Source organism: Coptis chinensis, chromosome 4 (assembly GCF_015680905.1).
Source record: "Coptis chinensis isolate HL-2020 chromosome 4, ASM1568090v1, whole genome shotgun sequence".
Taxonomy (NCBI): domain Eukaryota; kingdom Viridiplantae; phylum Streptophyta; class Magnoliopsida; order Ranunculales; family Ranunculaceae; genus Coptis; species Coptis chinensis.
In genome coordinates, this window is record NC_141459.1 from 2,784,325 (window position 1) to 2,925,353 (window position 141,029).

At 36.7% G+C, this 141,029-nt stretch overlaps 17 protein-coding genes and 4 long non-coding RNA genes across 28 annotated transcripts; 8 read left to right on the top strand and 13 right to left on the bottom strand.

Annotated features, from left to right (window-relative positions):
• Positions 1–15,250: 15,250 nt before the first annotated feature.
• LOC147501191 (uncharacterized) lies at positions 15,251–17,343 on the bottom strand. Its single transcript, XM_086603744.1, has 2 exons — positions 17,150–17,343; positions 15,251–16,652 (listed from the first exon to the last, which is right to left on the bottom strand). The coding sequence occupies exons 1-2, from the start codon at positions 17,341–17,343 to the stop codon at positions 15,251–15,253; spliced, it is 1,596 nt and encodes a 531-aa protein (XP_086459870.1).
• An 8,748-nt stretch (positions 17,344–26,091) lies between these two features.
• LOC147501192 (metal transporter Nramp7.2-like) lies at positions 26,092–32,155 on the bottom strand. Its single transcript, XM_086606221.1, has 13 exons — positions 31,686–32,155; positions 31,508–31,586; positions 31,385–31,425; positions 31,184–31,262; positions 30,561–30,665; positions 30,356–30,465; positions 28,426–28,607; positions 28,249–28,318; positions 27,786–27,959; positions 27,581–27,685; positions 27,334–27,465; positions 26,825–26,920; positions 26,092–26,657 (listed from the first exon to the last, which is right to left on the bottom strand). Exons 1-13 carry the CDS (start codon positions 31,791–31,793, stop codon positions 26,328–26,330), a joined length of 1,611 nt encoding a protein of 536 aa, XP_086462347.1. The 5' UTR covers positions 31,794–32,155; the 3' UTR covers positions 26,092–26,327.
• Positions 32,156–36,815: 4,660 nt separating this feature from the next.
• Positions 36,816–37,570, top strand: LOC147501193 (uncharacterized). Its single transcript, XR_015221253.1, has 2 exons — positions 36,816–37,290; positions 37,377–37,570. It is a non-coding gene; the product is annotated as an uncharacterized LOC147501193 (long non-coding RNA).
• Positions 37,571–38,078: 508 nt separating this feature from the next.
• On the bottom strand, positions 38,079–42,489 carry LOC147501194 (metal transporter Nramp7.2-like). 3 transcript variants are annotated; one of them, XM_086606223.1, is made up of 10 exons: positions 42,442–42,489; positions 42,205–42,309; positions 42,002–42,111; positions 41,067–41,248; positions 40,890–40,959; positions 40,427–40,600; positions 40,222–40,326; positions 39,980–40,111; positions 39,458–39,553; positions 38,079–39,292 (listed from the first exon to the last, which is right to left on the bottom strand). In XM_086606223.1, exons 4-10 carry the CDS (start codon positions 41,204–41,206, stop codon positions 39,074–39,076), a joined length of 936 nt encoding a protein of 311 aa, XP_086462349.1. In that variant the 5' UTR covers positions 41,207–41,248; positions 42,002–42,111; positions 42,205–42,309; positions 42,442–42,489; the 3' UTR covers positions 38,079–39,073. The 3 variants fall into 3 exon arrangements, with proteins under 3 accessions (XP_086462349.1, XP_086462348.1, XP_086462350.1); XM_086606222.1 differs by lacking the exon at positions 42,442–42,489 and having other exon boundaries at positions 38,079–38,303; positions 38,395–39,292; XM_086606224.1 differs by lacking the exons at positions 42,002–42,111; positions 42,205–42,309; positions 42,442–42,489 and having other exon boundaries at positions 41,096–41,248.
• LOC147501195 (metal transporter Nramp7.2-like) lies at positions 41,960–43,739 on the bottom strand. Its single transcript, XM_086603749.1, has 5 exons — positions 43,626–43,739; positions 43,138–43,216; positions 42,973–43,053; positions 42,205–42,309; positions 41,960–42,111 (listed from the first exon to the last, which is right to left on the bottom strand). Exons 1-5 carry the CDS (start codon positions 43,737–43,739, stop codon positions 41,960–41,962), a joined length of 531 nt encoding a protein of 176 aa, XP_086459875.1.
• Positions 43,740–47,888: 4,149 nt separating this feature from the next.
• On the top strand, positions 47,889–51,420 carry LOC147501196 (BTB/POZ domain protein TNFAIP protein). The gene is made up of 10 exons (XM_086606225.1): positions 47,889–48,364; positions 48,458–48,555; positions 48,633–48,678; positions 49,323–49,405; positions 49,591–49,655; positions 50,277–50,338; positions 50,639–50,698; positions 50,956–50,988; positions 51,102–51,167; positions 51,254–51,420. The coding sequence occupies exons 1-10, from the start codon at positions 47,993–47,995 to the stop codon at positions 51,296–51,298; spliced, it is 930 nt and encodes a 309-aa protein (XP_086462351.1). The 5' UTR covers positions 47,889–47,992; the 3' UTR covers positions 51,299–51,420.
• Positions 51,421–51,937: 517 nt separating this feature from the next.
• Positions 51,938–56,468, bottom strand: LOC147501197 (DNAJ heat shock N-terminal domain-containing protein). The gene is made up of 10 exons (XM_086606226.1): positions 56,382–56,468; positions 55,935–55,994; positions 55,718–55,800; positions 55,247–55,400; positions 54,946–55,075; positions 54,053–54,211; positions 53,786–53,964; positions 53,153–53,233; positions 52,678–52,818; positions 51,938–52,438 (listed from the first exon to the last, which is right to left on the bottom strand). Exons 1-10 carry the CDS (start codon positions 56,466–56,468, stop codon positions 52,358–52,360), a joined length of 1,155 nt encoding a protein of 384 aa, XP_086462352.1. The 3' UTR covers positions 51,938–52,357.
• Positions 56,469–57,994: 1,526 nt separating this feature from the next.
• On the bottom strand, positions 57,995–61,853 carry TBL7 (TRICHOME BIREFRINGENCE-LIKE 7). Its single transcript, XM_086606227.1, has 4 exons — positions 60,522–61,853; positions 59,716–59,874; positions 58,593–58,896; positions 57,995–58,270 (listed from the first exon to the last, which is right to left on the bottom strand). The coding sequence occupies exons 1-4, from the start codon at positions 61,355–61,357 to the stop codon at positions 58,262–58,264; spliced, it is 1,308 nt and encodes a 435-aa protein (XP_086462353.1). The 5' UTR covers positions 61,358–61,853; the 3' UTR covers positions 57,995–58,261.
• Positions 61,854–62,845: 992 nt separating this feature from the next.
• Positions 62,846–65,525, top strand: LOC147501199 (uncharacterized). The gene is made up of 2 exons (XM_086606229.1): positions 62,846–64,195; positions 64,314–65,525. The coding sequence occupies exons 1-2, from the start codon at positions 62,949–62,951 to the stop codon at positions 65,506–65,508; spliced, it is 2,442 nt and encodes an 813-aa protein (XP_086462355.1). The 5' UTR covers positions 62,846–62,948; the 3' UTR covers positions 65,509–65,525.
• A 424-nt stretch (positions 65,526–65,949) lies between these two features.
• On the bottom strand, positions 65,950–70,222 carry LOC147501200 (uncharacterized). Its single transcript, XM_086603752.1, has 4 exons — positions 69,973–70,222; positions 69,767–69,855; positions 66,592–68,571; positions 65,950–66,489 (listed from the first exon to the last, which is right to left on the bottom strand). The coding sequence occupies exons 1-4, from the start codon at positions 70,220–70,222 to the stop codon at positions 65,950–65,952; spliced, it is 2,859 nt and encodes a 952-aa protein (XP_086459878.1).
• Positions 70,223–81,840: 11,618 nt separating this feature from the next.
• On the bottom strand, positions 81,841–89,395 carry LOC147501201 (uncharacterized). Of its 2 annotated transcripts, XR_015221254.1 has the most exons (6): positions 88,026–89,395; positions 86,394–87,906; positions 85,952–86,051; positions 84,803–85,739; positions 84,104–84,313; positions 81,841–82,077 (listed from the first exon to the last, which is right to left on the bottom strand). XR_015221254.1 is itself a non-coding variant. In XM_086606230.1 (2 exons), the coding sequence occupies exons 1-2, from the start codon at positions 89,270–89,272 to the stop codon at positions 86,721–86,723; spliced, it is 2,433 nt and encodes an 810-aa protein (XP_086462356.1). In that variant the 5' UTR covers positions 89,273–89,395; the 3' UTR covers positions 86,319–86,720. The 2 variants fall into 2 exon arrangements, 1 of the variants encoding a protein (XP_086462356.1); XM_086606230.1 differs by lacking the exons at positions 81,841–82,077; positions 84,104–84,313; positions 84,803–85,739; positions 85,952–86,051 and having other exon boundaries at positions 86,319–87,906.
• A 9,315-nt stretch (positions 89,396–98,710) lies between these two features.
• LOC147501202 (uncharacterized) lies at positions 98,711–102,232 on the top strand. 2 transcript variants are annotated; one of them, XR_015219785.1, is made up of 6 exons: positions 98,711–98,938; positions 99,013–99,079; positions 99,867–99,921; positions 100,078–100,140; positions 100,396–100,508; positions 101,992–102,232. It is a non-coding gene; the product is annotated as an uncharacterized LOC147501202 (long non-coding RNA). The 2 variants fall into 2 exon arrangements; XR_015219784.1 differs by having other exon boundaries at positions 98,711–99,079.
• Positions 102,233–106,387: 4,155 nt separating this feature from the next.
• Positions 106,388–107,726, bottom strand: LOC147501203 (uncharacterized). The gene is made up of 2 exons (XR_015219786.1): positions 107,328–107,726; positions 106,388–107,037 (listed from the first exon to the last, which is right to left on the bottom strand). It is a non-coding gene; the product is annotated as an uncharacterized LOC147501203 (long non-coding RNA).
• Positions 107,727–109,405: 1,679 nt separating this feature from the next.
• LOC147501204 (UDP-glucuronate:xylan alpha-glucuronosyltransferase 1-like) lies at positions 109,406–113,735 on the bottom strand. Its single transcript, XM_086606231.1, is given in 6 exon segments — positions 109,406–110,691; positions 110,693–110,736; positions 111,078–111,715; positions 111,971–112,180; positions 112,806–112,905; positions 113,460–113,735. Coding segments are annotated over 5 exon segments (1,947 nt in total). The 5' UTR covers positions 112,871–112,905; positions 113,460–113,735; the 3' UTR covers positions 109,406–109,701.
• Positions 113,736–115,640: 1,905 nt separating this feature from the next.
• LOC147501205 (Vps51/Vps67 family (components of vesicular transport) protein) lies at positions 115,641–121,005 on the top strand. Of its 2 annotated transcripts, XM_086606233.1 has the most exons (7): positions 115,861–115,973; positions 116,098–117,985; positions 118,388–118,582; positions 118,775–119,055; positions 119,415–119,594; positions 119,989–120,166; positions 120,263–121,005. In XM_086606233.1, exons 2-7 carry the CDS (start codon positions 116,180–116,182, stop codon positions 120,410–120,412), a joined length of 2,790 nt encoding a protein of 929 aa, XP_086462359.1. In that variant the 5' UTR covers positions 115,861–115,973; positions 116,098–116,179; the 3' UTR covers positions 120,413–121,005. The 2 variants fall into 2 exon arrangements, with proteins under 2 accessions (XP_086462358.1, XP_086462359.1); XM_086606232.1 differs by having other exon boundaries at positions 115,641–117,985.
• On the bottom strand, positions 120,966–123,273 carry LOC147501206 (Pentatricopeptide repeat (PPR) superfamily protein). The gene has a single exon (XM_086606240.1). It carries the CDS (start codon positions 123,271–123,273, stop codon positions 121,198–121,200), a length of 2,076 nt encoding a protein of 691 aa, XP_086462366.1. The 3' UTR covers positions 120,966–121,197.
• LOC147501207 (pentatricopeptide repeat-containing protein At2g13600-like) lies at positions 122,336–126,669 on the top strand. Of its 3 annotated transcripts, none has more exons than XM_086606238.1 (2): positions 122,336–122,474; positions 123,530–125,738. In XM_086606238.1, the coding sequence occupies exons 1-2, from the start codon at positions 122,450–122,452 to the stop codon at positions 124,984–124,986; spliced, it is 1,482 nt and encodes a 493-aa protein (XP_086462364.1). In that variant the 5' UTR covers positions 122,336–122,449; the 3' UTR covers positions 124,987–125,738. The 3 variants fall into 3 exon arrangements, with proteins under 3 accessions (XP_086462364.1, XP_086462365.1, XP_086462361.1); XM_086606239.1 differs by lacking the exon at positions 122,336–122,474 and adding an exon at positions 122,896–123,024; XM_086606235.1 differs by lacking the exon at positions 122,336–122,474 and adding an exon at positions 126,216–126,669 and having other exon boundaries at positions 123,286–125,010.
• ABCG5 (ABC-2 type transporter family protein) lies at positions 125,152–127,097 on the bottom strand. Its single transcript, XM_086606234.1, has one exon. It carries the CDS (start codon positions 127,095–127,097, stop codon positions 125,199–125,201), a length of 1,899 nt encoding a protein of 632 aa, XP_086462360.1. The 3' UTR covers positions 125,152–125,198.
• Positions 127,098–129,093: 1,996 nt separating this feature from the next.
• Positions 129,094–131,865, bottom strand: LOC147501209 (Tetratricopeptide repeat (TPR)-like superfamily protein). The gene has a single exon (XM_086606241.1). The coding sequence runs from the start codon at positions 131,719–131,721 to the stop codon at positions 129,655–129,657; it is 2,067 nt and encodes a 688-aa protein (XP_086462367.1). The 5' UTR covers positions 131,722–131,865; the 3' UTR covers positions 129,094–129,654.
• Positions 131,866–132,188: 323 nt separating this feature from the next.
• On the top strand, positions 132,189–136,496 carry LOC147501210 (uncharacterized). The gene is made up of 3 exons (XR_015219787.1): positions 132,189–132,335; positions 135,783–135,851; positions 136,213–136,496. It is a non-coding gene; the product is annotated as an uncharacterized LOC147501210 (long non-coding RNA).
• Positions 136,497–136,940: 444 nt separating this feature from the next.
• On the top strand, positions 136,941–139,622 carry LOC147501211 (UDP-glucuronate:xylan alpha-glucuronosyltransferase 1-like). The gene is given in 5 exon segments (XM_086603761.1): positions 136,941–136,972; positions 137,067–137,133; positions 137,612–137,944; positions 137,946–137,985; positions 138,328–139,622. Coding segments are annotated over 5 exon segments (1,503 nt in total). The 3' UTR covers positions 139,359–139,622.
• The last annotated feature ends 1,407 nt before the right edge of the window (positions 139,623–141,029 follow it).

Sequence of the window (141,029 nt, forward strand, 5' to 3'; positions counted from 1 at the left end):
AGATTTTTCAGTTGAGATAATGTTATTTATATTTTCATTTGTAATTTTAAATAAAGAGTTATTGAAAAGAGATTTGTAACCTAATCTTATTTGTGAATTTTTGTAATGAAGAGGACTTTTGTTTAACATAAAATTTTTATTGGTTTTTAATTATCCGCATTTTTAAACTGTTTATGGGTTTTTGGAAGTCTAGAGTGCATTACACCTCGAAAATTGAAGAGTCGGGAACAAATATTGTTTTTCCAAATTCTGTTGAAATTCGGGGTGTGATAATAACCCCTTTCATTTTTTCACGTGCCAAATAAATTATTACACTAAACCACAATCCTGTGGGAAATATCTACAAATATTATACTACATCATAGTAGCATTTCCCAGATATAAAGATGGAGCGTTTACATTTATTTCTCAAAAAAATATTGCATTTAATATATATATCCCAACATATCATCAAATGACACAATTGCTCCAAACGTACCGTATAACATTTTTTTATAGCGTTTTAAGAATATTATATCTCCTAAAATTTCACTATTGTCACGTGTCAAAAATTACACAATATCAACGTCAAATCTTTCTTAGATAATGACGAACCAATTTATGCAGGCTTCCGCACCATTTTAGCATTTGATTTGTCCATATAATTTACAACATAAAACGTAGCACAATTAAATAGTCAAAAGTCCACAATCAAAGTCCAAAACCAAACCCATGTTTAAAACAGTTCAGCCCCCTAATCCAATTAAACAAGACAAAGCCCCAAAACCAAGGACCGAAACCAAGGCCCAAAAGTCTAAACCCCTTACAGACTCATCTTGACCCATTTTAAGTCAAATGGGTCGGCCCAGAATAAAAATAGAAACTGGCCCAACACACTAATTAGTTTGGCCCAAAACAAAAGAAATAGAAAATGGCCCCAAACAACTAATGTGGTCCGGCCCAAACAAAAATAGAAATTGGCCCCAAAGAACAAAACTAAGTTCCGGCCCAAGCCCAAGCAAGAAATAGAGCCAGGTTCGTCTCCCTCCCCTCACCAGTGCTCTCCTCCACCACCATCTCGACTTCCGACCACCAACTCCACTCGTCAGCCACCCTCATCCCAGCGGTTTTGACCCTACTTAAAAACCCCAACTTTCGATACCCACAAAACCCAATTCCCCTCACATCCAAAACTCGACCCTGACCGCCATTAACGAGTCTTCAAGCTCCCAATAGCCCTCATCCAAACATCAAAACACATACCCAACATTTCCCAACAACAACCAAGCATAATCCAATCTTAACCAAGGCAATAAGAGTTCAACCCACAACAATTAGGACAGGCGACGCCATAAACAACCGGTTTCACAGCTTCGACAGCCCCCACCAAATTTCAATCCCGCCAGCACCCAATCAAACCTCAACAACCCATAACCAACTAACAAATTCCAAATCACAACCACAAGAATTCAAATAACCAGGAAAAAAAAATAATCAGAACGATTTCTTTGTTTTAGTTTTAGCCGCCATTAACGAGCTCCAAAGTTCGATTTGTCCAACAGTTAAATTCAGAGTTTTGATGATTAAGTAAATAACTATACTAACATCTAACCAGTCCAAGAATTTCTACAGGATGAGAAAAATAACCCGACATAGGCAAAGCAGAGAAAAACTGAGTGAGAACAAAAACTCTGACAGTAAATGTTTTTATTCTAAAACTCTAGTTTTGATGAAAAAGAAAAACATAACTACTCACCTGTATTGCGAAAAAGAAATATAGAAGAAAACTACACGAGAACCAATTCCAAGCTAGCTCGCACAGTCCCTCATAGTCCGAATCGTTGCGCTCCAACTCTCTAGCAAGCGAGCCGCCTCCATTTTATTTTATTTTTATCTAAGAACCCTATTCTCTGGAAAAAATATGAATATATACATGGGTTTGAAATCTAAGCCCAATACAGACTCGGGCCCAGAAATCAGGCCCACATATCCCAAATCCAATCTAACAAATTTTAAATAAATAAATAAATAAATATAAATAAATATACATATTACAAATACGGGCGTTACAGATATCTTATAAGCCATTTCATAGCCTTCTGCTACCCGAATAAGATGCACACCACATTCTAATAATCTCTCAGCCTGCTCTAGAAGTGCACCAGCCATGACAACAACTCCAGTAGTCCAATCACCAATTTCATAATCTTGACTCCTAGACAACTTAACCATCAGTTTTGCTATCTATTTATCAACATCCATCTGCTCCAAGATTGTCGCACCATCATTGGTGATAGTGACGTCGTTGTCAGGACTCTGAAGCATTTTATCCATGCCTTTAGGACCAAGAGAAGTACGTAGAATCCTAGCAATAGCTTTACCAGCAGAGATGTGTGATTTATGAGCATCGATTCCTCTTAATCTAGTCTTCTGTTCTTGATCTCTTAATCAAGGCATGGTGGACACACATGGCCTGATTTCTTATCAAAGTTAGAAGACTCAAATTGTACATACTATAGGTTCATTTAGTGGCAGAGACATGGATTAAGACCATAGGCATTCTTAATGTACCGTTTCTACTTTCTCTGTTACTTTTGTTTTACTTGTATTTCCCTTTTTCAATTTATACAACTATCCTTTAGCAAAAAAAAAAAAAAAAAAATTGTTCTTTTTATGTGCTCTTCAGTCAATATGTAATTGGTTATGCAGATTGACAAATCTCACGATCTACGATCTGCCTAACCATCCCCCCCCCCAATGACCCACCTTTTTTCAACCTAACAAACTAAATATCCTAAGAAGTGGCAGATGAAGTAATTTTAGGTAGTATAGTAATACCAGCAGCAGCACAAGTAGAAAAAATAGTTAACTTTTCATAAAGTACACAGCTACAGAAACAACCTGAGCGACAACAGGACTAAGAAAGGCTACCTGCTAAGAATTGAATTACCTGGATGTACAATTTTTGCAGTTATTGGCATATTCTGAAGATGAAAGAAACCATATATGTGCCTGCTGCATGTCCTTTATTTAGATTCAAGAAGCTTCACATTCGAAAAACGAAGTCCTTCAACAGTACACAGCTAATTGATGAACCAATTACTTGTCCTATTAAAACCTAGTGAGAGATTTAATGAGGATTGGGTTTGGAGAAATGAGGAAATGGCTGGAAAAGCCTAGAGAGAGAGAGAGATGGACGGAGAACGAGGGATGGACAAAGCGAGAGACTGCTGGGTGTGGGAGAGTGCGCGCGCGGTGAAGTCTAACGAATGCCGGTGAGAATTAGTTGGGAGGGAGAACGCGGTGAGGTCTGTTAGGGAGACAGTTTTTCTTTTCTGTTTTTTTTTTTTTTTTTTTTTTTTTTTTTTTATTTTAATCCAACGGACTTCAATTTATTCTCTTTTTATTTATTTTTCTTTTCGAACCTAAAAATATAGCCGCACGCTCAAATCAGGGCAACTTGAGTTTCAGTAGCATAGAATTACTTGTGTTGCTTATTTATTTCGATAGTATGTTAATTTTGTTTTCATTTTCTGTTACACCTAGAAGTGACACAATAAGCCAAACCAATAGTGTCACTTTCAAATAATGTGACACAAAAAATAAAATTATCTGTGTCACTTTTCCTAGAAGCAACACATTAGCCCTCGTTCCATAGAAAAGTGACACATCAAAACTCTATGTCACTTTTTTCTAGTAAGTGACACAAGACATAAAAAAAAAGTGACACAAAAAGCCCTAGCTTCTTTTAGTAGTGGCAAATTTGGTCAACTTTGGTTTCTAGTAGCTATTGTGAGTGGCGTGCATGTGGAATTTTTCTACTTGTCATTCGTACTAGCGTGTACTATACGCTATCTCGCTAAAACTGGTGGTATAAATAGGTAAAATAATAATGATAGCGTTGGCAGGATAATGGGATGACACACCATTGGATCTCAATTTTCTTCATATTTGGGGGAATGGCGCACCATTGGACTTAGCCTAAGAGGACACAAAAAATTATGGCATGTATTTGTTGAGATTTTGGAAATCCCCATATTGGACATAAATTCTCCTAAAAATAGATTCCCGAAAACTAATAAAAGTATAAATATGCATATCCATATTGCCGCACCCAATAGGCGATATATTGTTACCAAAATAAGATACGGGTTCGGGCAGGGTTCGGTGCGGGTTTTGGACGGATATAAAATCAACCCTAAATGTCCATCTTTCCCGAAACCCGCCCAAAACTCGAACAAAATAGCCACACCGAACCCTGTCTGAAACTTGACAAAACCTGAACCCAACCCAAACCAAAATACATAGGGTAAGATTTGGTCACACTCTCTAAACCCGGACCGACCCAATAATTTAGCCCTAAACCCGTTAAAAGGGCTAAAAACCCCGAAACCGAACCTGAACTGAAATCGAACCCCAAATCCGATTTCAATTGCATACTACTAATCTCATATAAAAAAAATGAGTTAGATAAATATTTGGATTATGATCTCATTCATGTTTACAATGATGAGTTATTTAATATATTGGATTATGAAAAAATTTATGTCGGGATTTCCAATTTTTTCAGTAATTGCACGTGATCATATGTCTATAGTTCATTCGGAGTCCATCTATTTTTAAATCATATCAAATAATTATGTCCGAATATAGGTGATAATTACTTCTAAGTTCATTAGAAGTTTTATTTTGTTTGAAGGATTGGTGGATAGCCGGAAAAAGAATAAAATGTAGATATATATTTCAAATAAAGTTTTTTATTGTCTTGTTTCTTCATTTATACCGGGCTTTATCCTACCCGAAATCCGAACTCGAGCCCGATGGGTACCCAAAATATAGGGTTGGAATAGAATTTGGTCACACTTCTCAACAAAATACCTGACTCTGAACCCGACCTAATGAAAACCGGTCCAGATTCGGGTAACTCGATACCCGTTCAAAACCCGAAAAGTTGGTTCGGACCGGGTCGGGTACCCGTTTGGACATCCCTATGCTGTCGATTGCACCCACACACAGAATAAGTTATTGAAAGTGGGTAGGTCATTCGCAATTTCGCATCCACCTGATCCGATATCACAATTTGATTTCATTACCAAAATAATTAAGATACCCATACGTATTGAGCAAGTAACCGACATGTAAAAGAGGATAGATCATTATTATAATTTAAAGAAATTGATTGCACCCACACACTGAGAGGGGTTGAGGAAGAAATGTTGGAGCTACTTCAAGAAATTCGGGAAAAGAGTGGAGAGTTATTTGCAAAGCTCCCAAATGAGATAATCCTCAACAACATCTTCTCTCGGATCCCACTCAAATCCCTTTCTCAGTGCAGATGGGTATGCAAAACATGGTACCGTTTAATCCATCACCCTCGTTTCGCAGAAACTCATTACCAATCGGCAATCCAAAACCGATGTTCCCCGTGTCTCGTTCTTGGTTGTCCCTACTTTGGTAATCGATTGCGATTGATTGATCATCAGGTTTTTGATAATCTTGAAACTTCAGTTATTGGCCGCGATGTTGAATGCTTTCGTTTAAGAGAATGTCTACGTAACGATTCTCAAATTATAGGTTTTGTTAATGGATTATTATGTCTTGGGGATGATCACATTCATCGTGACCCAACCACGTACGTCATCTACAATCCTATCACCGGCGAGTACATTCAGATCCCAAACAATAGTTTTATATTAATGACATTAATTTTGCTGCTTTTGGCTTTGCTTCGGCTACTAATGAGTATAAGGTTATTCGTCGTCGCAACTGCCAATACAAGGGTGAGATTTTTACTTTGGGTACAGCTAGGTGGAGAAGGATAGAAGACAAGGTTCCCAAATATAAAAGACGCACAGTTAGTGTGCTTTTCAATGGAAATCTCCACTGGATTTCTTCTGATCAGCCGGATGAGCCCACATCTATCATTGCTTTCAATGTGGCTTCGGAGAGATTCCATAGATTTGAATCTCCTCCTCCTGTTACGCTAGAATACGTATTTCGTAAAATTTGTCTGCAAGTGATAGAAGAACAGCTCTATTTTATTGGTGAGAAAACATTGGATCATTTTGATTTTGATATGTGGGTGATGAAAGACTATGGTGTGCCTGGCTCTTGGACTAAGGTATACCATTTTAATGCGCAAGTGACGAAATGCCTTCTGGATTACCGCACGTTAGCTTGCTACCATGTGTACGATCAGTGGCCGCAGGAATGTAAGTGAGGGTGAGCACCCATAAACCAAGCATTAAAAAAAAAAAAACACTATTTTTTTTTTTTTAACTAAAAATTCAAACCCGGTCACAAAACAAATATATTTCAAACATAAAAAAATCATATAAAATAATTGCAATAAATGTAATATAAAAAAAATAAGAAAAGAAAAAATAAGAAAAGAAAAAATAATTCAATCTAAACAAATACTTATTCATAGTTGTCCTCGAAGCCCTTCTTTTTTGTCATCCTTCTTCATCTTTTGGAAGCGTTACAAGATCAACTCGGTATCAATGCTATCAAAAACTTCTTTTTCAATGTATGTTATTAAACAATTATTCAACCATTCATCCGCCATCCGATTACGCAGACGATTCTTTAGGGGAATTTTGACTAAACCCCCCACAGTTTGGTAGCGTTTTGACTAATTTGAGTTTGCCCTCCACTCCGTCAATTTTGTGTGTAACAGACATTGGTATTTTAGCTATTGACCATTTTACCCTTATGAAATAGACGTTGCATTGTCCCCCCACATTAACACGTTACACCTAGCTTTGCGAAAAGCCCCCAAAAGTTGCCATTATTTAATTCTTGCTTTCTCTCTCGATTTTGGATCACAATTCTTAATTTCTTAACTTGTATGCACAATTCATAATTTCTCAAGTTCTAAGCAATAGTTCTAATTTTCAGAAAAAACGCACGCGGTGTTGGCAAAACCGCGCCATATAAGCCCAATTAGAAGATATAGCTCACGCGATATTGGAAAAACCGCGTGATTTTGGCAAAACCGCGTGAGTGATTTGATACAGCACCAAACTTGGAACCAAATATTGGCCGATTTGGTGTTTGGTTTGGTATTTTTTTAGTGTTTTCATCAACTTGTGACTCTCCTGAAGTTGAAAAAACACCAAATTGTAGAAATTTGGTGTTTGATGCTAGGTTGATATCACTCCTAAAGATGCTCTTAGAGACTTTGAGCGAGTCACACACTATTCATCGTGATCTAAGGAAAACGAGAAAGTGAACTAGCTATTCTATGATTCGATAATTCTAGCGTGCAGGAAATGATAAGATTGGGAATGTGCATAAACTAGCCGCATTGGTGATGCACAACATTCCTCAAAACAAAAACATTTGTGAACCATAAACGCCTCAAGGGATATGTTGATGGAATGATTTTAAGTGCTAGCGGTTCTGAATGTTGTAGATCGATGAATGACATGATAAGGAGGTGTGTGTTCTAACTTCTAAAATATCAATCAGGTGTATGCTCTTAAAACATTCTATCAATAAGAGAACTCGATCTCGATTATTGTTTTGGTGTCAAGATAATTACAAGCCTATTAAGGCAATCACATCTATAAAATATATGGAGAATAATACAGTATAAGCACAATTATGGTAACACAGATCATGATTTTACAATACCGTACCAAGGATCCTCATCGAACATCACTTCCATCTATCGGTTGGACGTTGGTCACTTGGTCATATACACACACAAGAATCTTAAAACATAAACTTTTTTCTAACTTCTCTGTTGACAATAGATTGTAATGACTAAAATATCTTCTTAAAAATAGCAATGTGAATAATACATTAAACCAACTAACCAAGCATACATCTTGTTACAAACTGACTAGGGGACTTTACATGGTCGCAAAGTGTAACTACCCTCCGTTCTACATTCATATCACTATAACACACGTGCCCACTGTTATATGCAGATAAAAGAAAACAATAAAAGACAAGGATAGAATAACAGGTAATAACCAAGGCGCGGATTAGGCTGTCTTTAAGGAAATATTTCGCCCCTTCCAATGGTGCTGATAAAAGCCCAAACTGTAGTTTTAACCCTTTAACAATCGTACTTTTAGACCAATTATGTGAATAATAAGTAAGAGTTAATACTGATTACGTATTTTTATGCATTTTAGGCTTCAAAGTCCATTATATGCAGAAATGTGCCACTTTAGCGAGATAAAGGAGCAAAGGTCGGTTGCTAAGGAGTTCTGTGATTAAAGGCCAATTTTCAAGAAGACAAAGACTCTATAAAGCCCGGTCAAAAGATGAAAAGTCAAAGTCCACGGGGGTAAGTCTTGCACAAAGTCGTGAGAACTTCGAAGACCATATCTTTGAACTCAGACCTCGGAATTTGGCCTACCTTACGTCAAAACGACAGGCTCGGAAAGAGATTTCCAATGGTCTAAGCCTGGACCAAATAAGAGGAGTATAAGTGGACGAAAAGTTTGTCAAAGCCAATTCCAGCTGAAGAGGCCTTTTTGGACTGAAAGAATTGGGTTTTGGGCCCGATTTTCCGGCCCAAAACATGGTTCCAAGCCCATGCACGATTTTTGGATCTGATTTCCTCCTTATCAACAAAGAAGACTTAACTCTTAAGATATTTGGGAGCTTAGGATAGAAAGTAGTCATTAGAATAGCTTCTAGATCTAGTTTTAATGGTTTTTAATTAAGTTTAGTTTCATTTCATTCTTTGTTTTACATTAAACCTTTAAAATATTGTTATTCATTTGATTAGATTAATAAAATAGTTTATTATTATTCAATTCGTTTTTTTTGTCATTACATTTATAGATCTAGTTTAAATTCTTGTTGATATCATTTCTTAATTATTAATTAGATTTCAATTATTGTTTGTTAAATTAGTAAAGTTGGAATCTTGACATTATGTTTAGTTTAGATTCATATGGAAATGATTGCGGAATGATTCTCGGCTAAACCTCCATTAGAGGGGGTTGAGAAGCCTTGATGAAAGTTTGATTCCGATTATCGTAGAGTCATTGTAATTTCTATTCCACTCTAGAAACGATTAATTCACCATGAGAATGGGTTTAATCGTTCACATGCTAGTTATGAATTGGTAGAAGTGCCATGTGTAATTAGGGATTAGGAAGAACCAATTGTTTCCGCATAGCAGATTCAATTCGGATTCTGACGATTAAATGCCGTTAGTAAGTTAAGTTGAGTTAAGGTGGAATCAATCCCCCTAATTCCTTATCATAGAATCAACCAACGATTCGTAGTTAATTAGTCGTATCTTGTGGGTAGTTGCATCGTAGTTTATAATTAAGTAAATCTCTCATTAGACTTTAGTTAAGATTGATTAGACTTAGAAAACATTACATGTGAAAGAACTAGGAGTGGAACGAATCATCTACTCCACTATATCTCAATAAGATTGAGAGTAGAAATCTTTGATAAATTAAGCACGAAAAGAGTTCTAGTTTTACTAGCGGAAAAAGTTCTCGCGAGCTTTATTCATTGGTAAAACTAGCGTTATATAGTATCAGGTGCAGAAAGGTAACAGTGGTGTCTTCCTCACAGGATTCAATGGTTAACAGCAGCCTGACTTTGCACTAGAACAGAGTACCCTCTAGAACAGCAATATAATTCTCTCTGGCGGCTGACAGGAAGAAGAGAAGAAGAATATGGCAGGTAATGGTTTCTGTTTCTCTGAGATGGGTTTCTTATAAATTGTATGAGGTATGGATGCACAGCCCCTGTATTTATAGAGGTAGGTCGGTCACAGCAATCCACAGTCCAACTCGCACAAGGACATGGTCGGTCAAGAGACCAACTCATACTAGGACACTGAAAACCGATCTCACAGCAAAATAAAAACAGTTTAGGCTTTTGGTAAGCCATTACCCACTAGACAAAGAAGCCCAAGCCGCCGCCGTAGCGACTTCGGGTTCGGTTACGGCTTGGGGCGGGCGATCGCGCTTTGTGTGGCTTTGGGTGAGTCCTCCCTCCTAACACAAAAACATTTGTACCCTAAGGGCACGCCCTTATGGTAGAGGAATTCCTCATATACCTCACTTGCTAGTGGTGATTCACCAATGTGGGACTAAACACAATGCACTAAAGTGGAGAGAACACACATAGTTCATCTCCTCCACTTTGCACACACACACAAGTATTTTGAAATACTCTTGGAGATTCCAACACCCACAATCTAGGTCGTATCTCTACCAGCTCGTGCCACACCACCATAACGTAATAACGACTCAGATCCAAGTTGTCCCAAGTATCAAGCACAACCATTTATGGAATCAAATTATCCACCACGATTCTGGAGCTCAGTCAACGCACTAATCAAGGAGTCATTTACTTTGTAACATCAGAAGTAATGACGAATCATCAAGATAGCATAAAACGTGGATCTACACTTGATAACGACCTCGAGCAAATAAGGAAAGTCAGCTCAAACATTTTTTTTTTTTGGTTGGTAAGCCTGTTTTAAATGAGATCAGTAACTCTTTGATGCTGGCGGGATTCGAGCCCCAGACCTCTGGTATCATCACCCAAAGGTTTTACCGACTTTGCTAGTCGGCACCTGCAAGTCAACTCAAACATCTATAAGTAGAGAGATATGAACTACGTAAGGCTTGATTCAAGTTTACCCAACAAACTTGATACGTAGGCAACTCTTGTCCCAAGAAAAAGTGCAGTCATTCCCTATCAAACACAACATCAGGTCGTAGACCCAAAATATCAAACCTCTACACAAAGCATGCCGCAAGTTAATTTGGAGGAATGAACATCTTAGGCCTTACAAACCACTCTTTATAACCTCTATGGAATGGCATATCGAACATTTTATCGATTTGACTAGAATATCATTATCAGAGCCGACCTAAGGACAGTCCACACAGGCGGCTGGCTGGGGCCCCAAAATATGGCCCAAAATGAGGGCCCCCAAGTCTTAAACCAGTTTTGGCACTAGTCTTAAACCAAACATGAAGGCCTTAAATAAACAATAAGTAAAAGCCCAAAATTCTACCTTAGAAACCCACTACTAGATCATAGAGGTTTTTTTTTTTTTTTTTTTTAATTTATTTTATTTATAAGTGAATTTTATTGAAATATGATAATCTCGAGACAATATAGAATATCAGAAGTAAGAGAGAGTCACACATATAACCCTTGTTAGCAATTCGTCGAATTATTCGCAGAATCGAATTTTTGAATGACAATACATATAATACTTCTGAATGTTTCAAAGATTCGGAATAATTCGCGATTTTTTACTTTGAAACGAATAATTTGGTTTTTGGCGAATTTTTCAAAAATTCAGCTAAATAATAATAATAATGAAAATTCAGTTGGGCATTTGTTATTTTTTATGTATTTTATATCCTCACTCTTGCTTTAATTTAAGTGCCCCACTCTTACATTCTTAGTGATAAATTAATCCAAAAACTTTGTTTTTATACTTTTTGGACAATATTTAAATTGTCATGTCATGGTGTGTGTATTTTGAAGTTTGAACTGTAATTTCAATCCAAGAACAAATAAATGAAGGTACCTATGTACACCATTTAATTGGTTTCAATATTTTTGTAGCTAAATTACTTTGATATGTTTGTTATGTTATAAAGAATGACAACTATTATTAATATTTACTAACATAATATCACGAATTTTTGACTTCTAAAATTTTGCAACAAAACGTTTAAAACACGTATTAATTAAACATCGCATAATTGCCGTATTGCGAATTTTTGGCCGAATATTTGACTGTACCGTTTTTTTGAGTCGCCGAATAATTTTTGAATTATTCCCGTACTGAATTTTTGTCGTATCCCAAATTGCTAACAAGGCCTATAACATCACAACATTACAAACAGCAGTGCACCCTCAATAATGGGCAGAAACTAATTAGTCACCAATGATAAGAAGTTCCCAGTGGAGAACCAACTCGATCCCTAAACCTATATAATCATTTCTCTCTGGATAGATGGCAAGCCAATACCAAAGAAACGATTTCACCTCCAATACAGCTTGCATTGAGCGGGTGGAGTTTCCTTCTGCTGAAATATCCGACCATTCTTTAATCTCCACAACACCCAAATAGTTGCATACGGAACAAGTCTCCACAGTTTAACACCAAAACTAGTCCCATTCTTTTTTGGCCACCTCGCGAGCCATTGTTCAATGGAGTCAGCCTATGCTAGTCTTGGGAAAGAGAGTCCCACGGGTCACATTAAAATGGACCAAACTTCCAAAGCAAAGGAACAATGAAGGGTTAAATGGGCTAACGACTCCTCAAGAAAACCACACATTGAGCAAGTAGGTGAAATATGCATCCCTCTGTGAATAAGAACGTCTGCCAGCCGTAAGAGTGCCCCCAAGCAACATTGACCAGAAAAACAGTCTTACATTGAGTGGAATTAGAACTTTTCATACGAGCTTCATGGGAAACTTTTGTACCTTATAAGCTTCGTCTCTGTTGCATACCACCATATGCCTATAGAATGTTTTAACTGAAAATACGCCATTCTTGGTCCATGTACCTCCAACGCCAAGTATCTGTTTGATTAGTAAGTGATACGCTAGACCGGAGATTCTTCACTCCAAAACACAAACAAAATAAAAGGAACTAGTAAATCGAAACCCACTACTAGACTGGAGATTCTTCACTCCAAAACAAACAAAATAAAAAGAACTAGTAAATCAATCGGTTATTCTTCTCTTCAATTCTCGAAGAAAGTCTTGCTTTCGACTCCTCTCTCTTTTATTGTTTTGAATTATGTATTGTTCTCCCGCGACTCCTTATTAGAGGTCACACTTTAGGAACTTGTCTAGGGCTCCGCAAAAACCAAGGCCGCCCCTGATCACTATGTGAGTAGAACTTGAGAGGTTCAGGAGTTAGTTTTTTTTTTTAAATGCTCACCTTTCCTAGGAAAAAAAATATACATCTTGTTTAATAAATAAGAATGGTGATTTTGAAGTAGGAATATAATCAGAGAAAGGTGTGGTAATTAAATTTCAATCCGATCTAGCTTTCCATTCAATTTGGCTATTGTATTTCCTGGCATACTTTCCCCACCTAAGACCGAATTGTTAACATCTGATATTTGGAGATGGAATATTGCATCAAAAGCCTGGTCATGAATGCTATATGATCACTACCATGCAGAATTGGGCAAAGGTAGATCAATCCGATTCCTAAATCTGTTTTATTTGAGTTTTGTGTGTTGTCCTAAGCTACTTTCCTAGTACGAGCAGACTTTCTTTAGTGTAGCTTTAATGGCTATAGTTAATTAGCTATACCTTGATAAGGCTATAGACCTACAGGTTCAATATTCCACACTGGGCCACTGGGCCAGCCCGGCCAGGCAACAACCCCCCTAAACCTTTAACAAAAAAAAAACAACCCCCCTAAACATGATTCGATTTTAAGATCTTATCAGGGACTATTCGACGTACTTAGCAAACGTACGTAGTTGTTTTCATGCATAGCTGTTTGATTTATTTTGATCACATCTATCAACTTATTGGTTCTGTCCGTCCGTCCGCCCCCCTAAACGTATATATGATTGCGACCATATGTACATTTGGACTGTATAAGAGTACGTACACCACATTAATTTTACTAATTAAGGACATAAATAACATAAATGTTCCAATAGTATGCTTCCAATCAAATTGCTCACAAATGCAGATCGATCTTTGTAGTGTTTTAATTTGAACTCTGGACATTGAACTTATCACGTGTGATCGTAATTTTACCAAGAGTTTACCAGGTTGCCGTTGTCTATTTCCCACCAATAGTGTTATCAGACCAGCACCGCAGAAAGAGAGAGTGGTTAGACATCCACTTCCGTACGTGTCCATTTATTTGGTACGGATGTTGTAGTTCTTAGACCGTCAGACGTACTGAACTTGGCACTGCACCTTGCGAGGCACTCGTGTAAATTAAATGGAGTTTCTTGGCCTTTGTATAAGCTTTTCATTTTCCTGTAACGATCGAGCATGATGTCTATGCATGGTCATACAGCAAGTAGCAGTTGGCCGGAGTGAGAGTACGGGCGTTCATGACAAAATTGAACAGTTTAATATATCATACTTACTGTCTCCATTTTTTGGTCTAAGTTCTGATCCTATGGTGCACTCAGAGATTTAAATCGTCAACAAAAGGTCCTTAGTAAAACCATATATTATTAACATCAAAAGTTGTTATTGCAAATATACATTATCATATCTATTACTACTATGAGCAGATCTAGAATTCCTTGGGCTTTTCGTGATATTCATCATAACTCAAATGAATTGTTGTAAAGATGATACAAGGATCCAATCGAACATCACTTAATTCTAGGTGTTGGTCGAGGTTTCCAACCATTATTATATTTTTTTGCTAAGGCGTAGTTGTTTGTATTAGATATACGGTTAGGCTAGATTAACTAATGGTTTCTTTTATGTCATGAATGTCTAACATTGCCAAATCACTCACAATTTTCATTCACTTGTCATTTTTTTGGCCATCATTTTTACTTAGAATCATCTTCAGCTTTTTTGGTATTATGGCTCTGACCAAAGGAACTAACTTTCGATTTCGATGAACGTTTCCATAATATCAGGGTTAATGAGTAGAACTAGCTCAATAGCTCAATTAGATAACAAGTTTGTTCTTAACAAGAGATTTAGTATTGCATCTCTCACTATTTCCATGCCGAATCAATGTACAAGTCACTTTCACAAATAACAATAAAAAATAAAGCTCCTACAAATTCGGAATCAGCTTAAATTCGGCAAAAACGTAAATTCGTACAAATTTGATGAAAAATTTGAATTTTTTTGGGAAAGCCATAATTAATTTAAATTTTAAAACATAGAGATTTGTGGCAATGTGTGATTGTGTATCATGTCAAGGTCACTTTGAGCATGTATCAAAGTAAAAATTTGCAAATATATATATGTAAAGTCTTGTTACTCCTATACAAAATTCTACAAATATTTGCAATTTAGATTATAAAAAATTAAAATAAAAGCTATCCAACAATACAAAAATTGGGTAAACATTGAAAATTTGGAGAATTTTACCGTTTTTATCATTTATTCAATTAAAAAATCGGTAATAAGTCAATTCAGATACTTTTTACCTTTTTACATTTTATTGAAAAGCAGAGATTTTTGTGACTATGGTTTACACTTTGGAAGGGACTTTTTTTTTCGATGAAACAGGCACATATTTATATATTACTCATAGAACCATAGGGCTGAGTTCAGCATCTAACATACAAGTCGGAAGAGTTCACATATTGTTCTGCTGGTTTACCCAAGTAGCCAATTGATGTGCATCCCCATTTGAATCTCTACTAATCCACCTAACCGTAGAATATTGTAAAGAGTTAAGGAGTTGTTTTACAGACTTTTGTAAAGCTAACAATGACCAAGGACATTCTGAACCATTCAGAGCCTTAATAACCTCTGCATTATCTCCTTCAAAGACAAAACTCTGCTCTGGCAAGGCACAAGTCAGTATGGACGCCACTTCTGCTGCAACCATCTCCGCCTCCATCGTGTCCTTTGCTATGAAGCTCCTAACTGCTGCTCCTACCACCTTCCCTTCATCATTTACTGCCAAGCATCCTGCTCCAGCACAGCCAGTTTCCCTGTAAAAAGAGGCATCAAATCTGACAGTGATACAATTGTTTGGTATAGGAGCTAAGAAAATATCATTTAAAGAGTTTGAGGTGGAGGGACTAGTTGCTTCATGTTGGTTTAGTTGTTTTTCTTGGAATGTTGTAAAGCATTTGTGCGCCTCCATGGAACACCTCCTTAGCAACCTTCCTTTGTTAACAGTTTTATGTTCAAACTTTGCTTCATTTCTCATGGTCCAGATCCCATGGAGAATGAAACAACTCAGTATACCAGCCTGAGCAATGTGTTCCTCAGAGCTATTTCTCATTAATAGGAATTGAAGAATCTTTTCTCTAATGCAGTCCTCTGAACTTGAATAGAGGCCCATAGCAAAAGCATACCACACCATTTTTAACCAGTTACAGCCAAAGAAGAGGTGTTGTTCAGATTCCAGAGTCATGTCACAAAACGGGCAGGCAAAGTCTCCTGTCATGCCTTTAGAGGCCAGAATTTCCCCAACTGGAAGAGCCCTCATGTAGAGCTTCCATAAGAACAAATGGATATAAGCAGGGAGTTTAGATTGCCAAATAAGGGTAACAATCTTGGGGTTAAAACTTGAAGACTGCCCACCCCCAGAGTCCTTTTTAAGGAACTTGTAGGCAGACTTGACAGTTAGAACCACCTTGGCATCCCCAGCCCATTTCATCTTGTCCCCCTGAGCTCTTATTGGTCTTATAATGACCTCCTGAATATTCTTGCTAATGAGTGGGTGGAATAGACTGTCCAACATGTCCACATTCCATCCCCCATCAGGCATAAAAAGATCCACTACATGAAGGTTTTCCAGTTGGGGGCATTCCACCCCTAATTCCTTTAAAGTAACAGGGGTATCCTCCTTACACAGCCAAGGATCATTAAGAATGGAAGTGGTGGTGCCATTCCCAATACTCCAAATCAGACCACCACAAATTTTAGAGAAAACTTTGTGTATACCCTTCCAGAAATAGGAAGCAGTATCAGGTGGTTTATCCACATCCCCAATCCAACTTTTTCCATAGATGCTAGATAGGGTTCTAGTCCAAAGTTATTCAAGATCAGTAGCTGCTTTCCATGGAAGTTTAGAAAGTATGGCTATATTCATATCCCTTGCTTTCCTCTAGCCCAACCCCCCAACTTTCTTGGGCTTACAAATGTGCTCCCACCCTATGGTGTGGACACTGTTAGACTTATATGATCCATTCCAGAAAAAATCCCTACAAGCTCTATCCAGCTTCTCACAAGACGTGCTGGTAGGGAGTAAATATGTTGCATAGCATAAAGGGGTGTAGCCTGAGCTACAGATTGGATTAAAGTTGCTCTCCCAGCTTGGGAGAACACCTTAGCTTTCCACCCCTTTATCTTGTTGTTTACTTTGTCCACCAAGTATTCAAAGTCCTTTGTCTTCTTTTGTGAAAGCATAATGGGCACACCCAGATATTTGTCCTTAGGTTCAAAGTTCTTCATCCTCCAGAATCTTTTATGTTTAAGTTTATTTCTAAACTTAACATTTCGACTAAATAAGATACTAGACTTGTCAAAATTTATCTTCTGTCCTGAAGCCTCACAGTACTCATTCAAGATGCATTTCAAATGACCACTTTCCTCCCTAGAAGCTTTAGAGAAAAGAATGAGGTCATATGCATATAGCAAATGGGTTATAGCAGGGGAATTCCTCCTTATTTTGATGCCATGTATGAGACCATCCTCTTCAGCCCTTGCTATCATTCTTGGCAGGGGCTTGAGACCATGACCTATAATGAACAAACTTGGAAGGGCGATTGAGAGGAGATCCCCAAAATGTTGCCTTAACCCTATCTAGGCTTTCATGTATGAATCATTTTATTTTTCATATGGGGGCTCCATTCAAGAGAACTTGGAAGGAGACAGTGGATAGACATTGCAAAACCAGCTGTCTCCATCTTTGACTGAACCCCAAATGTTCAAAGATCCCCTCAAAGAAAGACCATTCAACCTTATCATAGGCTTTGGCCATGTCCATCTTAAGGGCAATCCACCCCTCATTTTTATTTTTCATATGCTTTATATTGTGAAAGACCTCGCAGGCAAGACCAATGTTATCCCCTATACTTCTCCCCTTGATGAAGGCTCCTTGGAAGGGGGACACAATCTTATTAATGTAAAACTTTAATCTATTAGCCATAATCTTAGATATAATCTTGTAGCAAAAGTTACACAAGCTTATGGGTCTAAACTTGGACATGTGATCAGGATTAGAGACTTTTGGGATCAAAGCTATATGAGTTTCATTAAAGGTAGGATTAAGGAAGCCTGTGATAAAGAAGTCTTTCACAAAGGCTATGATACTACTTCCAACAGTATCCCAACACTTTTGAAAAAAGACTCCTTGGAACCCATCAGGTCCAGGAGCCTTTAAACTGCCCATGCTTTTTACCACATGCGAAATATCCTTATTAGATGGGACAATAGTGAGCAGATCATTCTCTCTGTCAGATATACATGGTTCAAAAGATCAAGAATCCTATTATTAGGTGTAGGATGATCAGTAGCAAAGATATCAATGAAATAATCATTAACAACTTTGCCAATGTCCTGCCTACCCTCTTGCCAGTACCCCTCATTGTTCTTGATCTTTTCAATTTTATTTTTTCTTCTACGTTATATAGTAGACAAGTGAAATAATCTAGTATTATTGCCCCCTTCCTTGATGTACTGGTTTGTAGATTTATGTTTCCAGAATAACTCTTCTTTATTGTATCAGTCAAAAAGCTTGGATTTAAGCTCTCGAGCTCTGTTGTGATTAACATCATTAAAAGGTCTCATCAAAACTTGTGCAAGGTTTTTTTGAGTTTTCTTGATGTTATAAGTGATATTCCCAAAAACATGTTTATTCAAACCTATAAGACTCTTTTTAGTAGCATGCAATCTAGAAATAACATTATAATCAGGGAGATCATGCATCACCGAATTCCAAGCATCATCAATGCAAGGTAAGCATGATTCATCATGCAGCCACATAGCAAAAAATCTAAATGGCTTTGGACCATTATCTACCTGTTTTTTCAACTGAATGTGCACGTATGTATTTTTATGCTATGTTGTTATCTTCATACCCTACCCTATGCTATCGGATGGGTAGACATAGTTCATAGTTGTGCCCAATGATGGTCGATGGTGTTGGAATCTTCATGTGTATTTCAAATACTTGTGTGTTGTTTAGTCCCACATTGATGAACCACCACTAGCAAGTGAGGTATTTGAGGTGAACCTCTAGCATAAGGGCGTGCCCTTAGGGTACAAAGGCTTTTGTGTTAGGAGGGAGGACTCACCCAAAACCACACACGCGCGCGCCCGCCCGCCCCGCACCGAACCGAGCCGAGTCGCGTCGTGTCGTGGGCTTGGGCTTGGGCTGTTAGACTAGTGGATAGTGGATCATCAATAGCCTAAACTTCTCCATCTATGATTCGATCATACCTCTATATAAACACTGCTGTGTTCATTAGAGAGATCGATCACAGAACAGAGAGAGAGGGCCTGAGAGAGATAGAACTTCAGGTGTCTTTGCTTTAGCTTTGTATCGACTAAGATAGAAGTCGTGCAAGCTCTTTGCTACTCTGAACAAATAAAACGAAGCGAGAACTTCGTCGCGGACTATCCCTTCATCTCACCATACCGAATCGAGAAGCGGATAAGTCTATCATTGCTTTCTTTATTCTCTTCTTCGCGCCCGCGAGAGAGAGAGTTATATTTTGCTGTTCTAGAGGGTAGTCTATTCTAGTGCAAAGTTAGACTGCTGTTAACCATTGAATCTGTGAGGAAGGCGCCACTTTGTTGCCTTTACGCACCATTGGGGGCGAAATCTTTCCTTGGGACGCCCTAATCCAGCGCCTTGGTTATTACGTTATTACGTCCTTGTCTTCTATTGTTTTCTTTTATCTGCATACAACAATCTTAAGGAAAGAACAAGATGTCTACACTGTTGACACCGCGCCGATCAAAGAAACTAATGCGAGTCATGGAAGTAACCGTCTATGAGATGATCTTTGCACCTCTCTTGAATGCTGCGCCATTTACCTAATGTGTCCAAGATTGAATCCTTCAACGGTTCACACTTCAAGAGATGGGAGAAAGGGTGTTCACAGCCCTAGATGTACTCAACTATGCAAAGTATCTCATCGATACAAAGTGGTGGAGGGTTCTAATGATTTGAAAGAAATCAAAGGCTGCTTGGCTCAATGGGAATAAGGTATGTCGTCATGCTATTTTGAGTACCTTGTCAATGAGATTTTTGATATTTATTGTTCAAATAAGAATGCACATGATATATGGGAGAGTTTGAACAAGAAATACATAATAGAGGATGTTGGTACTTTCGAGGAAATATGCTATTGGGAATTTTCTTAAGTTCCATATGAGAGAGGATAGAGATGTAGCGTCTCAAATCCATGATTTTCATGTGCTGATTAATGATTTGAAAACCGAGGGTATTAATTTACCCGAATCCTTTGTTCTTTGGATGTTTGATTGAGAAACTCCCGAAGTCTTGGAAACACTATAAAAAATAGTATGAAGCATAAAGCCAAGCCGGATGACTCTTGAGGATGTGATCATTCACATTCACATAGAGGAAAAGAACAAGACTTCGGGATGAGGTGTTGTCTAAGGAATTTCATTCTAAAGCCAATATCGTTGAAGGTAATCCCAAGCAAATCTAACAAAACCTCTAAGAAGCGGAAGTCCAACAAAAATAAAATTTCAAGGTCAAAGGCACTTCTTTTAAGCGAATTGGTGCGGCAATGGAAATTGTTATGTTTGTGGTAAACTGGACATAGGGCTTTTCGGTGCGGACACAAGAAAAGACACCGATGATCCTCCCAATGCTAATCTAGTTGAGGGAGATGATATTGTTTCTTCTTTGCGTGTCGTGTCACAAGTGTTCATAGCCACCGGGAAGAGGAGGCTGGGGTACTAGATTACGGTGCCACCCACCACGCGTCTGTGGTGATGTTGAAGCCTTCTCAGATTACATACTAGTGAAAGATGAAAAGGTCTATATGGGTGACTCTAGGTCGTTTCTGTTGAGGGAACAGGCAAGGTTCTTCCTGAAGTTAACCGGGAAAACCCTTTCACTTAGTAATGTTCTTCATGTTCACGAGATTCGCCGAGGAATCTGATTTCAATGTCCCTCTTGGGAAAATTTGGCGTCCAAGGTGACTTTTGAGAGTGACAAGTTTGTTCGACAAAGAATGAGGGTTTTGTTGGTAAAGGTTATTGTAATAGCGATTGGTCTTTTCATGTTGAATGTACTTGACAACATTATTATTAATAAGAATGAATGCATACGCTTATTTGCTTGACTCTTTTAATATATGACATGGTAGACTAGGACATGTGAATGTTCCAAGTATATATGAAAAGGATGAAAGCATGTGGTTTATTGTCTAATATTTCTGATTTTTCTAATGATAAATGTGAGATATGTCTTTGAGGCTAAAGCCCGAAGAAAACCACAATAGAAGCTGTGTCTAGAGATAAAACTGGATTACTAACTCTTATTCATACTGGTTTGGGTGAATTCAAGTACCATGTCTAGAGGGGAAGTTTTATTATATTACATTCATAGATGACTTCTCTAGGTACACCATGGTATATTTACTTAGACACAAGCATGAGGCGGGGTGAGATGTTTCTCAAGTACAAAGTGAAGTTGAAAACCGGCTTAAGCTGTAAGATTAAGAGACTTGGTCGATAGGGGTGGAGAATATGAGTCTAACCCCTTCGGGACTTTGTGACAAGAATGGCATTATTCATGAGACTACTCCACCATACTCTCACGAGTCTAATGGAGTAGCCGAACGGAAAAAAACAGAGAACACTAAAAGAGATGATGAATGCTATGCTTGTAAGTTACGGAGCTTCCACGAACTTGTGGGGGAAGCAATCCTATCTGCTTGCCATATCTGAGAATAGGATACCCAACAAGAAAACAGGGAATAAGACACCATATGAGTTATGGAAAGGTCATGTACCTACCGACATACTTAAAAATGTGGGGGTGTGTCTTGCTAAGGTTCTTGTGAGCGAACCTAAAAAGAGAAAATTGGGACCTAGAACTGTTGATTGTATGTTCATTGGTTATGCTCATAATAGTCTTTGCATATAGATTTTTAGTAGTAAAATCTGATAATAACCTTGTCGATGCTAACACTATTATAGAGAGTAAAAATGCTGATTTTTTGAGAATTTGTTTCCTTTGAAAATTGGCATTGAGAGGTTGGTAGCTCTTAGTGAACAACAATCAGCCGAGATCCTGAATTTTCTGAACAAGAAATTCGGAAGAGTAAAAAGAGACAGAAAATCCACCAATTTTGGTGATGACTTTTACATTTCTTCTTGATGATGATCTGTGACGTATAATGAGGCAATGGGTTCTCGAGATGCACCTTTACGGAAGGATGCTATACACTCGAGCTAGATTCGATTATAGCTAATCACACATGGGAGATAGTTGATCTACCTCACGGTGAAACCTATCACGTTACAAGTGGATCTTCAAAAGAAATTGAAACTAGATGGTTCCATTGAGAAATACAAGGCTCGACTTGTAGTCAAGGGATTCTCGAGAAAAAAGGCATTGACTATTTTGATACTTATGCTCCTGTAACTAGGATTTCTTCTATAAGAGTTCTAATGGCTCTAGCTGCTATTCATAATTTATTTATTCATCAAATGGATGTAAAAACTGCATTTTTGAATGGTGATCTTGATGAAGAAATATATATGATGCACTGACTGGCAGTCGATAGTACCGGGGAATGAGCATAAGGTATGCAAGTTAGTTAAGTCTTTATATGGGTTGAAACAAAGCCCAAAACAATGGCATGAAAAGTTTGACAGTGTCATGATGTCTAATGGATATCACATAAATGATGTTGATAAATGTATTTACTTTAAATCTTTTGATGTGAATACATATGTGATTATCTGTCTATATGTGGATGACATGTTAATCATGAGTCCTAGCCTTGATGTTGTGAGAAACACCAAGATGTTTTATCCTCCCAATTTGAAATGAAGGATTTGGGAGAAGTGATGTGATTCTTGGAATCAAAATCATCGAGAAAGCGATGATGGCTATACGCTTTCACAAGAGCATTATGTTGAGAAGTTATTGAAGAAGTTTAACTTTTTGATGTAATAGTCGCTGTGTCGACACCTTATGAGGCAAATAGTGAACTTCAGGAAAAATGCTCAACATGGTGTACTTCGATCTAGATATGCCCAAATTATTGGTAGTCTCATATACTTGATGAATTGCACTAGACGACATTGCTTATGCAGTTAGCGGGCTAAGCGGAGATACACTCATTGTCCTAGTCGGGAACATTGGAGTCGTTTAGAGATTAGCCAAGTACTTGAGAGGAACAATGAATTACGGCATAAGGTTTAGACAAACTCCACGTGATAGAGGGTTATTGTGATGCTTTGGATATCGATTCTCATGATATCAAGTCCACTAGTGGTTATATTTTCACCCTAGGTGGAGGTGCGATCGCTTGGAAATCTTCTAAGCGGACCTTGATAGCTCGTTCAACCATGGAGTCCGAGCTTATTGCTTTAGATAAAGCAAGTCTTGAAATTTGAGTGGCTTAGAAACCTCTTGGCGGATCTTCCTATTGGTACAAAACCGCCTCTCATTTGTACCTATGCATTGTATTTGTCGGGGCCTTGATAGCAAAGGCAAAAAGCAAATTGTATAATGGGAAAAGCGGGCATATTAAATGCGAGACTACGGTCTATAAAGCATTTCTTTGGAATCTGGAGTTGTGGCTCTAGATTATGTGAGGTCGAGTTAAATTTGGCGATCCTCGACAAAGCCACTTAACAAGAGACAAGTGGTTGATCGTCGAGGGGATGGGACTTTTGCCTTAGATAGAGGCGACATTGGAGCAACCCACCTATGTGATTGGAGATCCCATGAAGTAGGTTCAAAGGGAAAAACAAGTCACCTAGTCGCTCTGGTATGCTATTGTCTTTATTTGAGGCGTCCCTTTATGACTAGATAGCATTTTTGTATACTTTGTATAACTTGAATAGCAATGAGAACAGGATGAGTTATTTTACTCTTAATGGAATCCATAGTCCTTATTTTTATGAGATAGTGTATTTTAACTGCTATGTACACTTGATGGATATCCACCTACGTGAATGTAGAACTGGGTCGGTTCTTATGGGTATTGAGGCAAATACTCTAGAGCATTCACTTAACACAGGTAGCGCAAGGGCCAAAAAGCGCAACACCGCAGAACAGGCATATAATGAAAGAGCAATGTGGGTGCATGTCCTCTATTTTACTACAAGGGAATGTTGGTTCAAAGATTTTTTAATCCACCACTTTCACGTATTATAAGACATGTTACCCTATGGTAGTTCAAGCACGAAAAGCACCGATATCTTATGCATTGTTTTTCGATTCTCTCGGCATTTCGTTAACCCGTTTTTTTTTGTAATATCCTATTCCAAAATAGTGGGGACTATAAGTATTTTGAAATAGTGGGGATTGTTGGAATCTTCATGTGTATTTCAAATACTTGTGTGTTGTTTAGTCCCACGTTGATGAACCACCACTAGCAAGTGAGGTATTTGAGGTGAACCTCTAGCATAAAGGCGTGCCCTTAGGGTACAAAGGCTTTTGTGTTAGGAGGAGGACTCACCCAAAACCACACGCATCCGCCCCTCCCGCCCGAACCGACCGAGCCGAAGTCGGCGTGGTCGTGGGCTTGGGCTTGGGCTTGAAACATTAGACTAGTGGGTAGTGGATAGTGGATCATCAATAGCCTAAACTTCTCCATCTATGATTCGATCATACCTCTATATAAACAACTGCTGTGTTCATTAGAGAGATCGATCCTGAAGCAGAGAGAGAGAGAGAGGGAGAGAGAGATAGATAGAAGTGCAAGCCGCCGCTACTCTGAAAGCGAGAACTTCGTGCGGACTATCCCTTCATCTCACCATACCCGAATCGAGAAACGGATAAGTCTATCATTGCTTTCTTTATTCTCTTCTTCGCCGGCCCGCTTGAGAGAGTTATATTCTTTGTTCTAGAGGGTAGTCTATTCTAGTGCAAAGTTAGGGCTGCTGTTAACCATTGAATCTGTGAGGAAAGGCATGCTGTTGCCTTTACGCACCATTGGAAGGGCGAAATCTTTCCTTAAGGACAGCCTAATCCGCGCCTTGGTTATTACCTGTTATTCTGTCCTTGTCTTCTATTGTTTTCTTTTATCTGCATACAACAGATGGCGGTTCTGAATACAAATAACTTTGTACTCATTAAGTAGCCAAACCAAAGCCAAAAGCAGCAAAATTGATATCAGTATACAATTATCACGAGGAGCTCAGTGTGGTCAGCAGTGACATGATTGTAGTATAGAGTACAACGTACTTCATTGTCCAGCTATGATCACGATCTTCTTCTTCTTCTTGATCATCTCCTACTTGAGCGTCTCACCTTGTTATTGACATGGTGGGTTTTCTTTATTCTCACAGAAATTTAAGTATAGGAAGAACAAACGAGAAATGAGCAACTGACAAGTTGTTCATATTGCTTTCATGATATTTTCGTTAGTGTTGAGAAAGATTGCAAGAGATTTGGTTGACAGAGGTAAGGAGGTTTCAAAGTATTAAGTACTCCTTTCTATGGTAGTTGTGTTCTTTGTTCAGAAGAGAAATAAACGGAGAAGCCTTTGGGAGAGTGAAAATAGAGGGGTATTTACATTGTTAGCCATAAATGTTTTTTTTAGTGTATCAAGTCGTTTGGAGGGTATTATTGGCAAAATTAGTGGCAGTGGAAAAAAAAAAAGGATAAAAGCCATGGATTTTTTGAGTGACTAACTAATGGTTTTCTTTATGTCATGAATGTCTAACATTGCCAAATCACTCACAATTTTCATTCACTTGTCGTTTTTTTGGCCATCATTTTTATTCAGAATCATCTTCAGCTTTTTTGGTATTATGGCTCTGACCAAAGGAGCTAACTTTCGATTTCGATGAACGTTTCCATAATATCAGGGTTAATGAGTAGAACTAGCTCAATAGCTCAATTAGATAACAAGTTTGTTCTTAACAAGAGATTTAGTATTGCATCTCTCACTATTTCCATGCCGAATCAATGTACAAGTCACTTTCACAAATAGCAATAAAAAATAAAACTCGTTCACACCATAGTCACAAATTTGGAATCCAGCGTAAATTCGGCAAAAACATAAATTCGATGAAAATTTTGAATTTTTTGGAAAACCATAATTAATTTAAAATTTAAAACATAGAGATTTGTGGCAATGTGTGATTGTGTATCATGTCAATGTCAAAATTTGCAAATATATATATAAAGTCTTGTTACTCCTATACAAAATTCCACAAATATTTGCAATTTAGATTATAAAAAATTAAAATAAAAGCTATCCAACAATATAAAAATTGGGTAAACATCAAAAATTTGGAGACTTTTACCGTTTTTATCGTTTATTCATTTAAAAAATTGGTAATAAATCAATTCGGATACTTTTTACCTTTTTACATTTTATTGAAAAGTAGAGATTTTTGTGACTATGGTTTACACTTTGGAAAGGACATGGGAACAAGATGGAATACATCAATGAAAACAGAAGTACAACAAAACCATAGAACACCTGCTCTTACATCTATACAGTTCGTCGATTACCATTGTGTACTTAACGCGGCAGAGGGATATCAGCCAAGTCGTCTCTGTAAGGAACATGATCAACACCATCAGCTGAATCAAGCCCGTTTTCCATTTTGTTTTGGGCATTAGGATCTAATTTCGATGGATCTATATATGTCACAATTTTGTCTTTACGCACGGTCAAGTAAATAACTGACAGGATGTATATTGCCATCACAGGGAAGACAATGATCCCAATGAAGACATTAGCTACTTTGGGAAGATTGTTGTGTATTAGCCAATCAATAAAGCCTGTGCTCAAGTAGTAGATGTTGATGCCAATGATTAAAAACCCCAAAATCCAAGAGATCACAATGACCTGAATTCACATAAGATTAACTCAAGTTAGTGAAATATATAATGTTTTTGAATAACACAATGATCCCTACCCACCAGCTACTTATAGAGTTACACTTGTTCATTTAAAAGTCGTTTACTGTAGAGATTCTTATAAAGTATAATCAACTTTAAATGAGTTAAACTCACATATATGGAATTTTTGTGAGGACCCATCTTGGTAGCACCGCTGCTGAATTTGAGGAGAGGGATGAGAGCAAACGGCAGCTCAAAGGAGAGTATCATCTGAAATACCAGTAATAGGTTAGTAAACATATACTTCAAACATTTTGTAATGTTAGTGACGTTAAGGACGTTGAAGACTAATAATCAGTGTTGGAACTTGGAAGTATGAGTCATAAAGTTGCGGCACATTTTATTCTGCTTAATAAGCATGCCAAAATAGTGTTGCTTCAGCTTATATCTGTTTGAAGCAGTCTCTGACTTTATGTGAATATCTCAACATGTAGTTGATAAGATTTATTCCATATGGAAAGTTATGTCACATACTAATCTGAGAACTTCACTTATGTGTCCTTCACACCTTTTTACATGCTTTTACCATGCTAATAGTATATATACAACAAGAAGAGAGAAACCATATCATCAACAGTCACAACTCAGCAACACAAATTTAATAACAAGAATAGGATGCTAACCGAAGCTATGATGATAAGCCGGCCAGCTCCAGAAGAGCCACCAATAATGGCTACAATGAGGCTGGGAGTAATTGCAATGCAACGGGTCATCAGGTTTCTCATCCATGTCTTCATTTTAAGGTCCAAAAATCCCTGTCAGGAAAGAAAGACGTGACAAAGAATGTGAATAACCAAACTTAAAATCAAACAAGTTTAACAGTTAGACAATAAAAACAAATCAAACATCAAGCTAGTTTGTCCTCTCGACCTGCATTATGTATTGGCCTGCATAAGTACCCGTAATGGTGGAACTCTGTCCTGAAGCCAATAAAGCTATGGCATAAAAGGTTGAACTTGATTTTCCCAATACATTCTGTAAATGAAGGAGTAGTTTACGTTAAGGGAAAAAGATAATATACATCCTTTATTGTTCCAAAAACCTATAGACACGATACTATTAAATATAATCCAACCTGTAGTAAGAACGAAGCCGAATTGAGAGTAAGATCACTGCATCTTTGGGTGTCATCTTTGCTGAGGTCACTAGCAGAACAGACGGTACCAGAGACTGCTATTACCGCAACATTTATCAAGAATGCAACAAACAGAGCAAATCCACTTTCTATGAGGAAATATTTGCATGCATTCTGGAAACAAGGGGGTCACATTTAGTCATATACTAAAGAGAATGACATGCCTCCAACAATATACTTGGTAAATGCGTTGCTCTACTACATATCGAATGACAATATCATATTAATACAACCACCATAAAACTACAAAAAGGGCTAATAGACAGGTCATATGATCCCAAAAATTAGGAAGCATAAAAACTAACAAGCTATAGACAAAGTTTTCCCCTGAAAATTATTTTATTTTGCAAGTAGTAGTGGATAAAGATGTTTGGGTTTTCTATCAAATGTCCTGTTTGCTTACGTTGATTCCTTGGACAGATGAAGGTATCTTTCTCGATAGCACCAGAGCAGAGTGAAGGAAGAGATTATGCCTGTTGAAAGAAAAGAAATACAAATGTATGACTTCAACTGTTCCCCATTATTAAATAGTTAATGAATAAAAAATATGATATAAGTGAAAAAAATGACGGGTTCATACGGCATAACAAGTGCACCCAATAGGGCAATGGCATCACCGGTTGCTCCATGGCCACTAAGTTTGGGGATGAACATTCCCTTTAAGAGATCTGATGCAGGGGGTTTCACATAGCTCATTTCTCCAAAATAACAACCAGCCATCACAAATACCAGAATTGCTATTAATAATTCCAGCTTTCGGACCTGAAGCAAGAATAGTACAACAAATGAAGTTTATTCTAATCTCAAAATCATAATATGTTCATGACATAGATTTCATGACTACTCTACAGTATACACAGAACTAGTACATGACTATTATTTCTTACTAAGAGTATGGTATTTTTTTGAGTTCATTAAGTTATATGGTTAAGGTATCATCAACAGAAATGAAATCATCAAACAATATTGACTTCCATACATTTTTGAAAATCTGACAATAATAGACACACACAAATATTCAATTGAATGAATGCGTCAGCTACTGGTTGCCACTAGTCCATTAAGCAGTAGTCAATGGTTCATTTACAATACCATGGAATGGGCCAGCAATCGTTTTTGTACTTAATGTGCTCATTGATATTATTTTATTTTTCCTGTTTAGAATATACCTGCACAAACGTAGGCACCTTCAACAGACTGAAGTTTATATACAAAAAGGATATACGATTTTGCAGATTAAAATAATTAAGTCAGCTGTACTTAAATTATCTGAATAGACTGGATTCCTAACAGATCAGAGCCACCTCATTGATCTGATTTTCAGAAAACAATGTTAGATTTAACACTAATATTCTAAATTATAACAACCGATCAGATGGATCTAAAGCTGATACTGACGTATTTTTTCTTTTAAATTTTATTTTAATAGTAAAGTACTTCCTGGTACACAACTGCCCACCTCATTGATCTGATTTTCAGAAAATAATGTTAGATTTGACATTAATATTCTAAATTATAACAACCGATCGGATGGATCTAAAGCTGACACTGAAGTATTTTTTCTTTTAAATTTTATTTTAATAGTAAAGTACTTCCTGGTACACAACTGTTTATTATTTAACACTAGTGAGTTTTTGGTTTGTTTTTTTTTTTTCATCTCTCAAATTAATACTAGTTATTTACTGTCACTAACAGAAGTTTGAAATTGTGGCTGCTTTAAACTTTTGCAATCACGGTATGCTGTCATTGTAGCAACTAACAAGGGTCACATACTTAACAAAGTGATCACACTTTGTCTATGTAGTCATATTGTCATACAGAGCATGATAATGTGCAAATTGTACAGTAATATTATTATCGTCCCACCTTCCCCTTTTTTCATCACTAAAAATAATTATTTGTAAAAACATGATGGGAATAGTTTATTTTAATTCGTTCATTTATGCTTACAAGCCAAAGACAACATGAAGCATCTCACCATAGAAACTTGGACAAATTCTCACCGATATTATCAAATAGCTATAGTGTACATCCTTCCAGATGTCTCCTCTTTTACAATTTGAGTTAGTTAGTGTTACTCCCCACTAGATGGTCAATTAGGATCTTTCCAAATACACACAAAAAAAACACGGTAAACTCAAGTTGACTTTTTTTTTTGTTTGTATTTGGAGGAAGATCCTAATTTTCCCAATAAGAGGAAAATCCTAATTGGCTCATCTAGTGTGGGGGAGAGGTAATACTAGTTAACCCTCCTTACAATTCTATTTGTTCCCATATCAAGAAGAGCAAATTTGACAGTTCACTCTTAACCAGGGATGGAGCAAGGGATCTGAGTTTGGGGAGGCAGTAGATTACGGAAAAAAATTGGTGGGGCAGACCCTAGTAGATTTAAGCATTTCTTACCTAATCTTAATTAATTCTACTATTTGGGGGTGCTCTTAACAACAATGCAATTGAAAATATGAAAGTCATATAAGGTCCAAAATATCTTGATGAAGTTCCAAATGTACCCCGTATCTTTGCAGGCCAAGGAGTAACAAAGTACTGAATCCAGTCATCAGAACACCAGCCCATACTGGGATGTGAAACAGTATATTCAGTGCAAATGCCGTCCCAATCACTACCACAAGATATACAATCAAGAAATCAGTTTTTTTTTTTTTTTTTTTGCCATTAACATGTAATTATGCAAGAAAAACAAATAAAACATTTTACCTTCGGGAATATCGGCAGCAATAACAGCAACCTCTGCTAGTAACCACAAGCAGTACTTCACAAGTATTGGGTACTCCGCTTTGCATAACTCCGCTAAATGCTTGCCTACAAGAGTAAAGATAAATAAAAAAAAAAAAAAAAAAAAAAAAATTAAAATTGATATTGTGGGCGGTTAGATCATGTGCAAGTCATAGTAGCACAAAGGAAAATGAGGCCAATAAAGACATCAACCCAGGATGATGGGCTTGAAGATGCTAGCCTTGGTGGAAGAGATTAATTTAGGCCATATATCATAATTCAACAACTTAGAACCTACGCAAAGATAATGATAATTGTGAATATTCTATTGGATCTTTCCATCACACATAAAAACTTTGTCACTAGCATTATTCTTAATTACTATCAATCGCTTGTACGATCACAATATTATCACCATTTGCTAGCTCTTTATGTAAATTATTATACTTTATGAAGAATTTGTTCACAAAAGATATTTTATAATATGTGAATGAAGGAATTGGATTCATGCAGCAAACCTCATATAGTGGGAATACCTTAAAGTTACTACTATTTAGATTGAGATTGAAAATGAAAAAGAATGGTTGAAATGGTTCTGGTCTTACCAGTTGATACGCCTAGATTCGCGGCTAAGGATTGGATTATGAGAGCAAATATCAATCCAATGAGAATCACCCATAGTAACTATTAATTACCAAAAAAAAAATGTCAGCAAATTAATATCGATCACTGTAGATTATGCAATTCATATAATTGAATTTCTAACTCTCATAATGTGAAGAAACCAAGACATATTGGTCGTCTACCTCATATCTATGATTTGCTCCAGCTTGCAAATCAGTTTCCACTGCCTCAAAAACCAATAATTAGAATCATAAAGTGGAAAATGATGAACAATATTACTATGAACACACTACAATGTGACTTACAGTTGCCTGGGTCCAGATAAGCTAAGGAGACTAAGAAGCCTGGCCCAACATGAGAAAGAAAATTTCTCCACCCAGGTCTCTGTACACAACAGAACCAAACCATTAGTAAGAACTAAGAAGTGATATAAAATTCAGTAAAAAAAGGAAAAAGGTATGAAGTTGTGAACATATAATGCACCTGATCATCATCTTGATGAATAGTGGATGGCGTGTTCTTGATTTCTACGTCTAAAGAAGCAATACGTCTACTTCCAATTGCTTCTTGTGGCTGCAGCTGGCTTCCCATCTCTCTAGTCTATTACACCACTTTCTTGCTGGTATGTTGCAAACTCTTTATCCTTGCTACTTCCAATGGATGCACTCCTCCTTTTATAGACAACTAGCATGTCAACAAAGTGGTGCGAACAATATGTAACCTTCTTTGATTGATATTAATAAAATTCTTTACCAATCAAAAAAACAAAGTGGTGCGAACCACCCCTCCATCACTCTCAAGTCTCAACCCTTCTTTGTTTACACTCACTAGTACAAAACAAGGGTCCTTTTCTAGAACTTTAAGAAAAAACTAGATAACAACATCAAATATAAACTCCAGACTCCAGAGACTAGAAATGAGATTGAGATATAACTGCTGTGGGACTTTGGGTTGACCTCTAAATAAGGTTCTCTGGGATTTTTCATGCAATGGGTCCAACTGTACGTTGCTCATGGATTCTATATAGGTAACTTTAGATGATGACCAAGCATTTGTCTTCATGTAAAAAGATGTTATAGGCAAATGGCGAAAAATGGCATTTTCCATGCCAGATGCCACCTGGTATTAGCATAAAACAAATGACCATTGAGATACGTAGAGAGAAAAAAATGTCAAAGTTAATTGGTTACCGGCCATGGTCCATGCTGCATTTCCTTGTCTCTATCTCTCTTGTTTTACAATCATCGATCTGATCTTCGAGTAAACATGTGTTTTTCTTCTTTACATCCTATTTCTCCCTCTCATTTATTGATTTCCAAATTAGGAAATATATGTTAGGTATGTTATATATCTTCATTTATTCTTCTTCAACAGGTACAAGAAGTTATCAGCCAACATCTTAAAGTCGAGCAGAAGTGCTGATTTCAATGCAAAATTGGCATGCATGTGCACTTAAAATCACCAACTGAGTAACTCTGACCGTACAGTGTGGGGGCATTTTCTTGGATGACACAGACCTACAATTCTACAAACCAAAAGTCATAGTTTTCACTTTTGCCCCATATAAGTTTGAATTCCAACAATTACTAGACATCCTATTTAGGAAAAACTAAAAAACCTATGGATGAGAATTAGTGCGTGAAGAATTGAAAAAGCATTATTATTATTCTTGATATCTTGGGTGCACAAGTGTCCATGTGCTGCATAAAATGTTTGTCATGGTGGCAAGTGTGCTGCCTTTACAAAGGGGTGAACAAATCTTCGATCAGAATTACAAAAAAAAAAAAAAAAAAAATGAAATATTTAGAGAGTCGTCAAAGAAAAAATCTCAACCAACATAAACAACTTGCAACCTCTCCCAGGAAAAAAGGAATACACAACCAATTGACCTAGAATATCTTGTATAGAATAAAGAATTACAAATTTTATGAAACTGAAACCAGTGTTTCACCAATATTCCCATTTCATATACTTTCAAGTTTTAAAAATAACTTTTTTGGAAGGTCACCAAGTTTTACCGGTAATTTGTACTTTTCGATGAAACTGATTTCCAGAAATCAAATATTATTGCACATGAACAAGTTTTATTATATTAAAATGAGACATGATACTTTCTCCAAACTCCAAAGGGCAATGCAAAAACGTTTAAAAATAAGATAACGAGTCAAATGAGGTTGGATTGAGGACTGAAATTGCAAAATGGATGAAATGCCAATCAACTATAGGCTTAAAGACAAATAATGTTGAAGGTACGAATCTTGGTTTATGTCTCCAAAATATGGATATTTTTTTTTGGGTCCCTTCTTTTTTCGGTAACTCCAAAATATGGATATTTGGCAGTTATAATTGTTCTGCGATCTAACTTTATTTATTTGGTCTATAGGCGAGTCTAAAACTCTATACCAAAGATTAACTTAAAAAATTAAGTCAGTGTCTAAAGACCAAACTGACTTAAGAATCAATAATGAACAAATTTCGCAAACAATAACTGTCATCTTAGGATTTTTGGACTGATGATTAGCAAAAAAACAAAAAAAGGATTTTTGGACTGATTAGTACAATGATAAACCTAAATGTAGGATTTGATGATGAATAAAGGATTTTTGGACTGATTAGTACAATGATTGAACCTAAATGGTAGGATTTAAATGATGAACTTAAAACTGCAGGGTGACCCATGCCACATTTATCATGAAAATATATAATATTCCCAATTGTTGTATTTCGAAGGTCAAATTAACAAATCAAAAGTCTACCCACAAATTTCCTTATAAGAAATATATAGCTTCTGACATTAGTTTACTTCATGACAATCAGTCTGGACTCCAGAGGAGTGGGGAGGATCTCTGTTCATGATCTTAAAAACTCCTAATACGCTTATAAATTATGTAAACATTACTTCTCCAAAGTCCAAGAACTTAAAATAGATCAAACTATACATCTTTAGATTACGACCTTTGTATGAATGTATCAAATATGTTGCCAACTTCATGGAATTTCATCTAACACTGATGTTGATAGTTTGCAGGTTTAAGTGGTTTAACTAACGGGGAATTAAACAATATGGCGTGTGTTCATCGTGTGCATGCTGAACTTAAGCACAAGCTAGGCTATACATTATACACACAATTTAGGAAGAGAAATGGTTAAATGAGATAGGTTGGTTTGAGACTTTGAGCTGGGTCCTATAAAAACATATCTAGCCATGTTTAACTGTTACTCGCACGGACCAAACAGCCCTCTTTGTCCCCAACCAAGCAAACAACTGATCGAAGGAGTAAATCAGTCAGTTTTTTTTTTTTTTTGCTGGGTAATAAATCAGTCGGTCAGTCACCAAACACGTCAGAACTTACCAATTATAAGTTTCATATTACATTGGCAAAGTTTTACCATACTACCTCCTTGTGAAGGAATCAAAGATACATCATCTCTACTGAAACCATTTGATTTGGCCATAAAAAAAAAATAGTTTGAATATATATAGTTCTAATTCAAAATTAAGTTAGGTGTTTACCAAGCATAGGTATACCCGTGGTGTCAAATGGGCCAGGCCGAGCCAAGCTGGCCCGGCTCTCAAACAATGAAGCCCTCATGTTTTGAGGGTTGGGCCAGCCCTACCCTCATTTACCTCGAGGGTCGGGTCAGGTCGAGCCAATGCTTAAATCTCTAAATCTTTACCCGCCCCTCAACCCTCTCGAGAGGGCTTGAGGGACTAGGGATGTCCAAACGGGTACCCGACCTAGCCCAAACCCAACTTTTTGGGTTTTGAACGGGTATCGGGTTACCCAAATTCGGCCCGGTTTTCAATGGGTTGGGTTTGGAGTCGGGTATTTTGTTGAGAAATGTGACCAAACCCTAATCTAACTCTATATTTTGGGTACCCATTGAGCTCGATTTCAGATAGGATAAAGTCTGGTATAAATGAAGAAAGAAGACAATAAGAAACTTTATTTGAAATATATATATCTACATTTTATTCCTTCTTTGGCTATCCACCAATCTTTCAAACAAAATAAAATTTTTAATGAACTTAGAAGTAATTATCACTCGGACATAATTATTTGATATGATTTAAAAATAGATGGACTCGGAATAAACTATAGACACATTACTCGGAATGAACTATAGACACATGATCCATGCAATTACTAAAAAAATTGGAAATCCCGACATAAATTTTTTCATAATCCAATATATTAAATAACTCATCATTATAAACATGAATGAAATCATAATCCAAATATTTATCTAACTCATTTTTATATGAGATTAGTAGTATGCAATTGAAACCGGATTTGGGGTTTGATTTCGGTCCGGGTTCGATTTCAGGTTTTTTAGCCCTTTTAATGGGTTTAGGGCTAAATTATCGGGGCGGGCTCGGGTCGGTCCGGGTTTAGAAAGTGTGACCAAATCCTATCCTATGTATTTCGGTTAGGGGGTTCGGGTTCGGGTAGGATTCGGTGCGGGTATTTTGTTTGGATTTTGTTCGGGTTTTGGGCGGGTTTTGGGCAAGATGGACATCCCTACATTATACATTTGATTTACAAAATAAATTTATAAACATTAGTTAAAAATGATAAAATCGAATGCACTTCACAATTAAACCTTCAAACTACTAAAAAAATCTGTTAAAGTTGTATTAGTCAATTAAGATCAGTTAAATTCATTTCATAAAATATTATAATGAAATTAAAAAGTTGACAAACTTAATAGATAAACGTTCTTTTAAGTGATTTTAGCATATTAATGCTAAACTAAAATATATTATAAAATATAAAAAATTATTAAAATATATGTAATAAATGTTGATGGCCTAATGAGAGTCGGGCTTAAAGGAGGGCTTAAGTTTCAAAGTTTAGGCCCTTATCCTCCCCTCAAAAGCTTGAGGGCCGGATAAGTCCAGCCTACGAATGTGTGAGGGCCTCATTTTGAGGGCTTTTTCGACCCATAGGCCGGGTTGGGGTGGGCGGGTTGAGGCCCATTTTGACACCGCCGTATACATCGTCAACCTAATTTTAAGTTAAGTTGGGGATGGTTATATAAACTCCACTAAAACGAACTCCAAATAAACTCCACCACTTAACTCAATGAACTAGAAGCTGATTTTTGGTGGAAATGTTTTTCACACAATAGAGATTATTCTCACAAAAAATCAGCTCATTTGAAGATGTACAACCTCATCAAAAATCATTTAGAAAGTTATGAAATTATCCAACGGTCTAGATTTTTTTTATTTCGATACAATTTTTGACAAGGTTAGACATATTCAATTGAGCTGATTTTTGGTGGGGGTGTTCTCCATCATGAGATGTACACATCCACAAAAAATTAGTCCTCAGTTCATTTTGTAAGTTCATTTTTATGAATGGAGTAACTTTGGAGTCGCTATAAGGTGGAGTTCATATAACCATCCCCTTTAAGTTTTTAACAATTCAACATCTTCAACACATAATGAATTACTGATTACTGAGCAGTGAGCGCATACATGATCATGAACCTGGGTAATGGTCAGTTGGACTCTAGAACCCCAAAAAAAAAAACAAGATATAAAATTAGTTTTTTTTTTTTTTTTAGATAGATATATAATCAGTTTGGGCATATGTTAGTCTACTGTACAACAAGCCCAAGTCCAAATAGATTTTGGCTTAAAAAATTTCCTCAAATTGTTTTCCACAAATCAAACAGACCTAATAAAAGGAAAAATAAAATATCTTCTGAGAATAAAAAAAATGGCCTCGTTCACACTCCCTTCTCCCGCATGGCAACTCAAAACAACTTCCTTCTCTTCTCTTTCCATATCCATAAACACCCAAACCTCACTATCTACCAAACTTAACACCAACAAGACTAGTAGCCTACACTTTTCATGTTTCAGTGCAGCTAAGCAACGGCACAGTGAGTGTCCAGTAAAGAAGCATAGAAGTAGTATTGCTGATGATGTAAGCAAATTTCTTGTGCTTCAATTGTGGATGCAGCTTATCAAACATTATTCGTTTCTAATAACAGCACCATACTTGTCCTTCTCATTTTTCAATTGATTGTGTTTGTAAGATCTCTTGGAGGACCTTGCTGTAGTAAGCCATAGGTGGTAAGGTTTTCTTTCCTTTTCACATCTCCACATCAAAGAATAGACTGGCTTCTAATCATATTTTTTTTTCTCTACCAATCTTGCAGGAAGAGGAAGCTGCTCTTCTCGAGTCATTTTTAGAGGAACAATAGCTATCATTGGCTTATTCGTTTAGAGATGCTAGCTTGATTTCACAAGAAAGCTAGCACACCTTGTAACTGTAGCTCTGTGTAACAATTTAACTTCTGTATATAATATATTTTGTTTTCAATGTCCACTGATTCTTTAAACGGAGTTTGAATCCATGCATCTAAATGAGTGGAGAAATTCGTAGAATATGTATTTGCCAAAATATAAAATGGAAGAACTATATTATGTAATTATGTTCAAAGAATTACCAAAAATCAGATTTACGAATCCTAAAACCTTGAAAGTAAGCATTTCAAGAGAAAGCGACAAACAAATCTGGGCCTTCTGGGGACTCTGCAGGGGGACAAAAAATTATGCAGCAACAACAATCTCCAAACGTTCAACGCTCACAAGTTTCTTACATAACTCGTACTCTCGTAGTCTCGTACAAAGAGCCCTTATGTAATAACATCAGCTTAGCTTCAGCCTTATCGTTATGCCTCAAGAAATAAAAAGGTTTAATAACTTAGATTTGTTTTTCATTATTGTGTTCATGCAAAGTAATTAAGCTACTTTCTAAAGGAGTTCATCCATATTGAAAACAAGAAAGTTAAATGTATGAGCTGCTTACATTTCCATCAAACAGGCTCATGATACATCATAAATTTTAATAGAAAAAGTAACACCTGACCGTATCACAGACTAGATTCCTTTGGCTTTCAAATAGTTTTTTGGATTCATTTTCTCACACACAGGAGAAAAAGTGTATTTCGCAAATATTACTCTATGTGCAAGATTTCATTGCAGTCTTGTTATGGGGACAGTGCATCCAACGTTACCATACAATTTTCACCTGATGGATGTTCTATAAATATGAACACTTTTGCAGTTCATTTTGGTCTACTCTGCACTTGATATAAGAGAAGCTGCAAGCTTTTCAAGCAATACACGCACACAAGAAAGTGATGAAAAGAGTTCGAGATGTTCTCGTGGTACCTTAGTGGCTTAGCATAAGTGATAATCACAATCATTACTTGGTCTGGCGGAGGGAATAGTATCTATTTATGAAAACTGATCTGGTAGCATTATTTGCCTTTGTACACGATCTCTTAATCATCGACGTCATATGCTGGATTACAAAGACATCTGAACAGTCTCCCTATGCCCTGCCACAGATTATATAACAACGTCACATAGTAATAACAATTTTCTAATAGCTAAGTGTGAAATATGTTGTCTTCATAAGAGTGGCAAGTTTTTTTCTACTTGGCAGTGTAAAATTTTGACTAAATTTTAGTTAATAGAATGCAACACTCTGTAGGAACTTGGCAATTGCAGGAGTTCGATAAGAAAGTGCTCTTGGTGAATCCTCATCAGAAGAGCTATCAGAACTGCTTGCATCTTCATAAATATCATGTCAAGGTCACTTTGAGAATGTATCAAAGTCAAAATTTACAAATATATATATATATATATATATAAAGTCTTGTTACTCCTATACAAAATCCTACAAATATTTGCAATTTAGATTATAAAAAAATTAAAATAAAATCTATTCAACAATCGAAAATTTGAAGACTTTTACCGTTTTTACTGTTTATTCATTTAAAAAATCGGTAATAAATCAATTCTGGGCATTAGGATCTAATTTCGATGGATCTATATATTAATGGATCTATATATTAATATATGTCACAATTTTGTCTTTACGCACGGTCAAGTAAATAACTGACAGGATGTAAATTGACATCACAGGGAAGACAATGATCCCAATGAAGACATTAGCTACTTTGGGAAGATTGTTGTGTATTAGCCAATCAATATAGCTTGTGCTCAAGTAGTAGATGTTGGTGCCAATGAGTAAAAACCCCAAAATCCAAGAGATCACAATGACCTGAATTCACATAAGATTAACTCAAGTTAGTGAAATATCAATGTTTTTAATAACACAATGATCCTTACGCACCAGCTACTTATAGAGTTACACTTGTTCATTTAAATGTCGTTTACTGTGGAGATTCTTATAAAGTATAATCAACTTTAAATCAGTTAAACTCACATATATGGAATTTTTGTAAGGACCCATCTTGGTAGCACTGCTGCTGAATTTGAGGAGAGGGATGAGAGCAAACGGCAGCTCAAAGGAGAGTATCATCTGAAATACCAGTAATAAGTTAGTAAGCATATCTTCAAACGTTTTGTAATGTCAGTGATGTTAAGGACGTTGAAGACTAATAATCAGTGTTGGAACTTGGAAGTATGAGTCATAAGGGCTCGTAGCTTAAAGTTGCGGCACATTTTATTCTGCTTAGTAAGCAGGCCAAAATAGTGTTGCTTCAGCTTATATCTGTTTGAAGCAGTTTCCGACTTTATGTGAATATCTCAACACGTAGTTGATAAGATTTATTCCATATGGAAAGTTATGTCACATACTAATCTGAGAACTTGATTTATGTGTCCTTCACACCTTTTACATGCTTTTACCATGCTAATAGTATAGATACAACAAGAAGAGAGAAACCATATCATCAACAGTCACAACTCAGCAACACAAATCTAATAACAAGAATAGGATGCTAACCGAAGCTATGATGATAAGCCGGCCAGCTCCAGAAGAGCCACCAATAATGGCTACAATGAGGCTGGGAGTAATTGCAATGCAACGGGTCATCAGGTTTCTCATCCATGTCTTCATTTTAAGGTCCAAAAATCCCTGTCAGGAAAGACGTGACAGAGAATGTGAATAACCAAACTTAAAATCAAACAAGTTTAACAGTTAGACAATAAAAACAAATCAAACATCAAGCTAGTTTGTCCCTCGACCTGCATTATGTATTGGCCTGCATAAGTACCCGTAATGGTGGAACTCTGTCCTGAAGCCAATAAAGCTATGGCGTAAAAGGTTGAACTTGATTTTCCCAATACATTCTGTAAATGAAGGAGTAGTTTACGTTAAAGGAAAAAGATAATATACATCCTTTATTGTTCCAAAAACCTATAGACACGATACTATTAAATATAATCCAACCTTTAGTAAGAACGAAGCCGAATTGAGAGTAAGATCACCACATCTTTGGGTGTCATCTTTGCTGAGGTCACTAGCAGAACAGACGGTACCAGAGACTGCTATTACCGCAACATTTATCAAGAATGCAACAAACAGAGCAAATCCACTTTCTATGAGGAAGTATTTGCATGCACTCTGGAAACAAGGGGGTCACATTTAGTCATATACTAAAGAGAATGACATGCCTCCAACAATATACTTGGTAAATGCATTGCTCTACTACATATCGAATGACGATATCATATTAATACAACCACCATAAAACTACGAAAAGGGCTAATAGACAGGTCATATGATTCCAAAAATTAGGAAGCATAAAAACTAACAAGCTATAGACAGAGTTTTTCCCTGAAAATTATTTTATTTTGCAAGTAATAGTGGATAAAGATGTTTGGGTTTTCTATCAAATGTCATGTTTGCTTACGTTGATTCCTTGAACAGATGAAGGTATCTTTCTAGATAGCACCAGAGCAGAGTGAAGGAAGAGATTATGCCTGTTGAAAGAAAAGAAATACAAATGTATGACTTTTACGGTTCCCCACTATTAAATAGTTAATTTATAAAAAATATGATATAAGTAAAAAAAATGACGGGTTCATACGGCATAACAAGTGCACCCAATAGGGCAATGGCATCACCGGTTGCTCCATGGCCACTAAGTTTGGGGATGAACATTCCCTTTAAAAGATCTGATGCAGGGGGTTTCACATAGCTCATTTCTCCAAAATAACAACCAGCCATCACAAATACCAGAATTGCTATTAATAATTCCAGCTTTCGGACCTGAAGCAAGAATAGTACAACAAAGGAAGTTTATTCTAATCTCAAAGTCATAATATGCTCATGACATAGATTTCGTGACTACTATACAATATTCACAGAACTAGTACATGACTATTATTTCTTACTAATAAGAAGTATGGTATTTTTTTGAGTTCATTAATTTATATGGTTAAGGTATTATCAACAGAAATGAAATCATCAAACAATATTGACTTCCATACATTTTGAAAATCTGACAATAATAGACACACAAATATTCAATCGAATGAATGCATCAGCTACCAGTTGCCACTAGTCCATTAAACAGTAGTCAATGGTTCATTTACAATACCATGGAATGGGCCAGCAATCGTTTTTGTACTTAATGTGCTCATTGATACTATTTTATTTTTCCTGTTTAGACTATACCTGCACAAACGTAGGCACCTTCAACAAATTATATTAGTAGATCATCCAGAGGGGGATAGATGATTATACACAACAGACTGAAGTTTATATACAAAAAGGATATATACGATTTTGAAGATTAAAATAATTAAGGTCAGCTATACTTAAAATATCTGAATAGACTGGATTCCTAACAGATCAGAGCCACCTCATTCATCTGATTTTCAGAAAACAATGTTAGATTTGACACTAATATGCAATTTGACACTAATATGTTAGATTTCAGAAAACAAATTAACAACAATGCAATTGAAAATATGAAAGTCATGTAAGGTCCAAAATATCTTGATGAAGTTCCGAATGTACCCCGTATCGTTGCAGGCTGAGGAGCAACAAAGTACTGAATCCAGTGAGAAGAACTCCAGCCCATACTGGGATGTGAAACAGTATATTCAGTGCAAATGCCGTCCCAATCACTGCCACAAGATATACAATCAAGAAATCAGTTTTTCTTTTTCTTTTTTACCATTAACATGTAATTATGCAAGAAAACAAATAAAACATTTTACCTTCGGGAATATCGGCAGCAATAACAGCAACCTCTGCTAGTAACCACAAGCAGTACTTCACAAGTATTGGGTACTCCGCTTTGCATAACTCCGCTAAATGCTTGCCTACAAGAGTAAAGATAAAAATTTCAAAATTGATATTGTGGGCGGTTAAATCATGTGCAAGTCATAGTAGCACTAAGGAAAATGAGGCCAATAAAGACATCAACTCAGGATGATGGGCTTGAAGGTGCTAACCTTGATGGAAGAGATTAATTTAGGCCATATATCATAATTCAACAACAACTTGGAACCTACGCAAAGATAATGATAATTGTGAATATTCTATTGGATCTTTCCATCACACATAAAAGCTTTGTCTCTAACATTATTCTTAAGTACTATCAATCGCTTGTACAATCACAATATTATCACCAATTTGCTAGCTCTTTATATAAATTATTATAATTTATGAAGAATTTGTTGAGGAAAGATATTTTAGAATATGTGAATGAAGGAATTGGATTCATGCACATATAGTGGAATACCTTAAAGTTACCACTATTTAGATTGAGATTGAAAATGAAAAAGAATGGTTGAAATGGTTCTCGTCTTACCAGTCGATATACCTAGATTCTAGATGATTCGCTGCTAAGGATTGGATTATGAGAGCAAATATCAATCCAATGAGAATCACCCACAGTAACTATTAATTACCAAAAAAAAAAATGTCAGCAAGTTAATATCGATCACGGTAGATTATGCAATTCATATAATTGAATTTATAACTCTCATAATGTGAAGAAACCAAGACATATTGGTCGTCTACCTCATATCTATGATTTGCTCCAGCTTGCAAATAAGTTTCCACTACATCAAAAACCAATAAAAAGAATCATAAACTAGAAAATGATGAACAATATTACTATGAACACACTAAAATGAGAGACTTACAGTTGCCTGGGTCCAGATAAGCTAAGGAGACTAAGAAGCCCGGCCCAACATAAGAAAGAAACTTTCTCCACCCAGGTCTCTGTACACAACAGAACCAAAACGTTAGTAAGAACTAAGAACTGATATAAAAAATTCAGGAAAAAAGGTATGAAGTTGTGAACATATATAATGCACCTGATCATCATCTTGATGAATAGTGATGAATAGTGGATGCCGTGTTATTGATTTCTACGGCTAAAGAAACAATACGTCTACTTCCAAGCTGGAAGCCATCTCTCTAGTCCAAACTCTTTATCCTTCACTACTATGCACTCCTCCTTTTATAGACACCTAGCATGTAGTGCCGAACTTAAAAATAGCTTTAATTTAGCTTAAAGAAATTTCTAAAAACTAAAACTCTACTAGCATGTCAACAGACCTTAAAAATAGCTTTAGTTTCGCTTAAAGAAATTTCTAAAAACTAAGACTCTAATGTCAACAGTGCCTACCTTAAAAATAGCAAACTTTGGGTTGAGCCGGCCCAGCATGTCAACAAAGTAACCTTCTTTGATTGATATAATGCGAAAACCACCTCGAAAGATGACTAGATAGATATAAGTCATATAACTGCTGTGAGACTTCGGGTTGACCTGGTTCTCTGAGATTTTTCATGCAATGGTACAACTGTTGCTCATGGATTCTATATAGGGAACTTTAGTCTTTAGATGATGACCAAGCATTTGTCTTCATGTAAAAAGAGGTTATAGGCAAATGGCGAAAAATGGTATTTTCCATGCCTGGTATTAGCATAAAACAAATGACCATTGGCACCTGCTTAGATACATAGAGAAAAATAAAATGTCAGAGTTATTTGCCATGGTCCATGCTGCATTTTCTGGTCTCTATCTCTCTTGTGCCGGCTCAACCATATAGCAAAGTAGGCCTCCGCTTAGGCCCCGTAGTCAAGGCCCCACAATATAATCCAGCTATTGAAATAAAAAAAAATTAAAACCAAAACCCACTATTGTTTTTCATTTATTTTTAACTGTTGGATAAACGTTTTTACATTGCCAAATTGAAAACCATAAAATCATGTTAAAGTAGTGTTAAACACTTAAACTCCTTCAGTTCTCTCGCCTTCTCAAACAAAAAATAGCACACTTCCATAACTAATTAAAGTTCTTCATCACCCATGACAAATAATCAAGTATATATATGCCAACAATTCAATCTTACCTATATTATTTTTTTGCTTTCTATATGGTTTTTCTCTATAATCTCGTTGTCTCTCTCTCAATATTTGTTTTATTTGGTGTAGAATTATTATGCATTCTCTCTCTTTCTATTCGCAATTATTTGTTAAATAAATCTATTGAAGTTTCAAATTTGTGCTCATATGAAATAACGTAAACAAATCAATAACATGTTGTGAGAAAAAAAAATGTAACAATTTTTTTTGTTAAAGTAGTGTTAAACACTTAAACTCCTTCAGTTCCCTTGCCTTCTCCAACATAAAATAACACACCTTCATAACTAATATAATTAAAGTTCTTCATCATCCCATAACAAATAATTAAGTATAACACCAACAATTTAATCTTACCTATATCATTTTTTTGTCTGGTTTTTTCCAATAATCTCTTTTTCTTTCTATATTTGTTTTATTTGGTGTAAAATTATTCTACATTCTCTCTCTCTATTTGCAATTCTTTCTTAAATAAATCTATTAAAGTTTCAACTTTGTGCGAAGACTATTCAAGAAAAAAAAAAAAAAAAAAAAAAAAAAAAGCTGGGATCATATGAAATAATGTATACAAATCAATAAGATGTTGTGAGAGAAAAAAAAATTAAAAAATATGTAACAATTTTTATTTGTTAAAGTAGTGTTAAACACTTAAACTCCTTCGGTTCCCTCGCCTTCTCCAACAAAAGTAGCACGCTTCCATAACTTATTAAAGTTCTTCATCACCCTATAACAAATAATCAAATATATATAACGCCAACAATTCAATCTTATCTATATCATATTTTTGCCTTTTATGGTTTTTTTTCTATAATCTCTCTTTCTTTCTATATTTGTTTTATTTGGTGTATAATTATTCTGCATTCTCTCTCTCTATTTGCAATTTTTTGTTAAATAAATCAATTGAAGTTTCAAGTTTTTGTGAAGACTATTCAAGAAAGACAAAAAGAAAAAGTTGGGATCATATGAAATAACGTAAACAAATCAATAAGATGTTGTGAAAAAAATATATAACAATTTTTATTAGTATATATTAATCATAGAAGATTCCCTATTCAAACTTTGCTTAGGCCCCCGATTATCTTGAGCCGCCCCTGTTTACAATCATCAATCTCTCCGAGTAAACATGTGTTTTTCTTCTTTACATCCTCTTTCTCCCTCTCATGTTAGCTAGGTTATATATCTTCATTTATTCTTCTTCTACAGGTACAGAGAAGTTATCAGTCAACATCAAAGTCGAGCAGAAGTGTTGATTTCAATGCGAAATTGGCATGCATGTGCACTTAAAAGTTAAAATCACCAACTGAGTAACTGACCGTGCAGTATGGGGGCATTTTCTTGGATGACACAGACCTACAATTCTACAAACCAAAAGTCATAGTTTTCACTTTTGCCCCATATAAGTTTGAATTACATATGCCTCCAACAATTACTAGACATCCTATTTAGGAAAAATTAAAACCAATGGACGAGAATTAGTGTGTGAAGAATTGAAAAAATATTATTCCTGATATCTTGGGTGCACAAGTATTATTGCATGAAGTTGGCAACATTCTCATATTACTTTCAAGTTTTAAACTTCCCCTACCAGGAATCAAGTATTATTGCACATGGACAAGCTTTATTATATTAAATTGAGACACGATACTTTCTCCAAACTCCTAAGGGCAATGCAAAAACGTTTAAATATAAGATAAAGAGTCAAATGAGGTTGGATTGAGGATTGAAATTGCAAAAGGGATGAAATATCAATCAACTATAGGCTTAAAGACATAATATTGAAGGTTCGAATCGTTGGTTTATATCTCTAGTTCCCACCAACATTGAAGAAGAAGTTAAGAAGAAACCAAGGTGCAAGTTTACATAAATAATTTCTGAAGAAGAAAACAAAATGGTGAGAGCAAAAGATCCTGTATGGGAATATGGAGAGAATTTGAAAACTCATTTTGTATGCAAATATTGCAATAAGAGATATTCTGGAGGAGCATCAAAGATGAAAGTGCATGTCTAAAATACAAGGACTAGATATCCAAGGATGTCCACATGTTCCAGAAGATGTCAAAGAGAAAGTTGTTTTGGATATGAACTAACAAATGAAACAAGAAAAGGAAGACTTCGTCACTTGTTGGGGTGGTAGTTAACGTTGATACACCAAACTTTAACATTTCACCTGTTGATTTGTCTTCTTTACATCAAACTACACTACCAGCAATTTGTTTTTTTGCTGATGTTACATGGAAAGTTTTTTGTTTTTTGTTTAGAAGTTAGAATTTGTCTTTTCTCCTGTGTTTAAACGACATTTTCTTATGTGGATTTTGTTGGTATCTAAATTTCTAATGGATCTTAGACTTTTAGTTATGTATGGAACTGATAATATGGGAACGATTACTTATTTACTTCTTTTTCATGTCATTTTGAGGTAACAATGGGTGCCATATGTTGAATTTTCACTATAAGTTTACCGTCGAATTTTCTCGTATTTTTTATTTTAAGCTTCGTATTATACTTGAATTATTCACGAACCGAACTTTTATCGTTCCATTTTTTTTAATCCAAATTAAATAAATGAATTCTTGTCGAGGTTCGAATTTTATTCGAATACTTCCTGTATTGAATTTTTGCCATTATGAATTGCTAACTATGGATTGGACTACTAGAGTTTCCCAATTCAGATTGTCATTCTAGCACAGTTGTGCGCCTGGTTATTTTTGTTATTTATTTTTGAAAATTATTTTATTCATTAGTTAGACATTTAATCCGGGTATGATCAAATGATCGCATAATAATTTTCAGTAGAATACTATTTTATATAATATGCAAGTGATAAGTCTCATATTGGTTTGGTGGTTCATTTTGATCTAAACAGCTATATTAAAGTATTTGATTAGAACATATTAGTTAAAACATTAGTTGTCTTGATGGCTATGTTATCTAAACAGCTATATTAAAGTATCTGATTAAAACATTAAAGTATTTTGATTAGAACATATATTAAAATATTAGTTAAAACATAATTGCGTTAATTTTTATTTTGTGTGTGTGTCATAAGTTGTCTTGATGGCTAACCCTCAACCAAAATCCCGGCTCCGCCACTGTTTGTACGAATGTATCATATATTTTGCCAACTTCGTGGAATTTCATCAAACATTATATATATAGTTTGAATGTGACCCTATCCCTCCCCCTATATATAGTTTGAATTATATAGTTATAATCCAAAATTAAGTTAGGTGTTTACCAAGAATAGGTATATTTTGGCCAACAAAGATCTTCAACCTAATTTTAAGCTTTTAACAATCCAACATCTTCAAGTCTTCAACACATACTGAGCGGTGAGCGCATACATGATCATGAACCTGGGTAGTAATGGTCAGTTGGACTCTAGAACCCAAAAAAACAACAACACGAACACGATATAAAATTAGTTTGGGCATATGTCAGTCTACTGTACAACAAGCCCAAGCCCATAAAGATTTGGCTTCAAAATTTTCCTCAGAAATTGTTTTCCACAAATCGTAAACTAGACAGCCAAAATAGTCTATCAATTTTCCCAAAATCGAACAGACCTAAAAGGAAAAAGAAAATATCTGAGAATAAAAAACACATAGTGAGGTTTTGCGACACAGAAAAAAAATGGCCTTGTTCACACTGTCTTCTCCCGCATGGCATCTCAAAACCACTTCCTTCTCTTCTCTTTCCATATCCATAAACACCCAAACCTCACTATCTATCAAACTTAACACCAACAAGACTAGTAGCTTACACTTTTCATGTTGCAGTGCAGCTAAGCAACAGCACAGTGAGAGTCCAGTAAAGAAGCGCACAAGTAGTACTACTAAGAAGAAAAGAGGTTCTTCCAAAAAGGTTATTGACATTGACTCTGATGAGGATAATGAGAGTTCCCAATCTTACCATCCTGCTTCTTTACCAAACCCACCTGCTGGCTTTGTTTTGGACCCCAATGGAAAGCTTGTTTTGGTGTCGTCGAAGCGGATAGTTACCATTGTAAAAGTTTTTTTTTTTTTTTTTTTTTTTGCATTAAATTATAGTTTTAATATATGTATAGTTACTGATTAATATATAAGCTACTATTGACAGGTTGACTCTACAAACAATTTGCCATTGGAGTGTGTAATAAGGAGAGTGTTCAGAAGTTCTCAAGGGGATGATTGTATGTTGTTGTGCCCAGTTGATACGTAAGTTGTTTTGTTTCTAGAGTAGCTATGTCACTTCTTTTTTATTTAAATTGTAATCGATGACTTTACTCATGCAGGCCTGTTCAGATCTTGAAGAGCACTAATGTTGATGGATGGTCAGCTGTAAGTTTCTTTTACTTTGTTTAATTCAATAACTATAATTTTTTACTGGCCAGTGAGTTGTATTACTATACTGTTTGTGCAATTGGCAATCAATAACTTTAGCTTCATAAGATTACACCTTTATATTCATATTGCAGATATATAATCAATTCCTTGACTGGTTTTACCGAAATCTGTGAATGAGTGATTTGAGTTTTAGGACAGAATGAACTGTACAAAACTGTTGGCTATCTCATTCTTGGTTTGTTGATAGATAAAACTTATATTATTATCTTCAAGTAATCTTGGACTGTATCTGTGTTAGTAATGAATGTAAGATTATATTTAAGCCATTGAATATGAGAAGAAGAAGAACAGTCCGGAGAGGTAGAGAGAAAAGAATATACGGCCTTAACTTGTTTTGGCCTTTTCTCGCACATCTGTATATAGAAAAATAGTAGGGTTTACATCATAGAAACATGAAAAATTCCTGGTGCGGGTCCTTAGAGCTCTAACAATGAATATGAGAATTATCCAATCATCCTATCTTCATCGAAAAGGAAGTCTACCCTTTTATGCTGATATTTATCATGTTTACATATTATTATTTGGGTATGTGTTTAGACCACACGTGTCATTCTTATGATTTACGTACATCCTTGTAGGTCAATGATGAGGAAGTTGAAGCCATCCTGCCTGCTGCGGCATATGCACTTGCAAAAATTCATATGCATCTTGTATACAGCGGGTAAGACTATCATGAGCTAGGGGTTTTCATTTACTTGCAGTAGGCAACACTTTTCTGGAAGGGCTGTTTTCATTATAGATAGTGACACGACCTTATCAGGAGAGAGCATGATACGTTTTCACTGATTTTTGGTTTACTGATTTCATTTACATTCCATCTTCTTTCTTTTTTCTGGTACCTATTAGATTCTGTTACACAGCAAGGGGAGGGTTCTGCTATTCAGAAGAGGATGTTTTTGAATTTGGCACAGGTACATCCATTTTCCTTCTTTACTTATATCTTCTATGTGGTCCATGTATCTTAGAAATTAGTTTTACCATTTCCTTAAATTGTTAAGCAAGGGGCATTGGCTTCAAACTTGAAATAACAACTTGCTACAATACTACTTGATTGTGCGTGTCTTCCTGAAAGGTTTAATGGATGAGGCATTACTACAATGACTCGTTTACACTGAAAAACAGAGGGGCTCACTCATGATTAAAGATGGATAACGAAAAGGGGAAAGTTTTATTGAATGAATATTTGGCCAGATACAAAAACTGTATAACTTGTTTACTATCGAAAAATAAGTAGGCATGAAGAACCAAACTGTTGTAATTCCTTTTGGCTCTTTTGTAGCCGGATAGTTCCTGTTATGACTCATGAGCCGTGCAATAGTCCTTCTACAGGGGTAATGTAATACGAGGTCACGATCCATTACATGCCTCCACGATTACCCGTAGATCAACTTTCTTTAATGTTCCATTGGCCTGTGTTCAACATAGTTTAGAAGAATGACTTTACGAGTGGAATTTTTCTGGTACATTACTACTATCAAGACCGTGGAAGTATTAACATTGTAAAACCATTTTTATCTTTTATTTTCTCACAGATGATGGTCAAGACGTAGATGGCTTGCCAACTGAAGGTGTAAAAATCACTTGCTTTCATCAGGTATGGGTAACCCCCCCACCCCCAGTTGGGCCAACATGGGAGAGGAGAGAAAGTAGTTGGGAAACATCCACATTGTTCCCTTCTTTTTGTAATTAAATTTGAAATTTAAAGACTCTAATATCGTTACGAATAGATTAAGGCTTAATCGGAAATACAATGCCTTCTTAAATGCAGTCATGATGTCTGTTTCCCTAACAGTGAAATTAAAGAATACAAAGTTTAATAACATGTCTGCTTTTGATAAAACGAAGGGTAAGACAGAAATATAATGCCTTCTTGATCTTGAGTTGTATTTTGCAGGATGGCACGAATTATATGATTTATACACCATCTGATCCACTTCTATTTGTTGCTGTGAAGGTAAATTGCCAGTTAATTGTCTTTATTCACTGAGATATTGTGTATTTTCTTGATGAGTTATTGTAGTTCTCATTTAATCAACTAAGCAAAGATTCACTCCTGAGTCCTGACATAGGATCATTTATTCCAGCACCTCCTATCTGATGCTTCTGAATATTCCCAGCCCCTTTTTTCCTGACTTATACTTTTATATATTATGTATGACTAGGTTTTTGCTTGAAATGAAATAACTTGATCAAATATTTTTGTTTGTGCAGGATAACGATGGCCATCTACGTATTGCTGATGATGTAAGCAAATTTCTTTGCTTCAATTGTGGATACAGTTTATCAAACATTATTCGTTTCTAATAACAGCACCATACTTGTCCTTCTTCTCATTTTTCAATTGATTGTGTTTGTAGGATCTCTTGGAGGACCTGGCTGTAGTAAATGCCATAGATGAGGAGACAGAATTCAACGCTTTGGTGGTAAGGTTTTCTTTCCTTTTCACATCTCCACATCAAAGAATAGACTGGCTTCTAATCATATTTTATTTTCTCTACAAATCTGGCAGGAAGAGGAAGCTGCTCTTCTCGAGTCATTTTTAGAGGAACAATAGCTATCATTGGCTTATTCGTTAGAGATGCTAGCTTGGTTTCACAAGAAAGCTAGCACACCTTGTAACTGTAGCTCTGTGTAACAATTTAACTTCTGTATATAATATATTTTGTTTGCAATGTCCACTGATTCTTTAAACGGAGTATGAATCCATGCATCTAAATGAGTGGAGAAATTCGTAGAATATGTATTTGCCAAAATATAAAATGGAACTATATTATGTAATTATGTTCAAAGAATTACCAAAAATCAGATTTACGAATCCTAAAACCTTGAAAGTAAGCATTTCAAGAGAAAGCGACAAACAAATCTGGGGACTTTGCAGGGGGGACAAAAATGATGCAGCAACAACAATCTCCAAACGTTCAACGCTCACAAGTTTCTTACATAACTCGTACTCTCGTACAAAGAGCCCTTATTACGTAATAATATCAGCTTAGCTTCAGCCTTATCGTTATGCCTCGAGAAATAAAAAGGTTTAATAACTTAGATTTGTTTTTCATTATTGTGTTCATGCAAAGTAATTAAGCTACTTTCTAAAGGAGTTCATCCATATCGAAAACAAGAAAGTTAAATGTATGAACTGCTTACATTTCCATCAAACAGGGTCATGATACATCATAAATTTTAATAGAAAAAGTAACACCTGACTGTATCACAGACTAGATTCCTCTGGCTTTCAAATAATTTTTTGGATTCATTTTCTCACACACAGGAGAAAAAGTGTATTTCGCAAATATTATTCTATGTGCAAGATTTCATTGCAGTCTTGTTATACATTTGGGGGACAGTGCATCCGACGTTACCATACAATTTTCACCTGATGGATGTTCTATAAATATGAACACTTTTACAGTTCATTTAGGTCAGCTCTGCACTTGATATAAGAGAAGCGAAAGCTTTCCAAGCAATACACGCACACAAGAAAGTGATGAAAAGAGTTCGAGATGTTCTCGTGGTACCTTAGTGGCTTAGCATAGGTGATAATCACATCATTATGGATAATTACTTGGTCTGGCGGAGGGGATAGTATCTAATTATGAAAACTGATCTGGCAGCATTATTTGCCTTTGTACACGATCTCTTCATCATCCACGTCATATGCTGGATTACAAAGACATCTGAACAGTCTCCCTATGCCCTGCCACAGATTATATAACAACGTCACAGAGTAATAACAATTTTCTAATAGCTAAGTGTGAAATATGTTGTCTTCATAAGAGTGGCAAGTTCTTTTATACTTGGCAGTGTAAAATTTTGACTAAATTTTAGTTAATAGAATGCAACACTCTGTAGGAACTTGGCAACCTACATAATAAAAGGGCAAGGGTAGTTTTTCTTTCCTGTAGGAAGGTAGGTGTGAAGAATAATTGGACATACCTGAGTGATTGCAGGAGTTCGATAAGAAAGTGCTCTTGGTGAATCCTCATCAGAAGAGCTATCAGAACTGCTTGCATCTTCATAAACATCAGAGACACTTTTCCTCCTTGACGTTATTGAACTTTGTGCTGGTTTTTCCTTCTAAAAATAGATCATGAGATATCATTAACGCAATACTACAAGTCTACAACATTCCAAAGAACTTGGTGTACAGGTTATAAAGAAAAGATTTATCATAAGTATACATTTAAAGAAAATTACACTTCACAAAACTCGGGTATAACAATTAGTATTCTTTTCTTAAATGTTGAAGTTCTCTCATGTTGGAGAGAGAAAGGAAAGTAACTGCAAGTGCACCTCTGTTATCTTCTGCATACAATTTGGCGAACCCTACGAATGGAATCTTCAGTACAAAGATATGGTACAATATTTTCCTTGAAAAATCACATCATACTGACTGTAAAAGAAATAACACCTGAAATATTTTCCCAAGAATCTTTAAAGCTAGCGCACGAGCTTTAACTTCCTCCTTCTTAACATTGTTTTCTTTTAGCACCTGCAAATAGATACACCAAGTCAAAGTTACTCTTGAAAAGAAAAAAAGAAGGAAGTTAAGTGAGTGTCGTCTTTTAAACACTATTAAATTAGTATTTCTTCTTATTCAGAGTAATATTGTCTATGTTTAGGTGTGAAGTTGAACCAGGAATCAACAAATAAAGTCAGTTCATGTAAGTTATGACAGTGAAAACCAAGTCAAACATTTTTTTCCACAAATTCTCTATACACCAAAGTATACAATTACAAAGTGAAGTAGGTGCTTCACTGCTTCTGATCCCAAGCATCCAGAAACAGGCTTAAAAGATGATCATGGATCCATGATAATCATATCTAAAAGGAACTCGTGACAAAGGACCTACTTCAAGGACAACTAACTTAAAGTGCAGGTAACAAATCAATTATCAGAGTACTCCAGTCAGATATATACGTACTTCTTCTATCCATGGCCAATATATTCAATCAACTTAAAACATGGACACTGGACCCTTAAATCCGCACATATGTAGAATTACTTAATGATTCTTTAACAAGTTTGGACTCCTGAGCTTACCATTTGGCATACATGTAAAAGAGTTACTTCAATGTCTACCACATTAAGTTTCCATAATGAGTTCATCAGAGTGTCCTTATTGGACAGTATATGTGACTCAACATCACTTCGAGGGCCATTACCGTCTGTCTTAGATTGATGTTGAATGTCTTCTTGCAGTTGCAGAAGCTGGAAAGCCCCTGGATCATTTTTTTTTAATCAGCAGTAAGCAGAATTCTATGAGTAAAGACCAACAGAATAGAACGCGATAGAATGAAAATGAGATACCTTTTGCTGCTGTGACTTGTGACTTCCAGATGTGCCCTTTATTCCGAACCCAGTTCGTCAAAAAAGGCACACCTAAATATATAGCTTTCTTCCCTAGCTCTTGTGCTGCCTGTCTCACATATATGTAACCAATGGTGTGTAGAATATCAACTCCAAAAGCTGTATTTTCAACACATAAGAAAAGAAATCATCTATCATACTCTGACCATTTTAGTCACATGATTAGCTGGTTTGTGGTTGCAACCTTACTTTGTGGGCACAAGTCTAAAAAAGCGAGGGGTAAGCGGTAAGCCTCAACTCAATTTGAGGGGCCTCAGGGTGTGTGTGTTTCTCATTAAATATTACAATTCGGGCAAGCCGAAGAGTACACAAGAATCAGCCATAAAAGTTGGAAATCAACCATGGGTTTTACATTATAGTGAGAGCAGCATGAACAGAAATCCAAATAGAGGCGGTTCGAAATGCCAATCACTCTGGTACCTTAGTGAAAAGAAAACCAACTAAAATTTAATTATGACGATGTGGTATTGCTATCCAGTTTTATTTTATCTTTATTTTAATAGGATGATATCCAGTTTTCATTACAATAATAGTGTTAGTGTGTCACTCAAAATCAAGGTAAATTTAACAAAGACAAAACCTCCTATATGCCTATTTGACTTGCTCGCTTATATATTTTGGAAATGGTTCTGCTTATAGACTTTCAAAAGCATAATTAAAAATAAAAAACTACCCTGTGGTCTACACCTATTTAAATTTCATATATCATGCTTGGGTCTCTGGTTTATATATATAGGATTCAAACATGAATCTCGAATAAACATGGAATCAGTGTCCATTGCATTTGCTTATATAAAGGAATAATTAGATAGCCAGTGAGTAGGATAGTCAACCTGCATTAGATAGCCGTTTTGCTTCATGTTCAGCACGTTGCACGAATCCATCTTTGTCACCACGAACGTATTGGTTAAGAAAATCTCTTAGCACCCTAGCGAGTTTTTCCTCTCGTTCCTTTTGGATAGCCTACAGTCAAGTAATTTAATGAATGAGAATGTTAGAGAACATAGATTTTATTGAGAAGTCTTGATACTGAAGCCTACAGCCAAATCCAGCAGGTGTCTATAGTACAAGGATCACCAGGTGGAACGGGCTTTTGTGGTTACAACAATGTAATGAAATTTTACAAACACTTACCTGCAACCTGTCATGTAGTTTTTCTGAAGTATCACTATCATCAACTAATTCAGATGAAGCCATTGATGCTACTGCAAGGTGTCCAATGTAATCCTCGAAAAGTTCACTTCCAAAAACAAGGGCAAAAACAGCAGTGGGGTCCAACATGGTTTCCCTACAAAGATATGGATATAATAGCTCGATTATAGGACAGAATAAGAAAAAGAAAAAAGAAACAGCCAGTTACTTATGCAAAAGGAGTCACTATGAAGGTGATGTTGTATTGTTGTGAATAAACCAGCTAACAAGGTGAGGGCGCCCAAGTGCCTATTAACAAGCTCAAGCCCAAGTATCCAGTCAATGTTGCAGCATTATTAACACCTCCTAGCAAACTCTTGATGTCTCACATGGAGCGTTTGCCAATGAAGAGGCAAACCAAGGAAGAGACTGCCTTCTCTGTTCCATTTCCTTAGAGAAGAATCTTCAACTTACCTAGAAATCGAATACTTTCCATTCTCATCATAGGCCTCTCTTTTCATTGGATCACTCAACACCTGATAAGCTTCTCCTAATTCCTGTCATGAGATCAAAATTTGCACATTTTAGAAGTATAAAAGTTCTACCTCATTCTGTCAAATTGGTAAGCTTTTCCTTCAAATCTTCAACCATAATTTCAATAATTCAGTAAATTTTAATCAGTACAACTTGCCTGAAATCTTTCAGCAGCTTGAGGGTCATTTGGATTTTTATCAGGATGAACTTTCCTTGCCTGTAACAATTATAAATAAAAGTCTCAAACAAGATCCAGGAATAACACTTTGAATGAAACTGAATGCTCTATACAAGCTACCATTGTCGTAGTGCAATTTCGTTACACATATTATTCACCTATAAACACTACTCAAAAACATACAATGGTATGTGAAACATGTTTTGGACTATTGGCCTCATGACAATAATAGAAATTCAAAATGATCTCAAAGATCAAGTTACTCTACAAACTGATAAAATAACCAATAAAAATTCAACGTGTATGACAAATAAAACGCGATATCGAATCAGACCATAAGAAGCTTTAAAGGGATTATACATACTAGACGTCTTCGATAACAAACTTAAAAAACAAAGTTCAGGGTTTTAAGGATTGAAATCAGGCCTTGAGATAGTAAGCTTTACGAATCTCTTCCTCAGAAGCAGTGAAATCAACTCCAAGAACATCATAATACTCTGTTTCCTTCACCATCCTTCAATCCAACAATCTCTCCTTCTTCAACTGAGTTGCAGAGACTGAAAACAATAGAAGAAGAAGAGAAGAAGAAGGAGAAGAAAGAAAAAAGGAGTAGAAGAAGAAGAGAGAGAGAGAGAGAGGAAGTGATGGAGAACGGCCATTTTGAATAATGGAAAGCCCTACAAAGCTCGACTTTCCAGTTCTTCACACTGACTAAACAAACAAAAACTTTTTTTAGCGGGAAAACACTATTTTATTATTATTATTATTTTTTTTTTTTTTATTTTTTATTGGCAAAGCCTATTTTAAACAAGATCAGTAACCTTTGATGCTTTCAAGCCTCATATCTCTGGTATGATCACCTAAAGATTTTACCGACTTTGCTAATCGGCAATTACCAAAAAAAAAAAAACTCTTTGTGAAATTAAAAATATCACATAAATAAAATAAAATTGCGGTTACCAAAAATAAAAAGATAAAACTCTTTGTAAAGTGCCGATTAATATATATAATAATAATAATAAAATATCTTATCAGCATCTCTCCTCCATTTGAGTGTCACTTGGACTGGGCCATGGCCACCACGGTTGATTGTGGCTGTAAAACATTTTATAAGTTGATTAATTATGATAGATCTTTAAATGATATACGTTGTGTGGTCCATCCATGCCTCTGTTCTAGCGTTTCCTAAAAAAGTGTATTGCTTGATTTCACCGAAACGTTGGGTGTGGTCGTGTGAACTGTGGCTCTTGCCGTGCACATTTTTTTCTTTCGTTTTTGGCTCCAAGAAGCCTACTTTTCTAGCGCAAAAAATAGGGGACCACATTCTCGGAAGTAATTTCTCACACTCCGAGCTTTTAAATATGTTCCAAATATGATTACAGTTATTAGGACCAGCTAGCGTTTACATGGAGTCTCCCCTGTTAGGGTAGATGAAGTTGCTACTTCTAGTGGTAGCCATCATATCAGTTGTGGTTGTCTGTCGATGAGACTTCAATTTTAAACCAATGTTTATTTGATTTTCTGACTACTACCCTACTGGAGGGCTTTATGGCGTTTATGCCTTTGATTTACAGGGTCCATGTAGGCAGTGCAAACTTTTGCACATGGTACCTGGCTCCATTTTTCCACTGCGCCCACTAAGAAGTCTTAAAATGGAATAATGGATAAATTTGGATCTGAAACACCTCAGAGTCTCATACTGCAATTGGAAGAACTAGAGAAACCAAAGTAAGCAATCTCTTTTAAAAGTAGGAAGCAGTACATTGTTAAAAGTTTGGGAAAAAGTGAAATGTCCCATGAGCAAATCTTCAAAGGGGATGCACCTGTGAAAATACAGGTGTAAAACAAATGAAGTTGCCATCAACTCGTAGCTCTACCGATGGAAAAAGTCGCTGACAATTGCATTCATTTCATCTGTGTGACCATAGTGTGCCTTTAATAACTGATAGCAGCCTCCAAGGGATGGAAAGCCGGCCGCAACAATCGTATTTAACAAACACCACTACACAATTTCACAAGATAACGCTACTAAATATGTATCCAAGAAACAAATACAATTTTTTATATTCATTTTTTTTTCCTTTTACATTTGTATGTTCTGGTAAGTCACAACTACAAAGTTTGACAAAACAGTCTGCGGAAGAAAAAAACTAAAGAATCGCTACATCCGAGGAAACCAAGCTCTTTGTCACATAGACATACAAAAGAATTTCAAAATATTTACTCGTAACAATGGCTGCTTGCCTAGCCACTTCAGCTCAAAATGATTGCCTTTTCCCTTGGCGTTGAAGTATATCTTGTGAAATTCATCCAATCTACAATGAGAAGACAAAATCAAGTCAACAAGAAATAAATGGTACTTCACCAAAGTTTTGTAATAACTGGGACAAATTAGGGTCAGAATTTCCAGTATGTTCTCATGATCAAGTAATCAGGAAAGAAAATGACCAAAATACATGTAGCTAGAGTTCAAAGTGTGTAAGACAGGTCAAACTGGGACAATTTTCAACATGTATTTAAGGAGTTGAGTAGTCAGAAGCTACGATAGTGGACACAGAGTTGAGTAGTTGGATTCAACAGTCGAACCAATATATTTGTGGTGCAATGGGTAACAAAAAAAAAACAGTTGCTTCATACGTTAATTCTTTGAGGTGAAAATCCATCAACAGCAAGAAGGTGTGAGAAGACGATCTCGTTCCACATATCGGGTACTCCAGGAAGGCACCAGTGACTGCAGTCAACCACAGATGGAGCATCACTCCATGTGCCCACATGAGCATCGCTCCTGAAAGCCCCCATAAGAGTCACACGAAGAATAGTTACTGGAACAGTCATGTTATTCACCACCTCTGAAATGATATCTGAATATGGGCTCTGGTCTTTGCCTTTGGTTTCTGAAATGGGCTGTTGAGTCACCTTGCAATACCGATGACGCTGGTCACTGATGCAGAGAGGAAACCTTCATTAGTTGATATAAGATGCATCTACAGGAGTTTGCATGCCTTGAAGATGGATACAAACAAAACAATAAAGTAAACAAAAATACAACAAAATAGAAGGTAAGAGTAACTGCCTAACACTAACATTTCCATAAAACTGCTTAAACATTAACTCCTAATCATTTTTACTCCTAAACTCACTTTAATCTCACTCTAACTCTTAAATCTCGTCATATTCTCCAACATCCCCCGGCAAACTCATTATTTCTAAACATTGAGAGTTTGCAGTATCCATCGAAACACCATAGCAGGCAACAATTGAGGAGAAGATTCATCCAATCAACTGTCAAACAAGTGATCCATCATCTTCAATGAAATTTAACAACTTATTATCAACTTTAACTAACAGTTTAAAAGTAGACTGAACTCAATCCAAGGAAGCAAAAGATCAAGATGAACACATATATTAGGGAAGAACCTAACTTTATAAAGGGAAAACAGAGGGAAACCCCACAACTCAACCAATAATCCCTTTAATTCACGAACAAAAAAACACTACTTTCTTAATGCCTTTATTCATACTACAAAGTTGGCTTCCAAACAAGGTATTATATGACAACTGAAATTGTTAATCAAATATAACTTGCAAAATATAAATTAACTAGTTTAAAAACAAAGTGGGGACTGTTTGACATTACACTGATGTCATCATGACACAGCAAACATCTCACGTTACTAATTGTCTAGTTACTTCGTAAAACAAATGCAAGACACTGCACACTTTAGCAATCAATGAAGACTTTAAACAATAAGAGAGGTACCTCCAATGAGAAGGCTCAAATGTCCGGAAGAAAACCCTCGTTCTATTTGTGTTGACCATGGTTTCAACCCAGGATGCCCAAGTCGCCAATGCAGTTCTGTATCCAGTGGTAATTGGCATTCCAAGCTTTGGCAATCCTCCAGCCTCGAAATAGAGACCCCTGTCTGCAAAAACCTATTAGGAGCAGATTCTACAGATGAATGACAAACGTGCATAATGATGTTTCTTTGTGGAGAAATAATAGATTAAAACAATCTTTTGAATCGTAAAATCCAGTGAGAGTCAAATGAAAGAGAAAATCAGAAGATATGGAGGATGAGTTGAGAAATGATTTGAAGACCCTGACTTAAAAAATTAACCAGTAGCCCTAGTTTACACTTTCACTAGATAGGAACATCAAGTTTTAAGTTTATCATATTCCATTTCACATCCATAAGAAATGAAATGAATTTCCAGAGTACACGAGCATGTGAAAAACTTTTGCAAGAAAGTAACTGCTACTTCTAGTGGAGCAAAAGGGAAAACAAACAAAAGTCCACTCCATGCTCGTATACTATATATTGTAGCACAAAATAAGAAAACAAGCCAAACCTGCTAGAAGTTTCTCTAGCTAGCATTTATAGAAAATTATTGTTGAGGTAAGGATATTGTTATACTGGAAATGTGTGTTCAACTTCAGATTACGGCGCTTGAAACTTGACAAAATATACAGTCCTAACTTACAAACAAAAAAATAACAGTCCTAACTTACAGAGCACGCCACAGTGATATGACATGAAAACAACATTAAAACAAAAGGAGACTTACATTAGGAAAAGCTTGCTGGGAGTCCACCATTGTCCAGTATTAAATATCAGAACATCTGAATCAATCCACTCTCTACTAATATCATCCAATTTGTCCAACTTAAGGGTTGATTTAACCCTTTTAGGAACACGTTTTGGAGGCAAGCCTTGCTGCACCAGAAAAACTGAACGGAAAAACTCAACTGTAAAGTTAAAGGTACCAAATCTCACACCCAAAAATCTAATCTGCTTCGTTATCTTATTCCCATTGACTTCATACACACTTTTCTTGTCCTCCACCCCAGTCATAAGCAAACATATTAGAGACTCCCACTGTGTTCTACTCATTGAATCTCCCACAAAAACGACCCGTTTGCCTCGAAGATGTTCCAAAATACCTCGCACATCAAACCGTGGAATATCACAAGATCTAGGCTTCCACCTCCACTTTAAGTATTCGTTATCTTTCCGTCCATTTGCCAAGCAATTAAATCCTTGTTCCGCAAACGGACATTCGGAACCATTGTACAATGGGTAACTAACATCCCGAATCCAATTACCTTCAAAAGCATCACATGTACCTAACGAACCATTCTCTTGCAATTGCGATTGCGCAATTCCATATCCATGAATGGCAATACTAAGGCTAGGAAACACATAGAAATAACCACAACCAATAGCTAAAAAGAAGGATAACAACAAACAAATCACGATAACTATCTGAAACGATCGTGAGATCCAACTCTTACGAATACCCCCCACTCTAGGACTACTCACATATCTTGGACTATTTAAACTTAACCCTTTTCTGCTCGAAACACCAGAAGCACCCCAGTTAAAACTATTAACCATCTCCATAATACAATACCATTACTCAAATATTACATATTCTTCTACAACAACAATAATGAGTTGAACCATTACCTGATCCGAAATGGATCTCAATATCCCAAAACTGGGCATTACATTCACAACGCAAAAACGGGTCGGGTTTGATCCATATTATTTATTACAATTCTATTCAATCACAGATAAAGAAACTAATAAGTTTGAGTGCCGAAATCTAAGAAGATAAATCAGGAATATCGAAATATCAATCCTTACCGAAACTTTATTGGCAGATCTGATGAAGAAGAGGGAATGGGTTTGGGGAGAGAGAGTGGGTAGTTTAGTTGAGACTTGAGAGAGAGAAAGAAGGAACGAGAAAATAGAAGAGACAAAAAAGAGTTTAATAGTTAGTTTTAGAGGGACCGAGTAACGACAAGTTTGGAGTGTAGAACAACTTTTGTCGTAAACTTAACTTGTGTAACTAATGAAATGCAGATATCCTTATTAAAAAAAAAATGAAGTGCAAATATGTGATGACTTTGAATCCAGAAAACTGCTTAGTATGTTTGAAACTTTGAATGGTGTATTTTATTCATTGTATTACTTGAAGCAAAGTGAGCTTTGTCCATTTCTCCCATTCCCTAGTACTGTATCATTAAAAACACAATGGTAATGATATTATGTATCAATAAAATACAATTAAAATCATAAATGGTATTAAACAATACAATATGCACGGGCAATTTATTTATTTATTTATTTAAATACAATCTAAAAATATAATTAAATGCAATGCTCTAGTACTAGCATTAGAAGTTTTTGTGAAGGGCAGAAATGTGCTGCCTACAATGCAATGGAGAGAAAAATCTAAAATAGTAGGCATCACTACTATGATGGAAATAGTATTATGATGGAAATTAATGTGCATTTTAATATCTATCCTAAAAAAAAAAGCTATTTGTAATAGAAACTTTTTGACATGATTGGTTTAGAATCAGAAAAATAGATGGAAAAAGATTACAAAAGTTAAGTTGATTGATCCACAAACAAAAAGATATAAAGAAAAAAGGGAAAGAAATCAAAGCAGATTGATTGGTTTCATAAATGAAAATCATTTTGGTTCGATTGGATCTGAAACTTATAAGAAACTTACCAGCACAAAGGGAAAAAATATGTGAAAGTATGCTATAGGGATACGGAAATTTGTTTCGTTCAATAATTTTACACAGACGGACAGACCTACTAAATAATAAAATCATAGAGCAACATTGAGCTTTAGCAAAAAAAAAATAAAAATAGAGCAACATTGAGACAGATCCCGTGTATTATCAAAGTAGTGAGTCGCAAATTCGCAATAGGTCGATTAAGCCATGTCCGAGTCGCACTGCTCTCTTTGGGTTCAATTTTGACTAAAAGTTAATTGAGGTAGAATTAGAAACTTTAATGTAAAATAATAAAAATGAAACACAGTGCCAAGAAATCTTTTCCTTTAATAATAGGGTTTAAATTGGGGAGAAAAAAATACCAAAAGTATCAACATCTTCCTATTTAAATATTTTGACAACAAACCCACATATTCTTTCATTTCTCTCCGCCATACTAGTGAAGAATTTTTTGTACCATGAAAATAACAAAAGTCCAACACGATGATGATGATGATGTAGAAGAAGAATTATTAAACTTGGACGACCTGTTACGAGAATTGCGGGAAAATAGTGGAGAGTTTTTCTCAAAGCTTCCAAGTGATATAATCCTTGACAACATCTTCTCCAGTTTACCTCTCAAATCCCTCTCTCAATGCAGATGGGTTTGCAAAACATGGTACCGTTTCATCCATCACCCTCGTTTCGCACAAATTCATTATCAAATGGCAATTCAGAACCGCTGCTCCCCATGTCTTGGGTTCTTTCTCGATCCCTGCGATGATAGTGAATTACGATTGATCGATCATCAAGTTTTTGATAATCTTAAAACATCAGTAGTCAGCAGCGATGTCGAAACTTATCCCTTAGTTGAATTTGGATTTAGCGATCTTCAAATTATAGGTGTTGTTAATGGACTAGTCTGTTTTGGGGAACATCACCATCGTAGTTACTTGCCAAGGAAGTACATCATCTACAATCCTATCACTGGTGAGCACTTCCAGCTCCCGGAAGATACTTGTATATTTACTGATATTGATTTTGCAGCACTTGGCTTTGATTCGGCTGCTAATGAGTACAAAGTTATTCGCATTCGTGATGACCATCGCGGTGCCGAGATTTTTACTTTGGGCACGACTAGGTGGAGAAGGGTAGAAGACCATGTTCCTAAAATTTATAAAACACAGCCATTTAGCGTGCTTGTGAATGGAAATCTTCACTGGATTTCGTCTAAACAGGATGGGCCCTTATCTATCTTTGCTTTCAATGTGGCTTCGGAGAAATTCTGTGAATTTGAATCTCCTCCTTTCCAGCAAGAACAAGGCCGCCTTAAAGGCGCTTTGCGAGTGATAGAAGAACTACTCTGTTTTATTGATATGAAAGAATTCGATGAGTTCGAAATGTGGGTGATGAAAGATTATGGTGTGCAGGGTTCTTGGGCTAAGGAATACAAATTTAATGCGCAGGTGCTGAATTGTACTCTTCATAACTATATGTGTGGTCAAAATGTGTTCAAATTGAAGAATGGTGAATTTCTCGTCAAGTACGGACCAAAAGATTTTGGTTATTATGACGCCAAGCAACAAACTTGTCAGCCTGTCTTGTTGCCCATTACTTACGATTGTAAATATGGTCTTCACCATGACGATTGTGAATATGATCTTCCGCATGTTTTCCTACTTGGCAGCCTCTTTTCACCCAAGAATATTGGTAGACTAGCAAGCAGGTAACACATTGTCTTTCTTTCTTTTACTTTCTGTGCATTTTCTCTTCATGAACTCTGATTGCATGATGCTCATAAATTGCAACATTACTTACAGTTTATTCTTCCTTAACCTCTACAGCACCCAAACACAAATAAGTGATCAAGAAGAAGAAGAAGAAGAAAAAGAAAGTCTAAAGGATGAAGAAGGAGAAGAAATAGACCTACGGGTTTTGCAGGAGATGAGTGGGGAACTATTCTCAAAGCTTCCAGGTGATATCATAGTCAACATCCTATGTCAAATACCAGTAAAATCCCTGTCCTCTCAATGCAGAATGGTATGCAAAACCTGGTACGATTTAATCGGACACCCTCATTTCGCTGAATTTCATTACCGATGGGCAATGCAAAATTGTTGTTCTCCCTGTGTTGTCCTTTGTGATGGCATGAGTGGTTTTTGGTTCATTGATCATCAAGTCTTTGATAATCTTGAAACTTCAGCACCAGTCCACTCTCTTGAATTTCTTAAGGAACCGGAATTTGAAAAGACTCTACAAGTAATTGGTTCTGTCAATGGATTACTTTGCTTTTCGGAAGATCAGTATAAGTGTTCTTATCCCGTGTTTTACTACATCTGCAATCCTATTACTGGGGAGCACATTAGGCTCCCGAGGGCTCGTGAACTGTTCCATGTTGAAGTGTCTGCTTTTGGCTTTGATTCTACCACTAATGAGTACAAAGTCATCCGTTTCCACTATGACCAAGATGAGGGTGAAGTCTATACTTTGGGTTCAAGCAGGTGGAGAAGGATAAATTATGGTGTTCCATATGAGACCTTTAGGCATCCATTTGGCATGCTTGTGAGTAATCATCTTCACTGGATCTCATCTGGAGATGGTGTACCTTTGACCATTGTTGCTTTTGATATGGCTGCAGAGGAAGTCCATCAAATCGAACCTCCCCCATTAGTCAGCACGGATATAAAAAGCTCTTTGGGAGTGATAGAAGAGCGCCTCTGTTTTTTTAGAAAATTAGGTGACAATTACTTCGAGATATGGGTGATGAAAGACTACGGAGAGCAGGGTTATTGGGCGAAGGAGTACTTTTTCGACCCAGAAGTAACAGCATATTTGTCTTGTTCTGATACTTATACTGTTTCAAAATTAAGGAACGGTGAATTTCTCGTGTGCTGCGGACCGACAAATCTGAGTTATTATGACGTCAAGAAAGAAACTTGTAGGCCTATTGTGGTGGAAAGCCATTTCATTTTTTTCACGATATTCCAAGTGGGCAGTCTCTTTTCACCCAAGAATGTTTCTAGATTATCACGGAAGTAGTCTACTTGTATCATTTCTTTGTTGGGTTCAATTTGCTGTTGCTTTTTTTTTTTTTTTTTTTTTCGATGCAAAGATACCCATATTATATATAGCTATCTTAAAGAAAAACTGGACACAAAGATAAGTCAGACATACACTTCGGAAGATCAGCACTACCTAGCTGATGGTTAGCCCACCCAGCTAGTGTGTCTGCATCCCCATTTAAACTTCTGCTAATCCATTTAAAACTACAAGTACTAAACCCCAAAACAACCAAGTTAATAGCCGACTTCAAAGCTTCCAAGGACCATTGACAAGGTGATCCCTGGAGAGCTTTTATCACAGCTGAGTTATCTCCTTCGATCAGAAAGTGCTGCTCTGTTTTGTATGTAGCCGCCCGGAAACCAAAGCAACCCATTTGCCTCCCCATTCCGCCTCTTGACATCACGAGGCCACAGAATCTCATTTGCCGGCTCCCACAATGTCTCCCTCACTGTTGCTTGCAATAGCTCCAGCTCCAGCCCATCCTGTGTTCCTGACAAAAGAGGCATCAAATCTTATCACAATGCTTTCATTTGGGATTACAGGAAACATGCTATCTATGTTATCCAAATCATTATGAATAGAGTTAGAAAGGATAGGGGAAGCTTCTCTGTATGCATCATAGCATTTTTCTGCCAACCCTTTACTCTGTCTAATGATGCGCTCCCTATTAGCTTTCCTCTTCTCAAATTTTGCTTCATTCCTAGCTCTCCACAGCTGGTGCAGCAGATGCATAATATGAACCCCTGCCAGACACAGCTCACTATCCTTGTTGGTGCACCAATCCAGATACAAGTCCATCCTTTCTCTCAAGCTTGGTTGTTGCTGGTGACTTTGGATTCTCATCCCCATTTGAGAGCTAAACCAGACAGCTCTAGCCCAGTCACAAGTGAAGAACAAATGCTCAGCAGTCTCCAATTCTTTATAGCAGAAAGGGCAAGAGAAATCTCCTGTTAAATTCTTTTACGCCCAAACCTATCACCCATAGAAGTGAGCATACATATCTGATTTCGGATGAAAATGCATGTAAGAAGGCAAAGGAGCTGCCCAAATCTGTTTTACAGCTTTGAAATTCCCACTTGAGCTTTGACCTAGCTCAGGTTTCTTAGATATCAGGTATTGATAAGCAGACTTGACAGATAGTCTACCAAACTTTTCCATAGCCCATATCATCGTGTCTGCAGAGTCAGAGGCTGGTCTAACTATAACCTCTAGAATTCTCTGACAGATGAAGGGATGAAAATGTTGTTTAATCTTATTTGGATCCCAGTCACTGCCATCTGACAAGAAAAGGTCAGAAACATGAAGATTATGGAGAGTGTTATCCACCACTCCTAACTCTTCCAAAGTCACTGGCTTATTTAGGCATCTGATCCAAGGGTCTTTCAGAATAGAGATAGTGGTACCCTTCCCTATCCTCCACATCAGCCCCCCACTTATGGAATTAAAGATCTTGTGGACCCCTTTCCAGAAGTAGGAAGCTTGATCAGGTGGTTTGTCCACATCACCAATCCACTTCTTCCCATATATGCTAAACATAATTTTTGTCCACAAAGAGTGGATGTCAGTGGCTGCCTTCCAGGGGAGCTTAGCCAACATAGCCTCATTCATATCTCTAGCCTTTCTTAGGCCCAGGCCTCCTTCAGCCTTGGTCTTGCAGATGTGTTTCCACCCAATGGTGTGAACACAGTTTGATTTCTCTGTCCCATTCCACCAGAAGTCCCTACATGCCTTGTCTATCTTATTGCATGTGGAGATAGGTAGCAAATAAGTAGACATGACATATAGGGGGGTTGCTTGGATGACAGCTTGAATGAGAGTGGTTCTCCCGGCTTGGGACAGAACCTTGGCCTTCCAGCCTTTGACTTTTCTGTGGATTCTATCCACCAAAAAGTCAAAGTCCTCAGCCTTTTTTCTAGATAGCATGATAGGAACCCCTAAGTACTTTTCTTTTGGATCAAAATTTCTCATTCTCCAAAATCTTTTGAGCTTTATTTTTTGCCTATATTTGACATTTCTGCTAAAAAACACACTTGATTTGTCAAAGTTTATTTTTTGCCCAGAGGCATTGCAGTAGTCATCAAGAATCTTCTTAAGATGCCCACTCTCGGCAAGATTTGCTCGAATGAATAATATTAAGTCATCAGCATAGAGCAGATGGGTAAGAGCAGGAGAATTTCTCCTAATTTTTATCCCATGCATCTCATCATTCTGTTCAGCTCTTGCAATCATCCGAGAGAGGGCTTCAGAGACCAAAATGAATAAATAAGGGGATAGAGGATCCCCTTGTCTCAGCCCTCTCTCCGGGATAATCTCCTCTAACGGGGAGCCATTAAGCATAACTTGGAACGACACAGTGGAGAGGCATTGTTGAATCATGCTTCTCCACTTATTATTAAAGCCAAGTTTTTCAAAAATATTATCCACAAAATTCCATTCAACCCTGTCATAGGCCTTGGCCATATCCATCTTGAGGGCACACCAGCCCTCATTTTTGTTTTTCATATTTTTCATGTTATGGAACACTTCACAGGCAAGACCCACATTGTCTCCAATACTTCTGCCTTTAATGAAAGCCCCCTGGAAAGGGGACACAATCCTATTCATAAAACCTTTCAGTCTATTGGCAAGAATCTTGGAGACAATTTTGTACCCAAAGTTGCATAAACTGATGGGCCTAAACTTAGAGGCATGGTCAGGATTCTCAACCTTGGGGATCAAGGCAATGTAAGTCTCATTAATTTTAGGATTGAGGAACCCAAAAGTAAAGAAATCCTGCACAAAAGCCACCACAGCAGACCCAACAATGTCCCAACACTTCTTATAAAACACTCCTTGGAACCCATCAGGTCCTGGGGACTTCAGGCTCCCCATTTTGTTAACCACCCTCCAGATAGTCTCCTTATCAGGGATACTAGTGAGAATGGCATTCTCCCTATCACTAACAATGCTTTGGAACAGGTCCAGAATCTGATCATCCCTTTCAGGTTGATCAGAAGTGAAAATCTCATTAAAATATTGCTGTTGCTGTTGCTCGGCTTTCTGTTACCCGTGACCCCAGATAATTTATCTCTTGGAATTGTTTCATATGGAAAGTTCAAATATTTTAGTTTTAGACAAGGAAATGCCTTAGCATTGCACGCACTTAAGTCTGGTTGGGAATCTCCCCTCCCACCCACTCTTTTTATATTTTTCATTTTCTGTTGGGTTGTTGAGGGTAGGGTATTGGTGCAAGTGCAACCTTAATTCTGGTTGTTGCTGGGATGGGGATGTGGTGCAAGTGTAACGAGTGTTGGTGGTGTAAGTTATTTCCATATCCATATTCATCTCATTCTTAAGGTGTGAATAAATCATTAGTTGGCCATCACATATTTACATTATTGAGTGTAATTGATCGAACTATAGTTGATTGTTTGGATGAACTAATTGTCGGACCAAATCATGTATCTATCACTTCATAAGTCAGTTGTGGATGCAACTATATGGTCATGACGCCATTTGCATTCAAAATATATATCCTGTCTTCATCAAATTTGTTACCAAGGAAGAAAACATCAGGCACAAACTCTAGCTTTCTGTTATAGTATTTCTTTATGCTATATCCGCTCTGTTGATTAATTTGACAAGTGCATGTATTTGCACCACTTGTTTATTTGATGTTTAGAAAACGATTTGTCGGATGCTGATCTTCGGAATGCAGATTTATTTTCTATAGCAAATATAACAAAGGTACCTTTGACTAATTTTGTCAAAGATGTTTTACTGAATATTTCTGATAATTTTATTGATATAAAACAGTAGGTATATATACAAGAATACAGAAGATCTCCTAGATCCACATATCTATGAGAAGATAATACTCTTACTAAGATTACAAGATACTTGCTAATCCTAACTAAGGTAACAAATATTCTAACACCCTCCCTCAAGTTGGTGCGTGGATATCACACATGCCTAACTTGACAAGAGAGTCAATAAACACCTTGCTAGCCACTGCTTTAGTAAGGACATCTGTTAGTTGGTCTTCAGACTTTACAAATGGAAAAGTAATAATTCCAGCTTCAAGTTTCTCTTTGATAAAATATCTATCAATCTCCACATGCTTCGTCCGATCATGTTGAATAGGATTATGAGCTATCCCTATAGCTGACGTATTGTCACAATACAAATTTATTTTCACTTTTGGTTTAACACCCAAGTCCGTCAACAAGTTTCTCAACCACAACAACTCACATACCCCATATGTCATACCTCTATATTCAGTTTCAGCACTTGATCTTGATACTACTGGCTGTTTTTTACTCCTCCAAGTCACAAGGTTTCCACCTAAAAAAGTGAAGTATCCTGAGGTAGACCTTACATTTGTCAATTTGAACACCTAATCTGCATCAGTGTAGCCTTCTACTTTTAGGTGATCATGTTTCGAGAACAATAAGCCTTTACCCAGAGCAGATTTCAAATTTCTCAATATGCGCTCTACAACATCCATATGAGGTTTACGTGGCTTATGCATGAATTGACTCACGACACTAACTGCATACACAATATCTGGCCTGGTATGCGATAAATAGATCAGTTTCCCTACAATCTTTTGATATCTCCCCTTATCGATTAGAGTTGCATTCAAACACAGAAACAACTTGTGGTTCTGCTCAATGGGAGTATCAACTGGCTTACATCCGAGCATTCCCATCTCAGATAATAAATCAAGAATATATTTCCGCTGGGATAAGAAAATACCATTCTTTGATTGGGCTACCTCAATCCCAAGGAAATATTTAAGGTTTTTGAGCCGTTTCATTTCAAATTCAGAAGCCAGATACTGTTATAAGCTAGAAATCTCTTCATGATCATCACCTGTCACCACCATATCATCAACATAGATAATCAAAACAGTGATTTTACCTCTTCTGTGTTTTAAAAACAAAGTGTGATCCGAGTTGCTTTGTTTGTAGCCGAACTTCTTCATAGACTTGGTGAACCTGCCAAACCAAACTCTTGGGGACTATTTTAACCCATACAATGCCTTCTTTAGTTTATAAACCATTGTTGTATTTGAGTATTCTGGTATACCTGGGGGAGGATCCATATATACTTCTTCAGTAAGATCTCCATGCAAGAAAGCATTTTTAACATCAAATTGAAGAATAGGCCAATCTTTATTAGTTGCTAATGACAAAAGTACTCTCACAGTATTGAGTTTAGCAACCGGTGCAAAAGTTTCTTAATAATCAACACCATAAGATTGTGTATACCCTTTCTGTGACCGGTGAGCTTTGTATCTCTCAATAGCCCCATCTGCTTTGAGCTTGACTGTAAATACCCATCTGCACCCCATTGTCTTCTTTCCCTTTGGTAAGATTACAAGTTCCCAAGTGGCATTCTTTTTCAATCTTTGCCATTTCTTACGCCATAGCTTTGGTCCATCTAGAATCTGCTAAAGCTTCCTGCATTTTACTAGGAATAGAGACAGATGATAACTGGAATACATAAGATGCATATGACTTAGACAACTTGTGAGATGACACATGGTTGCTTATGGGATATTTCACTTTAGCTTTAGGATCAGGTTCATATTGAATTGGTGGTTGGCCATGGTTAGAATGAGGTGGAAGATGATATTGAACTAGTTAAGAATTAAGACTAGGTAGATTAGCATCATGAATATTAGAATCACCAACATTATGAGTATTGGAATCAACAATAATAGAGTTGGGCGATACCTCTAATAGGTTTTTTGGAGAAGATTGGATTAGTGGATCCGTTGTAGGAGGTAATGTACTATCATGGATTTGATCTTCACATCCTTCACTTGAGCACTCAGTGGAGGTTCCATCAACTTCTTCTATTGAGTTTTTATCACTAGGTGATTGTGGTATCAATAAATCAAAGATCGTTATATCATCATGATTCTGTGTTTCATTTCTATTCTCCCCCTGAAGTGAAGAATCAGTGATCTCCGTATAAAAAAGGTCGTGTTCATGGAAAATGACATCCATTGAGACAAATTTTTTTTTAGAAGATGGATGATAACACTTATAACCCTTCTGAGTTGAGCCATACCCAACAAAGACACACTTCAACGCACGTGGATCAAGTTTGGTGCATTGTTGTGTATGTAAGTGAACATACACCACACACCCGAAGATATAGGGTGCTAAATGAACAAATAGGCGTCACGGTGATCGAGAAAGCACATCTAAGGGTCTCCAAAATTGGACAACACTAGAAGGTGTACAATTCATCAAGTAAACAGCAGAGTCAAAGCTTCGCCCCATAAGTGAGATGGGACATGACCACCAATTAATAAAGACCGAGTGACCTCTAAATGATGTCTGTTTTTTCGTTCTGCAACCCCATTTTGCTGAGGGGAATAAGTGCAAGAGGTTTGATGTAGAATACCAGCCGAATGCATAAAGCCAGTCAATTCCATTTTGAAATACTCACCCCCATTATCAGAGCGAACAACCTTTATAGAGATTCCAAACTGTGTGAGCACCATCTGATGGAAAAGGGGAAAAACTGTGTAGACATCACTTTTATGTTTCAAAAAATATACCTAAGTCATCTGAGTGCAATCATCGACAAAAGTAATAAACCATTTCATCCAGTTATGTGTAGGACGTGGGGCAGACCCCAAACATCTGAATGAACTAAAGAAAAAGGAGCATCAGCTCTATTATCACTCGAAGAGAAAATAGTACGATGGCTTTTTACCATTACACAGGTTTCACAAGCAAAATCAGAAAGACTACAACCATTAAATAAAGATGGAAATAATCTCCTAAGATAACCAAATGAGGGATGTCCTAGTCGTCTATGCCAAAGCCAAATCTCGCATTTATTTTTATTAACCTTATCGTCACTCATAACATGAGCTTGGACTCCTTGATAAGACCGTTGAAAACCATTCTCCAGATAGTACAATCCTCCACTTTGTTTACCACTACCAATACTCTTCTTGGTAAGGGTGTTTTGAAAAATACAGTGAGTAGGAAAGAACAAGGCAACACAATTATGAGATTTGGTTAATTGGCTAACAGAGAGAAGGTTATAGTTTATTGATGGAACAAATAAAACATCATGGATAGATAAAGAAGGGGCAGAGGTACAGTGCCAACACCAACAACTAGAGATGACACACCATTAACATTAGTAATGACTGATTTGGAACAACTAGAGGAGAAATGGTTAAATTTATAGTGATCGCAAGTCATATGATCAGTAGCACCCGTGTCAATTACCCAATCACTATTTCCAGTAAAAGTAATAAGAGCAGAGTTAGATATACCTGACTGGCCGGGCAATAAATTCGGCAGCAGTGACTAAGTGACTCTTCGAGTTAGAAGACATGACAGCGGAATCGTTATTGGAATGCACAACAACAGAATCATTATTGGTAGGTAAGTCTGTCATTATGATATAGAACATAAACAATGAACTAGATCAATAGACAAGAACGATAAGGAAGAAGAGGGTAATAAATACAATTTGATATAGTGTAACTGATAAGTGCCTAAAATTGTATATTTTATATATAGTTTTATAGGCACTTTATAATATCATTTATGCTTAATTTCGTATTTTTAACGTAAAACCATACATTTGCTTTATTCCATGGCATTATGCACATTTTTTGGTCATAAAGGTTTATTTGCATATATGTGCATGTCTTTGGAAAAGTCCAATGCAAAATATGTTTTATTAATTTGGTTTAATATTTTTTGTAGGAAATAAAGATGTTGGTCAAAGCCCAATCAAAGCCTGAGCCCATAAGCCAAAGAGGATCATTTAGATAATCAATAAGTGAGATCTCATGGAGTAAATTGTGCTATCAATAATGGAAGGAAATGTTAGAGAATTGATAATTATGGAAGGAAATCAAGAAAGGATAATTTCAACTACCACCATATATTCTTACCATTTTCACCACATTATATATCCCAATTTCCATTAATTACTTATTCCCTAGATTTCATTATATCAAATCATTCCATAATACCTTAATTATATCCTAGCCACCATATATTCTCCCATATCCTCACTATATTCTTGCCAATCACTCCATTCCTAATTCAAAACCATATCATTCCATTTTATCCTTTATTTGATTTCTAATTTATATTTCTTTCCTTCCTCATGCCTTGATAATATCTCTTCCGTATTCCATTTCCTTTTATCTTATATTTTCTTCCTATATCCCAAAGATTATTTCTATTTTGTGTAAAGATATTATATGCACAAAGATCTTGTTGGTGGAAGCTATAAATAGAGAAGAGAATTGGCATTGAGGAGGGGGGATTCTACACTCATTCTATCTCTATTCTAGTAGAAATTTTGCTTTGAAGTTTTAGTTTATTCAATTAGTGAGGAAGAGTTTTGGAGTGTGTACAATTTGCTCTCGACGTACAATTCAATAAAGGAATCGGTTCAAGTTTCAATGGTTACTTTATTCTATTCCTTTATGCATTCTTTAAGCATGTCAGGCTAAAATCTCCACCCTAATGGTGGAAGATGAATACCCCAACATAAAGAGTTATATTAACTTTTATATTCCTATATGTTTGAATTCTCCAATATTTATTTTGTGCTTAATGCGTTCCAATGATGTTCTTCTTATTTAATATATTGAGACAAGTTTTCATGAGTTCTATCACCACTTTGGGGTATTTCTCATAGTTCATTTGTTTCTTTATATTAATTAGAGCATGATTCAGTATTGTTTAATTTACTATCCTTGATGGTCAATACATTTTTCTATGAAGTGATTTTCCATGCTTAGATAGCGAAAATATCAATGCTAGAAGAATTGGAGGACATATATATCTTAGAAATTAAAATGAGACTAGCGTCTATAAATGTTGTTTTAATTGAAAATCATTTAATTGAAAATTATTCATCGAATTTTTGGCAAGCGTCTTAGTTTGATGTAGTTTTAATATTGGAGAATGAACATTTGGAAACATAAAAGTTATATTTTCTTTAATTAGGGTTGAAGTCTTTCACCGTTAGGATTTATTCATTCATTAATTTCTTGAACAACAATTATTAGTTAAATTAGTTAAAATATTTAGAAATTAAATTTTCATTCTTAGATTAAATTAGTTTGATAAAATCAAAAATCCAAAAATTGTTTTAAAATCAATCTAGTTAGTAATTGGTTCATTAATTCTATTCGTTCGAATTTCTCCATTTCAAGGTGTGGTTCGACTCTAACTTGTCACTGTTCTTTTTAATTGTTGCAGGTTTAGAAAAATTATATTTATTGATTTGCAGATTCTAAACGACAAGAATTTGTGTAAATCAGTAACAAATTGTATTATATGACCAGAAAAAAATCAAAACACCAAAAAAAAACTCCGATTCTTATAGTAATGGGGTAATGAAAAGGAAATCGGAGTTAGCTCTTGATACTATGCATGTCAAAGATGTTTTACTGAATATTTCTGATAATCTTATTGATATAAAACAGTAGGTATATATACAAGAACACAGAAGATCTCTCCTAGATCTACATATCTAGGAGAAGATAATACTCTTACTAAGATTACAAGATACTTGCTAATCCTAACTAGGGTAACAAATATTCCAACAAATTTAGCATGAAGTCTGTAACATTTTCCAGGCTATACCATGTCTATTTTCTAGCTGCTTCGATTTTCTTTTTTTCTTTCTGTGTAGTTTAGGTTTTCATAGCTCGTCAGTTTAGGTTTTCTTTCTTTCTTTCTGTTATACACTTATACAAGAGTTTCTTGGGTTTGTTTCAATATTACTACTAGTGTCCTTTAATGATGTGATCATGTTTTTTGACAGGCTTTAGTGTCCTTTAATGATGTGATCATGTTTTCTGATAGGCTTTCTCTTAAGTGGACATGTTCGTGGGCAGTTTATATAGCGTCTTGAACAATTTTTTTAATTTACACTTATTAATTTGTTTAACAGAAGACGTTATATAAACTGTGCAAGACACTATATAAGATGATCCAGACAGTATGACATGTTTGCATGTCCTTTTTATAGAAAGCTCATGTTTTTGATATATTGCCTAAATAAAATCAATAATCTGCGGGTGTGTGCGTGTCTTACTTATTCATAGTTATATTTCTTTTGAATGAATAAACCATGTTCCTTATTCTAATCCCTAACAAAAGGTGAAGGAAAAGTAGTGTGTAATTAAGCAGGGCCGAAAATATCGGTCGAAAAATTGATTTTTCGCCGATATTTATTGTTTTTTCAGCCTACCGACTTCGAAACATTTGAAATATCGGTTTTGAAAATTAAATTAATTTTAAACCGATATATATCGGTAAAACCGATATAAAGATATATATATATATATATATTGGCGATATATTCTGACATATTCTGATATATTCGATATATATCGTTTGACTTAGTTGGACAATTTGACTTTTGACCGATTTTGTTGACTTTTGACCGATTTTGTTGACTGTTGACCGATATATCTCGATATATATCATTATATATCGGCGATATTTTTGATATATCCCGATTTTTCAATTTTTTGAATATTATCACTAAAATGGGCAAAAACGATATATCGATTCGATTTTTCAATTTTTCCGATATGTATCGGTTTTGGGAGGGTCCGAAATATCTTCAAATCCCGAAACTTTCGGCCTTGTAATTAAGTACCCTACCGTTTGAGGCAATATTTGGTTACATAGATGTGATGTGAGCAAATAGTACTCAAAGAAAAAAGAGGGTAAATGGTTTTTAGCAGGGCGAGCTATGAGGGCAGGCCAACTAGGCAGCCGCCTAGCCCCCAAGCTTTGACCCAACTAAAAGACCCTATCCAGATAACAAGTAGTGAGATTTTATTGGTATGGGCTGGTTACTTCCCATTTGATGTGGCCTAGGGGTGGGAATTTGGCCCTAACGACCCTAACCTGGCCCTGACCGACCCGACCCTAAGCCCTATAAAACCCTCACAACTAAAGCCCTCATAGAGTTTAGGCCAGGCCCGGCCAGGCCCTAATGCCTTCTAAGACAGGGCTAGGGCTAAGGTTCTGAAACATAGGCCCGACCCTAATTCAGCCCTCATTAGCCCTAACCAAGCCCTAGTTATAGTTTAACACTTTCACTATAAATATACATACTAAATTGTCCAACTCTTTGTTAAATATTTCCAATTAAAATAACATTGTCCTTTGTAATTTATCACTTACAAGGGGTACTTCCAATAACTTGTCTTATATAACAAAAACTTGTCAACCTAATTGTTTCTATCTCACAACTCCGGAACTCCCAATCTAACATAACAGCAGTCAAGAAGAACAATGAGTACTAGCTTAATAAAAAATAAGACTTTATTCCTTTGATAATCAAATCTCCTAATCCCTTCTACTCTACTCTCTCACTCTCTCTAAAAGGTATCTCTCTCACTTATTATTCTCAATTTATTTTCCCACTTACTTCTTATAAATTATATCTTTATTCACATGGCTATCTCTTTCCACTCAATTAATGTTAAAACAAATTCGCATCCAAGCCAAGTTCTCTCATGTATTTGTTTGTATTTTGTTATAACTGTGGAGATCGATCATATTTATTCATCAAAACTAATTACTCAAAAATAAATAAATAACTGTTTAAAAGACTGGTTTCAAGTTGAGGAAGGGTTACAAGATGAAGATTTGGAAGACTTCGAGGCACACATGTTAATGGAAGATCAGGACATGTAATTTTGTATGTGCAGCGATCCTTTTTTGCATAGGAGAATCTTTTGGACTTGGAACTTATTTATTTTGTAGATATCTCACAAGGTTCTCCCACTTTTTGTGACTCTGTTTTGTAAATGGATATAGATTGTAACATTTTATAGTGTGGATGTGCATTTTAAATTGTTGAACTTATTCGGGATTATTACTAGATTATATGTACATTTTTGTAAGATAAATGAGTTTTAAAACTGGTGCAATAAAAATAAGAAAATATATAGGTCCGACCCTAAAGCCCGGCCCAAAAGCCTTTAAAAGGGCTTAGGGTAGGGTCAGGGCTTGAGATTTAGACTTATGACCCGGCCCGACCCTATACTAACTTTAGGGCCGGGCCTACCCGGCCTTAATATCTTAAGGTCTTTAAATATTTAGGGTCGGGCTAGCCCAGCCCGGCCCATTGTCCACCCCTAATGTGGCCCATGTCTATTTTTTGGGCATAAATGCAAAATAAACCTTTGGAAATGTAGCTCTAACTCTCTGAGAAGTTGAACTTCATACTCTGAAACTGAAAATGCGACCACTACACCTACTTGTTTATGTTAAAAGAAGCTAAACATTATATATAATACAAAGAATTACAAACACATAAAATTGTGCAGTTTCTATAGGCCCCTAATAAGAGCTCGCCTAGGGCCTCCACAAGCTCAGGGCCGGCCCTGGTTTTTAGTAACTGATTAGAATCCCTTCCCGATATGCAAATATGTATGTAATACAGTATACACCCCTCCATTAGCTCATTCCAAGCACTGCAATCATATTACATCTCTATCAGTCATGTTTTTTCATTCTCCTCTACTTGCCTAATATGTCCAGCAGTTCCAAGTTACTAACGGGTGTACGCTTTGTCAAGGGCGGACAGTGGAGTCCCAGAGCATTTGGCGAAAAGTATATGCAACAAACAAGGTTTCTACAGACGAAGTGTGTTGCGCACAGCTATACACATTCTTCTTGGACTTCCAATATTATGTTGTCTTAACTTGTATAAGTACACGAGAATATTTTTTGCATGATTGGTCATGGTCTCGTGCATCAAAGCAACTTTAATGTAGGACTATTTTATTTGGGTAGAGCAAGAAACCAAGTTGCTTGGTAGCCTTCATTTGCATATACTATACATCTTAAGTGATTGCGGCCTCCGATCTAGTCTCTAACTCTCACCCAACCAAGTTTGACTTGCGGCCTTAATTTGGATATGTTATACCTGCTAAGTTAAGTTTTCGTATTGCACCCTCTCTACTCAGCCAACTTGCGCCATATATAAACGCACAATGACTGCGATATACACAAACTGCTCAATTAGAAATTGGCCATATATATTTTGATCGCTTGTCCACCACAACAACCAGTGGCGGAGCCAGAAACTTGGGTGAGCGTTAGCCAAAAAAAGTAAATGCATGATTTATGGTATTTTTATTTTCACTAACATGTATCAAAAAGATATAATTAACTTTTGATTAGAGTATATTATTGAATTTCATTAGGATGATCAACTTTTATTTATAAAAGTAATCTCATAGCTCATTTGCGATAGGCAGAGTAGCCATTGAAGCCAGGGCAAAATGTATAATTATCATGGTTTATATATATATATATATATAACCACAATAATTTTGAAAAAACAAAAAGAAAAAAATTTCAAATTCTATGTAAATATGTAGGCTTAGCTGCTTATGGGACGTAAGGGATGAGAAATTAGCTTACCATCACTACAAAAAAAGGGTCTGATGTGTCGCTTGATTTGTGTTGGTTATATCCAAAAGTGACGAAATAAGGGTTCTTAGAGCATCCCAAAATCTTCAAATTTGACGAAATAATTTGGAATTTTCCGGAATTCCAACTCTAGGTGGTAGTAAATTCGGTCGTATAACCTATTCATTTGCATTCTTGTTTATAAATTTGGCAATTTGGATGCGGATGCAGAGCGATATTGGTAATGTCGCGCGCCATTGCAAATGTCGGCTCAATTTTTTTTTTTACTTTGACCAGCACCACGCGCCACTCCTAATGTCTCATGAGTTATTTTTTTTTTAACCTTTTCGATTTAGTGCGACAGTGGGAATGTCGCGTGAGTTTTTTTTTTTCAACTTGGGGCGACAGTGGTAATGTCGCGCGACAGTATCAATGTCGCGCAAGATAGCCCTATTCCAATTTTGCGAATGGTATTTGCGACCACTTAGAGTTGGTCAAAATTTGCGACCAATTTCTCCAAATTTCTTCTTCAAATTTGAAGAGTATACTACCACCACCTAGAGATACTCTTAAGACGCTTTTGTAAAATAAAAGGAGCGATGTGTCACTTTTTCCATAAGTGACCCCAAGAACAAATTTAGTGGGTCACTTTGGTAGAATGTGACACAAGAAAAAAACTTGTTGTGTCAGTTTTGGTACATGCGATCCTTCAGAGTTCAGACCATCATGAGAGAAAAAGTTGAAAACCATAAGCGCAGGGGATGATCTAGGGGGCGGGGGTGTGTTGCAGCACACCCAATTTTTCCATCGAAAAAAAAAATACTAGTTATAATAGTATATATAATTCCCCCAAAAAAATATTTGTAGTGTATGTTAGTTGTAGCAACCCCCTTGAGTGGCAATCCTGGATATTTGTGGTGTATGTTAGTTGTAGCAGCCCCTCTTGAGTGGCAATTATGGATCCGCCCCTGCATAAGCGACACCAAATTGTTTTCTATCAGACTTAGGTAAAGAAACAAAAAAAGCCCATACACAATGTAACTAAATCTAGGGCACGAACCAGAGAAAAAAAAATTTTGAGAACCGTCACTCTCTCTTTCTTTTTCTCCAACTATTTGTTTTTTGAGACATCCTTCAATAGCTATTGTTGCATGCAAATAGGTAACATATTTAATGGTAAACATTGACATTGCTTAGGGTAAAATTAGCGATTGAGAGTGTTTTCCAGACGTGTGCCTTTGTTGAATTCTACTGGCTAGTCTCACAGAAAAATTATTTGTTACAATTTGGTGTATGAATTAGTCTCAATGTTTTAGCCCTAAGAAAACCCTTAAAAAAATACCACCAAATTCTTTTTCAAAGTCTCAATGCACTACAAAAAAAATGCCCTTCCGAGTCACTTTTTAAGTGTCTTGAAAAGTGATTTGTGTCGCTTCTAGGATTGATATGAAAGCGTCTTATCTGCTAGCATCACTAAAAGTTGGCAAAAGCGTCTTAAGAAATATACTTGATGTGTCGCTTTTTGAGATTTTCACTTTTGTAGGAAAAATGACACTCTTATTCCTAAAAAGCGTCACAAGAAGCTATTTTTGATGTGTCACTTTTTAAAAATAAGGATTTGAAAACTACTTTGGAACCAGAAAGTGACACAACAAGTGTTCAGTTGTGATGATTTGACTAAAAACGAGATAAAATACTTTTTTTTTTTAAAAAAAATAATTATTGCTGGTGGATTATATCATCCCTGAACCTAAGCCTCCACCTGAAAATCTTGGAAATGACATTTAACTTGTATGTTTAATAGACAGTACACTAAACAATGTAGGAAGTAACATCCAATGAGAACCGTTTCATTAACGGCAAAAACAAACTATCACCATTCACATTAAAAGATTTTCGTTCATTGAAACAACGATACATCCAAAATAAAACAAAGACAAGTTACGCCATAGTCATTCTTCAATAATATCAACCAAAATATTTTTAGAATAAAACCCGAACAAAACCAAAATTGACCTAGCCTATCTAGTTGCACTTGACGAAGTCAAAGTGATTGCTGAAGGAATGAGAACACATTTACATGGTATGATTTTTTGTTTTACTATCAAAATTTGAGGGTGAGTGAGGGTGTACCCTGGGCCCCCCTGACTCCGCCACTAACTACAACAGAATAAACAAATAAGATTTTTAGGCGACAAAAAAAGTGTCGGAAAAAGAAAGAAAAACGTCCGCAATTGTGAACTAGCAATGTTTTTTTTATTGTCGATAGATCGTCGCGAAAGATCGAAACTACGAAAAAAAACAAGCATCGGTGAAAGTCAAGCATCAGCGACATTTTATAATGCCGGCAATGCCAAAAAAATGTCGGTATATATATTTCCATTTGAATATTTAAAATGTGGCAAAAAATTGTGTTTTGGTGACAATTTAGGAAAATTTAGGTAATGGTTAACACTACCGACGTTCTGTTTCATGGCAAGATCTCCAATCTTTTCATGACTTAAATTCGTTTTGCGAAGTTATTTACCAAGTTATTTACCGTCGCCAAAGATAGCCTTTTAGTGACGTTTTTGGCATTGTCGTTGTATTCTTTATTTCCTGACAACAACACCAAACTTTTGGTTACTAAAATCTATATAGCTGCATTATTTACCATCGTTGGAGATAAACTTTTGGCGCAGGGTAGGTATCTATAGGGACTTTTTTTTTTAGCATCGCCTATTATAAGTATCTTTTTAGCGACGCTCTAACAAAGCGTCGTTTTTCTTTTCTTTTTTTCCATGTTTTTGTTCAATTACAGATTTACATAGCTTCCCATGTACATGTTTCTTTCAATCACAAAACCTAAAAGAAACATATAAACAATTTCAATTCAACCATATTAAATTTAACTAACAACATTCCCGAAAGTAATTTATAAAGATCATTCTCTCTATGCTTAAGAGTAATATGATTCATTACATATATATCAACCTTATAAACCACAAAACATCAAAAGAAATTGTCTTAACATTCAACATCTATCACATAGTGCTTTTTTCCCCAAAATATTACCCAAAATCTCTACCCAAACAAGTAAAATCCCATACAAATCACTTCTTCCAAACCACATGAGAGCCTGCATACAAAATATGACAACATTTAGTTCACATCCACTAAAATGTGAAACCAAGATATGACAACATATATTTAAAGTACAACTCATTGAGTATAATCGTCATAAACATTCATATAATTACGTAATAATGATGGGAAGAAATTAGCACAAACAGTACATGGGTGGACAACTAAAGAATGACATGTTTCAGGGTGCCGCAAAAGGGCCTAAATGCCTAATAGGTGTTTGAAAGATTTCAACATTTTCCTAGTCCTAAAATCAATCGCTCTGCTGCTATACGCAAAATAAATGTGAAGACTGTGAGACGCGGAAACATCCCAATAGCACTTGGGCAGTTGAGCGTGCTTCTTTTCTCCTTTGTACATTTGTACTTGAAAATCAAAACTGCACATTCCAGTTCAAACAGGACAAAGTACACTCAACAACCAACATCAGAATATCAGAAAACACACCACTTTGACCATTCTATTAAAATAACCTTTCTATTGTTAGAAAACCCAACTATTAACAAGTTTACCGCCAAAACAAAATTCCCATGTACATCATGTATCTCATAATTCTCACCTGTTTTCTCTATCTCTCAACTTAAAAGCATAACTTAAAAACCAAGGACAAAACAAAGGCCTACTAAAAGCTTAAAAAGTGAAGAAAATTGTGACAATGTAGAACTATTCTCACTAGAAAAAGGACAGCACAGGGATTAACGGGTTTCTTGCACAATTTCAAGGACCCTTTTGTACCTTCATTCACACAAAGCTCATTGTTCCCAGATAACTTCAACTTTCTCCAATCTTAGCTGAAAAATTAGCAGACAACAGTAACCTCCCAATTGAAAAAAAATCTGTTTCCACATCACAATACCCTGCACTTCCTACATAATCTGAATTGAACTTCTTCGAGTTGTACGGAACAAAATTCTAAATGAGAGAAATTTTGGCTGGATTTATAACTTGGCAGCTACCAAGGCACCTAGGATTAGTCCTGTTTCTGTATGGAGTCATGTATAATTATAAGCAGTTCAAAATCCTGCCTGAAGCCTATCTTATGTTTTAACTCTATCCAGACTGCAGTTAACAAAATCATAGACACTAGCTAGGCGGCTCAGCTGAGAGCCTTGGCGACAATAGACACTCAAAATTCTGAATGTCCATGTATTTAATCTTTAAACCATACACCCATAAGAACAATCATCAAATCAATCTATGTTCTATTCTCTTGTAACATTTCCTTCCCAATAGAAGTCACATCCTAATTCAAGCTCTTAACCTTATAACTATGAGTCTATGACATGTATAAAACCCACAAGACAAACATCTGTTTCAAAAATACATCATCTGCTTAAAACTATCCAGGATATTATACAATGAACTCATTCCTATAAACGCACCAAAACTTCAACCAACCAACTTTGCAATGACAACCCTTCCAATATCAGCAAACATTTCAGCTTTCAACAAACTTTATCATGTTCTAAGTAAGAGCAGAACTTCTTTCAGACTAAAATGCCTGCAACCTCAAAGAGATCCTAAACTATAAAATCTAAATGGCACAACAACCCAATACATCTGAACAAACAAGAACAGATCTGAAAATGCATAAACACAATGGAACCACAGTTGCAATCATAGGAACCAGATTGGACAAGACTCAAAACAGAAAAACGGAAAATACAGCAGGCTGAAAATACACAACTTAGCAGGCAGTCCTGTACTAAACCAGTTCGAGTTATAAGACAAGGTTGGTACCACTGGAAAGCTTGAGAAGTCTATTTTCTGGAACAACAAACGGTTTGTAAAACAAAGGAGTGAGCATAAAGTTATGTACAATCTACTGACGCATGGCAGAACCAACCAACTTGAACAATTGAAGGTATGAAAGAAAAATTCAATAAAACAGCCAGGAAACATGGAGAATGATTCAAAAACATGGCAGCAGGAAAACCAATTTCAAACTTGCACCTTATCGTGTGAAAACTTCAGTAAACTTTAGTTCAATATAAGATTTCTCCTTTAAAATTCTAAATTACCTTGAACTTTTCAGTTTCCCAGAAATCACACCAACTTTCCCGCACATCTTGTGAAATACCGTTGTATGGGTGTTCACGTTTGTTTACATTATTAGGTAGGTTCACATAGTGCATGTGAAGGCAGCACCTGTAATCCTTAAAGCGGTCCCTTAAATATCCATTTACAGCTGACACCACATGTGGTTGGCTCAAATCCATATCAAACTTATCCTACAAAAAAGGTGAAAAAAGAAAGGAAACGAGAAAGAAAGAAAAAACATAAGTTGGACAAGAATAAACAACTAACACCAAAGTCCGACCAATGAAATCGTCATTTTATACAGACAATTTAAACCTTACTTAAATGTACAAAAAAAACAAAACAAAAAACAAACATAAGTTTCTTGGACCTAAAGACAGAACTATCCAAAATTCAGCTACCATACTAAAAAAAGGATTATCCAAATTATCATTTCACCTTTGTTCAAACTTGTGCTGAATCGGCCAAGAGAGTAGTCACATGGCTTGTCAGGCATAAATGAATTAATGAATTAATGCAAGGCATCTACCAATCAATTAGTAAGCAATAAACTCACTCTCATAATTAACTCATTTAAAAAAACAGACCACATTTAAGCTCTTGAAATAGTAGTAATATAATAAACTCACAGAGCTAATTAAGAGATGAAATACAATAATTAATATGTATTACTCATTTACCAAAACTTTTTCATGAAGAAGTGTGCTTGCATCACCATCCACATCCTTCCACTTATGGGCAAAAGGGGGAATGTAATACTTAGAAATGATGCCAAGCTCATTAATCCATTCTTGGTTCCAATCGCCTATAAGCCTCGTTTTCCCAGGAAGAATTTCTATTCTTGATTTCCCGCCACCCTACTTGATGTGTTTTGTAAGATATTTATTTTTTTCCCTTCCTCTAACCCTTTTATGGTTGGCTGCAGAAGCTATTTAGAACACACAAAAACAGTCAGAAGGAAGGTAAGGTATTTGTACATAATAAAAAAGTAAAACAAATTAAAAGAATGAGTTTATCGCCCATACAAGAACCACCCTTGATTGGATTGAGGCTGCTCACTAGCATATGGACGTCGAGGACGACCAGGTCCCATAACTACACAAGAGACATGAAGGGTTAATCACAAACAATAAAACCACAATGTTAAATAGAACAAAAATTAGGGCGAGAAATATAGATTAGTTTAGTAAGTGTCAGTACATGAAGATCAAGGAATCCAATTTTGTCAAATATAGATTAGTTCAATATAGATTAGGCATTAAAAAGAAAATTGTCCAACTACTACTACATTGAAGATCAAGGAATCCAATTTTGTCAAAAATCGTGCCGGAGTCTTTGGTTTGGGAATGCATTAAATCGCTTTAGTCTGTTCAATCAAACTGAAAAGAATTTTAGAAGCTCTGAAGTGTCCAACCAAAGGGCATGAACAAGGTTGCATCTCCTTTTTGTTCCAAGAGTAAGGTATCTCGAGAAAATTGATTTGAACCTTTGGAAATGAATACTAGTAGCAGTACATATCCAGTTGATTAGATGTGAACAGGTTAAGCTGTAAGCCACTGCCCTGCCCTCTGCGGTTCATGTCCGCAAAACTGCTTCAGCTTCAGCTCGTTTCCTCAACTACGTCATCAAACCAAATTTGTAAGTGAACAACAACCAGAAATAATGAACACAACCACTAAAGGATGAATCATAGATTATGTATCATCACTGACGAGCTATGAAAATCTAAACTACACAGAAAGAAAAAAAGAAAAACGAAGCAGCTAGAAAACAGACATGGTATAGCCTGGAAAATGTTAAAGACTTCATGCTAAATTAGTCAAAGGTACCTTTGTTATATTTGCTACAGAAAATAAATCTGCATTCCGAAGATCAGCATCCGACAAATCGTTTTCTGAACATCAAATAAATTCAGTGGCGGGACAAGTGCTGCAAATACATGCACTTGTCAAATTAATCAACAGAGCGGATATAGCAGAAAGAAATATTATAACAGAAAGCTAGAGTTTGTGCCTGATGTTTTCTTCCTTGGTAACAAATTTGATGAAGACAGGATATATATTTTGAATGCAAATGGCTTCATGACCATATAGTTGCATCCACAACTGGCTTATGAAGTGATAGATACATGATTTGGTCCGACAATTAGTTCATCCAAACAATCAACTGTAGTTTGATCAATTACACTCAATAATGTAAATATGCGAAGTCCAACTAATGATTTATTCACACCTTAAGAATGAGATGAATATGGATATGGAAATAACTTACACCACCAACACTCGTTACACTTGCACCACATCCCCATCCCAGCAACAACCAGAATTAAGGTTGCACTTGCACCAATACCCTACCCTCAACAACCCAACAGAAAATGAAAAATATAAAAAGAGTGGGTGGGAGGGGAGATTCCCAACCAGACTTAAGTGCGTGCAATGCTAAGGCATTTCCTTGTCTAAAACTAAAATATTTGAACTTTCCATATGAGACAATTCCAAGAGATAAATTATCTGGGGCCACGGGTAACAGAAAGCCGAGCATCAGCAACAGCAACAGCAAATTGAACCCAACAAAGAAATGATGCAAGTAGACTATTTGTTACTTCCGTGATAATCTAGAAACATTCTTGGGTGAAAAGAGACTGCCCACTTGGAATATCGTGAAAAAAATGAAATGGTTTTCCACCACAATAGGCCTACAAGTTTCTTTCTTGACGTCATAATAACCCAGATTTGTCGGTCCCCAGAACACGAGAAATTCGCCGTTCCTTAATTTTGAAACAGTATAAGTATCACAAGACAAATATTTTGTTACTTCTGGGTCGAAAAAGTACTCCTTCGCCCAATAACCCTGCTCTCCGTAGTCTTTCATCACCCATATCTCGAAGTAATTGTCACCTAATTTTCTAAAAAGACAGAGGCGTTCTTCTATCACTCCCAAAGAGCTTTTTATATCCGTGCTGACTAATGGGGGAGGTTCGATTTGATGGACTTCCTCTGCAGCCATATCAAAAGCAACAATGGTCAAAGGTACACCATCTCCAGATGAGATCCAGTGAAGTTGATTACTCACAAGCATGCCAAATGGATGCCTAAAGGTCTCATATGGAACACCATAATTTATCCTTCTCCACCTGCTTGAACCCAAAGTATAGACTTCACCCTCATCTCGGTCATAGTGGAAACGGATGACTTTGTACTCATTAGTGGTAGAATCAAAGCCAAAAGCAGACACTTCAACATGGAACAGTTCACGAGCCCTAGGGAGCCTAATGTGCTCCCCAGTAATAGGATTGCAGATGTAGTAAAACACGGGATAAGAACACTTATACTGATCTTCCGAAAAGCAAAGTAATCCATTGACAGAACCAATTACTTGTAGAGTCTTTTCAAATTCTGGTTCCTTAAGAAATTCAAGAGAGTGGACTGGTGCTGAAGTTTCAAGATTATCAAAGACTTGATGATCAATGAACCAAAAACCACTCATGTCATCACAAAGGACAACACAGGGAGAACAACAATTTTGGATTGCCCATCGGTAATGAAATTCAGCGAAATGAGGGTCTCCGATTAAATCGTACCAGGTTTTGCATACCATTCTGCATTGAGAGGACAGGGATTTTGCTGGTATTCGACATAGGATGTTGGCTATGACATCACCTGGAAGCTTTGAGAATAGCTCCCCACTCATCTCCTGCAAAACCCGTAGGTCTATTTCTTCTCCTTCTTCATCCTTTAGACTTTCTTTTTCTTCTTCTTCTTGATCACTTATTTGTGTTTGGGTGCTGTAGAGGTTAAGGAAGAATAAACTGTAAGTAATGTTGCAATTTATGAGCATCATGCAATCAGAGTTCATGAAGAGAAAATGCACAGAAAGTAAAAAAAAAAAAAGACAATGTGTTACCTGCTTGCTAATCTACCAATATTCTTGGGTGAAAAGAGGCTGCCAAGTAGGAAAACATGCGGAAGATCATATTCACAATCGTCAGGGTGAAGACCATATTTACAATCGTAAGTAATGGGCAACAAGACAGGCTGACAAGTTCGTTGCTTGGCGTCATAATAACCAAAATCTTTTGGTCCGTACTTGACGAGAAATTCACCATTTTTCAATTTGAACACATTTTGACCACACATATAGTTATGAAGAGTACAATTCAGCACCTGCGAATTAAATTTGTATTCTTTAGCCCAAGAACCCTGCACACCATAATCTTTCATCACCCACATTTCAAACTCATCGAATTCTTTCATATCAATAAAACAGAGTAGTTCTTCTATCACTCGCAAATCACCAAAAGGGCGGCCTTGTTCTTGCTGGAAAGGAGGAGATTCAAATTCACAGAATTTCTCCGAAGCCACATTGAAAGCAAAGATAGATAAGGGCCCATCCTGTTCAGACGAAATCCAGTGAAGATTTCCATTCACAAGCACGCTAAATGGGTGTGTTATCTGAATTTTAGGAACATGGTCTTCTACCCTTCTCCACCTAGTTGTGCCCAAAGTAAAAATCTCAGCACCGCGATGGTCATCACGAATGCGAATAACTTTGTACTCATTAGCAGCCGAATCAAAGCCAAGTGCTGCAAAATCAATATCAGTAAATATACAAGTATCTTCCGGGAGCTGGAAGTGCTCACCAGTGATAGGATTGTAGATGATGTACTTCCTTGGCAAGTAACTATGATGGTGATGTTCCCCAAAACAGACTAGTCCATTAACAACACCTATAATTTGAAGATCGCTAAATCCAAATTCAACTAAGGGATAAGTTTCGACATCGCTGCTGACTACTGATGTTTTAAGATTATCAAAAACTTGATGATCGATCAATCGTAATTCATTCATCGAGGGATCGAGAAAGAACCCAAGACATGGGGAGCAGCGGTTCTGAATTGCCATTTGATAATGAATTTGTGCGAAACGAGGGTGATGGATGAAACGGTACCATGTTTTGCAAACCCATCTGCATTGAGAGAGGGATTTGAGAGGTAAACTGGAGAAGATGTTGTCAAGGATTATATCACTTGGAAGCTTTGAGAAAAACTCTCCACTCTTTTCCTGCAATTCTCGTAACAGGTCGTCCAAGTTTAATAATTCTTCTTCTACATCATCATCATCATCATCGTGTTGGACTCTTGTTATTCTCATGGTACAAAAAATTCTTCACTAGTACGGCGGAGAGAAATGAAAGAATATGTGGGTTTGTTGTCGAAATATTTAAATACGAAGATGTTGATACTTTTGGTTTTTTTTTCTCCCCAAAGATTTCTGTGTTTCATTTTTATTATTTTACATTAAAGTTTCTAATTCTACATCAATTAACTTTGCAGAGCAGTGCGACTCACACATGGGATCTGTCTCAAGTCTCAACGTTGCTCTATGATTATCATTTAGTAGGTCCGTGTAAAATTATCAGGTTTTGGGTTTAATCTCCCTGCCTCAAAAAACCGGTCTATTAAAACTCCCAGTCTACCGAACAAACTCACGTAATCTCCGTCCTTTTCAAAATCCTAAATTTTCTTTTTCCTTTTTCACTTTCTCTCATTTTGTTCTTTTCAAATACGAAATTATTCTGTTCTTTCTCTCAATCAATTTCTCCTGAAATTTGTTGTTCTCCAACCAAGCAAATAAGATTTGAGGAGCAATATCAAAATTTGATTTTTTTTTTCTTCCACTCTAAACCAAATCTGAGATTCGAAAATTCTTATGTAAATTTAAATTTGCATAGTAACATTGGTATGTAAAAATCAATTTATATATATAAAGTTAAATTTGCATAGCCATATTTACATAGAGTCACGGGATCTGCTGAGAAAAATCAATATGTAAAAATAAATTTGTATACTTAATTTTTATGCAAAAACAAATTTACAGTCACAGGAACCCAATTTATTCAAATTAGGAAGAAGAAAGAAAAATCAATAAAACAAACACAAAGATTCTTAACAATCAATCGAAATGAGAAAGAGAGTGATTCTTTATTGTTTCTTTTTATGAACCCATGTGTTCTTTATTGTTAAACTTGATTTCTTCATTGTTAAAAAAAAAATCTTTTTTGCCAAACCTAATTTCTCAAAATCTAATGATATCAAACTTGATTGAAGGAGAATCCAAAGAAATCGAAACAAGTTGAAAGAGAAAGACAAGGAATGCAAATAGGGTTTTTTTTCAAAGGTTAAAAGAGGGAGAGAAAAATATCAGAAAATGAGAAACATACGTGATTTCTTTCCCAATCTAAAAAACAGAGAGGTTATGTTATAACACATGGATAATAGGGAGGTTTTATGATATGGGCCAAAGAGAGGGGGTTTACATGAACCCGGATCTAAACCAGGGGGCTGACGCCCATTTCTTGGTAAAATTATTGAAGGAAACAAATTTCCCAATCCTATTTTAGTATACTTTTACATATTTTCCTTTTTCTTCTTATTAGTTTCGGATCCAATTCAATCTGCCGTGATTTCTTTCCCTTTTCCCTTTATATCTTTCTGTTTGTGGATCCATCAACTTAAGTCTTCTAATCTTTTTCCATCTTTTTTTTTTTTTATTCTAAACCAATAATGTCAAGAAGTTTTATTATTACAAATGCTTTTATTTTTAGGATAGGATAGATATTAAAATGCACATTAATTTCCATCATAGTACTGATGCTACTATTTTAGATGCTTCTATCCATTGCATTGTAGGCATCACATTTCCGCCCGTTAGAGTATTTCCAATGCAAGAATTTTTTTTTCACCTCCACGTAGGACTATTTCTCCTCTATTTTTCCTCTCTACTACTTTGTGGTGAAAAACAAGAAAAGGTTGCCCAATGCAGATCGAGGTGAATGCAGAGGTGACTTTAAACCTCGCACGGAATGTTTGATTCCGTCTAAATGTAAAAATCGAAAAAACGTGCCAGATAAAATGAAACATCTCGTCCGTAGTTAAAAAAAAAAAATTGAAAAAACACACGGACGGATTTCATTCCGTCCGGGAAAAAAACCGAAAAAAAAAAACACAAAACACACACACACACCCACACACACACACACACACACACACACACACACACACACACGAGACAGAATAAAACATTTCGTCCGAAGCTCACAACTCAGCAAACGCTACTTTCGTTGTGACTTAGTTACAAGTCACCGACTTTGTCACCCTTGCATTGGGCAAGGGTTTTTTGGTATTCAAAGGTGAAAACTCTCAATTTCCCCTCATAGTGATTTGCATTGGGAATGCTCTTACACAAACTTCTTATGCTAGTACCAGTACATTGCATTTAATTGCATTAATTGTATTTTTAGACTGTATTATTTATAAAAACACACACACACACGATCGTCATGCATATTGTCTAATACCATTTATGATTTTAATTGTATTTTATTGAAACATGATATCATTACCGTACCATTGTGTTTTTAATGATACTGTACTAGGAAAACATTATCAAATGGGAGGAATGGACAAAGCTCACTCTGCTTCAAGTGATACAATGAATAAACTACACCATTCGAGCATATACTAAGCACTTTTATGAATTGAAATTCAGCAGAGATTGGTAAATTGGTTACGAAGCATAGACATGAGTGATTTCAACTGCATATTTGCATTTCATTTTTTTATATATATAAGGATATCTGCATTTCATTAGTTACACTAGGCAATGCATATTCTTCTTAGTTATAATGATGCTAGTGATTTGTCCAAACTTTATTTACACAAGTTAAGTTTAGAGCTTTTTTTACTTAACCCCCCAAAAGTAAACCCCCTTTTGAGATAACCCTCCATTTTGAAAATCATTACTGATTGTCCCTCACTCCGTTAATTTTTTGTGTAATAGACGTGGGTATTTTGTATATTGACAATTTTGCCCCTATTTCAAATTTGTAACCCCCTTTTAACATATGTTTTGTTTTGCCCCATTTTCTAATCACCCTTTCATTTTTCTAACCAATCAAATTCAACAACCCTCTAATAACACCAACAAACAATAATTCGCAATACGATTAAATTATAACGAGTCGAAACGAAAAATCCACCGGGAGGAATTCTGCTGCTCATCAATTCCTCTTCTGCACGGGCAAAATTTAACTCTCTCTCTCTCTCTCTCTCTCTCTTCGTGCTGTTGAGGAAAGTATTGTGGTGATTGGTGTGGTGATGCTGCTGTGTTGGTTACAGGTCATGACTGGTGGTAAATTGATTAGGTGGTGGTGACTGGTTTGTTGTAGTGAAGACAGTGGAAATGATGGCATGGTTAGCCGTGGTGTAGTGCAGTCAGGTTCGATGTTGAGAGATGGTGCCGAAGGTGGACTGTGTGGTGAAGACCGTGACTGGTGCAAAGTATTGGGTGATGATGGTGATTGCTGACTGAAGCAAATGGTGTTGAAGGTGTGGAGATTTTAAATTGATTGTGCGGTGATTGCGTGGAGATTATGTGTGGTGGTGTTGTGCCGTCTATGTTGTAGAGATTGTTGTGATTGGTGGTAGCGATTGTTGGTGGTGTACGACGGCGGTGTTGTGTACTCGTATGTGAATTGTTGTGGTGACTGGGACTGAAGGTGGTGTCGATGTTGTGGTAACTGGTGAGATGCTGATCCCTGAACTACTAAGAAGTTGTGACTGGAGAAGTATTGCAACGCCCGTATTTGTAATCTATATTTATTTATTTATTAATTAATTAATTAATTAATTTAAAATTTGTTGGATTGGATTTGGGATATGTGGGCCTGATTTCTGGGCCTGAGTATGTGTTGGGCTTAGGTTTCAAACCCAGGTATATATTCATTTTTTTTTTCCAGAGAATAGGGTTTTAGATAAAAATAAAATAAAATGGAGGCGGAGATAAAAGCTCGATTGCTAGAGAATTGGAGTGCAATGATTCGGACTATGATGGATTCGTTGAGCTTTTGCTTAAGGTGAGTAGATTAGTTTTTCTATTTCACGTATAATTTTACTGTTCAAGGTTTCCGCTCATTCTTCTGTCATTATTGTTTGTCCTGTCGTTGTTAGAACTTGTTGAACTGTCGTTGTTAAAACTTGTTGAACTGTTGTGAAACTCGGATATTGAAATGGAACTGTCGAAGCTTTATGGGCCCATTAATGGCGACTAAAGCCCCCATAGAAAGTATCGTTCAGTAAATGGGTTGAATTGATATACAATTTTGATGTTTGGTTGATGTCGGGGTTTAGGGATGGATGTTAGGTTTGAGGTGGTACATGGGTTAGGGAGCTGTTCAAGCTCTGAAGGTGCGTCAATGGTGTCGCCCAGCCAAAGGAATGGAATCCGGCATCAATGGTGTCGCGTGTACTGTTTTTATTGAACTCTTGTTGTTGTGGTGATTTTTAATTTGTTGGTTTATGTCGGAGGTGTTAGGGATGGATGCTTGGTTGTTGGTTGGAGAGTGGGGTTGTGGGAAGCTTTGAACAGTGTCAATGGCGGTTGGGGGTCGAGTTTTGGAGGTGAAAGGAATCGAGTTTTGTGAGTATGGAAAGATAGGATTTTTCACAAGGGTCAAAACTGCTGGGGTAAAAGAGGGGAAGGAGGAGAGTTAGTGGCCGGCGCGCGAGTTGGAAGTGGTGGAGGAGAGAGCTGCTGGAGGGAGAAGACGATACTGTTTATGTGTTTGGGCTTGGGGCTTGGGCCTAAACCTTTGTTTGGTTGGGTCAAAACTCTATTTTTATTTTGGGCTGGTTTTTATATTAGTTGTTGGGCCAGATTTTATTATTTAGTGTTGGGCCATTTTCAGTTTAGTCTTTGGGCCAATTTCTTTTATTTCTTTGGGCCGAACCAATTAAAGTTTTGGGCCAGTTTAAGTTTCATTTTTTTTTGTTAGCTTGGGTCGAACCCAATTAGCTTTCTTTGGGCCAGTTTCAAATTTGTTTTGGGGCCGGTCCATATAACTTAAAATGGATCCAATGGGGTCTTTAAATATTTAGATTTTTGGGCTTTGATTGTGGACTGTGGAATGTTTAATTGTGATACGTTTTATGTTGTAAATTGTATGGACAAAGCAAATGCTAAAATGTTATGGAAGCATGTATAAATTGGTTGGTCATTATCTAATTGAGATTTAACGTGAGTAGTGTGTAAAACATATAAATATTGGCACGTAACAAGAGGGAAATTCTTATAAGACTTAGATATATACGTTTTTATGAGAATTAAACTACATACGGACTTAGATTCATAGACTTTAGTATTGGGCTTTGATGGTGAATTGAGTTCACATAAATATATTGAACGAATACATTACATGATTGATTGCTATTATGAGTTGCTAATTAAATGAGTTGTAGTATTTATGAAGGCTTGATATATTCCATATGGGGTAGTGCAATATATGATTGGCACGTGAAATAATAAATTTTGAGATTTGATATAGATATGCTTGAATATCGTGCAATGAATAGTATTGGCACGTGATAATGTGGATTTTTTTTATTATAACGAGAAACGTTGAGCTTCAGTACAATTAAGTATATTGGCATGAGATAGAACAAGCATTATTATGAGATATATATGTATAACACCTGAATAAATTACGTAACGAAAATCCTATCTAGAACCTAGCTACCACAACTCAGAGGGTTTGGCCCTTGTGATGGGTGTATGTGATATGATTGGCCCCTGTATAGGGTGTATATATGAGATGTGGATTGACCCTTTTGCTGTAGGGCAATCATAGCCGAATAGTGGCTTGATTATTCCGTTCACAAAATTAGAATGAGACGCGCGATATTTTTATGCCGAATAGTGGTAGTACTCACATAATGGCTTTCGTGTGAGGGTTACCTGGTATGCGATATCCCGCTTAGGGTAGCTACGCACGGAGTGGTTCATTATGTGAGGAGAGGCATGTGGATGTACATGTTCGGTGTTGGGTAGGGATTGTGGTAGCCATGGAAACTAGGTAAGACATAGATACGACGTGATTTTAGGGACACGCAAAGAAAGCCTTAAATAATATAATTATGGCATTAGGTTGGTTAATGATATATCTTTCAATATAAGATTGTATATGGTTTTGCAGAAGGGTGGGTCAAACTAATTACTTGTGCAGAGACGACCCACTCTGTAATTGAGCATGAAATGCGGTAAGTATAGAATATGCTTGGCTAGTTATTAGTTTAGTTAGAACCTAAGGCGCCTCGGTGGAGGAACTAAATGCCTTTTTTATTATGCGTATGGTTTGTTGTGTGGTTAGTGGGAAGTTAAACGCCTTGGTGGAGGAACTAACTGCCTTATTTATTGTGTAAATATATGTATAAGTATATGTGGTATTTTAGGGCTACTCACACCAGCATTGTTTATAATGCTGACCCGATTTGCATGTTTGCTTATCGGGTGTGTTCATTAAATGAACATAGTTGATAAGTCTTGGCAGGATAAGTGTTGAAGAAGGTTGGTTGCTGCTTGTGGTTTGCGTTAGCGTCGCATTCAGAATATATTTTGTTTTCCCTTAAGGTGTAATAGTTTTTAGTTGAGACAAATGTGGTTTTGTATTTTCAGTTGTAATTATAATTAAAGAGGGTGAAAGGAGATTTGTAATTTAATCTTATTTGTGAGTTTTTGGTTATGAAGAGGACTTTTGTTTATTTTAAAAATTTTATTGGTTTTTAATTATCCGCATATTTAAATAGATTATGGGTCTTTGGAAGTGAAGAGTGCATCACACCTCGAAAATCGAAGAGTCGAGAATTAATATTGTTTTTCCGAATTCTGTCGAAATTCGGGGTGTGACAAGTATAGAGTGGGTTTTTACAAAGACAAAACATATGTTAAAAATGGGGGGTTTTAACAAATTTGATATAGGGGCAAAATTATCAATATACAAAATACCCCCGTCTGTTGCACAAAATATTGACAGAGTGGAGGGCAATCAGTAATGATTTTCAAAATGGGGGTTATCTCAAAAGGGGGTATACTTTTGGGGGGGTTAAGTTAAAAAAGCCCTTAAGTTTATGACAAAAGTTGTTATACTTCTACACTCCAAACTTGCCATTACTTGGTCCCTCTAACTCACTAAACTCTTTTTTGTCTCTTCTATTTTCTCGTTCCTTCTTTTTCTCTCTCTCAACTAATAAACTACCACACACTCTCTCTCTCTCCAAACTAGGGGTGTTAAAAGGGTCGGGCCGGGCAAGCCAGACCCTCAAACCATAAAAGCCCTCATGATTGAGGGCCGGGTCAGCCCACTCCTATTTTGTATTAAGGGTCAGATCTAGTACGGTTATGACATGAAAACTCAATCCCTTAACCCACCTCTTGACCCTCGTTTTTTAGGGCCAAATGAGGGCCGGGTCAAATTATACATTACTAGTTTACTTAATTTTTTTGGTGATTTTTTATATATTTTTTATCATACTTTGATTATATATATATCAATTTTAACTAAGTATATACAAAACTAATTCGTATGCTTTTAGAAAAAAAGAGATAGAGATGGTGGAAAAGATGATACTCTTAAAACATCTATATTTTTCATACTTAACTATGTTGTTAGGTTGGATTTGCTTTTATGTATGACTTATATACCTATCATTCAATCAATTACATAAAACATATATATTATGTTATAATATATCCTCTATTGAAAATTAATTTAGTGATTTTTTTTTTTATACAACTTAGATAATTAAAGTATAATATATAAATGTAATGTAAAATAACAAGAAAACGTACGAGGGATGGTGAGGGCTTAATGAGGGCCGAGCTCATACTTCAAAACCTAGGCCCTAGCCCTCCCCTTATAGACATGAGGGTTGGGCTGGCCCTCAAATTTGTGAGGGGTGCCAACTTTTGAGGGATTGAATATGCAATTTTGAAGGCCGGGTCAGGGCGGGTTGAGGGCCTAAAGGCCAAATTATCACCCCTTACCCCAAACCCATTCCCTCAAACCCGACCCATTTTTGCATTGTGAATGTAATGCCCAGTTTTGGGATATTGAGATCCATTTCAGATCTGGTAATGGTGTAGAAGAATATGTAATATTTGAGTAATGGTGTTGTATTATGGTTTGGGTAATGGAGATGGTGAATAGTTATAACTGGGTGCTTCGGGTGTTTCCAGCCGAAAAGGTTTAAGTTTAAATAGTCCAAGATATGTGAGTAGTCCTAAAGTTGCCTTACTCATTTACCAAAACTTTTTTCATGAAGAAGTGTTCTTGCATCACCATCCACATCCTTCCACTTATGGGCAAAAGGGGGAATGTAATACTTAGAAATGATGTCAAGCTCATTAATCCATTCTTGGCTCCAATCGCCTATAAGCCTCGTTTCCCGAGGAAAAATCTCTTTTCTTGGTTTCCCGCCACCCCGCTTTATGTGCAGTGTTTTGTAAGATATTTATTTTTTGCCCTTCCTCTAATCCTTTTGCGATTGGCTGCAGAAGCTATTTATAACACACAAAAATAGTCGGAAGGAAGGTAATTAAGGTATTTGTACGTAATAAAAAAAGTAAAACAAATTAAAAGAATGAGTTTATCACCCATACAAGAACCACCCTTGATTGGATTGAGGCTGCTCACTAGCATATGGACGTCAAGGATGACCAGGTCCCATAACTACACAAGAGACATGAAGGGTTAATCACAAACAATAAAACCACAATGTTAAATAGAACAAAAATTAGGGTGAGAAATATAGATTAATTTAGTAAGTGTTAGTACATGAAGATCAAGGAATCCAATTTTGTCAAATATAGATTAGTTCAATATAGATTAGGCATTAAAAATAAATTTGTCCAACTACTACTACATGAAGATCAAGGAATCCAATTTTGTCAAAAATTGTGCTGGAGTCTTTGGTTTGGGAATGCATTAAATTGCTTTAGTCTGTCAATCAAACTGAAAAGAATGTTAGAAGCTCTGAAGTGTCCAACCAAAGGGCATCATGAACAAGGTTGCATCTCCTTTTTGTTCCAAGAGTAAGGTATCTCGAGAAAATTGATTTGAACCTTTGGAAATGAATACTAGTAGCAATACATTACCAGTTGATTAGATGTGAACATGTTAAGTTGTAAGCCACTGCCCTGCCCTCTGCGGTTCATGTCCGCAAAACTTCTTCAGCTTCAGCTCATTTCCTCAACTACGCCATAAAACCAAATTTGTAAGTGAACAACCACCATAAATAATGAACACAGCCACTAAAGGATGAATCGTAGATTCTGTATCATCACTGACGAGCTATGAAAATCTAAACTACGAGAAAAGAAAAAAAAAAAAAACAAAGCGACTAGAAAATAGACATGGTATATAGCACGAAAAATATTTAGGACTTCATGCTAAATTAGTCAAAGGTACCTTTGTTATATTTGCTCTGAGAAAATAAATCTTCATTCGAAGATCAGCATCCGACAAATTGTTTTCTGAACATCAAATAAATTCAGAGCTTGGGACAAGTCTTTGCAAATACATGCACTTGTCAAAAATTAATCAACAGAGAGGTATAGTAAAAGAAATATTATAACAGAAAGCTAGAGTTTGTGCCTGATGGTTTCTTCCTTGGTAATGAAGACATGATATATATTTGGGTTATTTAGCTTTTGGGCCCAATTATAATTGGATATAATATGATATAATATGATATAATCGCTTGATTTTGTGAGCCATGGGGATCGATTCCGAATGGAAGAAGAACCATTTCAAAACCCCAAAATTTTTCTCACCAAACACTTGACTCAAAATCTAAACCCTAACTCATCCCATCTTCTTCTCACCAAATCCTCTTCTCAAAATTCTCAAAAGATCGTTTCTTTTTTGTTTTGTGTTGGTGCAATCAAATTCAAAGGAGATATGGTGCTGTGAATGCACTCTCAAAGGTAACTTTAATCTCTTTTTTCAATTTTGCTTATTTCCTCATTTCTTTGTTATTTTGTTTTTGTGTTTACAATAGGGTAACTCTTCTTCGGCTTTGCCGTACAAGAGAGCTCCACGAACTTGGCTCAGAATCCCTTTTTAAGGTAGACGGTATTGAGTAATTACTATCTTTCTGTTTTCATTAGCTATTTCTAAATTTGAGATAGAAATGTTAAGAAAATTAGTGGTTTTGGGGTTTTAGTTCGAAGGGAATATACTAGTTACTAAGAAATTGGCTCTTAGGTTTAGTTTATATATGGAGAAAAGAAAGTTGTTCAAGTATAGTGGTTTTGGGGTTTTTAGGCTGTTTTGCAGTAAACTGGTTAAGTATACATAACGGGTTTTGACATAAATATGCCTACCGGCTAAGATTTTTAGATCCTTAAAGCAATCACTCATCACCCTCTTAATTTCTTATACTCCAAACCTTGAAAGATTCATCTGCCAGGCAGAATTTCTGCATTGTTGCTAATAGGCATGTTGACAATTAAGTAAGTAGTCAAATAGTAATATAATTTTTGTTAATTAATAATTTGATGGTTAATATAAAGAGAATGGAAACAGGTCACACACTGTCTCTACATACCTTCTCATATGTTATTAAAAAATATACATATAGTGCTGTATAATGGAATATTTTCTAGAGTTGCAAAAACTTATTGGAATGCTAGCAAGTCTTGGTAAGTTTTGAATATTAGCGTGCATGGTTGGAATTCCGAGTGTTATGGTTAGGTATATGGATCGAGAAGTCAGTTCACGACATTCTTAAGTTTGGTTTGCTTTGTTTGAAGCAAGTATCAAAGTTGTTGTGACAGTCTAGTGATTATCTTCGTTCCCGTCGATTATGTTGATTACCTTTATATGCAACTCAAAACAATATTGTATAATGAGAATGATATGGGATGAGATGAGATGACTTGACATAAGGCTATTGGACTCTAGGTTGGTAAGTGTTTATGTGATTTTTCTTGTCTAGAGGTATTAGTTTTATTATTTTTGTATTGATTGTATGGTTTATAATGGTTTTGGTATCAACGTTGGTTGAATTTGATGAAAACCAAACAATTTGAAAAGTATTGAGGCTGTTGGTATCATATGCGAGGTCCTTTGTGGATTGCATTATTAATTGGGATTGTTATTGGATGGGTTTGGAGGCCTATAATAGGTATGTTTCTACTTAAGAGATAAACTAGGTTTTTTCAGTTTCAAAAGATTCTTCGTTGTCGTTTGGTTCAATTTCGCCATTTTCATTGAGTTCTAGCTCTAAACCAAGCTTGAATTCATCGAAGGTAGTTGACTTACTCTCATATCTCAGTTTCACTTTGGTTGTTATTGAATTCGGTAGAAATGTTTAATAGTTTATACTACTAAGTGGTGTCTAGCGTAAATTGAAGTGAAATCATTATTGATTTGATTATAGTTATGCCAACTTGTGGAGGTGAAAGATGGAGGTCCGACATGGATACATATGATGGATCGTTCTACACCGGCTATGGCAGTATGGCCTACCAAGCTTGGAGGAGAGATCCTAAGGTAAAATCTTTGACCATTGATTCACTATAATAGAGAAACTAAATGTGATTAGATATAAAGAAAAAGGTTAATAGTGATTGTTGGTGCATTGGGCTGGGGTTTACTTGCAGGAAATGGTTAATAGTGATGCTAGTCATTTGTTCTTGGCGTTAGAGATGCATATAGAGAAGTACATATGGATGAGAAACTGTTTTATTGATCACACTACCAGCGTAGAAATTTTAGTTTGTGTATTATTCTAGATTTCCAGCTGTTAACGACTTTTGAGTGCTGTTTGTTTTGCTTTTAGTTATCTTTTTAGACATCTCTTACTTGCAAACTACAAGTGAAGGTTTCTTTTTAGTTAGTCATTGAAGGTAATGAATATCATTGGTATATTTATCCCAAAGATGGTAGTTTTGTTTATGTTTTGAATGACTTCCTTTACTGTTAAGCCTTCATGAATTGTGCCTGTGGGCTATGGCCAAGCTAGTTGGGGGGGACACTACCCACTTGCCACGCTGTCTTGAAGTATTACCATTTGATGAATCGATGTCAAGGTACCTTTACACAATTTGTGACTTGAACTCCCCAAAAGAATGTTAAGGTCTTATCCCTAGGCTCATAAACGGTTTTGTAAACTATATACAATTGCTTCCATTAATTTACATTATGACATAGATTGATGTGCTAGTATGAAATACCAATTTGGGTAAGGAATTGGTTATCGGACATTATAATATGACTGTTTGATTTTAGTTTTTTGTGAAATGAGACTTGTTTGAACGTTACTATCTTGATGTTTAAAAACCGTTATCTAGATTATGAGTAAACAATAATTAGGGAAATTAATATGGAAGACAAACAAAAAGTTATTCATTTAATTTGGCATTCAATTATAGTTCAGTTTACACTATATCTAGGAAGATATATGATAGGTCCTTAATTTTTATAGAATTACCTTGATGATCTTCTCCTCATAATTTATACATATTGGGTTACTAAAGTAGCATGTCATATTCTTCATTAATCTGGAAAATGATAACACATTAATTCTTTATATATGGTTTTCCAATACTTGGTTGACTTACACACCAAACAATCTAATAAGTCATGTATTTTCAGCCATGTACCTACACAACCACTCGGTGTAAATGGACTAATTGTTCTAACCGATCAAAGTCATCTTTTCGTATCTCGGTATATTATACATTTTTACCATGTTTAGATTTATTAAGGAGCTAGTTTTTTTTTTTTTTTTTATAAGGTTATGATGCATGTTAAGGTGTACACAGCTATGTGTGTGGTATTGAGCGGAAGAAGACTGTTTTACTTCATGCTTAGAATTGTCTTAAGGATAATTATACTCTAGCTTTTCATGGCTTCAAATGTGATGAACTCATGTATGGTGCCCTTCGATAACAATTTTTGTTTATTAAATATATCGTATCTTTAGATCCTAGAATCAAATTATATCTTGTTAAAAGAACTTTTTTCATTGCAGGTTCCTTATATGCTACAGAAGGGCTTATTGAGAATATGGTGCAAGTGATGGAAAGCTAAAGACTATAGTTTGTTATGAAGCTTAGTTAGCAGCTCTTTGATTTTTTTTTTAATTTATTTATTTAATTTGTTGATTGAATGAGCCACTTAATGAGTAATGCTATTTATACTATGGAGTTATAATATGCTTTTTAAATTTGGTATGCGACAATTGCCTAGACTGTATGTGAAGTATTGTGAAGTAAGGGTGGGGGATCTCCTTTGAATTAGCTACAGAAATTAGCTACAGTAGCATTCGTAGGTCATTTGGCCTGCGCATTTTTTTTAAAAATATTTTCTCTGAAAAACGATGGTTTTGTCTGTCCTTCTTCTTACGACGACCTTGCGATGGACATGTTGGTCGCTTTCTAATTCCAATTACAACGGTCTTTACCCGTCACAAATATTAACGACAGAGCGATTAACGATGGAAGTTGGGACACTAAAAACAGTCGCAAATCAGAAAAAACGACAGACTTTGACCGTCGCAAATCACAAATTCTGGTGTATAAGTAAAATCCTATCATACCTAACCAAAATGTCCTTAATCTCTTTCTTCTATTGTTCATCAACATACTTCTGATAAAAAGCAACCAATGCCTTTGCTATACTCTGACGTATAGCATAGATCTGTGACATATGTCCACCGCCACGTACTCTAATCCTTATATCTTCTTCAGCTCCCTCCACACGTGGCTTCTTCTGTGGTTTTTCATCTGCACTACTGGCTATATTTTGGTATTGCCCTCTGGGCATTTGTCCCTTTGATAGGGATTCGGCCCTTTGGCGACCACGATTACAGTCTCTCTTAGATTTTTGAGGGGAAAAATTTCCATTCCCTTCTCGAGGAACCCCAGGAACTGTTCGACTAGTCTTCTTCGCTTCCTAACGTCTATTCAGGACATCCTCTTCCCACCCCGCATGAGTTTCAACCCTGTCAAGGAGTTCTTCTAAATCGCGGGACGGTTTCCTGGAGAGAGATCCGAATAAGGTGTTGTTTTAATCTAACCCTTGTTTGAAAGCTATTATAGCAGTCTGTTCATCACACGACTCTATTTGGATTGAGATTTCCATGAACCGTTGCATGTAGGATCTCAATGCCTCTCCATCATTTTTCTTGATGTTGAACAATGCATCGATCCGTTTTGGCTGATGCTTGTTGCATGAGTACCTGCCTATGAAGGTCTTAAATAGTTCTTCTGAGGACCTGATTTGACGCTCAGGTAATCTGTGGTACCACTGGAGCGTAGATTTAGACAGGGGGGCTTTGAACTCCTGACACATGACATGGTCATATCTCTCATATTGTCCTATAGTGGCACGATACCTAAATATGTGATCTACAGGATCTGACTTGCCACTAAAGACATTGAACTTCGGTTGTCAATAACCACGGGGATATGGCTTCCTCATCACCCGTGATGCAAAAGGTGATCTACCTGCCCCCATTATGGCGGATTGAACAAGGGAGTCTTGCATTTTTCTCCCCTTGCTTGTCATCCAATGCATCTGATGGATCTGGTCATTCTTCTCAATTTCCCATGCACTTTCTTTGGTATAAAGTTTCTTGTTCTAAGTTCTTTTACGGTGTCGAGGATCGACATCACGATCCTGGTCAGTGGACTCCGTTTCTGAGGCTATTCCTGAGTCCTCATATGAGTTGCTGTATTCTGACTCAGATGGCTCGCGCCGTACTGGATCCCCACGCCTTGGGTTCCTAGCACGACCACCTTCCGGAAGGTTGTCATCATCGAGATCGATGAGTGGCCCATTCCCTGTGTCAGACTGATATAAGTGCCTTAACAGTTGTAATTCTTGCTTATGGTTGCTTCTTTGTTGTTCTAGAGCCTGACTCACCTGAACAGACTCTGGGTTGGTGAGGATAATATTCTCACCATTTTGACGTTCCTCCTGAGCTGAGCGTTATTTATGGGACCTGCTCTGGGAACAATTGGTCCATCGGGGCTGGTCACAGCTCCTTGGGGGGGGGATCATTCGCATCTTGGTGACTGACATTCTCACCTCCTCAGGCATCTTATGTTCTTCTTCTCTGATGGCGACGCTGCGCGTGGTAGCGCCTCCCTTTGTTTGATTTGCTCTTGCCATCACAACAGTAAGAGTTTTTAGACTAAATCAATCGTTTAAAATGAACATTTACCTGCTTTCCCACAGACGACGCCAAAAGATGTAGGGGAAATTCCGAGTATCCCCTGAGATCTTCCTCTGTGCCTTGTGAAGCCTCTACTGAATAGAGAAGGGATAAGATGATGGTGAGTTCAAAGTTGAACCGTCTAACGGCTGCCTACGTATCTCCTTTGTTCTTAAAGAGAATCAAACCCTATTTTGCGTTGTTCCTAAGAGCGAATCCCTATGGTTTATATAGGAAGGGCTACGAGAGTCCTAGAGCTAGGGTTGTCCTCACGGCTTGTGAGTTCTCTTCCATCTTTGGACTCTGCCTTCCTGTTAGGATTCCTCTTTTTATGGAAGTCTAAATCTAGACCATATCTTATGAGAGGTAAGTTTCCTTGTTGATCTATCATAATGTCCCATCGTGTATGGAAATATTATATCTAAAAGGTAACTCCTAAGATATGTCATCACGATTCCTTCCTTATCATCAAATATCGCCATCTTCAGTTTCCTTCTGTTCAGGAACTGTCTATATCAGTTCCTAACGACTGGGGTAACTGTTATGTTTGAAGGCGGTCAATCATGTGCTTGGCACATGTCAACTAAATACTCATGCTAAGCACGAGATCACTTATTCACAGAACTGATCCAATGGTCCTCGTCTCATTCTGGACATCTATAGTCTTAGGTTATTTCCCATACACGTGTCATCTATTCAGTGACGGGAAATTCCCCCTACAATAGAAGTGTGCACAGATTATCCAAACTGATCCAAATATTAAAGATTAGTATAAATGAAGGATAGCTGCATGAATATAGACTTATCTCTTAGAACACTGACTTTTCGCTTGCTGCCATTGATAATCCACACCAGCGTCATGGAAACTTCAATGACGTACTTGTTGGATCCTAACCGAGTTCCACCGTGATTGATGCTCAAGTGAAATGCAACCGTGGCTTTTGTCTATGTTTCATGGGCTTGAGAAGAACAAGTGAAAAGTGTAGTTTTCTCAAGAAGTTCTCCCCACAGACGGCGCCAATGTAGAGGTAGTATTTGTTCGACTGAACTCGGTTATGTCGAGCTATCTACGTATCGAGTTCTTTAGTGAACTCAAATCAAGTCGGACGTAGTTCAAGCTTTTGATTGGTTGATCGAATAAGAGATGGAGATAGATGTTCGAGAAGATGGGAGAATTGGTCTCTCCTGAGAATGGAGAAGACGTCTCTTTTTATAGGCGTAGATCTCCCTTTTGCGCTGTCTTGATGATTGTTTTTACTCCTTCCGTTACGAAGTAATGATCTCTCATTAATGATGTTGTTGATCACTAGCTTGCATCGGTTATGTTTCCTAAGTTGTTTGGACGACCTGACCTTAGGTCGTATGCACAACCTGCTTGTAGTCTGGACACGTGATCTGCCACGAGTGGTTGAGAGTGGAGGGTATTGACAGCTAGGATATTATGCGGTAAACCATGTATGATGGCATCAGTGTCAAATATCGACAAAGATATCATCATAGCATTACATCAATCATATATATCGTGCTTTCAGGAGTCGCTATTTGGTAGTATATATGTCCTGTTGGATTTTGTTCATAGTTAGCCTATTGGATGTCTAACCATTTTATTTTCCTTCCAGTGCTGCTATGACATTTAACACTAGGAACTGCAAGAACAAAGCCATATCTGTAAATCCTAGTTGAACATTATACAGATTTAAGATGTAGCATTCTTTTGGCAGAGGACTAGAGACATTGTAGGACCACAGGCAAGAAAACATAGCTAGCCATTCTGAGTATCAATTCTTTTAGACTTGTTGATATGATCTCCCCACTTAATTAAGAATGAATAATTCTACGTACATTTCCATATATCCATATATGCTGCTTAGCTGCTAGCCTGAAGCATTAATTTCATTACGGATGAAACTGTAAACTTGGTTCCTTTAAATTTTAATCTTGAGAAAAGGATATATGTGGCCCTAGATAGTTCTCTCTCTCAGTAACGAACTGACGATATATCAACTTTAAGGATATGCTGATAATGTTGTGTCACAATAGGTTTACATCCGATGTTGTTTTACAAATTGTTCATATTTTTATGAAGGTTGTTAAACCTTGCCATTCTCAAAATATATGCCTAATCAAAGACTCAAAACCATTCATGTGACTAAAGTTTGCCCCGAGGGGCGGTGGCAACCATGAATCACTGATGCGGCGTCTATCTTCATTGGAAAAGAAAGAAAACAATATATATATATATAATTAAAACACCTCACAACATGGATTTTATTTAGAGATATATCAGAAAACATTGTTACATGCATCATAACCAAGTAACAAGCATCTGTAAGAAGTACAGTACACTAGTAGTAATACTTAACCAAACGCAATTAATAACGTGTGGTATAACAGCTACGATTCACGGCATGTTTCTCGGCAACCTTTTTTTGTTTCCCGGCAACCAAGTTTCACCTATTTTGCAATTTTTATCAGGGTCGGTATTGTTTAGGAAAATTCGTGACCCAGAAGAGACTATAAATTGAAGTTCTTTCAGTACGTTAAACGGATTCTGACCAAGACTCTGGTCACACTCTTGTGGGGCATTCCAAATGAAGCAAACTCGTTTTTGAACGCAGCGACGTCTATCAGTCCAGGTGGATAATTACCCTTTAGGTCTTTGAGGGTGTAGAAATTTTGCACAGCCTGATGTAGATCCAGAGCCAGGGTAAAGTACTCTAATTGTCCAAGGCGTGAAAGTTTCCCATGCTTATTCCATTCCCTCCTCCAAAACTCTTCATGCCTACGTTCCCATGTTCCAGAATTACTATTTTCTACATTAATCCAATTCTCCACCAATTTGTCTTTTATGCTTGCGAGCTGCGAAGAGAAAATCAAAGCAGATGATGAGAAAGCAAGCATTACTTGATAGTTGATATATAGATCATTAAAAAAGTTAAGGACAAGAGGAGAGAACTGAACTTGTCCTGTTAGATAAATTTAATCGTGGGGAAAAAGAATGTTATTATTGCAAAAGTCAACTAAAGGAAATTAGTCAATGGTAATCGTTGTCCCCATACTCCCACGTGTCTTTCAATCTAGCGTTTGATCTAGCTACTCTTTCCTGTTTTAAACGGTTAGGATATCATGCAGAAAAAAACACGAGTTACCTTAGTTACATCGAATTCTTCTGCATTAACATTTTTAACTTCTGGTTTTGGCCAAAGGCCATGTATGGTAAATTTTAGAGGCAGCTTTGTGACATCAGTCACAAGTTTGTTTTCTGTCAGAACAACGGACACTGGCCATTCCAAAGCCAGTTTGTAGATCGAGAATATCGGTCTAGTTGAAGCACGAGGGGGTGGCGGTGGTGGTCTAAGTTGAGGAGGGGGTGGTGGTGATCTAAGTTGAGGGGGTGGTGGTAAGGCAACTTGAGGTGGTGGGGGTGATGGCACTTGAGGGGGAGAGGATGATGGAGGTGTGGGTGGTTGCCGTGGTGGCTTCTTTGGCTTAGCAATGGAAGTAACAAACATTGAAGACACGACTAGTAACACAATAAAAATAGAAGCTTTGGTTGCCATTGCAGCGGATAGTTGATGATTAACAAATGCAGATGAATATAAAATCCTGATAGAAGGATGCGACCTTATATAGGCCTTAAACCATAAACCATTTCTTGTGATATATAGCTATCGTCATATCATCATTATATCATCATATATAATTATTAGTCATTAGTATTAGTGAAATAGTGAGTGTCATCATCACTAGCTACCAGCTTGGTTTGTGCATCCCATTTTGGATATATAGGCTGTAAGTTTTGTTTGTTTGTTTTTATTTTTTTTCTCCTTAAGTTAATTTCATATTTTCAGACCATATTCTCAACTGAATATTATGTTAAAGTCAACAAAGTATGTAAATAGAAAAACAAAGAAGTATATTCAGTATGAATTTATGATCAGCAAACCCAAGGAATATTTCTGCTCATATGAGAATGTCAATTACCGTACGTTTTGGATTTGTACGTAATAAATGGTTTATTACGACCTTCCCTTGAAAAAAAAATTTTATATTTGAGTGCATCCTATCAGAGAAACTTAATTAGACCATAAAATTAGACCATAAAATAATGCATACACGTTTTAAATTTCAAATTCGTAGGAACCTCAACTTGAAAAAATAGTGGGTTTTTAGTGCCCATCTAAGACTGACTCCAAGCGAATGGAGTGGCTCAAATACGTGTGATCAAAATAAATCATATAGCTCTGCAGGAAACAACCTGTTGCGTTTTTGTCAAACTACATTTGAGTTAGTCAAATATTCCCTGATAGAGGTCTAAAATTGGATCATCCCATCATGTTATTTGGTATATCGTTGCCTTCGTTTGTCATTATTGTTGAACATCTATAGCCATTTCATTAATTCATTGTACAAAAGATTAATTGAGTGTCAGTACGTACTAAGTCATTAAAGATATATATCCTCATTCAGGAATCGGATTGGTTTACTCTTGTTTCATAATTATTCATATTATTTGCTATTTCTAGAGAAGATATTTAAATTGTTAACATGCTAGCTTTGGCAATACATGCATGTGATCTGATAAGATTCATGTGTGTGTGTGCAATGTGACTGAAGATGCCTAATTGCACGATTGGAAACACGGACCAAAGGGTAGATGGAAGTGGTCTGAACTTGCAACTAGTAACCATCACATACATTTTAGGATAGATCAACTCATACATGCCGGAGCTTCATATATGTGCTGCATTTGGCGGGTCGTGGAAATGATAGTTGGGCACAGCTTCGTTCACCAAAACCAGTATAATGCCAGCTGAGCAGGAAACTCTGATTTTCCATCATTTTAACTTGCATTTAGACAATATAATATTTTGTCCCTGTATTATTATTTTTAGAATTTATTTGTCCGCCTGGCTGTTAGTTTTTTACTCACCAAGTTGATTTGGCGAACCTAATTAAAACAGCAATAAAGCACAGTCAACTGGATCTACTCTATCATGGTCTATGGAGACATAAGAGGACTAGAGTCTAGACATCAAGTCAATAGATAGGAACATTCCATCATCTTTCATGCGTGTTGGTCCGATCATGAAGGAATAAGTTGCCAAGGCACATCAAACCAAGTTCCAGGTGATCAGGTTGAATATGTACGAGTCTGAGTCACTGAAAGCTAGAAAAAGTTGAGGCTTAGATGCAACCTACGACACTCTCCCTACAAGACTAAAACTGAAGCAAACCAAATCAAGCTGTGCCGATTAAGTTCAACCATCAATAAGGACTGGGTTCATTACAAAATAATGATTTACAAAAAAACTACAGATGAAACGCTATTAGGAGATGTTGCCTTTTGTATGTATGAGTATCGGCATTTTCCCTAATTCCCCTATTTCCCTACATGGTCAATTAATGAAACAGCCCTGGTAGCATAATCTGATACCATGGGTACTCTAGGCCACATGGTAAACTTGGTTTTTATCCATGAAGGGGCACTTGGGATTATATATGCAGAAACAAAATTTAGAGTTACAAGTTTGAGAGGGGTTTACTAGCGATAACAGGATTAGTTGGTACGAATGTATCATCGTCTGTCCAGTTTGTCTCACCCCAATGAGATAACATGCTCTTCCAATTGCAGAGTTCTTCAGAACATGTCTTTAGACGTTTATCCTTTATCGTTATCCTCCAATGCCCATCCGTATAATTTGCCTTCTCTGCTTGTCTTCGATTCCACTCCAATCCAGCTTTCTGCTTGGTTCTTATCAGGCAGAACTTCTGCAAGTGCTCTGGCATTGCATCGTGTACCTTCCACCATCGCTTGTGTGCAACATCACTAGCAAACTCTCTTAGAATATCCACGTTCCAATTGCAGTCATAATCTCGGAAGCATAGCCACGGCTTCAAACCAAGATAATGTAGGACATAAAGAACCGGAGGCTCAGAGCCAAAGAGACGAGTTTTCATAGCTTTCTTTTCCTCTTCATCTCCTATCCAGAAGTGCTTCAGGAAGTTCATGTGCTTTGGTATGCGATGCCACCATGTAAAGATTTCATTCAGATAACCTTGGTCTCCTCCATTGTAGGACTCAATCTCATTTATATGTTCCATCAGCAGCTGGAATGTACAGTTAGATGGTTCAATCACCATGACACCAGAATTGAAAAGGGTTGCATTATTTCCAGTTGCAGATATTTCTGGCATTGCAAACAAGAAATCAATGTTTCTGAGAATGAGTAAGTCCGCATCGATGAATATGATCTTGTCATAGTCTGTTAGCTGCCAGAGACGGAACTTGCTGTAATTCCATTCGTTGTACGCTTCTGGTTCAGCTTTCGGATTCCTGATCCTCTTGATGATCCGGATTTTCCATCCAGCTGCCTCAAGACCTGCCCTGTGATATGCACTGATTGTCTCATCAATAAGTATCACAAGGTCCCTCGTGGAGCCAACCATGCGGATACTCTGGGCTGCAGCAATTGCACCACATACATATACATGGGCGGAATGCAAGATAGTTTGCGTGTATGCTTCGGTGCACTGTTCCAGAAGAATAAGCTCGATCTGTTTCCAGACACGATCAAATGACAAATTTAAGTATCATAAGTGAGTTGTCTATGAAGAAATTCAACGTCTGATATTGACACAGGAAAATTTCCATAGTTTCTTTTTTGATAATGTAGTACATATCAAAAGGATTTGGCCACTGGGATCACCAACATCTATTGAAAATAATGAAATAAACTCATGAGCTTAACTAAACACACCATGCAAGAACTTTTTTTCAAGTACGCATATACTTCTTGAAGGTTTCTGAACCCTGTAAAGTTCTTGGAATGGTTCCATTATAGCAATTATAAAGAACAAATAGAGAATTGGAAATGAGTGTGAGGTTAGCGACAGACCTTTGGCCTTGAATGGTACTGCAAGTTCACATGATCCAACAGGGAGCCGAAGCTTTTCCCTCAAAATATTTAATTTGGGCTTGTATAGCCATACATTCCCTTCATGTATTACAAGATCCTTGCAATGGAAGAGGTTTGGAATTGGAAAACATTCACTCACAAATAGAACGTGCATCGTTTGGTATCTTTTTCTTGAAGCACTAATCCTTGCTGCTGCAAGTTGCAAGTGCAAGCGAGATATATCTCTCGACCAATTTGCTAACCTTTGACATGGTAACTTCACAGCAATTAGATGAAGTTTTGGGTTTCCAGGGATGCTAGGCTCAGGCAGAGATGGACAAAAAGGAACCTCAGACTCTTGTTCCTCATCTATCCACTCAGGGTACAAAGACTCCCAAGTGACATTGTCCCTGACATAATCCAAGTGGACAGAGACATGGATAGCATCTGGCATTCGCCTCTTCCAAAGATTGGTCTCACTCTCATTGAAGTTCAATAACCCTATTCCTCGACAACTATGTGTTTCAGTCATTTTCCCAATAGTTCTCAAGATTTGGTCCCAATTTATATCTAAATGTGATACATAACGTGGGTCCAGTATGGGTCTCTCCCTCATCCATCTGCCTACAAAACTTGGCCTGCATCATATACACAAGTTAATTTCTCCCATTAAACATTAATGCTTGATAAATCTCAGGAGATCTATAACTCTCCAAAAATTGGAAAGCATGTTATTCAGATATCCATTGTTTTGTAAATTTTAGATAGATACAGCCAGTGAATAAGAAAATAAAGAAAACTTTGTGAAACCATATCATCATATAAAACCTTCCAGCACGCATCAAAAAAGAAAGGTAGCAAAGCAAGGTAAGTGGGAAATAGAACATATATACCTAGATGTAGCATGTAATAGTCGCTCACTGTGATATGCAGTAGGAGAGCGGAGCAGTGTTATGAAAGTCCCAAATATAATAATAACCAGAACAACCTTTAGAGAAAGGAACTTATTGCAAGTTGAACCTTTATCCTGGATAGGTAGGTGGAATGGCTTCTCAACTTCAACATCCTTGCTTCGTAGGAACCTTCTCTTATTTGTTTCATCCCTGAATGAAAGCATGAAAGAAGAAATAAGTAGAAGAAAATATCTGAGAGATAAGAATAAAACTCGAAAGAAGGCCACCTGCAGGTAATATAAAAAGTATGCTTAAGAGTAAGCTTACAGACATATATGTTGCATCATTCAAGAATATTTCCTTCACTCCTTTGTCGGTAATGTCGGTATAATGCAAAATACTACCAAGCAAAATTTGAGCTAGATTTTTTGGATACAACTGAATATTTTTGAAGTGTCTGCTTGCTATTATCGAAAAAAAGAAGTGTCGGCTTGCGTCTTTGATCCTTTCTAATAGGCCCTATCCTAGTGTGATGATTCAAACTTCGAAGGAATATGAGTATATTACTTGTTAGTAGTTGCAGAGTTGATTTAATTTTGCGAAAATAAAACTATGATTTATTAAGATGTGAATGTATTAGGACTTCCTTAAAACACTGAATCTAACATGTGCAGACGTGCAGTAAAGATTTTTCGCACCAGGCATCCACTTTGTACCAAGTAGGCATCATTTTTATCTTCATGCATGTCAAGGTATTATTTAATTAGAAGACAATAAAGAAAACGGAAAGTAAAAGACGAGAGGATAGGAGAAAACCAGTGATGCAAAAACTCACATTGAATTAGGTAATCTATGCCTAGCCTCGATTGGACTAGGCGAGGTACCATTAGCTCCTCTCATCTCAACTCGTCTGGAGCAGAATAGGCAACATTGATCTACAACCGACACAGAACAGTTAATTAGGGAAATGAAACAGTAGAAAAATAAACGATGCCAGAGGAGGAATAAAAAGAAAGCACCATATATATAAGTATATATATAACAATCTAAAGAACTAAAACAATGATCCATTCTTCTATGAGATAAATGCTCAAACATTTTAAACTTAAAGTCCTATACTTCAAATAGACAAAAGGAAAAGAAACACTACAGCAAGATAAATGCTCAACATCAGGAACTCTTCTGTTTTAAAAATAACAATAAATAACTATATGAACCAAAGAAAAAATTAAAGAAGAAGAAAAAGCTAAAACCCTGAACCTGTCATAAACTATAACAACAGAAAACGAAAAGGAAAACACGCAATCATAAAGCTTAACTTGAAAAATGCATAAACCAATTTGTAGTTCATTTAACTTGACAAGTGCACATATCAATAAAGAGTCGTAACAACACGTACTAGAATATTGGACTAATGCAAATGTGAAAATTTCAACATGCCAAATACCAGAAACAAGAAATGATCACTGTGTGCAACAGGTACGCATACCTATGATTAATGAGATTGTGTGTGGGAGTTGGTGTGCTTTAATGAAGTTGAGATGTTCTGTTGGAAGTGGACACCAGAAAGATAACAGGAAAACTCAGCTAATAAACTGTTAAGGAAGAGTCGGGTGAGTGCAAGGTCGAGATACTTTAGGAATTCAGATATCAGAGACAGGTAAAACTTAAAAGTCAATCAAAGTATTGGAACGAACATAAATTAATTAAGAATATCAATGTAAGCAAGAAATCCCTAACAACCTTCTTAAGTTGACTAATTATGTGATCATCAATCAATTTCATATAGTTTCCTTAATATACAATGTATGACAATGTTTTTCGGTGTGACATATGCTTAATCTTAACACCTTGTGACTTGTATGTATTCATCTAATCACATTTTTTTCAAATCTCGGTGTGACATATGCTAATAAGCATGTTTTTCTAATTATGTCCAATCTTACTCACATTTTTTTAATTCGATTCAAAATAATATTCTGAAAAAATCATGGTACACTAACTACTGTGTAGGTGATTTTTGAAAGTTTCTTGGATTGGACAAGTGGTTGAACCTGAACATCCAAATAGATTTTTGAGTAATAAAGTATCTTAAAGCATCATGAAAATTTCATCCTCTCATGCGCAACTCATGTGACCAATGAGAGCCAGCAAAAAGATTAGCACGTCCATCAGTCCTTCGTGTTCAAGCTTTTTAATGATTTTAATATGAAAAGGATTACTAAACAAAGTGGTTACGTTAACAATTGGGCATTATTATAGGTCAAAGGTCTCTTCCAGACCTATAAAAAGAAAAGTTAAAGGTAAAACAGTAACAAAGAGGTTTAGAAGGAAGATTAAGCTTCTTAATCAGGAGTTTAATGATTTTTTTAGCTCGAGATTAATGCTTGCGTAACATGATGGTAATTGAGTTTAAAAAAGTGATTTAGATGTATAAACAAAATGGGTGGTTGGATTTGTTTATCAACCTCTTGAGATCGAGTTGCATCTATGGCCCAATGGCACCAAAATATTAAACACTACATTACCCAACTGGTCCTCCGCAGTTGTATATCATATATGTAGGGCACATTTTTGGTGTATTCAAATCACCTATTCATTTCACAACAAAACCCTCCAATTATGCTCAAATTCATCCTTAGCGAGATTTCAGAGTTTTGGCAACAAACCATCTAACTGTCGGTAGACTCAAAATAAGGTCATATATCTATGCAATAATCCGAGAACAAGGTAGGTAAGCCAACTATCGATATTTATGCCTAAAAAATAAATTACAAAATTCAGTCAAAAAATTGCTTACTGAAAATCAAACTTTTAAGTAATAGAAAGCTGACAACATTCAGAGCTCCAAAACCTTTCAATCCAAGTAATCAACAAACATGAAAATAGAGGCTAAAGAAGAGTCCGGTTCCTCTATAACCGGATACAATCTCTGTAACCGTGTTATTTTACTATCGGATTTGTGGTGAGATACACAACACACGAATGTCGAGGTTGAGGTATGTATTTCGAGACAAATGGGTGTATTCCGAGACGATCCAACGGTGAAATAACACGGTTACATAGATTCATCTCTGTACCCGATTATAAAAGAACCGGACTCGCTAAAGAAAACGAAAAATTAGTTGACCATCATGACCTTTAATATATAAAATAGTCATCATCGTGAGTTCGTGACCACTATTCAAACCCGATCAAATATTGGAAATCTTTAAGACTACGTACATATCCAACAATCTTGTACCATACGTCCATATACTTGTGAGTGTGATAGTCTTGTAGAAGGCAACAAAAAAGTTGAAATTCGATCCAAAATCTGTTTCAAATATGATTGAGGCTGTTCACCAACTGGATAAGCACGTACTTTATTTCCGTTTTGTTCATGTACCTTGGCTAGCAAGTATAATTGCACAGTAATATTATACTAAAAACGGTATTGAAAGATCGTGACGAATTATTTAACGTAGAAGCTTCACAACCTCGTACATGTCTTTGTATTCAAATCAAAGCAAAGCCAAAAAACAAAAAAAAATTGAGTTGGGCCTATTGGGCTTTTTAGTGAAAAAGCCCAATAAAATATCTGGGCCTAGATAGGCCCATAGAAGTTTTACAGTAACAAAACGTCACTTCTGTTTAAAAACCAAAATTTCTCTCTCCTATTATTTCCATCGTCTTCAGATCCAATTTTTTTTTCCTCCCCCTAAAAAAAAAAAAAAAACTGACATGAATTTCAACTAAAAAAAAAAAATTCCGACAATGGCAATAAATTCCGACCCATCAAAGCCAGGATTCCGAGACGCGGAAACACTATTCCGTTCAAAACTAATATCCGAAATCCGAAATGTGGAAACAATTACAAAAAATGAAATCGAATCAAAAAAAGAAGAACTCCGACAACTTGTCGGTAACAGGTACCGAGATTTAATCGATTCAGCTGATTCAATTGTTTCCATGAAATCATCTTGTGAATCAATTTCAACCAACATATCATTAATTGATCAAGGTATTAAATCTCTCACTTCCGTTTCCCATTTTGAGACAACCACTAATAATAATAATAACAGTTTAAAAAATAATAATAATAATAATAACTTAAATGACGAGAATACCCCTGGTGGTTTTTCTAGGGTGAGGGTTTATGGAATTGCAAGTAGAGTTAAATATCTTGTTGACACACCTGAGAATATCTGGGGTTGTTTAGATGAATCTATGTTTCTAGAAGCTTCTGGAAGATATTTAAGAGCTAAAGTTGTTCATGGTCTAGTTACTAGTAATAGTAATAGTAATGTGGATAGAGAATTTTTATCGAATTTTCCGTTGTTACAACACCAGTGGCAAATTGTTGAGAGTTTTAAAGGGCAGATCTCGCAGAGAAGTCGTGAAAGGTTAATGGATCGAGGGCTTGAGATTAATGCTTATAGTGATGCGTTAGCTGCTGTGGCTGTTATTGATGATTTGGATCCTAAACAGGTGTTGGGCTTGTTTTTAGAGTCGAGGAAATCGTGGGTGTCGATGAAATTAGGTTCTTGTAAGTTGGGTGATTGTGATTCGGATTATGTGGTTTCGGTGTTTTGTGATGTTGTGAGGATTATTCAAGTTAGTTTAGGACAAGTTGGGGAGTTGTTTTTACAAGTATTGAATGATATGCCGTTGTTTTATAAGACTATTTTGGGTTCTCCTCCGGGTTCGCAGTTGTTTGGTGGGTTGCCGAATCCGGAAGAGGAAGTGAGGTTGTGGAAATTACATAGGGAGAAACTTGAGTCTGTGATGGTTGTACTTGAAAAGGACTACATTGCTGATGTTTGTTCGAATTGGTTGAAAAACTGTGGTCAAGAGATTGTTAGTAAAATCCACGGGAGATATTTAGTTGACATTATCAAGAGTGGGCAAGAGCTTGCGTCAGCTGAGAAGCTGATTCGACAGTCATTAGACAGCAGGGAAGTGTTAGAAGGGAGTCTAGAGTGGCTCAAGAGTGTTTTCGGTTCTGAGATTGAGTTACCTTGGAATAATCTCCGGGAACTTGTTTTGAAAGATAATGAAGACTTATGGGATGGTATATTTGAAGATGCGTTTGTTCGAAGAATGAAATTTATTGTCAACTCCGGATTTGAGGACTTAAAGAGTGTTGTTAACGCAAAAGAATCAGTTCAGGCAATTGTGGTGAATACTGGAGATGTTATGGGTCTTCATGCGTACTTAAGCAGGCCTTCCACCGGTGGTGGGGTTTGGTTTTTGGAAGCGAATAGTAGAAAGACTGGTACCGTCACTGGACTGAAAGCCACACCAGACGAAAAGGATTTTCATACTTGCCTTAATGCTTATTTTGGGCCAGAAGTTGCTCGAATTAGAGATGCTGTGGACAGTAGATACAAGTTTATTCTAGAGGATCTTTTGTGTTTTCTAGAGTCTCAGAAAGCTGCTTCAAGGTTAAAAGAGCTAGCGCCGTATCTGCAAGAAAAATGCTATGAAAGCGTATCAGCCATATTGGGGGAACTTGAAGAGGAGCTTGGACACCTTTCTACTTCCCTTGGCAACGGTAAAGAGGACATGAACTCTACATACCTGGTAACAATTGTTGAAAGATCTCTGTTCATTGGGCGATTTTTATTTGCATTGAGAAACCACTCAAGTCACATACCACTTATACTTGGTTCGCCAAGGTTATGGGTGAATGAGACGATAACTTCAGTTTTTGAAAAGCTGGCACCTGTACTTGGGAACTCTCGCTTTGGTCTTGAGTCCCCTTCACGCGATAACTTTAGAAGGAAAAGTTTTGATAGCCCCAGCACGCAAAACCTCATTAGCCCTAGAAGGCAAACATCATCAGCTACTGTTGCGTTGTTTGGGGTGGATGACTCTGCCAACCCAAAACTGGAATTACTTAGCAGTACTTCGCGAGATCTTTGCATTAGGGCTCACAGTTTGTGGATAACATGGGTATCGGATGAGCTATCAGCTATTTTGTCCGAGAATCTTAAGAAGGATGATGCTTTATCTGCAACAACTCCATTACGAGTAAGTCTATTGATGCCTTTTCTAAATGCAGTCATTCTTTGCTTTTGTTCTTGCTTAGTGAAACAATTCTGATCTTACTATTCCTTATACTCATATATAAAGGTGATTTTTTTTGTTTATATTTCTTAGTGTCACTTTGTTTCTCTGTCTCTTCTGGTCAGTAACATGTAAGTATTTATCTTATAAAACTGTATATGAAAAGGCTTTAGCTCCAAGGATGAACCATCTCCATACCATAATCTCGGGGATTTTTCATTACTATATGTCTATATGTTGGTCTCCCTTACATAATAATGAATGACTTAATGATTTTATCACCGCTCTTTATTTCTACCTTGCTTTGTAACAATTCTACATGTGTCTATACAATTTTAATCTAGTCACTATGTCAATATGATGCAGGGCTGGGAAGAAACTGTTATCAGACAAGTGCAGTCTGGTGAGGGATCCCCAGAGATGACGATATCACTTCCTTCCATGCCTTCTCTATATGTGATTTCTTTTCTATTCCAAGCCTGCGGAGAAGTACATCGAGTTGGAGGTCATGTCCTTGACAAGTCAATACTTCATAAGTTGGCGTTGAGACTCTCAGAAATGGTAACAATTGGCAAAGTGGTTGAATTTATCTCATTTCTCTGTTAACTTGTCAGCTTATGTGATTTTCTCATTATAAATTTTGTTTCTCCTTTTTTCCGCATGTTATATCTCTGGATGAATTGTGTTTGTGACTTTGCAATTCAAATGATTCAAAATGTATTCTGTATTTATTGACCATGGTTGGTTTTGTAGGTGTTAGGCGTATATGGTAACTTTGTTTCTACCTTAGAAGTGCGTAACCCTCCAGTTACGGAAAAAGGAGTTTTGCAAATTCTGTTTGACTTGAGATTCACTGTCGATGTTTTGTCTGGGGGTGATGTGAACATGAAAGAGGAGTTACCAAGAGTTCCCAAGTCCAAGCTTGCTTTTAAACAAAACCAGGATCAAAATCAGCTCCACTCTACCAATAAGAAGGTTGTCATGGGATTGATAAATAATCTTTCGCAGAGGCTAGATCCGATTGACTGGGCTACGTAAGTTCTTCTGAACCTGTTAGTCTTTGCGCCAAACTAGGAATAAGTAGCTTTCTTATTTTTTATTTATTTATTTATTATATTTTTTCCCCTTATAGTTGAATATTCAATAACTTTTAAAATCCTTAAATCCCATTTTCCCGGTGAAGGTGGGAATCGGACCCAAGACCTTGTGCCTAACCTCCTGAGACTTGACCAGGAAACATTTTTCTCTTTTAGAAGTTACGATTGCAATGAGTGGAGTAGATGGTTAATTGGTTTCGTCATCTTTTTCCCCTTTTTTATTGGTAAATTGAGTCACCCTTTTCATCATTCTTTGGTTGTCAAACTTCACGAACTGAGTTTTGTTTGATTGGCAGGTATGAGCCTTACCTTTGGGAGAATGGAAAGCAGGCGTACCTGCGACTTACCGTTCTATTTGGATTTCTTACACAACTTAATCGTATGCACACGAGTACTGCACCAAAGTTGCCTTCTAATACGGAGTCAAATACGATGAGATGTTCTACAGTTCCACGTTTTAAATACCTTCCAATCAGGTCCGTGTTTGTAAAGTTAATGATTTTTTTTTATCAATAATTGCGTATTTTAATAATGAAAATGCATCTATAAACAATAAAAATGTAAATGCATGATGATTTACGTTCTTCACATGTTTTATATTTCATTTAAGAATAATATTTGTTTCCCATTATGTTTTATATATCATTATTATGGTTTCACTTTTCAAGTACTACTCATGGAAATGGCTGATATTTTTATGTTGAAAAAGATCCCATGTTCAAGGGACTGTAATCACTATTTAGTATTTACCTGAAAAGAAGCATGGAATATAATTGAAATTTAGATATAGCTCTTGCTATTTTTTTTTGGTATCCTTTTCAGTTATTGAAATGGAGACTGAGTATCAGTTTACCTCCATTCAATTTGCAGTGCTCCGGCTTTGTCTTCAAAAGGGACAGCAAAGTCGTCTCTCTCAATTTCCTCAGATGATATATCCTCTAGAAGCTCATGGAAAGCATATTCAAATGGGGAACTCTCACCGAAGCTCGAGTTTGATGATGCCTCCAGTTTCAGTGTTGCAACACCATTCTTAAAATCTTTCATGCAGGTAATATTTTCTTGTTCCTTTTAATCCCTCGTTGTATCTCTGATTGTTTGCACCTCTTTGAATAAGAATATGTGCTCTCTGTTTTTACGAAATCAGGTCGGGTCAAGATTTGGAGAGAGCACATTAAAACTTGGATCTATGCTTACAGACGGGCAAGTTGGCAGGCTGAAAGATTTTGGTGACATGCTACCTGTGCAGGCTGCAGGCCTTCTTTCTTCCTTCACCGCTGGCAGGTCAGATTATTGATTCCCACCAAAATCTTTTAAGATGGAGTTTGGTGTATTGGTTGATAAAAGGAGGAAATCTATTCTTCATCAAAGATATTGCATACCTCTTATCATTGGATCCCTTGCGAGATATTAGTGACAACAACTGGATTTGGTGTTGGGTAATAGGAGATATGAGGGTGGTCATCGAGGATTTTGAAGGTGACTATCTGTTTTTTGATTGAAAAGGACACAAGAAATTTTGTGAATAAGGAAGCATATACTTCCCAAAGTTCATATTTATGTTTTGTATATGCGGAAGTTGAAGGAATTTTCACATAATGCGGATCAGAAGCTATGCAATGCAAATTCACAGCTCTCTAGATAAAGCACACACAGAAAAGCAGGCATAGCATAGAGGATTGATGTGTTCGTTCTCTCTGTATTCCAATTCCAGGTTTCCTTTAAATGCATGTAAGATAGGCCTTGGAAAATGTAATAGAAAGGGTGGCCGACCACCGGATATCACGTCCCTTGAGGGAGATAGATAAACTACTCAGCTTGTAAGTGTTAGGTACTGAAATACACAATTCTTTGTTGAAATAGAATAAAATCGTTATATTTATTCTTTTAGGGTAGAGTTGAATCTCCCAGCTTTTTACACAGTTCCGTTTCTTCTTTTTGTTCCTTTTCCTTTGAGTGGGTGGATCAAAGGCAGACCAACAAAAATACATGACATTGAGTTGAAAAGGGAAATGAGGCGTGAAAAAAGAGAGCGCCAAAATCACTAAATCAGGTGATCTGAGATCCTGACGTGGTTGAGTATCATTCCATTAGGTAATGTGCCGATAATTGTTCAGTTTCAATCCAACTGCATCCAGGATTTTTTCGTATTCTGTTACCTTGCATTGATTTTCTAACTTCTGCCGATCGTTCCCAACTTCCACTACTGGCATGTATGCTAGCTAGCTGCACATAAGCACTTGAGTTCTCAGGATCAAGTTGGATGATACACTCTGCAATCTTCCTGCCAAGAATCTCATCGCCGTGAGCTGCGCATCCTCTCATCACAGATGACCACATGCTTGCATCTGCTTCAAAAGGCATCTGATCAATGAGATCCATTGCTTCCTCCAGGTAACCCGCTCGAGCACAGAGATCAATCATGCATGAGTAGTGCTCAATCGCTGGCTCCATGTTGTAGTCTGATTTCATGGAATAAAACCATTTCCGGCCTTCTTCAACTAGACCACTGTGGTTGCAGGCAGACAAAACCGCTGTAAATGTAATGTCGTTAGGGCAAACACTTGCATGCCTCATCTCATCAAAAAGATTCAATGCTTCAGTTCCATAACCATTTGTAGAGTACCCCATCAGCATGGAGTTCCATGGGACTTCATCACACTTCGTCATCTCATTGAACAGTCTTCTACCATCTATGATGCTACCACACTTGCAATATAGATCAACTAGGGAGGTAGAGATGATCTGATCACACTCGAGGCCAGCTACAGTTATTCGAGCAAAGATTTGCTCCCCAACTCTAAGAGAGCATAAGCTAGCACAGGCACTAATTACACTGGCAAGGCTAACTTTGTCCATCCTCAATTCCAACCTATACATTTCACAGAAGAGATTTAGTGCTTCAATGGGCAAACCATTCTGAGTATAACCCACTATCATTGAGTTCCACGATATCAGGCTCCTATTAGGCATCGTGTCAAAAACACATCTTGCGTCCTCGATTCTACTATAATTAGAGTACAAAGTGATCATAGAATTCAGCAATATGGTGTCATGTTCTTCAAGTTCGCCGAAAAACTTGCAAGCATCATCAGGTCTTCCGCACTTGGCATACATGTCAACAATGACACTAGCAACAATCAAGTCACTACTGGACCCAAGTTTGTAAGCATAACAATGGACTTGTTTACCATTTCCAAGATCACCTAAGCTCGCACATGCACTCAAAATACTGGCAAAGGTAGAAAGATCTGCCTGAATTCCACGATTTTGCATTCTACTGAAAAGATCCAATGCTTGGGAGACTTGATTATTGGCAACATATCCAGCAATCATGGAATTCCACAACCCAATACATGGTATGCTACAATCAAACAACTTTCTTGCCTCAACTAACTTCCCACATTTTGCATAACCTGATATCAATGCGGATAGCGAAAAATTGTCTGGCTTCTGCAATGTACTCAAAACACGACTTGCACTATCGAGATCACCACACTTAGCATACATATTAACTAAGGAACTCAACAAGACAGAATCAGACTCCACTTTGTTAACAATCATGTGTGTATGAATCTGTTTACCGAATTCTAGCGCTGTAATGTTCGCGCAAATACGAACCACAGATGCCAAAATAAATGTATCATTCTTTGATGGTTCCGTAGGATCCATATTCAAATCCATAAACAACCTCAACGCCTCACCGGCTTCGCCATTACACGCGTACCCATGAATCATAGCATTCCAGACAACCCCATTTTTCACCGGCATCTCATTAAACAACACTCTAGCGACATTAAGATCCCCCGACTTTGCCAAACTTGAAACGACAGTGTACCATGAATATTCATTCTTATGAGGCATAGCACTGAACAACTTAAGTGAACTGTCTTTATTTCCTGATTTCAAGTAAGCCTCTAGTAATGAATTCCATGTAAAACAATTCTTTTCAGACATTTCATCAAATAAACGGTGTGCATCAGTTAAGTGGTTACATCTAGTGTACATTTGTAGTAGACAGTTCCCAATATATAAAGCTGACTCAAGAAGAAAACCTTTTTTCAGTAAAACAAGATGAAGTTTCCTTCCTTGTTTTATTGAATGGTAGGTGTTGCACGACCGCAACGCTCGAACACAAGATTGTAAATCAAAGTCCATTTTGGAATTAGTATGATGTCCTTTGAACCAGTTCATTACTATGCATCACTAATTGAAAAATGCATTACTAGTAAGCACCTCAAATTTGGGAAAAAAATTCACTCACATCTTATTAAAACAGCTCTCAACCTCAATGTTTTTCTCACCAACCGTCTTATTGACATGTATGCTAAATGCAACTCATTAGACTGTGCTCAAACCGCATTTACTGACTTGCCCAACAAGAATACTCACTCTTGGAATGCAATAATTACAGGGTTTTCTCAGTGTGGGTTGTTTGATAAAGCTGGTGATCTGTTTGAAGAAATGCCGGAACCGAATCTTGTTAGTTATAATTTAATGATTTCGGGCTTAACGCGTCATGGGTATTATAGAGAAGCGATAGATGTTTTTAAGAAAATGCAGGAACGGTGTAATGGTCTGTTAATTGATAAGTATACAGTTGTTGGCATGGCCACGACGTGTGCTAGTTTGGGCGCGTTGGGGTTGTTGCGTCAAATGCATTGCGTGGTGATTGTGATGGGTTTGGAGGTCAGTCTTATTATGCATAATGCTATGATAGACGCGTATGGAAAGTGTCGTGATTCGGATAGTTCGTTTTGGATTTTCAGTCGAATGCCGGAAAGGAATGTTGTGTCATGGACTTCTATGGTTGTCGCTTATACGTGGGTGTCGAGAATGGAGAAAGCTTGTTCGTTATTTGATCAGATGCCAGTCAAGAATGCAGTTTCATGGACGGCTTTAATTGCAGGGCTGGTGCAAAATGGGCATGGAAACATGGCTTTGGATTTCTTTGTACGTATGCAGGATAACGGGTTCTCACCTACCGCTTACACATTTGTTAGTGTTCTTAGTGCTTGTGCGGATCTAGCACTGATTGAGAGGGGGAAACAGGTTCATGGATATATCATAAGAAGTAGTGTGGGAAGAAACTTGCTGAATGTGTTTATGTTCAATGCTTTGATTGACATGTACACAAAATGTGGAGATATGAAGTCTGCTACCATATTATTTGAGGGGATGCCAGAGAAAGATGTCATTTCTTGGAATTCACTAGTAACAGGTTTTGCGCAGAACGGACGTGGGGAGGAGTCGCTAGGCTTTTTCAACAAAATGATTGAACTGGGTGTCACGCCAAATCACGTAACGTTTCTCGGAGTGCTATCTGCTTGCAGCCACATTGGTTCGGTGTTTCAAGGACAACGTGTGTTCCACTTGATGGAGGAGTATGGTGTACGTCCGAGGTCAGATCACTATGCATTACTCATTGACGTGTGTGGGAGGAAGAACAGACTGGACGAAGCATTGGCCTTGATGCAAAGTGCACCCGATGGATCTGATAAGATTGGAATGTGGGGTGCCTTATTAGGTGCTTGTCGAGTTCATGAAAACTTGGATCTCGCAAGGACAGCTGCAGAAGCTCTCTTTAAGCTGGAACCAGAGAACAGTGCGCGATATATCATGCTATCAAATATCTATGCTGCGGCAGGTAGATGGCAGGATGCTCGTCAGGTTAGGAGGCTCATGAAGGAGAGGGGCTTGAGAAAAGAAGCAGCATGTAGTTGGATCGAAGTGAGAAATGCAAGACATAAATTTTTAGCTGAAGACAAGTCACATACTTGGACTGAAGAGATATATGAAGCAATCACAAATTTAGCCGAGCAAGTGGCGAAGGCAGGGCACTCCTACAACAGAGATTTTTTTTCATCCTGATCAGGTTGACTGTGATTCCATTAGGTAACTATGCTAATTATATTAAATTTTGTGTACCTGTACAATTATTTAAATTATGTTTTCAACTTCTGGATGCATGCTTATGTGCAATACCATACAATTGGAATTATTACACGAAAGTTTCCTAGCGTTAATAAACCCTGGTCCCACAAAATTCACATTTATTTGTGTTCGAACTTCGAACAGCATTTTTAAGCCCCCTTTTGCGAGCACCTACATCTGAGAACAACATAGGAGATGAACCTGTAAAACAAAATGAAACAGACCATGATCACAACATTTCTCCACCTACTTTCCTCACCAAACCCTGCTTCTTTAAGAACATCCTCTCCGGTCACAATACAAGCTCCAAACATGTAGTCGAAACACTTTCCAGCCCCAGAAAACTCATTTATTAAAAACCCTTCAAAGGGATATTTGAATAGTGATATGTAATGCATAAAAACCCAGTACTTCGGCATCCCATTCTTTGATATGAAGTACCCGGAAAACAGGAAGAACGATCCCATAACACCCGATATCAACGAGTTCCCTATGATGAAATTTGGAACCAAAGCACTGAAACAGACTACAACCGAGTTTGCGGTGTAGAAAATCAACCAGATCAGCAACACAAAAAACATGAAAGCCATGAAATTTGGGTTAAGACCAACGAGCCAGTATAATGGTAGTGAGAATAAGAGGGATAAAATGAGTAGAAATGGAAGATAAACAAGCCCATTCGCAATCACATACGAAGATATCCTGTAACTTCCACTTGAAGTCTCCTTCATAAGAATCTCCCTCTCTTGCAAAAATATAGGCAGAGCTTCAGTTGTGCATGACAACAAGAATGTTAATATGAATGCAAACAAGCCTACTCTCTCAGCTGAACCGATAAGATCGTCTTTAAGATCATAAAAGATCGATCCCAAAACCAATCCAACAATCAACATTTGAATTGTCCTACACGCAAAGAGCTCCTTGGTTCTAAATATGTTCTTTGAGAACCTATGAGTGAGTATAATGGTTTCACTAATTCTAGAATTAGTGAAACCATAGCGACGGTTAATACCACCAACGTAGGTAATCTCTTCATCTACCACTTTAGACTGTTGGAACAGTTGTTGTAAAGTGAACTTACCAGTTTTCTCCTCAACTTTTGTTAGTGGTAACTCTCGAGGTTCTTCTAGCTGTAATTGTAGTTGTTGGTGCTCCTGCTGCTGCAGTTTTTGCTGTTGTAAGGTTTCTATGGCTTCAATGGCGAATTCAATGACATTGACATGAAGAGGTAATTCTAGTCCTGAAGAACGCAACTGGACTTGAAGTTGATCAGTAGTCCCATGGTGCAAAACTGATCCATTAGCTAATAAAAGAATGGAATTGAACATCTTCACAATACGAAATCCAGGCTGATGAATACTTAGAATAATAGTTCTACCCCGAGTTTCTGCCATGGTTTTCAACATATCGATAATTTGAAGAGCTGAAGTACTATCCAGGCCAGAAGTAGGCTCATCAAGAATCAGCACTCTTGGATCATGGATAACGTCGACACCAATAGAAACGCGACGTCTCTCCCCGCCAGATATTCCACGTACTCGATCATCTCCCACACGAGACCCCGCAACATGACTCAAGCCCAGCTCTTGAATTAATGACTCCACATTTGAACTTAGTTGAGCTGAAGGAAGCCGGAGTCTTAGCTTTGCACTGAACATGAGAGTCTCTTCAACAGTAAGGAATGGAAAGAGAGTGTCTTTTTGGGTGACATAGCCAGAGATTTTCTTGAAGTTGGCTTTTTCCATGGGCTTTCCATTGATGTAGATGGAAGCTTTTTGTGGAGTGAGTCTACCTGCAAGGATTTCTAAGAGACTTGATTTGCCAGCACCACTTGGACCTACTATTGCAAGTATCTCCCAAGGCTTTGCTATGCATCTAACATCCTTCAACACTGGCCTTATTATTGGTTCTCTAACTTCTCTTTGTGTCTCTTGTTCTTGGTGATCTTTCACTTGTTTGTTGAAGAACTTGAATGGATTTGTTTTTTTGTTTATGTAAATGTGGTAGTTGATACCTACTGCTTGTATCTCACAGCCTTGTTTCTTCATTGAAGAAGAAGTTCTTCTTGCCTTCTTTTGTCTCACAAGGTGAGCTGAGCTTTGCTTCTAGTACTCTTTTGTTCTTACTGGTACTTGAGGTGTTGAAATGTGGTTTTAAATCAATAAGGGCCACAATAAAGCACTTAAAACTTGTAAAAAACCTATGAGTGGTTCTCTTCAAATTTGAAGAGCATTACCTTAATGACCCTGTTTTTCTTTATCCCTAGTCCCAGTATCAGTAAAATAGTAAATTCCAAGTAGAAATGATCTGTGTCCAATCCCCCAGAACATATAATCTATGAGTTTGTCTACCCCGAGGATATTCTCATAGGGACGACATCCGATACCGTTGGATCCGAGATCCAACTGTCCGAAAATCAAAAACAAATTCACATTCTCTCTTTTCCTTTTTGTTTTTGTTTTTCGGACCGTTGGATTCGGATCCAACGGTATCAGCACACTCATCCTATAGAGATATCCTCGGGGTAGCCCAAATCATAATCTATACTGCAAAAGCCAAAGTTAAACTAGAAAACAAACAAAATGCACACATTATCCAAATGGAACATTTTTCTTTGTGGTAAAACAAAGTACCAAAACAGAAACAAAAGTTTCTATGCTCTTTCCTGTGAGCCTAAAATCCTAAATGCTTTTCAGATAACCCTCTTAGAGGCCGTTTGGCAACTATGAAAAAGAATAAAAAAGAAAGAAAACAGTTGGCTAAAACAGTTCAGAAAAACTGAATTACAATATAGTAAGATATCGAGTGTGGCATAATGCTGTCAAAACTCAAAACAGAACCAAGGCTATTTGAGGGTAAGTTAGTTGCGGCATTCCGGGACCAGAGTTGGTCTTTGTGATCCTTCTTGGAAAACACAGTAACATAGGGAAATGGGACTATGGAAGTACATAGTAGCTCCCGTGACAAGCAAATTACTGGTTCAGGTTGCATGTGACATGGCAGAAATCTATTTCGTGGACAAGGTTTAACCCTACGTGGCACATGGACGTTTTTGTCTCCATCTGATATGTAGCTCCCGTGATCATAGAAGTTAGTTACTTTCTTTGGGCCCACAACACCAAAGAAATTATATCCAGTTTGGACGTTCTTTCAAAATAACCCAGCCCGTGAAACCGAATTTTCTTTATCCTTGCAATCAATTCTCTGGTTCTTTGGTTCCTGTTGTGCGCTTGTGGCAGTTGATCACATTTCAAGACTTCTGAAGTTCTGAAGAATGAATAATATTATATAGATTTGTTCCATAGGCAGTTGACTTGGGCATATTTCCATGGCTCACAAGTTTTAACAGGAAAAATCCCATTGGACTCTTCATTACCACCAGAAATGGATTACATGAATACACTTGTAACATGTCATCTTTCTCAAATATGAGATGATTGTGAATAAGTCCCTCCATGGTTTCCAAAGTTTTAGACCCCACAGAAACATCCTATTAAGTTATCTTTTATTACAAACATTCAAATGGCTGCTTCTTCCCAACAGTTTTAGCTTATCGAAGCCTCCAAGACTTTTTAAGCTCATGAAATTCGGGTAGATGTTGCCTTTCTCATCTGTCATCTCCTATCCTTTTGTGGATACATACATTGTATAGACTGAGAATTATTGAGTGACATAACGAGAAAAGTTTCAGCGATTACTTTGCAAAAGAATAAAGTTAAGAATAGACTGCTCGAGAGAAAAATCTCATTAAATTATCTGATCTAGCGACCATTTATTTTGCTGCTGGTCCTTTGTTGCATCACGTAAATTTTTACTACCTACTGCAACATCACATTTCAAGGCATAAATACGAAACTTCATGTCATCTGTTGAATATCTGAGGACAGAGGTAAGACAGTATGCATACTCAGGATTTAACAGCCTATCCTTGTACGAAAGAGAAGATTAAGAAAATTTTCAATTCAATTAGTATAGAACTATAGATATATGTTTAAGCATTCACTTACTTAGATTAAAATTTTCATGTTCGCTACCAAACAGATATCAGCAACTACACAACCTCATCAAATTGCTTCTGCTTTTGTAAGACATCACTCCTGACTCTCCTTCCCAAGTTCTACCAAGGAACAAATTGTGTGTGATAAGGTGATATACAAGAATGAGTATCTGTTTATATATTCCTTCCTGAATATCAATTAGGTAATTTTACAGCGACAGGCCTAAAAGAAATTTCATAAAGCCAATTCTAAACTGCAGTTATACAACAAAAGGTATGTACCTGTTGGTTAAAATGATGGGGAAGCACCACAGACGCGATTTTTGCAGGACGCTTACTTTCTCGTTTTGGGTAAATCGAGGAACATTTAAGTAAAGAAATGCAGATACAGATTTTCTTTGTACACCGTTTCCCTCCATTGCAACCTGTTAACATTGTACTGAACTTTTGCAGGCTGCTCTTCCTCGTCCCCAGCCATATGGCCTTCAAGCGTACTTGCAGTTAACTGCAAAGAACAAGCAAACCTTCTTGTATGAGCACATACAATGTGTAAAAATAAGGCCATTACTGATTTTTGAACTTCAAAGTTCCCCTCCATTGCCACCTCGTTAACATATTGTAAATTGCACTCGCACTTCACTCTTCCCTCCATCCCAAACCATATGATCTTCACCTTTCCCTCTATCCCAAACCACATGACCCTCGGTATCTGCATACGATTGAGATATGTAGCCTTTATCCACCATCTCCCAGACCAGCAAACTCAAAATCGAATAGAGCCCTTCACTGCCACAGTACAATACTGGATTTCCCTTAAAAGCAAAGACACGATTCTTGATTCCAATCCAGCTGTGATCTGTCACCTTCCTGATTCCTCTATCTTGCATGGCCTTCCTTATTCGAGCTATGCTTTCCCACCTACACTTCATTTCATATGCCTGAGCCAACACTAAGTAAGGTAGCGAGGAATGTGGTTCCAATTCCATTACTCTTTCTGCAATTCTTTCTGTGAGCTCCAAGTTTTGATTTGTTACACAAGCAATAAGAAGTGATGTCCATATACCTACATTAGGTTCCTCATGCATTCTTTCCACAATTTCCATTGCTTCTGTGAGTTTATCCATTCGACACATCATGTCCACCAAACAAGCATAATGTTCAACCCCAGGAGTAACTCCATATTTCTCCTCCATTGATGAAAAGATTATGCTCCCCTCACTCAAAAGACCCCTTTGGCTGCAGGCGAGTAAAACCCCGGCTAGAGTTATTCTATCTGGTAATACACCTTGCTCAAGTAGCTCCATAAAGGTTTCGAGGGCTTCCCACTCCAGTCCATTTCGAGCAAAACCCATGATCAGTGTGTTCCAAGATACCAAATCTCTTATAGTCATCTCAGCAAAGAGTACCATGGCTGAGTCAATTAATCCTGATTTAGCATACATGTCCATCAGGGAACTAGCTACAATCCCCTCTGATTCCAAACCCAGTTTACGAGCCAAAGAGTGGATTTGAATACCTTGTTCAGCACGAACAAGGCACGTAACAGAGGTCAAAATGATACTAAGAGTGAATTCTGTTGGTTGGATGTTACCTCTCAATGTCAGGACAAACAGCTGAAAAGCATCTTCTTCGTAACCATGCCTTACATAACTTGAAATCATAGAATTGCATAGTGCTACATCCAATACACGTATCTCTTCAAAAAGCCGAACCGAATCATCCAATCTGTTGCATTTGGAAAACATATCAATTGTAGCACTTGCAACTATACTATTACAAAGGAACCCCATCTTGAAACACAGAGCAAAAATCTGCTTACCCTTTTCCAAAGCACGCAAGTTGGAGCAAACTGTGATCACTGCTGATATCGTATGCTGATCAGGTGAATATCCAGAAAGCCTCATAGAACAAAACTGATCCAATGCTAATTCTCCATAATCTGACTTCCCACACCCCAAAATCAAAGAGTTCCAAGAAATAACATCCAATTCCTCCATAGTTAGAAACACACCAAAAGCATAATCAATAAGCTTAAGTTTGCTATACATATCAATCAAAGAATTACAAATCACCACATTCGACAAATTCAAACCACTTCGAAGCACACTACCATGTACTTGCTTACCTTGACGACCACACGATAAACAAGACATCACAATCGAATACGTATAAGCACTTGGTTTAACACCGACATTTTGCATTTCAGCAAAAACAACCAATGCATAACCAACAAACCCATTCGAAACACATCCGGAAATCATCGAATTCCAACTTACAACATCTCGTTCAGGCATTTCATCAAACAAAACACTAGCTCCATCAAAATCCCCAGACTTAAACAGCCCCACCAGTAAAACATTCCATGTGAACAGATTCTTGTTGGGCATCTCATAAAAAACTTGTAGAGACTCATTAAGGACACCAAACTTTGAGTAAACTTCTAGAAGACGATTACCCAAGAAAGTATGGTCAGTAAGTCCAGTTTTTATCAACTGGGCATGAATCAAATTCCCTAAATCTAAAGATTTTGAAGAAATGGAATTTTGCAAGAGTTTTGAGTAACAAGTTATGATGTTGCTCGAGTCTTTTGGAGAAATTGGTTTGGTAAACAAGTAGCGTTTGAAGAATTGTAGATATGGAATGAATTGTTTTAATGGGTTTGAGTAAACGATCATAGGAGAAGAAATCACACATTTTTTTTTTCCTTCTATTCTTCTTCTTCTTCTTTAACATTCATGTTAAATGATGTGCGCTCAAAAGTGTGAAAGGAAAATGGATATGTGAGACTTGAGGGGCAAGCAATTTTCCCTCGAGAGTTTGGTTTTTAAAATGGATATTTGCAGCCGCATGCGATTTAATTTCCAGCTTGAGAGCACCCTTGTTAATCAAATGGAATTCATTTAATTAAAAAGAAATAATAAATCTAAATAATTGAGGATTCAATATCAACCATATATTTAAGTTGGAATAGGATTACTATAACATCCGGATATTTCTATTTATTATTTTTATAATATATGATTAATATTAATAATAAGAATAAATAAAATAAAATAAATAGGATAAAGATTAGTGGAGATAGGAAAGGTAAAGAGATAAATCTTCATCCCTATTTTTGGGGGTTTTGAAAAAAAATAAATAAATAAAAAAATAAAATTACACAGGAGTTGACACGGAGATTTTTAACAGAGAAAGGAAAGATTATGGGGATTGTTTTATGATGATTGTTATGAGGCGTTATTCGTTCTCAAGTTTTTATTCCTTCACGCCGCTCATAAACACAACAGAGGTGAGTAGATTTTTTTTTTTTTTTTATCTTTCACTGAACATAGATTTTTACTTATGTTTAAAAACGGTCAGATATATATATAAGGTTTCTGCTCAGTATTCTTCTACTAATTTATGCCCTATATGCTGTCGAATTTGAAATACATACTGTTGATTGATCGTATGGTCGAATATATGCATGGTTTAACTACTGTCCCTCTTACCATTTTCGAATTGTTATAAATTGTTAATGGAGATATACTGCCCCAAAAAATTTTTTATATTATATGAATTTCACAGGTTATTATACTATCTTTAGTTGTGTGAACTAAATTGTTTGGATGATCAAATGGGTTGTTGATTTATATCGGTTGGTTATTGGTTGTCGATTGAGCTGGGCGTTTTGAATTTTGGTGTGGTTGAACCGTTGAAGCTCTGTTAATGGAGTCGAACTAGATTTTGGGTAAGTGATGGGAATCAAGTTTTGATTATATTATAGTACGGGGTTTTATTAGTAACCCAAAACCGAACTGTTTCGGTGGTGTTTGGTGGTGTGTAGAGGTGTTGTTGAAGCTCCCAAGGTTTGTTAATGGCGTCAAAAGCAATTTTGGAGCAGTGAGGGATTTTAGTTTTGATTATACTAATAATAGGTTGGGTTTTTGAGGGAGAACAAAAACGAACCGTTTCATGGTGTTTGGTGGTCGCGTTGTGGTCGTTGATTTGGTGGAGATGAGCTGATGAGATGAGGAAGAAGAAGGAGACTACCTCCAGCGATTCTGTGTTTTTTTTTTGGGCTTGGGCGTGGGTCGAAATAAGATTTGTGGGTTTGAGTTGTTTTAAAAAATAGAACTTGTGGGCTTAAGTTTGTTTAGACTTTTGGGCTTGGGCTGGAGTAAAAGTCTTTTGTTTCTTTGGGCCGGTTTTAAGTTTTTGTGGGCTGGGTCTTTAATATTTTAAAGTGGGCTGGTTCTAATCTTGTTTAGTGGGTCAGTTCTATTCTTATGATTTGGATTTGTTTGTCTTTGAATGACTTGGCGTGCTTTAGATGTCTTAGCGCTGGTCTGATTTCGAGCTAAATTTTTATTTAGTTAGAATTTGAACTAGATTTTTATGAAAACATGAAAAAGTAAGATATGGAAGTCTTCTTTCTATTCCAATTGGCCTCATCGCATTCTGAGGCCCGTGGAATTAATTATGGCATCTGGAAGTTTGATTGACAGAAAACAGTGCGTCAGAAATCAGTTTTTGTGCACTGTGTTCAAACCTAGTTTTCAACACAAAAAGTCTCGATGCATTTGGACACCTGTGGAAAGTGTTGTGTCATTCAGAAGATAGTCCATCAGAAATCTAGTTTGCTGAAAATTAGGATTTTTACCAAGTTTGAACTATTTTTACTCCAAGATAGAATGACATTGGGACTTCGAGTTCTACATGAAAAAGTAAGTATACCTATCCTAGTTTTCAAATAATCAAGTGGGGTATCATTTGGATGGCTATAGGAAACGTTATTGTTTTGGCAAGTTAATTAGATAACCTACCATGTCTTTTTTTTTAGGGGAGCTCTTGTTAATTTTTCTTATTGTAATGAGATAAATGATTTTACTTAGACATACGAGTGTTTTGAATTTTGATTGCTTAATTTCACATTTGTGTTATATTCCAAGTACAATTGTTGCATATACACTAAATGTTAGTATAGATTTATGTTATATCACTGCATATGACATGTTACATTAAAGTTTGTGTTTAATATTATATATATTGGCACTGACGGACTTTGACTTTGACTATGTGGCTGATAAGAACTATGAAAGCTTGATTCCAATCTCGAAAGATTTGGATACGTAGGCAGATTTGAGTAAAAGTGCAGCCACTATATTATATATTAGTTATTAGTATTGTGATAACTATATGTGTACAAGGTTAGTACTTATTTGTGTACATGATTGTGGTTGTTTAAATTGTATTCAGGAGACATTTAACTAATGCGTTATTTCTAATTGAACCTTTTGATATCTATGATTTATATAATTGATAATGAGGGGAGTTTATTAGTTATTGTGTTTGGAATCTTTAGTAATGATTCTATTGTTTGAGACGATGTTTGTTTTGTAATAAAAATATTATAATAAATGAGAACTCTTGAGTGTTAAAATCCGATGTAAAAGTTTCCGGTGAAAATTTAATGTGTCGCACACATCTTTAAATCTCTCCACGCCTCTTTGATGAAAAGAAATATTTATGACTAATGATGTCATGTAAAAAGCCGCCTTAAAGTGGAACTAAGGCATTCGCCTTGCGGGTGGGCTGTATTCCTTGAGTGTACGGGAATGTAGGTATAAGTATTCCTTGAATGTGGTGGAAATGACCCAAGGTATTCATTGAATGTGCCATGAATGACCTGTTAGTGTTATGATGGGTATTCTTTGAATGTGGCGGGAAAACCCAAGGTATTCATTGAATGTGTCATGAATAACCTGATATTTTGTTATCCCCCAAAAAGGCTTTGTGTATGTGTATGGAAAGCCCAGAGATGGCTGTGACTCACAAGTTACGAGTTTACAAGATGAAAATATGTTTCTTGGAGGCGATATCCCCGCTTGGGACATATGTCTTGTAGTGGTGGTCTCGGTGTAAGTGAGGCACACGGATATGTGTGATTTGGAAAATGTGTGTAGTGCAAATCATGGAGTAGGAACTAAAGGTTGGGCTGTGTCTTTTAATAAATGAGTCAACGAGATAATTAATAAGCAAAGTAAAATATTGATTTTACGTGTGATGGAGTTATTGCATATGATGTATATGATTTCTTATGAGAAATGTTTATATGGTTTGTGTGAGTTGATACTCACGAAGGATGAATGTACTCCCTGGTTGTGACTTTTTTCTCGTTCTCATAAGTAGACAAGTGATATTAAAGTAAAACATTGATTTTACATGTGATTGAGTTATTGCATATGAATATTTATGTATTATCATGTACATGATTTCTTACAAGGAAATGTATACGTGATTTGTATGAGTTGATACTCACGAGGGATGAATGTACTCCCTAATTGTGATATAGTTCCTCGTTCTCATCAGTAGACGAGTGGTTTTTAAGAAAAATATTGGCTTTAAGTATGAGCGAGTTGTTAGATATGATTGGTGATATATTATGATATGATAAATATAATTTCTTATGAATGAATGTGAATATGGTTAGCGTGATATGATGGATATGGTGGTGTGATATGAATGTTAGTTAATATTTGTGATATATTATGATATGATGGATATGGTGGTGTGATATGAATGTTAATTAATATTGGTGATATATTATGATATAATGGATATGGTGGTGTGACATAAATGTTAATATTAGCGATATATTATGCCAGATTATATATACCCATGATGGTTGCAGTGAGAGTAAAATATATGTATACTATAAATGATTACGTTTGGAAAATCTAATTTTGTTTTGCAGGAGGGTAAGACTTATTAACTTTTTATGCAGAGACGTTGTTCTACCTTAAGACGACGTGTTGGCTTAAAGGTAAAGTGTATCAAACTCATATTTAAATAAGTTATCATATTTGTATGTAATAAGTTGAATGTAAGTGGAAATTATATTGTGAGTTATTTTGGAAAGTAAGCATGATGAATACTGTTATCTGAGATTTCTTGGAAATGTATATTGGGGGGTTGAAATTTTACTTGGGAAGAAACTGCATGCCGTTTTGAGAATGCGGAACTAACTTGTCTTCCAAATTGAAATGATATAATAGTATATTTCTTTATTCGAAAGATATGAACGTATTGCTATTCTATATTTAATCTTACTCATACCAGTAAATTCAATTTGCTGACCCATGTTTACTTTGCTTTGCAACTTGGGTGTGTTCTTGGAAACATAGATGGTGGAGTGCAGTAGATGAGGACACGTGACTTGGAGTTGCTCTTGGAGTCTTCTGGTTTAAGTTTTTCTAAAGTGTACGGTTTTGTTTTGAGACAGATGTAATAGAGTTGGTTAGTTTCTTTGTAGTTTAATAATGTGATGAAGAGTTGTTCCTTTTAGTTTTCTTTTTATTTCAGTTTTTTTTATATCGTGTTTGATAACAGGGTATTGGGTTTTGTTTCACCCTGGGTTTCCAGATAATTGAATATCATTGTTTTAAATATTGTATGGAAATTTTGGCTGTGACAATTACGGTGAATTCATAAATTTTTTAATACAACACATTTGTTAAGTTGGAATCAAATTCCATTCCAACAGATTTTAGGGATATTAACCCCCAATGGGAAATTAGGGTCCCTCCCCCCAATACACACAAAAAAAACACACGATCAACAATTAACCCTATATTCTATTCCAAAATATTCTAATCAGTTTTATAGCTTTACTCCCCACTTCTTTTATCTATAGTTTTACCCCCCAAGATCACGACATATCCTAGTCAACTGAGTTTGATCGTGATGTTTTTTGTCAAGACAAATGAAAAGATTCTAATGTCGTCCTTTTCCAGGTATAAAAGATCCTCCCATTAAACTACAACTAATTGCTTTGTACAAGGTAGGAGAAGACCTTTTCACATGTTGTATTGGACAAATTTCAAACACTTCCACCTTCCAATTTGGATTCCAAATGACGAATTTGGTAAAGGAGAATACCCCTTGGTTGGTGTTTAAACTAAATTGAGGTTAAAAAAATTAGGGTTTAGCTAAATTGAGGTTTAATTAGGGTTTGTTAGGTGTTTTTGTGTCTTTTAAGTTGGTGGTGGTGGAGTTGTGGTGGTGATAGTGGTGTATGGCTTGGAGAAGATGATGCTATAATGAGGGTAATTATGTAATTTCATAATCTTAAAGGTGTGGATGTCATTTGATAAGGATTGGTGGTAGCCGTCAGATAGAGTTCACAAGATCATGACACGTGCCCTAGATGGTTTGAATTCTAATTTTGTCTTTACCAAAGTCACGGGATATTTATCTAATTATACCTAGAAAAGGGCATTAGAGTTCACAACATCATGACACGTGTCCTAGATAGTTTGAATTCCAATTTTGTCTTTGCCAAAGTCACGGGGGTATGTGATTATACCTAGAAAAGGACATTAGAGTCTTTTCATTTGTCTTGGCCAAAAACATCCCGGTCAAACATAATTGAATAGGAAGTGCGGTGGTTTTTTTTGGAGGGGGTTAAAGCTAGAAAACTGTTTATGTAATTATACCTAGAAAAATGCATTATAGTCTTTTCATTTGTGACCAAAAACATCGGTCAAACTCAGTTGACTACTTCTGAAATGGTAATCGCAATAGAGAAATGGTAAACAAGAGTCTGAGGTTCCTTTTTGTCCATCTCTGCCTGAGCCTAGCATCCCTGGAAACCCAAAACTTCATCTAATTGCTGTGAAGTTACCATGCCAAAGGTTAGCAAATTGGTCGAGAGATATATCTCGCTTGCACTTGCAACTTGCAGCAGCAAGGATTAGTGCTTCAAGAAAAAGCTACCAAACGATGCACGTACTATTTGTGAGTGAATGTTTTCCAATTCCAAACCTCTTCCGTTGCAAGGATCTTGTAATACATGAAGGGAATGTCTAGCTATACAAGCCCAAATTAAATATTTTGAGGGAAAAGCTTCGGCTCCCTTGTTGGATCATGTGAACTTGCAGTACCATTCAAGGCCAAAGGTCTGTCGCTAACCTCGCACTCATTTCCAATTCTCTATTTGTTCTTTATAATTGCTATAATGGAACCATTCCAAGAACTATACAGGGTTCAGAAACCTTCGAGAAGTATATGCGTACTTGAAAAAAAAGTTCTTGCATGGTGTGTTTAGTTAAGCTCATGAGTTTATTTCATTATTTTCAATAGATGTTGGTGATCCCAGTGGCCAAATCCTTTTGATATGTACTATATTATCAAAAAAGAAACTAGGGAAATTTTCCTGTGTCAATATCAGACGTTGAATTTCTTCATAGACAACTCACTTATGATACTTAAATTTGTCATTTGATCGTGTCTGGAAACAGATCGAGCTTATTCTGGAACAGTGCACCGCGAAGCATACGCAACTATCTTGCATTCCGCCCATGTATATGTATGTGGTGCAATTGCTGCAGCCCAGAGTATCCGCATGGTTGGCTCCACGAGGGACCTTGTGGTACTTGTTGATGAGACAATCAGTGCATATCACAGGGCAGGTCTTGAGGCAGCTGGATGGAAAATCCGGATCATCAAGAGGATCAGGAATCCGAAAGCTGAACCAGAAGCGTACAACGAATGGAATTACAGCAAGTTCCGTCTCTGGCAGCTAGCAGACTATGACAAGATCATATTCATCGATGCGGACTTACTCATTCTCAGAAACATTGATTTCTTGTTTGCAATGCCAGAAATATCTGCAACTGGAAATAATGCAACCCTTTTCAATTCTGGTGTCATGGTGATTGAACCATCTAACTGTACATTCCAGCTGCTGATGGAACATATAAATGAGATTGAGTCCTACAATGGAGGAGACCAAGGTTATCTGAATGAAATCTTTACATGGTGGCATCGCATACCAAAGCACATGAACTTCCTGAAGCACTTCTGGATAGGAGATGAAGAGGAAAAGAAAGCTATGAAAACTCGTCTCTTTGGCTCTGAGCCTCCGGTTCTTTATGTCCTACATTATCTTGGTTTGAAGCCGTGGCTATGCTTCCGATATTATGACTGCAATTGGAACGTGGATATTCTAAGAGAGTTTGCTAGTGATGTTGCGCGCAAGCGATGGTGGAAGGTACACGATGCAATGCCAGAGCACTTGCAGAAGTTCTGCCTGATAAGAACCAAGCAGAAAGCTGGATTGGAGTGGAATCGAAGACAAGCAGAGAAGGCAAATTATACGGATGGGCATTGGAGGATAACGATAAAGGATAAACGTTTAAAGACATGTTCGGAAGAACTCTGCAACTGGAAGAGCATGTTATCTCATTGGGGTGAGACAAACTGGACAGACGATGATACATTCGTACCAACTAATCCTGTTATCGCTAGTAAACCCCTCTCAAACTTGTAACTCTAAATTTTGTTTCTGCATATATAACCCCAAGTGCCCCCGGTAAAAACCAAGTTTACCATGTGGTCTAGAGTACCCATGGTATCAGATTATGCTACCAGGGCTGTTTCATTAATTGACCATGTAGGGAAATAGGGGAATTAGGGAAAATGCCGATACTCATACATACAAAAGGCAACATCTCCTAATAGCGTTTCATCTGTAGTTTTTTTGTAAATCATTATTTTGTAAATGAACCCAGTCCTTATTGATGGTTGAACTCAATCGGCACAGCTTGATTTGGTTTGCTTCAGTTTTAGTCTTGTAGGGAGAGTGTCGTAGGTTGCATCTAAGCCTCAACTTTTTCTAGCTTTCAGTGACTCAAACTCGTACATATTCAACCTGGTCACCTGGAACTTGGTTTGATGTGCCTTGGCAACTTATTCCTTCATGATCGGGCCAATACGCGCAAGAAAGATGATGGAATGTTCCTATCTATTGACTTGATGTCTAAACTCTAGTCCTCTTATGGCTCCATAGACCATGATAGAGTAGATCCAGTTGACTGTGCTTTATTGCTGTTTTAATTAGGTTCGCCAAATCAACTTGGTGAGTAAAAAACTAACAGCCAGGCGGACAAATAAATTCTAAAAATAATAATACAGGGACAAAATATTATATTGTCTAAATGCAAGTTAAAATGATGGAAAATCAGAATTTCCTGCTCAGCTGGCCAGCATTATACTGGTTTTGGTGAACGAAGCTGTGCCCAACTATCATTTCCACAACCCGCCAAATGCTTCACATATATGAAGCTCCGGCATGTATGAGTTGATCTATCCTAAAATGTATGTGATGGTTACTAGTTGCAAGTTCAGACCACTTCCATCTACCCTTTGGTCCGTGTTTCCAATCGTGGAATTAGGCATCTTCAGTTGCATTGCACACACACATGAATCTTATCAAATCACATGCATGTATTACCAAAGTTAGCATGTTAACAATTTAAATATCTTCTCTAGAAATAGCAAATAATATGAATAATTATGAAGCAAGAGTAAACCAATCCGATTCCTGAATGAGGATATATATCTTTAATGACTTAGTACGTACTGACACTCAATTAATCTTTTGTACAATGAATTAATGAAATGGCTATAGATGTTCAACAATAATGACCAACGAAGGCAACCATATATCAAATAACATGATGGGATGATCCAATTTTAGGCCTCTATCAGGGAATATTTGACTAACTCAAATGTAGTTTGACAAAAACGCAACAGGTTGTTTCCCTGCAGAGCTATATGATTTATTTTGATCACACGTCTTTGAGCCACTCCATTCGCTTGGAGTCAGTCTTAGATGGGCACTAAAAACCCACTATTTTTTCAAGTTGAGGCTCCTACGAATTTGAAATTTCAAACGTGTATGCATTATTTTAGGGTCTAAGTTTCTCTGATAGGATGCACTCAAATATATATATTTTTTTTCAAGGGAAGGTCGTAACAAACCATTTATTACGTACAAATCCAAAACGTACGGTAATGGACATTCTCATATGAGCAGAAATATTCCTTGGGTTTGCTGATCATAAATGCATAATGAATCTACTTGTTTGTTTTTCTATTTACAGACTTTGTTTACTTTAACATAATATTCAGTTGAGAATATGGTCTGAAAATATGAAAT

Bases quoted from the DNA above. Each gene is read 5' to 3' on its own strand.
- LOC147501191 (XM_086603744.1), bottom strand. From the start codon at position 17,343: ATGATAGCAAGGGCTGAAGAGGATGGTCTCATACATGGCATCAAAATA. The intron at 16,653-17,149 runs GTCTAGTATCTT...ACTTTGGACTAG, and splicing joins CAGAAGATAAATTTTGACAA to AACCCTATCTAGCATCTATG.
- LOC147501192 (XM_086606221.1), bottom strand. From the start codon at position 31,793: ATGGGAAGCCAGCTGCAGCCACAAGAAGCAATTGGAAGTAGACGTATT. The intron at 27,960-28,248 runs GTAAGCAAACAG...CCTTGTTTCCAG, and splicing joins CATCTGTCCAAGGAATCAAC to AATGCATGCAAATATTTCCT. The intron at 27,686-27,785 runs GTTGGATTATAT...CTTCATTTACAG, and splicing joins CGGCTTCGTTCTTACTACAG to AATGTATTGGGAAAATCAAG.
- LOC147501194 (XM_086606223.1), bottom strand. From the start codon at position 41,206: ATGGCTGGTTGTTATTTTGGAGAAATGAGCTATGTGAAACCCCCTGCA. The intron at 40,601-40,889 runs GTAAGCAAACAT...CCTTGTTTCCAG, and splicing joins CATCTGTTCAAGGAATCAAC to AGTGCATGCAAATACTTCCT. The intron at 40,112-40,221 runs GTCGAGGGACAA...CTTTCCTGACAG, and splicing joins CAGGCCAATACATAATGCAG to GGATTTTTGGACCTTAAAAT.
- LOC147501195 (XM_086603749.1), bottom strand. From the start codon at position 43,739: ATGACTTATATCTATCTAGTCATCTTTCGAGGTGGTTTTCGCATTATA. The intron at 43,217-43,625 runs GTAGGCACTGTT...TGTTGTGTACAG, and splicing joins CAAAGTTTGCTATTTTTAAG to AGACCTGGGTGGAGAAAGTT. The intron at 42,310-42,972 runs GTTATAAATTCA...TTACTCTTGTAG, and splicing joins GGTTTCTTCACATTATGAGA to GCAAGCATTTAGCGGAGTTA.
- LOC147501196 (XM_086606225.1), top strand. From the start codon at position 47,993: ATGGCCTTGTTCACACTGTCTTCTCCCGCATGGCATCTCAAAACCACT. The intron at 50,339-50,638 runs GTATGGGTAACC...TGTATTTTGCAG, and splicing joins AAATCACTTGCTTTCATCAG to GATGGCACGAATTATATGAT. The intron at 50,989-51,101 runs GTAAGCAAATTT...TTGTGTTTGTAG, and splicing joins ATCTACGTATTGCTGATGAT to GATCTCTTGGAGGACCTGGC.
- LOC147501197 (XM_086606226.1), bottom strand. From the start codon at position 56,468: ATGGTGAAGGAAACAGAGTATTATGATGTTCTTGGAGTTGATTTCACT. The intron at 55,995-56,381 runs GCCTGATTTCAA...TAATTGTTACAG, and splicing joins GTAAAGCTTACTATCTCAAG to GCAAGGAAAGTTCATCCTGA. The intron at 53,234-53,785 runs GTAAGCTCAGGA...ATCTATTTGCAG, and splicing joins TTTTACATGTATGCCAAATG to GTGCTAAAAGAAAACAATGT.
- TBL7 (XM_086606227.1), bottom strand. From the start codon at position 61,357: ATGGAGATGGTTAATAGTTTTAACTGGGGTGCTTCTGGTGTTTCGAGC. The intron at 59,875-60,521 runs GTAAGTCTCCTT...TTTTGCAGACAG, and splicing joins CCCAGCAAGCTTTTCCTAAT to GGGTCTCTATTTCGAGGCTG. The intron at 58,897-59,715 runs GTACCTCTCTTA...TCTCTGCATCAG, and splicing joins TTTGAGCCTTCTCATTGGAG to TGACCAGCGTCATCGGTATT.
- LOC147501199 (XM_086606229.1), top strand. From the start codon at position 62,949: ATGAAAATAACAAAAGTCCAACACGATGATGATGATGATGTAGAAGAA. The intron at 64,196-64,313 runs GTAACACATTGT...TAACCTCTACAG, and splicing joins ATTGGTAGACTAGCAAGCAG to CACCCAAACACAAATAAGTG.
- LOC147501200 (XM_086603752.1), bottom strand. From the start codon at position 70,222: ATGGGAATGCTCGGATGTAAGCCAGTTGATACTCCCATTGAGCAGAAC. The intron at 69,856-69,972 runs GTAAAGGCTTAT...TCACTTTTTTAG, and splicing joins AAATTTGAAATCTGCTCTGG to GTGGAAACCTTGTGACTTGG. The intron at 68,572-69,766 runs GTATGTGAGTTG...CACGGGTAACAG, and splicing joins ATAGAGGTATGACATATGGG to AAAGCCGAGCAACAGCAACA.
- LOC147501201 (XM_086606230.1), bottom strand. From the start codon at position 89,272: ATGAGAATAACAAGAGTCCAACACGATGATGATGATGATGATGTAGAA. The intron at 87,907-88,025 runs GTAACACATTGT...TAACCTCTACAG, and splicing joins ATTGGTAGATTAGCAAGCAG to CACCCAAACACAAATAAGTG.
- LOC147501205 (XM_086606232.1), top strand. From the start codon at position 115,727: ATGGCAATAAATTCCGACCCATCAAAGCCAGGATTCCGAGACGCGGAA. The intron at 117,986-118,387 runs GTAAGTCTATTG...AATATGATGCAG, and splicing joins CTGCAACAACTCCATTACGA to GGCTGGGAAGAAACTGTTAT. The intron at 118,583-118,774 runs GTAACAATTGGC...TTGGTTTTGTAG, and splicing joins CGTTGAGACTCTCAGAAATG to GTGTTAGGCGTATATGGTAA.
- LOC147501206 (XM_086606240.1), bottom strand. From the start codon at position 123,273: ATGGACTTTGATTTACAATCTTGTGTTCGAGCGTTGCGGTCGTGCAAC.
- LOC147501207 (XM_086606235.1), top strand. From the start codon at position 123,286: ATGATGTCCTTTGAACCAGTTCATTACTATGCATCACTAATTGAAAAA.
- ABCG5 (XM_086606234.1), bottom strand. From the start codon at position 127,097: ATGAAGAAACAAGGCTGTGAGATACAAGCAGTAGGTATCAACTACCAC.
- LOC147501209 (XM_086606241.1), bottom strand. From the start codon at position 131,721: ATGATCGTTTACTCAAACCCATTAAAACAATTCATTCCATATCTACAA.